The 144,179-nt window shown below is 43.6% G+C and overlaps 1 protein-coding gene and 1 pseudogene across 1 annotated transcript; one reads left to right on the top strand and one right to left on the bottom strand.

The window, feature by feature from the left end:
• Window positions 1-31,992: 31,992 nt before the first annotated feature.
• On the bottom strand, window positions 31,993-132,426 carry LOC147022036 (uncharacterized). The gene is made up of 5 exons (XM_085892591.1): window positions 131,826-132,426; window positions 93,506-93,673; window positions 48,614-48,738; window positions 37,386-39,033; window positions 31,993-33,588 (listed from the first exon to the last, which is right to left on the bottom strand). The coding sequence occupies exons 1-5, from the start codon at window positions 132,303-132,305 to the stop codon at window positions 33,160-33,162; spliced, it is 2,850 nt and encodes a 949-aa protein (XP_085748717.1). The 5' UTR covers window positions 132,306-132,426; the 3' UTR covers window positions 31,993-33,159.
• On the top strand, window positions 50,574-50,714 carry LOC147022037 (signal recognition particle RNA; annotated as a pseudogene).
• Window positions 132,427-144,179: the final 11,753 nt, after the last annotated feature.

Genomic DNA, 144,179 nt, shown 5'->3' with positions numbered 1-144,179 from the left:
TATAATCAGAATTGCATTACCGGTATATCGATATATCACCGGACCCTACATAAGAAACAGGCTTACCTCTAGCACCCCAAGAAACCCCTAACACAACTGGCTTTTAACAAAATACAGACAGGTGCCACATTAATCTGGGGAAATTAGACAGACAAGGGGACAGAAAGAAGGAAGCAGTCAGGGAGTGTTAGCGGCTCTTTCCTCATTCGTACCTGAGCAAGCCTGTCCCCCATGGGTCTCAATTATGTGTCAATGCAGGTGAGTGAGAGGAGGGGGTGGGAGGTGCGCGATCGCGTGGTGATTCGCTGTTGTTCGGGGTCTCATGTTCGTTGATGATGTGAAATAGTCGAGACCTGAGGTGTATGCATGGAAATATGCAAGGTTATACAGTGCGTGTGTGAAAGATGTGTAAGAAATAAATTCCACTGGCTTAGTCAGCTCCCGTTCTGCTTGGCAATTTGGAGAGCGCCACCCGTGGTGCCTTTTATGTCACCAGGACGTGAGGAAGGCCTGTGCCACCTGACTCGTTGTGGAGCGCCCTCCTTCAGGTCCTCACGTTCCGCTTGACAGTTCTTTTAGGTGTTGGATGTAACTCCCTGGGGCTGTTTTCCATAACCGCAACACTATATATACATATTGTGATGGTTTTGGAAATAAACCCCGGGTGAGAGCATTCATGTCCATGCAGAATTCCTCAAAATGAGTTATTTCATGAGTTTATGTGGAAGGTACAACTTTGCACATTATGCAGGGTTGGGGGGGGGGTGGTGGAGGCATATGTTGTAAGGAGAGTTTGTGTATTCCCAGTGTGATGTCTTACCCCCTCTGGAACTTTCAATCTTTTTCTCAATCCGCCATCGGTCCAATTCACCAAACCTCAATTCAACAACCCCTCCTTCAGCCCCCCCCAGTCAGTTTATTCTCATTCTTCGGTCCATCTCCATACAGCTCCCTCACCACTCAAATCCTCACATTCTTTTATTAGTTACAATTAACCATCCTTTCCTCCGACACTCCCTCTTTTATTATTCACCACCAACCATCTGTTGTTCACGGTAAACAATTAATCTTCTGGATCAGTACCGAATTGCCTTCCCACATTCATCCTTCCCTGCACTTCCACATTCGTCATGTGGGACAACGCTTCTCAAATACAAAGTAAAGAACAGTGCTTCTCCCATACGCCATACAGTACAAAGGACATCTCGCATACACAATACAGTATGCACTGCACAATGGAACGTTTGTGTGTGAGGGAGGGAGCTGAGGCTCTAGTCTCCACCTTGGGCATGTGAAAGGAGGGTGGGAACGTCCGTGCTGCCTCCACAGCATGATGCGGGATCTCCCGTTGGCCATCTTGGATCTGATCTCGAAAATAAATGTCATGAATATGTAAGCCATCATTCGTCATCTGTGTGCCAAGTTTGAACAAGATCAGTAAATGCTTGTCCAATAAATGGTTGAGGAAGTGTTCGACATCGGGTTTTTAACAACGAAAATGGCCACCAGCCAGCCATCTTTGATCAAATCGCCAAACAAAATGATGTGCATATGTAATACCATCATGTATTGTTGTTTTTTTGCCAAGATTGAACAAAATCGGTCCATACATGTCTGAGATATGGCTGCGGACGGACGCACGGACGAGCCCCAATCTATAAGGCCCAAGTCAAAAGGGGTCTAACAATAATAAGAAGCCAAGAAAAACACCTTGGTCACAAAACAGAGAATGTTGGTGTCAGTAGCAGAATTGAGAAAAGGAAGAGAAGGGAGTATGATGGGAAAAAAATGTTTATGGGAGTATAGGTGGAGTGGAGAGAGGAAAAGGAAGATTGTAAAGAAATAGGAGAAAGAGGAGGGAAGGAGCATGAATAAGGTGTTAAATTCCACAATATTTCTGGATGTAATTTAATCAATGGACCCGAGAGAAAAGGTAGGACCTGTTGAATAAAACATCATAGCAGGATAATGTTTGACAAGAATTGTTTTTGATAGTTCATTGTTGTTCAGAGCAACCATGATAATTTACATATATACAAACCTGATTTTTTTAGGACTTCAAAATTAATGCATCTAATTTTTCAGGCATGTAATAAATGATGGCCAACTTTGACAGACAGTGTCTGACTAACTGTACATTTAGGAACGTGTCAGGCTGGGTCAGTCCAGCGCAGTTGGTTGTCTGAGTGTCGTCTGATGTCAACATGGTGGTTGCCATCATGACTCTAGCCCAAACAATACTGGGTGTATTTTGTGTCCATACGAGTTAAAGCATGCAATATTCGCCGGGAGGGGAGGCGAGAAAAAGTGAAATACCCTTGGCCACACGCCCAGGCCAAAAGGCAGGAGTGCCCTGCATTCCATTGCTACTGTGCAATGCCACAGATTAGTAAACATTTTGAGTGAGAAACTTGACTTTGTGTTGTCTCGTCAACGTTTATTTCTCAAATATCTGATTGTAATCAACAAAGTTATTTCTCATAATATATGAGTTTAATTGTGATGAGCTGTCATAGAGGCTCTGTCAACTTCCAGTTTTATAACCATATTAGAATTTTGGAGAAAGAGATGAGTAGAAAAAGAACACGAAGGTAAATTCAAGTACAGTTGGGTAGGGATGGGTAGTTTAGGAGAAAAACATATGCATAGAAATATTGCGAGAAAAAAAAAGTAAGAAATAAATCCAAATGTCGGATTTAAAAAAGGGAAAAGTTGTTTGACTTGACGTCAGGTATTAAGCTTGATGTGTTGTGCAGAAGTTGGGACATGTTGGCCGAGTATCCCGTCAGCATGGCCGAGAAGCATAGGGAAACCCTGACTACTTGTTATGGCACAAATTTCTCTGAAGACCCCTGTACTTAAAGATACCATAACTTGCGGTCTTATTTTCATAACCCAACCTCCCCAACACTTTTTTATTTACACACTCAACAGTGGGTAAAAAATACAAAGGTTGGGTTTGGATTCGAAATAGAGGACGTTCTGAGAACTTTGATAAAACGTAATTTTCGAAATGATGTATGAATGCTAAATGAGGCCTTTTGCACAGTGTGTGTGTGTGTGTGTGTGTGTGTGTGTGTGTGTGTGTGTGTGTGTGTGTGTGTGTGTGTGTGTGTGTGTGTGTGTGTGTGTGTGTGTGTGTGTGTGTGTGTGTGTGTGTGTGTGTGTGTGTGTGTGTGTGTGTGTACTTCTGCTCGCTGGGCACTTTTAACCTGCCAATGCTAATGATAAAGCTGCAATTCCAAAATAGTCTTTTTAACATAATTTTCAGCATTTAGACAAAGAGTAGCAATTCCGAAATGGTTAAACATAATTGTTCTGTTCCAAAATGCAAATCGGATTCATGAGAAATATCTGTGGAAGAGATGAGTCGAGTTCATACCATTTCCTGTTAATACAATTATCGAATGGCACCTATGGTTGTAACACACACAAACACGCTCTACTTTCATCAATAGATGCAAAACTCTAGAATAAATTATCCTGTGTCCCCGGGAACGGTGCCATGTTTTGATGATATGCAAGTCATGCATCAAACGTGTTGGTTTCCCATTCTAAAGTAGTTGGAGTCGGGTTTTATTAAAACCATAACAGTGTTCACACAGTTGCCTTATTACATACTAGCAAATACAACCTGTCGCTTCACCGACGGGTCAATAAAATGTGTGGGGCGGGGTTGGAGGGAGAGAGAGAGAGAGAGAGAGAGAGAGAGAGAGAGAGAGAGAGAGAGAGAGAGAGAGAGAGAGAGAGAGGTGTAGGATGAGAGGGGGAAGGGGCGGCAGAGAGGATGGAGGAGGGGGAGTTAGGGGGGAGGTGGGGAGAGTGGCACCTCACCAAATGTTGCTATTCACGAGAGGTGCGTGTGAGATAGACAGACACACACATACACACACACACACACAGGCAGAGACAGCGAGAGAGTGACAGAGGTGTGGGAGGAGAGTGCTGCATTTTATGAGGAGGGGGAGTGAGGAGTGAGGAGAGTACAGAGTGAGAGGAGGAAAAAAGAAAAGACACGTGAGCGGAGGAGGTGGGGTTAGCAAAGAGAATGATATGTGACACTTCATGACCAAACACGAAAAAAACCAGAGTTGGTGTCAAAGCCACCCAATGCTCGCCTGTTTATACATTTTTCGTTTTTAAAAGACTAGTCTAATAATATTTTTAATAAAGCATTGTAGTGAAGTCTGATCTAAATATTTTTAAAGCAAAATATGTATTTGTATATTGTAATCAGTAAAAAAATAGTGTGGTAGATAAAAACATTAGAAAGGAAATAACTTGCACCAAAAACTTTAACATTTTCATGCTCACGCTCACGCCGGGGGTATCGCTATAGCTCTCCGTTCTTCGAACAGGCGAGCTAAAATATGTCAAAACAGCTGTACACATAATGACACAACAGAGTTTGTAAAGTAATCCGCTGGCACGTGTGCAAAAACTTTGAGATCCCAGTTCCAGAAAATTGTGGGAACATGAACCAAAATTGAAAACATTGAAATACCGCTCACGTATGACCTTATGATCCCATCAGGTGTGAACATCGAAAACAAAGCATTGTGACCAGATATCATACTTAGGCACAAAAAAAAGAGAGAAGAAGGCATTGCTGATTGAGGTGTTAATACCAGTGATTTTGAACCAACGATGCAGAGATCAAGAAAATGACCAAATACCAAGACCTCGAGCATGTGGTGAAAATATCCGAGAAGTTGAAGAATGCCAAAGTTGTACGAGTGATGATGAAGAACCTCACAGAGATATCAAAAACCATTCCTGGGAATATCATTACAAATGAACTACAGTTGGAAGCCATCCCGGGCTCAGTAACGATCCTGAAGAGAGCCCTTGGCACAAAACTTTGAAAACAGAAAACTTCACAGCTTGGTCCATGAATTATGACCCCTTACCAAAATGAAGGTGGATACTTTGAGCCCATCCTTGGAAAACTCCATTCCACATTCTGAAACTCACATATGTAGATACCAATCAACACCACACTCATACACACATACACACACTTTGAAACATGGCAGGTCTCTGTTTCACCTCCTGAAACCCACCCACATGTGGAGATAGCAGGCAACAGCAACTTGCAGGTACACACACACACACACACACACACACACACACACACACACACACACACACACACACACACACACACACACACACACACACACACACACACACACACACACACACACTGCAGCTGCATGTGATGGGTGGAAAAAATATCTCAGTAATTCAGAAAATCCGTTCATATGGCAAACGGCTCAGAAATCTGGTGTTATCAAACATATATATATATATATATATATATATATATATATATATATATATATATATATATATATATATATATATATATATATATATATATATTTGAAACTCACAAAGAGAAACAAACAACCTTTGTCAAGCAAATTCGATAACCAAATGCTTTTGAAACAGGTGCGAGGACAAAGGAAAACCTGATAGAACCTCCATAAGATACAGGATGAAACGTTGCCACCACAGCACCTGTAACAGGCATGGCGTACCCACACACCTGCAGAGAGTCCATACAGATCCAAATCTACCCATATGTACCACGTCCGTGTGTGCTGTATAGGTCCCTTTACCTTGTAGCAACTGTCGACTGCACATCCCGATCAGGACACGAATGATACTGTGCATCTCGGTAAGTGGCTTAAGCACTCAAACACTCCAACGGGCTGCCTGGCTGGCAAGCGATTACCAATTGTCGTCGATACAATGATGCACCAGCAAACACCTGTGGAATGACTGAACTGAACAAATCAATACTTTTTTTGGAGTCACAACTGCTGATATTTTCAAATCTGAAGCTCACATCTATTAATTACAAAGAAATCATTGCGGCCTGTTCCAAGTCAACGTAAGGTTGAGTATGTCAAAAAACATATGGTGGCTTCAGATCCCAGCGAGGTTACCCAGGAAACGCCTTAAGATCCCAGACAGCGAGGTGGCCGAGGATCGCCTAATGAAGGAAATAATTAAATAAGGCCATTAATTATTATCTTCAAAAGGGGTGTTTTAATTAACCCAAACACCTAATTTTCATTGTAACACTTCCTTGGAGTTTTCTTAGTATGCATGCAAAGTTTCAGGCTGCTTTTATAGTTTTGGGGTTATGGAGGAAGACACACACACACACACACACACACACACACACACAAACACACAAACACACACACACACACACACACACACACACACACACACACACACACACACACACACACACACACACACACACACACACACACACAAACACACAAACACACACACACACAGCCTTTTATTAGTATAGATATTAGCAAGATGAATGTTTGTATTAAATAAACGAAAAAGAGTCACGACACAAGCTTCCCCCGAGATTGATGACCAAAGAGAGACGATTGATCATGACGTGGAAGTCAGCCCTAATTGAATGCCTGCACAAGTCTCTTAGGCCAATTGACATGTCTGCCAGAATGAGTTTTCCACACGTCTGATGTTGTTGGCGATGGCAAAGTAGTTAATGTTGATGCAGATATCGATGGGGCTGAAGTCGATGCTGTTGTGCATAGGTGCACAGGAACAGTGGGAGTCGATGTAGCTGGAGTTTGTTCTGCTACAGCAGTAGGATGAGTTGTATCAGACTCTTTGTCCATGTAGGTAACATTGTATCTGTCTAAACGGAGCGTTTCATACTTCCTATAAAAATCAAGGATGAAGTACTTGTCCTTCCTGGTAATGACTCTGAATGGGCTCCAGTAGGGAGGTTCTGTAGAAGCCCTGACAGTGTCGTCACGTACAAAAACATGAGTACAAGCCAAAATATTGTTGCGGATCCAGGGGTGGGTGGGGGGCTCCGAACGAGCTCGTCAATCACTGTCTGCAACCAGTTTGGGTTTTCGCACCCTACTCTCGACAGTCAAATGTAACATATTCGGCGCCACCCTCACCACCGCCGTCTCCGGGGTTATAACGCCGGCTGGTTTGGCACAATTCTCGGGTTACGCGTCTCGAACCACAATACCAAAATACACCTGCACCTTGCCAGCTGGGGGAATATACCCCGGTTACAGACTGGTTTTGTCAGAGACCGAGCAGAGTCTACCAGTCTGTAACCATTTTCGTTTTACATCCAAATCGAGCGAATTGTTTCTCAGCGCAGCACGAACAAACCCAAAGCAGCAACTTCATACGAATCAGTCAGATTTATTGGGGGACATCAGGGAACACGACACAAGCAAAACGTTCACGACAATGTTATAACCAATCCACAACCCGTTCTTACCGAGGGAGCCACGGATTGTGGGTTTCGAAGGGGACTCTAACGAGATAAGCCTTAAACGACATGCAGACAAGACACAGACAGCATGCAGACAAGACAGAGTACTTGGTGATGTTTAATGGGCGAGAGGAAAGTGTCAAAAGCACGAATGTGGCTCATGACAAGCCGATGTCCACGGATTCGAGCCCCAAGCTCGAGCACGCCGTGTGGCAAAATGGAGGCGTCGTCCATTTGTCGCAGACCTCACGCACACACTCTTGCACGTTCAGACCCCACGAGGTGGACTGCACCAGAGCGAAAGATCCACGGTGGTATGCTCCAGCTGGCTTTTCACAAGGTCCAGCATACAAGTCCAGGCCTGGCCTGTTCACCAGACAAGGCCAAATCGAGGTGCCGGGCTCCGCAGGCTGGGTCCATGGGATTCCAAGACGTCGTCGAGCCGTGAGGTGAGTAGGGACAGTCAGAGGGTCCGTCACTGGTCTCCAGATGAACCTGTCGATGTCTCCTCATGAAAGCCGATCGCGCCCCACACAGCAACCAGTTCCTCTTGTCGCAGATTGCAGCCTCCCACGAGTTGTTTCTATACAGCAGAAATCCTCACTCGACACTCAGGCTCAGTTACTCCCTCGGCAGATTCGACCCTCAGGTTCAGTTCCTCCTACTGCCGATCGCACACTCGACCTCAGGCAGATCCTCTCCCAGCCGATGGCAGACAGACCTCAGTGCTCTCGTCGCAGATCCACACTGCCTTTCCTTTGTTCGCTCGCCTCGAATCCCGACTGCTCATCAGGCAGCTTACGACTCGAAACTCGTCATTTCTCTCTTGCCTTCCCTGCGCACGCTCGCCTCGAAGCCGACTGCCCAACTCCGTCCTCTCAGTATTTTTACCACCTTTTCTTTTCGGGGCGCGCCCCTTTTTATGAAGCCGACAAACTCCTCCCTTCAGTTTCACTTCCTTCTCAAGGCCGCTCCCCCTCTCAGCTTGCTGGGCGGAGTCTATTGCCTGGAACATCTGAAAGAAGAAGAAGAAGAGCCTCTCGGTCCACCACCACCGCACGAACAATAAACAGCCTCTTATCCCTCCCGACTCACATGTAATGTCCATTTTACCGAACAGCCTGGCTAAACATGCATTTAATGTGGGATCTGGGCTAATCCTATATTTAATAGCATATTAAGGGCCATTTCTGCAACACTACCCCCACCTTTCTCCCGATGCTCTCCCGAGCCTCAATCTGGGGCAGCCCACGGTAATGGCCCTGTGTAACGTACAGCACAGATCTCCCATTGACTCGAACCCACAACATGGGAAGCACTTAACTCCAAAAACCAAAGTGTCACATTAAGATTGGCATGTCCCTATCCTAGTGTTGGGTCACCAATCTAACAAACAAATTCACACTCTATGCACACTACTTAACATTCTAATTATGGATTTGAACGGGAGGGCATTCAATTTTATTTTTAACACCAATATTTGCATAGGAGCAGAAAATTCAAAGCCTCAAAGTTTTCATGGGTTCGCTCCTTCATGCCCCCTCGCGGCAGTATTGTCCATTCACCCCTGAGGGTTTCCTCACTTCGTGGCCTTATTGGCCTCTCACCAGGTGAGTTCAGTAGGCCCAGTGGCCTAATCTCACAAAGAGTACTTCGGCCCACAGCCCACAAAATGGCATGAGTCTTCGGCCGCAACGGCGAACAAAAGCACTTTGGCCTAAATGGCCCACAAAAATGCTTCGGCCCATATGGCCTACTCACAAGCAGCAGCAGGCAACAAGCCCTGCATTGGACAGCAGGTGACACAGCAATGGTAGCACGGTGATATCGATGGTAAGCAAATGCAGTTTGGAGGTGTTCTTGAGGACGCAAATGGGTGTGATGACCTCAGACCAGGTGAGATGGAGTGTACCCTTAACCTTCCTTACCTGACTTGTTTTGGTTAAGTTCTCTATTTTTTTTTCCTTCCTTTCTCTTTATTTTTTCTTTTATAGACAGGATGGTGTGTTTCTTACTCAACTGTTATCTTCGTGGATGTGTGCTCATGACATACTGGTGGCCTCTCTGGCACTTGGAGAGGGTGACCCAGCCTGGCCCTTGCTAACAAATTCTGCCATCAACACGACTCGTACCAGGTGTCACACATGAATGGTGCGGAGGAGAGTCCATCGAACCTAACCATTCACTTTTAGCTCTAAACAATGCAACAAACCCTGCTATGGCTAGAATGATCCTAATGACCCATTTTTTCCCGACCTGGCACACTGTTCCATTCTATTAAACCTGGGTAAGGCCCTTATTTGTCTTTTTTCATTGGGTGGTGGTCGGCATAACTCGCTGGCTGGGGAGTGTGACAACTACTCGGCCTCTTTGCCTGCTTCCAATCGGGGGTGGAGGACACCCAGTGACCTCAGGGTTCACCTGAGCGTGCTTCTGGCGCTCCTAACTAAGGGGTGGCTCTCTCTAGCCCCCATACTCTGCCCTCCAAGCACCCACACTGTGCTCTCATAGCACCCATACTGTGCTCTCATAACACCTATACTGTGCTCTCCTGGCACTAAAACTTACCGTGCTCTCCTGGCACTGAACCCCACGGTGCTCTCCTGGCACCTCTGACAGCCTTCCCCTGCAAGGAACCCCCAAAGCCCTGGTGCCCTATATCCCGACTCACCAACTTCCAATACCATGTCACACTACCAGCCAGTATCCCCATACCTTGGCCTGCACCTACCCCTCACAGTCCACCTGCACAATGGAACAGCAGCCAGAATCCATGTCGAATCCTCTCAGGCCCCCGAACCGACATTAACTTGGCTAGGAGACTCCTACCGACAGGGTACGTCGTCCGCACTCACTCTCTTCATTTGCACAATCACACCATTCACCCAAACTCTTTAGTCATTCATTCCACAGTGCCGCACACCCAGTCCACAACACCATCCAACACCTTTCACGTTTATGTGAAAACAAAAACACACCAGTCCCTCGGATCCCACTTGGTCATCAAATTTAACTGGAACACTTTTTCATCAAACCCCTAGCAATTTGTTACTACGTCCGTCGTCCACTGGCCTACTCCACACTGCCCTAATCGTTTATTTCCAACAATTTAAACAAAACATCAAAATCTCTTCACCAGCCCCATGGAACCTCTGCATGGTTCCAACCAGGCATTTCAATCCTTCCTCAAACAAGCCACTCTTTGTCATCCACTTGCTTCAGGCGTGTTTATCGCTCTGCTGTAATGTCTCCACCGCTTTTTTCCAATAATCACCCAAATCCACTCGTGCCACTCTTATGCCTTCTGTCATCTCTCAATTTGCAATCACTTTCGGTACAATTTTCAATCAATTTCTCACATCCCAATATGGCCTGCTTCTTTGGCTCATTGAAAGGGGAGTGAGGGAACGAATCCCTCATTCCCCATTACATGACCCCGCCGCCTTTCTGCCACGGCTCAAAGGGGTCACGTCTCAATTGGGGTTGTGGTCCACCCCCTCCTTTTCTCCAGGGTTCGTGGAAGTCAGGTAAACCCAAATCGGTAGAATGGCCTCCCCCTCTTCTCCATAACTCCCTGAAGACAGATAAACCCCACTCAGCTAGCCAAACCCCTCGTGTGCTCAGAAAGGTTTGAAGACCAAGTGACACACGCCAGTGCCACCTGCTACTCATCTGCACTCCACTCCAAAGTTCCTGTGAGGCTGATAGATAAATTAAAATCCAATTTTAAAGTCTGCTCCTGGATGCAGCACCTCCAACTCTGCAAGAACCCATGCAGAGCTGTCCATTATGGTTTTTGTACCCTGGCTCAAATTCTGTCCTGGTGGCATTTCTATTTCCCCTTGCACCTCTAACCTATTCTCTATGTCACCACTCATTCGATGCTCAGGACTCCCACACACAGCAGGCTGCACACATTCCAAGGTTATGTGTTGACATTCCGCACCTTCAACCTTGCCTGTGTACTGACCAACTGCCTCGCACTCCAGGGCTACATTCTCGACCGCCAGATGAGTACCCACACACATTTCGGCCTCGGCAGCACATACCGGTGCTGTAGTCTGGACTGTGGGCTCACCGCATTCGTTCACAGGCACTCCACACACACATTCAGGGGTCACGCATGCGTGCACCCCCTCGGACAGAGTCTCTTCATTAACATAAAACTCAATTTCTACCTTAAGCTCCTCGTCCGCACCATGTATGCATGTACCCTCATACCTGCTTCGTTCCAGAGTCACCTCGGTCCGGTCGCTTCTCTCCAGCAGGTTGCTCATCATCGGTTTGCCACACTCCTCTGGGGCTGTCAGCTCCACATGCTGGACCTGCTCAAAATGTGTTTCATTCGTCAACAACTCCGTATGCTCCCTCAATGTCTCCTTCACCAGGGTTTGCTGTAATTGTGGTGTCATCCGACGAGTGATGTCAATCAAGTTCCGCACCACTAACATTACTCCCTGTGGTGATTTCACACATCCCATATTATTGTGCTGTTTTACTTCCTGGCTCCATTTTCCTTCCCATTTGAGTCGTTCTTCCTCTCTGAACTTTTTGAGTTGTTCGTTATCTTTCCCGAGTTTTTCCATCTCCGCGTACTCCAACCTTGCTCTCTCCTTTAGTTGGTCAATTTCAAATTCATGTACTTTTTGTTTCCTATTCCACCGTCTCTCTTGTTCTTCCTTCTCCAATCTCGTCGCTTCCTTCAGTTTATTTATTTCCCTTTCCTGCTTCATTCGTTGTTCTTTCACCACTCTTTCTTCCATTTCATTCTTTACTCTTGCCTTGGCTTCTAACAGCTTCGATCTGTACAGTGTGGTTCCTTAACGTTCCATTCTCCGTTCTCTTTCTTTCCTCTCTTAACATCCTCAGCTCATCTTGTAATTCCCTCTCTTTATTTTGGTGTTTTTGTAACTCAGAAGCTCTTTCCCCTAATTTCTTGATCATCTCCGTACCTCTCTCGCATGCTTCCCTCCTCATTTCGTCCCTTTTCTTCCCGTATTCCTTTAATTGTTCCTGATATTCCTTTTCTATTTTTATCGTCTGTTCTAGGCTTTCTCTTATCCGATCGCCTGATCTTACCTCTCCCTTCAGTTGTCGCAATTCCACATTATGTTCCTGTTTTTCCTCTTCCAGCTTTTTTTCCATTATTTTTCCAAGTTCTCCCTATCCTGGGAGTTACTAATTTGCTCCTCCTCTATTCTTTTGTTCTGTTTGCTCTTCTCTTGTTCCAATCTTTGGGTAAACTCTTCCTTAAGTTGTTTCAATTCAAAATCGTGTTCACACTTTTCCTTTTTTATCTTTTTTTTCAATTCTTTTTCCAAGTTCTCCCTATCCTGGGAGTTACTAATTTGCTTCTGCTCTGTTCTTTTGTTCAGTTTGATCTTCTCTTGTTCCAACCTTCGGGTAAACCCTTCCTTCAGTTGTCTCAGGTCCAAATCGTGTTCACATTTTTCCTTTTCTCGCTTTTTTTTCCATTCTTTTTCCAAGTTCTCCCTATCCTGGGAGTTACTAGTTTGCTCTTCCTCTATTCTTTTGTTCAGTTCGCTCTTCTCATATTCCAACTGACGCGTAAACAACACTACTTTATTCTTTTCTCCACATAGTTTGTCGACTCTGTTGGCTAAGTCCTCTTTCAGCCACCGAGTTCGCTTCTGTTCATCGGCCAATTGTTGTAATTGTTGTACCCCCCTTGTACATGTAATTTTTCTGAGCCTCGTCTGCGTGCCGTTGTGCCTCGTCCAATTTAATTTGTACCTCCTTTATATAATTCTCATAATGTCTCACCTGTTCCAAGGCTTCCACCAATTGTGTCTGAAGCTTGCCAATGTACACGTAGTCATCCTGCCTCGTCCGCCATGACACATGCCGTGACCACGTGGTTTGAACCGGTGGGTGGGAGCCTCCGCCTCGTGTTGTGCCCTTCGTTGCGCTATTAATAGCCCACTCCCGCTTCCTGTCGCACTGAGGTGGAGCCGTGCCGCCATATTGCGACTCCATTTTCTTTATAATTTCGAAGTTTTACACACGATCCACTCAAAATAAAGTAAAATTTGCGAGCGTCGTTTTTTTTTCCTTTTCTCGCGCCTCTCGTAACCAATGTTCGGGGTGCGAAATGCACCACAGGTCCAAATATCCTGCTCCTGACTACCAAATGTTGCGGATCCGGGGGTGGGGGGGGGCTCCAAACGAGCTCATCAATCACTGTCGCAACCAGTTGGGTTTTCGCACCCTACTCTCGACAGTCAAATGTTACATAGTCGGCGCCACCCTCACCACCGCCGTCTCCGGGGTTATAATACCGGCTGATTCGGCACAGGCCTCGGGTTACGCGTCTCGAACCACGATACCAAAATACCCCTGCACCTTGCAAGCTGGGGGAATAAACCCCGGTTACAGACTGGTTTTGTCAGAGACCGAGCGGAGTCTACCAGTCTGTAACCATTTTCGTTTTTTATCCAAATAGAGCGAATTGTTTCTCAGCGCAGCACGAACAAACCCAAAGCAGCAACTTCATACGAATCAGTCAGATTTATTGGGGGACATCGGGGAACATGACACAAGCAAAACATTCACGACAATGTTATAAGCAATCCACAACCCGTTCTTACCTCGGAAGCCACGGATTATGGGTTTCGAAGGGGACTCTAACGAGATAAGCCTTAAACGACATGCAGACAAGACACGGACAGCATGCAGACAAAACAGAGTACTTGGTGATGTTTAATGGACGAGAGGAAAGTATCAAAAGCACGAATGTGACTCGTGACAAGCCGATGTCCACGGATTCGAGCCCCAAGCTCGAACACGCCGCGTGGCGAAATGGAGGCGTCGTCCATTTGTCGCAGACCTCACGCACACACTCTCATGCATTCAGACCCCACGAGGTGGACTGAACCAGAGCGAAAGATCCACGGTGGTATGCTCCAGCTGGCTTTTCACAAGGTCCAGCATACAAGTCCAGGCCTGTCCTGTTCACCAGACAAGGCCAAATCGAGGTGCCGGGCTCCGCAGGCTGGGTCCATGGGATTCCAAGACGTCGTTGAGCCATGAGGTGAGTAGGGACAGTCAGAGGCTCCGTCACTGGACTCTGGATGAACCTGTCGATGTCTCCTCACAAAAGCCAACCACGCCCCACACAGCAACCATTTCATCTTGACGCAGATTGCAGCCTCCCACGAGTTGTTTCTATACAGCAGAAATCCTCACTCGACGCTCAGGCTCAGTTACTCCCTCGGCAGATTCGACCCTCAGGTTCAGTTCCTCCTACTGCCGATCACACACTCGACCTCAGGCAGATCCTCTCCCAGCTGATGGCAGACAGACCTCAGTGCTCTCGTCGCAGATCCACACTGCCTTTCCTTTGTTCGCTCCCCTCGAAGCCGACTGCCCAACTCCGCCCTATCAGTTTTTTTTACCACCTTTTCTTTTCGGGGCGTGCCCCTTTTTACAAAGCCGACAAACTCCTGCCTTCAGTTTCACTTCCTTCTCAAGGCCGCTCCCCCTCTCAGCGCGCTGGGCGGAGTCGATTGTCTGGAACATCTGAAGGAAGAAGAAGAGCCTCTCGGTCCACCACCACCGCACGAACAATAAACAGCCTCTTCTACCTCCCGACACACATGTAACGTTCATTTTACCGAACAGCCTGGCTAAACATGCATTTAATGGGGGATCTGGGCTAATCCTATATTTAATAGCATACTAAGGGCCATTTCCGCAACAATATATTTAAGCAGATGTATGGAAAATCTCACTCGCATTTAAAACGCAATGACGTGTTGCAAATGAAGTCCGGTTCATAATTAAATCCTCTGATGTCTCCCAGCAGTTATTGAAAAAGAAGGGTCCCCAGGCGTCGAGCCACTGCAGCTTTAAAATGGCGTCCATGATGGTAAGCAGGAGAGTTCATGTTTGTTTTTGTACTGGTTGTTCACCAAACAAGCAAAATCCACTTCACTCAATTGTCTTGGTTATGTAGAAAAACAAAAGACTCCATTAAATATTGACGGTTGAGTAACTCGGGAACATGAAAATGCTTGTAAGAAAAGCACGCAACTAACGTGAAGTAAACCTTCCAGTGTCCTCTACGCCTTTTGACTCTCTGCAAAAAACTCCACTGATTGGCTGCTCGTGTTCACACATTTGCTTTATTACGCATATCAGCAAGATTAATGTTAGTGTTCGATAAAAGAAAAATTAATCAGTAAATAAACACTGAAAAAAACCTTTTTGTTCACTATCATGTTGTCGTTGTTCATCTTTCGGCTGCTCCCGTTAGGGGTCACCACAGCGGATCATCCGTTGTGATCCGCATACTGATTTGGCACAGGTTTTACGCCGGATGCTCTTCCTGACGCAACCCTGGTCACCTCTTACGACAGAGGGATAAGGATTGGGTTTCGTCATGATTCCAGGCTGCCCTACACCCTCTCAGAGCACATCCCAGCACAGGGCTCCCGTCCTCAAGCAATCCGCCAACCCAAGCCTCCGAGTAGCCGGATTACAGGCGCACGCCACTACGCCCAGTCTTTTTGTTCACTATCCTAAAGTGGTGTTACTTTTCGGCATGTTGCAAACAAAGAGTAAACTAGAATGGTAGACATTCACAAACAAATGCAATGTCTTTCTCACCCCTCCATCCACTTCGACTTCTGTAAAATCAAAAGCAAGACACCGGAGCAAAGTTTACCTGCTCTAATCAGAAGGGGCTGTGATGGGGAAGCATTGTGCCATTAATTGTCTGGATTTGTTGAAATACAGTGGCATGGCAGGTCAAAAACCTTACTTTTGTGACCAATTTTGACTCTGTAATTCACAAAATGACTCTGCTCCAATTTTATAAGTGCTGGAGCCACCTCAATATTTGGGATGTCCTTCCTTCATTCCGTCCGTCCGTCAAAATGAAGAAGAAGAACCGTTCTAACCCTCCGTGTGGGGATAACCAGTCACGTTGGCGTTTGCAATTTTTCTGCGTGTGGCCATGTACCATGCACACAAGCAGACCTTCATTTTTTAAACTACACCATTTACTTCGGACACGGGTGCGATTTTAATGCCTCCACTGATGAAGTTGCCGAAGGCATTATGTTTTCGAGTTGTCCGTCTATCCGTCTGTCCGTCCATGCTAATTTTATGTTTTCTCTGCAACCGCTTATCCGATTGTCACAGAATTTTCCTTGTAGTTGCGACTACTCATGTAGAATGTTTAATGATAATTATGATGGCATAGGTTATCTGGTGTGGCAGCCATGTTGGAAAAAGGGAAAGTTTTAGAAAAATTTAGTATCTCTGAAACCGCTCCATGGAAAAAATTGAAACTTGGCACATGTGAACTACTCCCAATGTGAAATAAGTGTGATTTTTATGCCTCCGCTGATGAAGTCTCTCGTGGCATAATGTTTTGGAGTTGTCCGTCCGTAGTACGTCCACACGTCCATGCTAATTATTTTCTGCTTTCTCTGCAACCACAAATCTGATTGACATTAAATTTTTACCATAGGTGCAAATACTCATGTAGAATGTTTTAATGATAATTCTGACCTCACAGGTCACATGGTGCGACAGCCATTTTGGAAAAAGGATTAAACTTTGGACCTCTGTATCTCGGAAACCGCGAGATGGAAAAAATTGAAACTTGGCACATTTGAAGTACTCTCCATGAGAAACGAGTGTCATTTTTTGATGATGTCATAGGTGACTTCCTTTTGACATTATAGTTGTTTATGTTAATTGCTTTATCTGATCAGTATGAAAAATTTTGAGGGTCATCTTGGATTAAATTGTATGTAGAAAAAAACAAACTGATGACGTCATCTGGCATCAGGTCAGGCCAGATTAGATCTGACTTACTTCAGGTACCATGTAAACCTGCACTAACCTGTTTCATGGTCGGGTTGGCGGCAACTAAACCGTCTCCCCCACCAGGTTTCCTGGTGAGGAGGGTGTATGATATTGTTATGGTCACGGGCAACAATTTGTTTGTTTGGGTCCAATACATTTTTGTTTGTCACTTTTGTCACAAACATATCGGGCCCAATACATTTTTGAACTAGAATGGGCACTCGGTAGAGCGCATACCTTCGCCTCCGCTACTTTTTTGTTCTTGGCATGAGAGTGGGGGGAACAGAACAGTGAACATTTTGGTGTTGGTTTCATGCAAATCGGTTTTGATTTGACCGTGTTATGACAAAAACCGCATATTTTGAAAGGTCGTGACCCCACTGACCTTTGACCCCCAACCGCTAACAAGGGTAATGACGTAAATGTGTCATGTCACCCATCACAAGATTGGGCAATGAATTCTGAACATTTTGGCATCGGTTGCATGCCAATTAGATCAAAATTGACCGCGCTATGGTAAAAATACGAATTTGACCTTTCCGTGACTTTGACCTTGACCTTTGACCCGCTCGCTCCCAAAATCTAATCAAATGTTCCTTGGATAATAACCCATCATCCCACCAAATTTCAAGCGATTCGGTTTAATCCTTTCTGAGTTATGCGAATAACAAACAAACACACACACACACATATTCACAAATAAATAAATAAATAAATACACAGCGACCAATACATAACCTTTCGCAGAATGCGAAGGTAAACATCATGCTATATATCGTTTTTGGCCCTTTCTCTCTCAATGGTGAAGAATCGCTTTAGAAATTTAATAATTATTGTATCCAGATCCAGATCACCAAAATCGAATCGATTCTTCCTTGTCATATGCCCAACCTGTCCACCAAGTTTCATCAGAATCTGTCCACAACTTTTTGAGATATTGTACAATATATCATTTTTGGCCCTATCTCCCAATGGTGAAGAATCACTTAAAACATTCCAGTATCCGCATACAGATCTTCACCAAAATCGGATCAGTTCGGCCTTGTCACAAACCAAACCTGCCCACCAAATTTCATCCAGATCTGTGGACAACTTTTGAGATATCCTGCACACCGTCAGACAAATAAACAAACAGAAAAAACAAACAAGAAAAAGATTTCGTGCATAGCACAATACTTGCAAAATCTATCCCCCTCTCCAAAGGTTGCCGTGGATGTATCAAGTTGTCTATTTCATTAAGATTAGAATTGATAATTTGAAGCAAAGCTCAGGTAAATCAGATGAAAATGATTATTTTTCAGATTGAAATTGATAATTTTAGTTTGATCTTGAGTTTACCTTTGCCCTTTTGACCTAAACATAATTGGTTTACCAATTCAGTGATGCAATCTGCAAATCTTGTTCAAATTTCAAATCAATCAAATGAAAAATGCTTTTTAAAATTTGACCTCAAGATGACCTTCGACCTCAAAATCAATAGGTTTCTCAGTTGAGACTACCTGTACAACTTGGTAAAGTTCCATGATGATTGATTGAGAATTGTGACCTATCGGTGATTGACAGACAAACAAACAAGAAAAAGACGTCGTGCAGAGCACGATACTTACAAAATTCACCCTTCCCTCCCCAAAGGTTGCCATCGATACATCAAATTGTCCATTTCATTAAGATTAAAATTGACAATCTTCATCAGAGCTCAGGTCAATCGGATTAAAATTGATTATTTTTCAGATTGAAATTGATGATTTTTCAAGTTTGACCTTGAGTTGACCTATGACCTTTTGACCTCAAAAATAGCTGCTTCCCCAATTCAGTGATGGACTATGCAAATCCTGTTCAACTTTCAACTTAATAGGATGTAAATTGATGATTTTTTGCTGTTGAAAATTGATGATTTTAGATGTTTGACATTGAGTTGACCTTTGACCTTTTGATCTCAAAAATAGTTGCTTTCCCAATTCAGTAATGCATTATGAAATCGCTGTTTAATCCTCAAGTCAATCGGATGAAAATTGACGATTTCTCAGATAAAAATTGATGATTCTAGAAGTTTGACCTTGAGTTGACCTTTGACCCTGACCTCAAAGATAGTTGGTTTCCCAATTCAGTGATGTGATATGTAAATATTGTTAAAATTTAAAGTCAATCGGATGAAAAATGACGATTTTAGAAATGTCATCTCAGGATGACCTTTCACCTTTGACCACAAAATCAAGAGGCTTCTCAGTTGAAATTACCTCGACAACTTGGTAAAGTTTCATGACGATCGATTTAGAATTGTGACCTGTAGGCGATTGACAGATAAACAAGTAAACAGACAATAACAAAATTGACTGACCAATATACTTGAAAAATCTTCGATTTTGCAAATAACAAACTGAGAGAGAGGAGTGAAAACATAACCTCCTTCACCTTCGTTGGCAGAGGTAAAAAGGAAAGAAAGAAGCATTTTAAAAGTAGTATATAGTCCCTCCCTGTGAGAGGGGAGAACTATAAATGCAGGTTGTAAAAATAACTACAAAAAACCTTTCTTGCCAAATGAACATAGAGTTAAAAGTGACAGTTGCGTAAAAATGCAAAGAATATGCATAAAACAGTCGCCTTGTGATCCAGGTGTGCAGGACATTCAAACGTGTCCCAGCCCGTTATGACGCAACAATGTGCAAGCCCTGAGAACTGTATTCTTGTTTTGCGCGTTTGGCTTTAAGGATCACACTGTGCGTCATTTGGGCGAGGCTCTGATGGGATTTCCTTTTAAATAAACAATGTGCGAACATACAAAAGCAAAGTTGAGAATAAGAACTGTATACAGGTATTTCAAAAAGCCAAGGCTGGACCAAGTTGACAGATATACATCCATTCATCCAGTGGGACAATACTCTGTGCAGAGTGTTGGTGCTGCCTAAACAGTCCCCTTGGCTTTTGGGCACAATCCTGGACGGGTTGCCACTCTGACACGGTATACCAGCAAGCTGGCACTCATTTTGCCAACCTCGGAAGGATGACAGTCAGAGTCAACCCCACCTGGTATTAATTCAACATCCGAGTGGGATTTGAACTCAGGATCCCAGCATCCCAAGCCCACCACCCGAACCATTAAGGCCTAAGTCACATTTGCCACGGCGGCCGTGGGGTCTCCAAAATCTGCGGCCACTAGCAATTATACGGCGGCCGCAGTATTTCCATGGTCACACAATGTAGCAGTCACATATGTTTTTATTTTTTGGGTAGCCGCACGGGGTATTTATAAATCGTGAAGTCCGAAAACGTGGGGGTGCCGTACGGTCTTTGATTTGATGTCGCACGGTCACCTTAGGGCGTCCCTGCGGCGGCCATAGAATTTTCAAGGCAGACGCAAGGTGCCCGCAAGGCGACCACAGGGGGACCGCAAGGCGACCGCAGGGGGACCGCAAGGAGACCGCAAGGAGACCGTAGGGGGACCGCAAGGCGACCGCAGAGGGACCGCAAGGAGACCGCAGGGGGACCGCAGGGGGACCGCAAGGAGACCGCAGGGGGACCGCAAGGCGACTGCAAGGAGACCGCAGGGGGACCGCAAGGCGACCGCAGGGGGACCGCAAGGCGACCGCAGGGGGACCGCAAGGCGACCGCAGGGGGACGGCAAGGAGACCGCAAGGAGACCGCAGAGGGACCGCAAGGCGACTGCAGGGGGACCGCAAGGAGACCTCAGGGGGACCGCACGGCGACCGCAGGAGGGCCCTAAGGCGAACGTGCGGCCAGACGGACGGTAACGAGTGGGTATATATACCAGTTCTTTTTTTTACTGAAATAAAAATATACCAGTATATATAACTGAATATACTATAACTATAATATACCGTGGTGCCCCCAGAATCCGAACGCCCCATTGTTTGAACAAATTGGAATCCGAACAATTTTTTTGAGAAAATTTTGCTCTAAAAACCTCATACATTTTAAAAAACCGAACACAACGAAGCGTTGATGTTTGTTCACGTGTCTCCCCCACCTGTTCGAGCCGCATCTTCGCGCTTTGTTCATTCAGTTCGTCGGTGGAAGTCCTCGTGAAAGCATCTCTCGTGTGTCGATCGATACTTCAGGCCAAGATCACATTTGCTCTTCGGCGAGGATACGGCGGCCGTACGCCCTCTGAATTGACAGAAACGTGCGGCGGCCGCAGAGAAACTGAAGTGGCCTCAGGGCGGCCCTACGCCGTATGGCTATCTTTTACAGGCCGCAGAGGTCGCCGTGGAATTATAACGCGGAGTTATAACTTTTTTCATTTCTACGTTCGCCGTAGAAATTCGACAAGCTGAAACAAAAATACTGGTTAAAAAAAAAAAATTAACCCATTCGTTACCGTCCGTCTGGCCGCACGTTCGGCTTAGCGCCCCCCTGCGGTCCCTCTGCGGGCACCTTGCGTCTGCTTTGAAAATTCTATGGCCGCCGCAGGAACGCCCTGAGGTCACCGTGCGACATCAAATCAAAGACCGTACGGCACCCCCACGTTTTCGGTCTCCACAATTTATAAATACCCCGTTCGGCTCCCCGAAAAATAAAAACATATGTGACTGCTACATTGTGTGACCGTGGAAATACTGAGGCCGCTTTATAATTGCTAGTGCCCGTACATTTTGTAGACCCTCCGGCCGCCGAGCCAAATGTGACAGGCCTCACTTCGTGTTTTCGCCTTCATTTGTGATGTTTGTTTTTTTAATCATCTTGTGTTTTAATTAATAACAAAAAAAGCAATCCGATCACGTGGTGTGACGGACTTGTTGGGCAAGGATTGAATTTCACAGCAAAACCAGTTGTAATTTGGAATATCCATGATTACGTCAGCCCGATGCGTTTGATGAAAGTGATTGTGGTTCTGCGGGCATCATGTTTGATGAGCTGCCCTGGGGGCAGCGCTCTTGCAGAGTGCGCGAGCGATCGGAACCCAGGACGGAGCTCGAGCCTGTGTGGACGTTTGGATTGGTGATTGTACCAGTTTGCATGCAATACACCGCCACCGAAGGTCATTTACTCATCTTATTTTACCTTAAACATGGGGAATTTCAGTTTAAAGTGTCTTGAAAGTGGGTTTTCTTTGGGTCCACGAACGGATTAATTCACTCCATTATTTCTTATTGGGAAAATATTTTTGGAATCCGAACTTTTTGCAATCCGAACAGCCTCCTGGAACTAATTAAATTGGGATTCTGGGGGCACCACTGTATATAGGCAAACACCAATACTCCGATCTCTAGCGGTAGCGCACGGTGGACGCACGGTCGACGCAGACTGCCACGGAGGCCGCACATAGGTGCACGGCGGGCGTAGGGGAACCGTGCGTCGACCCTGTGTTGTCCGCAGGTAGTCACACAGACCGCAAGGCCACCGTACTGCGACCGTGGAAATAGTGCAGCCGCCGTAATTTTTTGGGGGGTTGGGAAAATTCATTTTCCATTGAGAAGAGCTTACGGCAGCCGCACGAATAACGCAAGCCCACCGTACGCCCTACATACGGTCGACGTGGAATACATCTACGTCATAGCTTGGCTTGTCGAATTGCTACGGCGAACGTAGAAATGAAAAAAAGTTAAAACGCCGTGCTATAATTCCATGGCGACCCCTACGGCCTGTAAAATATAGCCAAACGGCGTAGGGCCTCCCTGAGGCCACCTCAGTTTCTATGCGGCCGCCGCATGTTTCTGTCAATTCAGAGGGTGTACGGCCGCCGTATCCTCGCCGTAGAGCAAATGTGTCTTCGGCCTAAGCCACTCAGGATCCTAGGATCCCAAGTCCACCACCAAAGTGGGATTTGAACTCAGGATCCTAGGATCCCAAGCCTACTATCCTAACCATTAAGCCACTCAGGATCCTCGGACTCAAGATCCAAGTATCCCAAGCCCATCTCTCTCACCATTAAGCCATTCAGGATGCTAGGATCCCAAGTCCATCACTCTCACCATTAAGCCATTCAGGATGCTAGGATCCCAAGTCCATCACTCTCACCATTAAGCCATTCAGGATGCTAGGAACCCAAACCCACCTCCCAAACCATTAAGCTCTCAGATCCCAAGCCCACTGCCCTAACCATTAAGCCCTAGGATCCCAAGCCCACTACACTAACCACGAAGCCACTCAGGATCCTAGCATCCCAAGCCCACTACCCTAACCATTAAGCCACTCAGGATCCTAGGATCCCAAGCCCACTACCCTAGCCATTAAGCCCTAGGATCCCAAGCTCACTGCCCTAACCATTAAGCCCTAGGATCCCAAGCCCACTACCCTAACCATGAAGCCACTCATGATCCTAGAATCCCAAGCCCACTACCCTAACCATTAAGCCACTCAGGATCCTAGGATCCCAAGCCCACTACCCTAACCATTAAGTCCTAGGATCCCAAGCCCACCTCCCAAACCATTAAGCTCTCAGATCCCAAGCCCACTACCCTAACCATTAAGCCCGAGGATCCCAAGCCCACTACCATAACCATTAAGCCCTAGGATCCCAAGCCCACTACCCTAGCCATTAAGCCCTAGGATCCCAAGCTCACTGCCCTAACCATTAAGCCCTAGGATCCCAAGCCCACTACCCTAACCATGAAGCCACTCATGATCCTAGAATCCCAAGCCCACTACCCTAACCATTAAGCCACTCTGGATCCTAGGATCCCAAGCCCACCTCCCAAACTATTAAGCTCTCAGATCCCAAGCCCACGACCCTAACCATTAAGCCCGAGGATCCCAAGCCCACTACCCTAACCATTAAGCCACTCTGGATCCTAGGATCCCAAGCCCACCTCCCAAACCATTAAGCTCTCAGATCCCAAGCCCACTACCCTAACCATTAAGCCCGAGGATCCCAAGCCCACTACCCTAACCATTAAGCCACTCTGGATCCTAGGATCCCAAGCCCACCTCCCTAACCATTAAGCCAACACCAGGCATATCCGGCCTGAGTGGGATGCAAAACGCAAACTGTTCAGCCTGGCAGAGGTATGCCCTCTTCCAGTGCCGTTATAGTTTTCCCTTATCCTGCTGCTACTCCATAAAATGTTTGTTAGGAATTTTGGAATCAGTTATGCGAAATGCACGCAGTCGATGGTTGGAAAATGAAATGCATTGAGAACGCTTCGTGTCATAAATAAAATACATCACTGCTATTGGAAATATTTCAACACTGAATGTCATTTTATCGATGAATGAACTTGCTGCACATGGTAACTGATGGATGTGGCAGTTTCACAGGAGTATTCAAAAACGATTCATCTGTCACTTGGACAAAAAACGTTTGGTCAATTTCAGCTTTGAAATTATCGAATTCCGAACAAGTCATTTGTCAAAATGTCTTGTGTTTTTCGCTGTACAATAAGTTCTTCAACTCTGGGGCTTCATGCATGACTTTCTATCCAACGTCATCATGAGGAAGGACACATGAGACCTGCATTTGCAAAGGAAGAACTGCAATAAATTCATTCAAACATCATTAAGTGTTGATTTACAGATGTGGCCTTAAAACACATGATTAGTCTGACAAGGATGTACAAAGATAGCATGCTTACTGTTTCCATGTGAGTCACCCACTGGAATAGATTCAGTCTCTTGAACTTCTGGGCCTCACCATATTGATGCAACAGTCGTTACAAGTCTGTCCTTGAAAGATAATGACTGCTCATGTACAGCCTACAAGGCCTTTGGCTGCAGCTCAATCGAGTACTGCTCTCCCCTAAAGGCTCGTTTACATCACGTCTTGAGACTACTGTGGATTGGGCTAGGATAACTGAGTGGGTGGTTTTGAAGGTGTTGTTGGTATTCAAACTGTACTAGCTACCCAGCTGCCAAGCAATTTAATCTGACTCAGTGGTGTAATGGTTATAGTGGGGCAACTTAGCATAACAATTGTGCATTTTATGAGGAAAGCACCAACTTCGGCACACTAGTAGCCTAACATATTATGAACAGATTTGGATATTGGGCCATCTCAAATTCAGCCGCTGATGGCTGTGGCAGCCATTTTCCACTGTCATCAAAAATTTTGAGATGGCCCAATATCCAAATCTGTTCATAATATGTTGGGCAACTAATGTGCCAAATTTAGTGCTTTCCTCACAAAATGCACAATTGTTATGCTATATTTAGCTAAGTTGCCCCACTATTAGTGTCTGTGAGGTTGGTGGTTTGAAGCTGACCCTAGCCTAACTAGATGTCTCTACAAGGTGGATCACCCAATCAAGATTGGGTTATTTAGACTTTAGTAAATGATCAAGAAGATTCACCTTTAAAGCTGCATAGCAAAAATTTACCCGGGAGTGCACCACAGTAATGATGGGCCAAATGGCCTCATTTCATTGTTTGAGGTCAGTTTCTACTCGGTCTCATGTTGCAGGCAGTGGCATGTTGTCTTCTTTTATATGATTTTCAGATGCACACGCACACATACAGAGAATTCCTCTCCGGGGTTTTGGGGAGGGGGTAGGGAGGATCTCGGGGGAGGAGGTCGGTGGGGAGTTGCGCCCATGACCTTACCCTGGGTACCCTATCAAGTATGCAAAATATTGTGGGGATTGCCTCAGCCGTTATTTTCCCTGATTTTCAGACTTTAAAGCACATACATGCAGAGAATTTCCTTGCAGGGAGGGGGGCGGGGGTGTGGGTGATGGATTTTTTTTTTCATGACAACTTTCTGACCCTGGGTACCCCCAGCATTTACGTGAGTGGTCCAGGAGTGTGGAATTGTGTAGAAATCAAATAAAAGGCTACCCCCCCCCCCACACACACACACACACGTGTGTGTGTGTGTGTGTGTGTGTGTGTGCATGTAAGTTTCTCGTTCCTGTATTCTTCATCCCAGTTGAGTATTGAGGTCGATTTTTATTTTGTCTGTTTTTGTTTGTTTCCCCTGTACAAATACACACTTCGCACACGTACACTACATGGCCAAAAGTATGTGGATACCCCCTTCTAATGAGTGGATTTGGCTATTTCAGCCACACCTATTGCTGACAGGTGTATAAAATCAAGCACACAGCCATGCAAATCTCCATAGGCAAACATTGGCAGAAGAATGGCACATACTGAAGAGCTCAGTGAATCAACGTGGCACCGTCATAGGATGCCACCTTTCCAAAAAATCAGTTCAGCAAATTTCTACCCTGCTAGAGCTGCCCCGGTCAACTGTAAGTGCCGTTATTGTGAAGTGGAAACATCTCGGAGCAGCAACAGCTCAGCCACACAAGCTCACAGAATGGGACCGCCGATTGCTGAAGCACGTAGCAAGGAAAAATCGTCTGTCGTTGATTGCAAGACTCACAACCGAGTTCCAAACTGCTTCCGGAAGCAACATCAGCACAAACACTTTGTCGAGAGCTTCATGAAATGGGTTTCCGTGGCCGAGCAGCCGCACACAAACCTAAGATCACCTTGCGCAATGCCAAGTGTCAGCTGGAGTGGTGTAAAGCTCACCATCATTGGACTCTGGAGCAGTGGAAATGCGTTCTCTGGAGTGATGAATCACGCTTCACCATCTGGCAGTCTGACGGACTAATCTGAGTTTGGCGGATGCCAGGAGAACGCTACTTGCCCGAATGCATCATGCCAACTGTAAAGATTATGGTTTGGGGCTGTTTTTCATGGATCAGGCTAGGCTCCTTATTTCCATTGAAGAGAAATCTTAACGCTGCAGCTTACAATGACATTCTGGACGATTCTGTGCTTCCAACTTTGCGGCAACAGTTTGGGCAAGGCCTTTCCTGTTTCAGCATGACATTGCCCCCACATACAAAGCGAGGTCAATACAGAAATGGTTTGTCGATATCGGTGTAGAAGAACTTGACTGGCTTCCATAGAGCCCTGACCTCAACCCCATCAAACACAATCGGGATGAGGTGGAACGCCAACTGCAAGCCAGACCTAATCGCCCAACATCAGTGATTGACCTCACTAATGCTCTTGTGGCTGAATGGAAGCAAATTCCCGCAGCAATGTTCAAACATCGAGTGGAAAGCCTTCCCAGAAGAGTGGAGGCTATTATAGCAGGAAAGGGGGGGGGGATCAACTCCAACTCCAAAGGGGGATCAGTCTCAATGGTAAAATGTCTTCCAGAGACATATTGGTGCATCTTTAAGGTGCCCCAGACACACCCTAATGCGTCTCGTTATACTTGAGCATAGCGACGTTCAGTGTCAGATAGGGTTCGTGATGCATATGCAACAGACTGGAGATTACTGGCTCCATTTGTTTGCAACAACGCACACCAAATTCCATCTGAAGAACTATCACAACTGAGAATAAGTTCCTTGAATGGGTCGAAATGGACAAGTAATGGCGAGGAGGACAACATGGTTTTCACGGTCTGAAATGCTCTTGTTTAGGCAGCTTCCCATTTCCAGACATTGCCTTTCCTGAGGAGAAGATGCAGAGGCTCGACTGTTGTGCTTAGTTGAGGCAGGAAATTAGCAAAGTAGGTTAACATACCCAGGAATGCACAAAATTCTGAAATGTTTTGTGGCATTGGTGCATTGGCAATTGCTTCAGCTTTGCTCAGATAGGGCAAAATGCCTTGACAGGAGATTTGATGACCCAGGTATTCAACTTCACGTGCCATAAAGGTACGCTTCTCGTGCCTTTGGTGTAACCCAGCTTGTGACGGCCCATTGAGGACTTCATTTAGGTTCTCTAGGTGTTCATGTTGTGACTAGTCACTAGTATGTCGTCCTGGAATACGACAGTTTTCACGACACGAGTTTTCCTGGAATACGACAGACAGTTTCCTGGAATACGACAGACATACCTTTGGTACAGTTTTCAACAATCTCTCCATCTTGCATTGGAAGATTGGTGCAGCAGAGCATAAGCCAAATGGGCATCTGTTGTGCATGTAGAGTCCTTGATGAGTGGTGATCCATGTGTAGGGCTTGGAATCATCACCCAGTTCCATTTGAGAATAGGCATTAGTCAAGTCAAGCTTTATGAATGTCTGGCCACCCATGAGAGTGGTGAACAGATCCTTCACTTTGGACAAAGGGTAACCATCCAGCTTCTAATCGTGGTTGATCATCGTTTTGTAGTCCCCACAAATGTGCACTGTTCCATCTGCTTTGAGTATTGGAATGATAGGTGCTGCCCAGTATGAGTACTTGATGGGTGAGATGATGCCCCCACTCTGCAGGCGGTCAAGCTCATATATAATCATTGATCGCATCATGTTGGGCACAGGTCTAGCCTTATGGAACAATGGCTGAGCATCTGCAGAACCATGAATCCTCACTTTGGGCCCTCCAAAGGTGCCAACACCATCACTGAACAGGCCAGGGTACTTGTTGAGCATTGTATCAGATACAGCATCAGAGTTGGAGACTCTGTTTATGTCACTCCATTTAAGTCTGATTATTCATAACCAATCTCGGCCTAAGAGAGTTGGTCCTTCTCTTCGCACTATCAGTAGTGGTGGGACATGAGTGCTGTTTCCATATCCTAAAGTTATGTTAGCTGAGCCAACTACAGGAACCACCTCCTTGGTGTATGTTCTCAAGTCAGCAGATACAGGCCGGAGTGCAGGAGCCTTTCTCAGAGGGTAGATGGAGGTGAACTTGCTCTCACTCATAATTGATCTGGAAGTGCCGGAATCAACTTCCATCCTCACCAGGATCTTATCGATTGTTACATTAACTATAAATTGGAGCATCGGAGCTCTTTGTTCCAACAGCGAAAACCTCACGAAGTTCCTTACTTGACTCTCAGCTGCAAGCTGTGCTCTGTGACCTATCGTCCGCTGCATCAGGGTTCACCCCAATGTGATAAGCAGGAGACAAGTTCTTCAACTTGGATCCAGAACAACAACAGTTCTCGTGTCCCCGCTTGCCACAGTTATCACAGGTATAATTGCTGTACCGACATTGGAAAGCTTGATAACCACCACAATGCCAACAAGTTACCTCAACCTTCCGGGTAGATTCAGAAATGTCACGAGGTGGAGGTGAATTTGGTGGCTTGCTGAAACACTTTTGCTTGTAGCCAAAGGTTACCTTGTTAACCAATGGGTCCTGCTTGATAACTTTTGACTTGTTAGCGATCACATGTCAGCTCTCAGCAGTTTTCATACACACAGCGGCTATTTCCATGACTTCAGCCAAATTGGGGTCGGATTCAGTGAGGAGTTTCCTCAGAATTGAGTCGTCATTGATGCCCATTATAAAAAAATCATGTAACATCTCTTCGAGTTTATCTGTAAACTCACAATGTTCGGCGAGTTAATGTAAATCAGCCACAAACTCGGATGCTGACTGACCATATTGACGATGGTGGGTATAAAATTTATATCGAGGGACCATCTTACCCGGTTTAGGGTGATAATGTCTTTTCATGAGATTGACGAGCTCTTCATATGACTTGTCAGAAGGATTGGCTGGAGCAAGAAGATCTTTGGTGAGGCTGTTCGTCGGTCAGGTGAGGCATACGGTCAGTCAGGTGAGGTCAGGTCAGGTGAGGTGAGGCATACGGTCAGTAATACAGCTCGCCGCCTTTCAGCATCCTCATCGGCGTCCATTTTGTTTTCCACGAAGTACTGCTTCAGGCGATCGGTATAGTCTTCCTGATCATCCCCCACTGCGTATTCTTGTAATATACCGATGCACGAAGACATCCTCGTCTCCACTGTAATGTACCCGATAGACAGGGACTTCGGCTCTGAAGTGGGGACAACAGGTTTAATTCGGACAAGGGCACAACACAGCACAGCACAGCATCGGAACATGGTCAGGTCACATGACTCTCCTAAACCATGCCACAGGTGCACTCATGTGTGCAGGTATTATCATAAACTACTGATACATTCTCATGAGGAATGACAAAGAAGGAATGACACGACAAGACAACACGGGAGTACTTTTTCGGATTGCCATCACGGCAGCTTTTAACGTTTTTTGTCTCAAATTTCACAACAAATAAAATACACAATTATATAAACCGACACTGCAGATCTACAACACCTCCAACAGAGGCTTCTTCATACAATTGTAACTATTGGCACGTATGACAAAAATGTCAAAAGATGTTGTGATGGCGATGGCAATCCGTAAAAGGAGTCTGGTGTGTTGTATTGTCATTCCTTGTCGTTGCTTCACTCCTTGTTTGGTTGTTTTGGGGGATTTCATTCCACGTTTTTTTTCCCAATGTTTTTTCGGACTTATTTAATGACGTCATCATCTCGTAAATATGTCATGCAAGTCCCTTCCCTATTTTCCTTCGTATCCCGTCCAATATTCCTGTCCCTTCTGTCTCCACTCAGACATTCTGCTACCCTGTTGTCCGTCACTTTTGGAGTCATCTATTTATTTTGTGTGCCAACATGGCAGAATTGTTTTTTTTTTTACCCTCTCTCCTTTCTCTGCTCCTTCCCTTCTATTATATCCCCACATTCTTATATCCTCTTAATCTTCCTCCCCATCTCTCCAAAACTCTGCTCACCTCCTTTCCTTTTCCTATCATCAAACATTCTCTTATTTTTCCTGAATTTGCTCCTCACCTATACGTCCATCCAATACACAATAAAGAGATCCATTCCTATCCTCTTCCCATCTGTACCTCCATTCCTATCCTCTTCCCTTCTGTTCCTTACTCAATGATCCAACACGACCTCAAACAAGAAAAGTAAGCTATTTGGCCCATCATTGACGTATTCCCCAATACTTCCAATTACACTGATACACCTTATAGCCTTCTAATCCTGTCCTACAGTTACTCTCCTCCTTAAATCATGTCTCACTCACTGCAACTACAGCATACTCCTTGCTATCCACTTTGACTTCAAGCTCTTCCATCTTATTATTTAAAATCCTGGTATTGGTAAGGAATATGTTAAACTTTTCCCTTTATGAAATTCTATTTTCCTGCTTGGCCTTACTCATCACAATTACATTATCAGTTCCTTCCTTAATCGCTTCCCCACCCTCCGCTGACCTAAAAAAAAAAGCCTGAATTCCTTCCTCAATTCCCACTGCAAACCTTGCTGCCCCCTTTCTATTTAACATACAGCCACGCAAAAAATCAATATACAAATGGTCTACATTCTCCATGACGCTACACTGAGTGTAAGGAGTGATCCTCTATGACCTGAAAGAAGGAAAAGTGGAGGCCATTGGCCCCGTCGTTCTCATGTATCCATCCTGAGTAAATTTTTCTACAGGTGTTAAACTTCCATTTCTGAGCTCAGGCATTCTTTTCTGAGTTTTTCTTTACCTTTTCCATTCTTTCTCCAAGTGTCCCTCTGTTGTGTGTCCCTCTACCCTGCTGTTGGTGTTCATCCACTGTGTTCATTTATTATTATGGATGACCACATGTTTATGACAATCTTAGCTTACAATAATCTTCCCGATGCTGTACTAAAGTCTAAATCACCTGATCTTAATCAGGTAGCCCAACTTTTATAACGTATCACATCCTGGTAATGTCCCTGTGCCTTCTCCACTGTTCTCCCACACCCATTTACAATAAAGTTTAAGTGAATAAACTGATAGATTCCATGAATGTGGTGTTGATACAGTGCAGGCACGATGGCCCCAATAGCCTTCTCTTATGTCAAAGTTCCTTGTTTAAATCATAATTTTTGGAGCAATAAGTTAAAGGAGCATATTGGGGAGTTCAAGAGATTCCACTGAATGTGATATTCTCCAGGTGATATTGAGCCTCATCAATTGCCATCCCTGACTTGGAATATGTTTGCTGACCTTCATTTAACCCTTTCGTTTCCAACTTTTTTCAGCATTGCATGAGTCAAGGAATATAATTTAAGGAATTCCAAGTGCAACCCAAAATAGTAATGTCTGTCATTGTTTGGGGAAAATAAGAGGTCAAGCATGAAGTGTGAAACACGAAAACATTGAAAGTTTAAAGTGAATTGATAGATTTTAATCTTTCATTTGCACACATGCAGGCAACATTATTTAATGAACCATGTTTACGATCTGCTCTCCCGCTGTGCAAAATAATGGTGTGATGGTGGCTCTGCCAAATTGAAGGAAATTATGTACAAATTATCATCTCAGCATCAATTCTTACATTTCGCTGTTATTTCCTTCGAAAAGTAAAGTAAATTTTGATGATGCCACTCCTTTGAGGACATGTGACCTTTTTTCTCTGAACACTTAAGTCCTTGTTTGATTTTTCTCTGCTTGTGCTTCGTGGCACATTGCCATGTCATGCCCACCATAAGACACATTGCATATTCTGGGCTCAACAGTCAGGTAGCCAGCCCATGGAGGCCAACAAAACAGTGCTTCCAAGCATAAAATTATACATAATAAAAAGTTTTGTCCTTTTTACATTAAGAAGTAAACATTTTGCAAACTCATCAACTTGTTCTTTCAGATACAAGAAAAGTATGCCTGAAATAAAGCTACAACCAACTGGAGCAGGGAAGGGAAGAATGAAACACTTGATAACAATGCACCTGCAGTAACCGACAAAACGACGTGACAAGGAGAATGCCTCTGGTGGAAACCTGCACGACTGTGACAAAGCAAAAAGTAGGCAAGCTTGAGAGCTGCAGGGATTAGTTCATTAAAAACAAACTTTTTTTGCAAAACAGTATTTATGTGTATCTCTTTCTTGTAATAAGCAAAAAGTCGTTTCATGGTTTGCAGGTACAAAAATTTGAAGGTTGACACGATGAAAGCACGTTTTCTCAAACCGTTTAGGCAACAGTTAGTTTATTAGGTTGTGGGTTTAAGAGAAAGTTTGACCGAGCAAGTAAAAGTTTATATACAAAGGTAAACAATCCCAAAAAGGGAACAATCAAACAGTCAAGAACAGGAGATTGTCGTGTTAGTAATTCCCGCATTTCAATTCGAGCAGTGCGTGATCAGGAGATGAGCCTAGCCAGAAACTAAAGGTCCAACATGTCCCGAGTACTACTCCTGTGCTTTCAAATGTAAATGCCTTGGTCATTCAAGCAAATTAAGATGGATAAATGCCAGAATCTGCTTGACTGGGAGAGGGACTGACCAAAACATCAAGTCATAAGGCCTGGTCCGGTGACAAAGTCACAAAGAGATGTCCTGTCACATTTTTGACTTTTCCTTTGTATATGATGTGTGCCCACTGCTTAATCCTGATGATTCTTTGCTTTGGTTGTTCCGCCTTTGCCAAAGAGGTGAGGATGGTCTGTGTAGATGACGTTTCCGGTCGCTGTACAAACCAGAGGCATTGTAGGGATCTGAAAGACCTGCTTTCACTCTCCGTGTTGGTCTTTTGTGCGCAACAGCAGACACTACCCCGACTCCAGCGTTGGAGTGGTAGTCTCTGCGAGAATGACGTTGTGGACTGGAGGAGCGAAAAGCTGGGTGGTAATCGACAGAATGACGACGGGGGATGCCAGAATGATTGGAGGTGTTCTCATAATCCAGATAAGTCAATCTGTCCCGAAAGAGGGCAGCAGCAGGAGTTTTGTTTGGCCGGAATGGTTGCTGTGGTTTCCAGTATCGCGATAGCTGTGGGTTCAAAGGGCAAAACAAGAAAAAAGAATTAGGGGTGTAAGGCGATGCCACAAGAATTCACTTGTTTGAGCGTACGTGTATGTCCTATTGTTTTGCCAATGACAGGAGCATGAGGTATTACTCAGGTACTTTTCTTTTGTTTGTTTTGTTTATTTTTCTTTACACGCCTTGTATTGTTTTTGTCAATTATAAAATGCATCTTTATTTTTATAGCGATGCCCTCTAGCCAATTCTGAAGAAAAGGTCTTGGTTTACGTTTACAAATATAGAACTCGTTAAATCTTCCAACTCAAAAGGAGACACCTTCCACACAATTGATGTTATCATAAGAAGGTGGGGCAATAACTCCCTGTGGGGGAAAGGTGGGGGAGGATCCCCACCTGCCTCCTCCCTTGAGTCCACTTTATAATCTCCTGGGTCATGATGATAATTCTCAGTATCTGGAACATCTGCACCAGAGGAGTCGCTCATTGACAATGTTGTGGAAACTTTCAATTGAAAAATGTTCAGTACACTGAACAAATGGACTGAGGAGGACTTGTATATCCAAAGAGGGTGGGGGTTCTTGATCAATGCTACTCCACCAATGTGGGGGTTTATATGAAACCATACTCTTGATGCTATGTTTTACAAGTTATTTAACTACACTATCTAGTTATGATTGTGATGACAACAAGTAATAATATTTTTTAATGCAAAAGGATGTGGGGATGTTCCTCCAAAAAGTATGTAAAAAAGGTCGGGATGGTCACAAGAAATGATCATGTGAAACCATCCATACATCCTTCTTTGAATAATGGTTGTTCCGAGAAAAGACGTGTGTGTGTGTGTGTGTGTGTGTGTGTGTGTGTGTGTGTGTGTGTGTGTGTGTGTGTGTGTGTGTGTGTGTGTGTGTGTGTGTGTGTGTGTGTGTGTTCGATATTCGATATAATTGTTTTTCTTGGGACAACCATTATTCAAAGAAAAATGTAGGGATGGTTTCACATGATCATTTCTTGTGACCATCCCTACCTTGTTTACACACTTTTTGGAGGAACATCCCAACATCTATTTGCATTTTTTGAAATGTTTTTATTCCTCTACTTTTTAAAAATAAATATATATATAGATGATCTACTACTGATCTTAAAATGTTGTAGTACAGACTTTATAGACGTGCTCACATTGTAATGGTACTGTACATACTTTATATACGATCTAATCTTCTAAATAATACGTACTTTGCTGAAATATGTGTGGGGGTTGTTGTTGTCGCTGACTTCTTGATAATATTCCACCGTTAACCACACCCATAAAGGTCTGATTTGCCCTCGGGTAAATGTGTCTCGGGGCCATGCCCCAATCAGGCTGATTGACAGTGATAGTCCCACCCACCCCTCTGATTGCTTCCCATTCAAACTTTTCAAAGGAATGAAGCTTTGTGTACTTTTTGTGGTATCCTTTCAAGCGATTAAAATTATGATAGTAAAGGATGCTACACCAAGTAAAACTCTGTCAGATGGTCTCAGAGTCAATGCCATTGAGAGAGGCAGCTCAAAGATGATGATGATGATGATGATGATGATGATGATGATGATGATGATGATGATGATGATGATGAAGAAAATGATTTTCCAGTTTTGACCGATCCAAATTTTTTGCTTTTGTTTTGCTTTTGCCATGGTCTGGAGTACTGAAAAGTGATCCCTGCCTCGACAATCAGCTGAACAGACCAGGTAGGCTCATATATGTAGCCTGAGTGACTTTTCAGAGAAGATACTCCAACTTTAGTTTTGTTTGTAGCGGGTGGGACCGACATTTTTTTCCACGCCATCCCTACATAGAGAGGTCAAGTGCACTCTCTGATATGAAATTGTCAATCATCAAGCTTGCGATTATACAAGGTATATTCTGAGATTGTTAAAGTTACATTCAGTAAAAGATGGGAAACTGATCAAATTCAGGAATATATGGGAGGCTTCTCATGTGCACAAACTTTAACCGAAATCGGCAGAGTACGTAGGTAATCTCAATTTGTCAAACTTTTAGTTACAACCTTAAAGTAGGCTATTATTTTGTCTTCAACATTTGTCAAGAAAACCAGAACATTTGTCTTGCTCTTCTGTCAAGCCTGTTGACAGATGAGCGAGACCAGGAGATTGCAGAGAATTGCGTCATCATGAGCACTTTCTTTCGACACATGATGTCATAGTGACTATGATGAGCTATTTCTTGACTTTTTTAAATTTCTCTACAAAGCTGGTTTATGGCATGAGTTTGGAATTCGACACGGGTATTAGACCAAAGGCCTTTTCACGTGAACATTACGGAGATCGCCGGGTTGGAAATTCTCCGAAGTACTGTATCACTTTGAGATTAAATTCCAGACTGGCTGAGTATTCGCTATAATAGTCTCCCGGGTCATTAAAGCTCAACGTTCGCTTTTATTTCGATCTTTATTAACTACTTTGTGCCAAGTGTTTCTCAGGTGTCCAATTTACCAAATATGGCTGCATTATTGGACATCCTTCATGCAATTATTTTACTTCGTTGTTGTTTTGACATGGAATAGAAACATGTATTTGACAATACCGCGTGAAAAGTTTAACCACATCCCAATAGTTAATGTTTGGAATTTCGACACAGTGTTAATAAACCAAGGATGTTGGTGTTATCTGCACATACGGATAGGCATAAGGTTTGGTGGAATCGTCATCTTTATTGAAGTTTAAACAAGTCTTCTGAAAGTTAGGTTATTACAAAGAATAAAAGGATGTTATTTATTTCAACTATACATTTCTGTTTGCTGCAAGGGAAACTCCCCGAGTGAGTAATCATTCCGAACATCATATCTTACATTTCACCACTACAAAAGCAACCATGCAACGCTTCCTCAAACATCGTTACCCACAAAGAGTTTATCCCCACTGAACAAAGCACGTTCTCTAACGGCCTAAACCAAACCACCAAGGAACATTGCAAAGCTCCGACTAAGCCCATTTATCTGAAATGCTTGGTGCTGCAGGCCAAGTGACTTCATCTTACAAACAAGTCAAAGCACATCCAGTCGCCTGCCTTACAAGAAAAACACTCTATATCTGTTTCCTCACTGCTTGGCACCATTTAGTGAAAACCTCGAAGAAGATTTTTAAAGCGTTAAAAGAACGTGCTCTTATTTACCCTCCCAGTAAAATACATTTTGTTTTCATGACCCATTTCAATTCTTACTTCGGAAAATGATTTTTTGCATCCGCTTGCCTATGAAGATTTTTGTGTTGGCACAGAACAAACAAATATTTCAGCCGAAGATATAAAATTTTTACTGATTGCTGAGAGTCACGTGCATGACCAACATAATTTTTAAATTCTGAGGATCAAACCGATTTAGTGCAAATGATTATTTAGTTACACAAAGACTGCAATAGCTATCAGCTCTTTTTATTTTAAGTATGTATATATAGATACATATATATATATATATATATATATATATATATATATATATATATATATATATAATTTTTTTTTTAAAGAACATTGGTGTACAGAATGAACCCAAGTTCAACAGTCGCAGTCTCTCGATCTATCTATCTCTGATTAATATTGTAATTATTCACTAATAACCATGAAGGTGACTGAGTATCCAGCTAACTGATATCACAAGTTAACACAGCAATTTAATTATTATACATTGTAGTTTAACCTTAAACCAATCATGATAAGAAGATATAATAGCAGGTAGAGGAATTGATTCAGATAAGGAAGTGATATCAGGAGGTATTACAAGTGTATGACATCCTTTTGGGTCTGACCTCCTTTTCAGTCTTAGGCTCGTAGCTGCCGGATGCTGAATGGAAACTCAATTTGTCCGTTCCTGTGGAGTTGGACTGAGGTTTCGATGCTTCTGAGTTGTGTATAATGACATGAACACTTGCCATTGGTGTGTCATCTCCAGAAACACAATCTTCCTCCAAAGTTGCAACTGCTCCCATTGTGAGAGTTGAGATTTTCGCCTCACCATCACTACTTGAGTGTCCCAGACCAACCATTTCTGGCTCGAATTCACCAATGCCTTCTATGTGGTTACAGTTGATTGCCGAGGTTGCTCCATCATTCTCAAACTCACGCTCATTACTGCATTCTCCCTCAGCTGGCAAAACAGTAGCAGTAGCTGTTGCCTCGTCTCCTATTTCCTTATTTCTTTCTTCCTGCTCATGTGATGCTGGACCATTGACCATGGTGATATTCCCTTGCTTCCTTAGGCTACAGGGTTTTTGTGCACCTTCTGTGCTATCACATCGGCTTTGTTGGGAGGTACGACCTTCAGAAGAACCAGAAATAAATTCGGTTCTGGGATTTTGTTTGGAAGCTGCTGATTCTTGGCGTTTTGGACTGTTGCTTTTTGTGCTATGACATTGGCTTTGTTGGGAGGTGCAGCCTTCAGAAGAACCAGAAATAAGCCTGGTTCTAGGATTTCGCTTAGAAGCTGGTGACGCTTGGCGTTTCGGACTGCAACTTTGAGGTTTGCAACCATCAGATTCCCTTGAAGCTAGGTTGAGGTTGGAACTTGAATCTTTTCTTTGTCGCCCTTTTGCTGAGTGCATTGGTTGCTCCAAGTCCTCTGTACTCTTTGCCCACTTTTCTGTGCTCAAATTATTACGCTCAAAGAATACTTGGCCTTCTTTTGAGGGGTTGGTCTTTGACTGCCTTGATTGCTGAGTTCTCTCTTTATTGCCGTGCTCACCACATCTTCCCCTACTTTCAGGGTTCGCTGGGGACTGTTGCCATTGGAATGACTGTTGCCTTGCTGTAGTTTTATTGGCATCTTTAATTGGTGATACAGTTTGCAACTTGCCTTGACTGGAGTGTTCACGCTTGGCTTTGGCTGGCTGGAGTTCCTTGGAGTCTCGTTCATCCCTGCTTGTAGCTGGTTGTGCCTTTACACCAATAAGTTTTGGCAATGAGTCATTGCGTTTCACAGGGGTGTCATAAGGCTCAAGACATTCGGGAATTATGATCATTTCAATTATGGAATCTGTTTCCTTCTGTGGTGCTGCTGCTTTGCATACCCACATGTCTATGGCAGAAAAGTCTTTGGTGGTTGGACTGGGAGTTGTGTGGCCAGGTGATTTTGGTCTTTTAACCAAAGGAGCTGGAATAAGGGCAGTATTTTCCTTCTGAGCAGCCATTTTTGCTGCTGCTTTGACATTGTTGTTGTTAGAGACAAGAGCATACTTTGGATTGAGGAGTCGACGAGAAACCTCTGATGATACAGAAGCCTTGGAAGGTAGTTCTTCTGACTTTCTTGGCTGTGGATCTGGTGGAAGGCCCAAGCTATCAAGGTGAACAGGCTTGCTGAGTTCATAAAGGGAACGGAACTCTTGATCAAAGGTATCTACGATCTGCCCTGTTAGCACCGTGATGATGTTTCGATCAAGTCTGGAGGACGTCCAAGTGAAGCTGCCAAGAGAAAAAACAGCGATAAAGAACACATCAATGATGCATAGCTCATAAACAAACTTTCTTTACAGTATAAACAGACAAATTATAGAATGTGCTACAGCAGGTTTTGCTTTTCAGATTTTTCTGAAACTCTGAATGTGCTTTTCTTCTTATGCACAATAACATGTTGCTATCAAACAATTAGAAATTGTGCGGCTGGATATTCCACCATCACAAGATAAAAATGGCGATTCCATCATCATGGCAACCTTAAGATGTTTAAGTGGCATCAACAAAAGCATAATGTTCAAGTATTATGTCATTCTGATGTAAACTTTGAATTTCATGATGAAGGCTGCATTCCTGTGAATACTAATCATGAAGATGTACATTTTTTTTTTTTTTTACCATTTCAAGATTACAGTGTTTTTACATGATGAAATGCATGCTTTTTAAATAATTTTAATTGTGTTGTTCCCAACAAGGAATATATATGATGAGTTTGACTTAAAATAAACAGAAACCTATAGAAATTGTCTTTTCTTTGGTGTGTCCAAAGAACACACCTTGTCTCTCCTTGTCTCCAGAACCCATGTCTCTTCAACCCATGTCTCTCAGGGATCATAATTCGCTGAGATTTGTTACCTGCATGGTCCGTGAGTGTCCACCTTTGCTTGTGGAAACATGGGCTGCGGTGAACCGGTTGAAACAGGGTAAAGCTCCAGGGATCTGTGGCATTCATGCTGAACTTCTCAAGACTGGTGGAAATGCTGCACTCGTGTCGTTGCATGCAGTTTTGTGCTCTGCCTGGAACACAGGCATCATCCCAAGTGATTGAAAGAGGGGCCTTGTTGTCCCTCTCTGGAAAGGGAAGGGTGATCGCCAAGACTGCAACAACTACCGAGGGGTGACGCTGCTCTCAGTGCCGGGCAAGGTCTTCGCTCGGATAATTCTTGATAGGGTTCGCCACCATCTGCTTGAGCACCAGCGTCCAGAGCAGTCAGGCTTTACACCAAAGAGGTCAACGATTGATCGTATCCTTGCTCTTCGTGTCCTCACCGAACGCAGACGAGAGTTTCGGCAGGGGCTGCTTGCAGCCTATGTTGATCTCTGTAAAGCGTTCGATTCAGTGAATCGGGATGCCCTCTGGAGGATTCTTGGTCTTCGTGGGGTGCCACCAAAACTGATCGATCTGATGTCTGAACTATACTCTGGTACTGAGAGTGCTGTGAAGTGTGGTGGTACCATCTCTGACTTATTTCCAGTTGTTACTGGAGTTCGTCAGGGGTGTGTACTGGCCCCCACACTTTTCAGCACTTGTATGGACTGGATTTTAGGGAGGATGTCGGAAAGATCAAGCTGCGTGCATCGTTTGGGAATGTCAAGATCTCGGACTAGATTTCGCAGATGATGCAGTCATCTTTGCGGAGACTTTAGATATCCTTTTGGGGGCCCTCAAGGTGCTGAATGAGGAGTCGGAGCCGCTGGGATTATGGGTTTCTTGGGTCAAAACTTAGATCCAGGCTTTCAATGACATCTTGGATGCTGCTGTCCTGTCTGTGTCTGTTTGTGGTGAGGATGTTGAGGTCGTGGAGAGATTCACTTACCTTGGCAGTGATATTCATGTCTCTGCTGGCTGTGAGTCAGAGGTCAATAGACGTCTGGGTCAGGCCTGGGGAGTCATGGATTCACTGGATCATGGGGTGTGGCGCTGCCGGTACCTGTGCGGGAGGACGAAAGTCCGAGTCTTCAGGTCCTTGGTGCTTCCAGTCTTGCTCTATGGATATGAGAGTTGGACGCTGACCAAGGATCTGAGACAGAGACTTAATTCCTTTGGTACCAGGTCTCTTCGGAGAATCCTTGGCTATCGCTGGTCATATTTTGTGTCCAACGAGCGGTTGCAGAGAGAGACTCGGTTGAGATTTGTTACCTGCATAGTCCGTGAGCATCTGTTGTGGCTGTATGGACATGTGGCTCGTTTTCATGACGCTGATCCTGCTCACCAGATTCTCTCAGCGAGGGAGTCTCATGAGTGGAGGAGGCCAATGGGCCGACCACGTGCCTCATGGTTGCAGCAGGTTGACCATCATCTCAAGGAGATGGGGATGGGCCTGGCATCTGCCTGGGGGATGGCCAGATGGAGGCCCCTGGAGTACCGGCGGAAAGTGGACGCAGCGACGCGCTGTTCTGGCACATGCTTCCATACCTGACCTGACCTATAGAAATGTCTACTATGCATTGTTGACATGACGTGAAAAAGACAAGGCAAATAGAAAAAATGTATGACATCCTTTCAGACCTGCAAAACTCGCTCTCACTGAAATAACAAGCAACTCTCACTGACAGCTCACTACACAATGTGCCAACAAAGGAATCCCCAATTTTTTAGATATATGCTATTCCACTAAATCTTTCCAAATGCAGTATCTTTTTCCTGCTCTGCACTCCCATCATATTGGTTTTTGTGAGCTTTAAAGTCTGTATGGGCTGGCAGGATAGCCCAGAGGTATGCACAACTCGCCTCTGATCTATCTAGCCTAGGTTCGGATCTCGACCCAACTATAAACTCTCATACTGGTGTTTCAGAGGCAGGACAACTAATCATTGTGTGGGCTGTCTCTAAGATGGACGTTAAACTGGGACTCCTGTCTGCCAGCATGAGTTGTTGCATGTTAAAGATCACATGGTGTCTTTTGCAAAGAGTAGGCAAGCCAGATTCCAAATTCCTGCACCTTCAGTCGAATATCCTGCGTCAGAGTGGTAATCTGTCCAAGATTGTAACCACTGCTAAGAGATTGCTTTGGCTGAATTGATGCTCTGTATACAGAGTATGATACATTTATAATGACGAAGTCTGCATGGTGCATTTTTCCAAATTCTGTTCTGTCTGAATTTGCTGTTCTCATCAATAAAATCCCAAATGTGGTGTATTTCCATTTCCAAAGTGAATTCCAAAAACTCATCACGATCACAATCAGGTTCAAACATGTATGGTACATCTGGATGATTATGCCAGACTCATTGTTCAAGTAAACGTACCCAATCACTTCCCATACTTCTTTCAAGTTTTGTGCAAAACATTTGTGATTATAAGACCAACCGAACACTGTATATTCATCAAAATTCCACCCCCCCCCCCATTTTGATGAACATGGCTTAATTGTGATTTTCTGTTGGTTGGGGGGGGGGGTACTCAAATTAATGACAAATCTTAGGTTGATGTCAGAGAGAACTCTGACGAAGCAATGCACTCGTATTTTAGAAACAAGGCCTTTGCTTTACTCAAGCTCTTCCACGAGCCTTGACTTCTTCTCCTCCGCTTCCCTTTATAAGGGGTAAGGTCTGATGGCAACAAGCTTCAGCCCTGCCTTGACCCCAACACTCCTCTACCTCCCTCTGTCCTCAGCCAACTCTCTCCACTCTCCAACCACCCTGACCTTACTGATATCCATCCTCGCAGAATCCTCTCATCTCAACCGTGGTCTATCTATTTTCTTCCGACCTTGCTCCCTCAACCGATCTTCTCTTTTTGCCATTCTCTCTTCCCCCATCCACACCATGTGTCCAGCCCATCTCAGCCGGCATTTCACCAACCTCTCTGTGAAGCTCATCTCCACACCAATCTCCTCCCTCAGTTCATCCATCCTCCTATCCACCCTCTTCACCCCCACAATCCTCCTGACCCAGTTGTTCTCACAAACCTGCAGATTCTGTTGTTGTCCCTCTGTCAGTGCCACTGTCTCCAGACCGTAAAGGAAGGCCAGCGTTACACATGACATAAGAACTTTCCCTTTCACTTTCCTTGATATCTTTCTGTCTGCCATTACCCACTCTAACCTCCTCCATGCATTCGCACCAACCTGAACCCTCCTCTGCACCTCTGCCTCGTACTTACCATCCACGGTCACTGTTCCTCCCAGATATTCAAACCCATTTCACTGTCTGGTCTCCTTCCCCTCCAACCTGATATTCATTTATTTTCTCTGCTGCCCGACCCACATCACCTCAGTCATCTCCATACTCATCTTCAGCCCATGTTTCTCAAATGGCTCCTTTCACTCCACCAGTACTTCCTGCATCTCCCGCACACTCTCCACCACAACAGCCAGATTGTCTGTATGCAGCATCCTCCCCATACTACCCCTCAAACTCAACTTCCTGCTTAGGCCTAAGTCACATTTGCCACGGCGGCCGTGGGGTCTACAAAATCTATGGCCACTAGCAATTATAGGGCAGCTGCAGTATTTCCAGGGTCACACAATGTAGCAATCGCATATGTTTTTATTTTTCGGGGAGCCGCACGGGGTATTTAGAAATCGTGGAGACCGAAAACGTGGGGGTGCCGTACGGTCTTTGATTTGATGTCACACAGTGACCTTAGGGTGTTCCTACGGCGGCCATATAATTTTCAAGGCAGACGCAAGGTGCCCGCAAGGAGACCGCAGGGGGACCGCAGGGGGGCCCTGAGGCGAACGTGCGGCCAGACGGACGGTAACAAGTGGGTTTTTTATTTTTTTATTTACCAGTTCTTTTGTTTCGGATTGTCGAATTGCTCCGGCGAACGTAGAAATGAAAAAAGTTATAACTCCGCGTTATAATTCCACGGCGACCCCTACGGCCTGTAAAAGATAGTCAAACGGCGTAGGGCCGCCCTGAGGCCACCGCAGAAACTCTGCGGCCGCTGCACGTTTCTGTCAATTCAGAGGGCGTACGGCCGCCATATCCTCGCCGTAGAGCAAATGTGACTTAGGCCTAATGAGCGTAATGCCCCTGTACTTCCCCAGATGTTGAACATCTCCTTTCCCTTTCCATATCAGCCAAATTAACCCAGTCCTCCACTCCTCTGGAATTGAACCCTCTCTCACACATATAATTAATCAACAGCCTCTTCATCCAACTGACTCTGACTTCTCCAGCTGCAATTATCATTTCTGTACACACCTCATAAATTCCTGGCATTCTTCCCTTCTTCATCCTCTTCAATGCCGTCTGCACTCCCTCTTCTGTGATCTCGACCAAATCCACTTTCCCCTCTACATTACATGGTAGCTCCAGCTCGCCGTTGCTTCCTTCCCGGTTCAACAACTCTTTGAAATATCCTTCCCACACCTTCAATACTGCCCCCCTCTGTCCCTCCCACCAACATTCTTAATCCCCCCCCCCCCCCCCCCCCATTTTCATGTCCTTACGATCCTCATTCCTGTCATGAGCGAATTTATATATCATCTTCCTCCCACCATCCTCTTCCAACTTGTTGAACACCTCTTCCATATCATTCCTCTCCATATCCACAGCTCTCCTTGCTGCTTTCTTCTGCCCAGACAGATGCAACAACCCCATATCTGACTGCCTAACTCTATCCTTTCACCAACTGCCTTTGCTACCTCCTCCATCCACCATACTCGGTTTCAATGCCTCGACGATGCGCACTTTCCTGACGTCTCTCCACGCAAAACTTCTGCAATTCGCCAAAACACCTCTCCATACTTTGTCCACTCCTCCTCCAAACCTTCCACTTCTTTGCTAAGTTGATCATACCTGGCCCTCATTCTTTCCTTGTCCTCTGTGATGACAATTCCTCCACACTTCCCCCACCTAATAATCTTCTGATCCCTGCTCTTAACCACCCTCCTTTTCTCCATCCAAACCACAAACACCACAGGCTTGTGCTGAGTGGAAACATGCTCTTCCATCACTGCCTTACAATCCTGAACCTTCCACAACTGTCACTTCCTCACCACCACCAAATCCAGTTCTGTTTTATGTAGTCCACTCCTCGAGGTAATCTTGCGGCTTTCCTGCTTTTGAAAGAATGAACCAGCTATGGCTATCCCATTCCTCGCCACGAGCTCTTAACCCGATCTACTCCTCCTTCCCCAACCAAATCTACCAAAACATTCCTCTTCACCTGGCTCTGCTACTCCCACATGCGCGTTAAAGTCCCTCACAATGTACAGCATCACGTTCAACTCAACCATTCCCATCATACTCTCAAGTATGTCCCTCAACGACTGCTTATCCACCTCAGTTCTTCCCGTTTGAGTCCCATATATTGACATAACACACACCATAGGCCTCTGTATGCCCGGTGTTGGCTTCATGGTAAGGGTGGTGTGCTTCGGATCCTAGGATCCTGAGTTCAAATCCGACTTACTGTTGAATTAACACCAGGTGGGGTTGACTCTGCCTGTTATCCTTCCGAGGTCGGCAAAATGAGTGCCAGCATTCTGGTATCCTGTGTCGGAGTGGTGACCCATCCAGGATAGTGCCCAATAGCCAAGGAAACTGTTTAAGCAGCACCAACACTCTGCACAGAGTATCTTCTTCTTGCATGTGGCAGCTGAGCTGCCAGGATAGCTATCACTTCTTGGAAGTGCGACTGTGTCGCTGATGCAGTGCCCCTCCACCAGTGCACACTGATACTCATTTTGCCGACCTCGGAAGGATGACAGGCTGAGTCAATCCCCTGGTGTATTAATTCAACGGCGAACGGGGCTTGAACTCAGGACCCTAGGATCCCAAGCCATCACCCTAACCACTAAGCCAACACCAGGCTTTAAACAGAGTATGGTCCCAATGGATGGATGGATTTGCCTCTGTACCACCAACCATGCCATAACTATTCGTCTCTCCCATCTTCGACTCTGACCACTTATTTACTGATTTCTTCCAATACGATTATTCCCATGCCAGTACTCCTTTGATCCCCACCCATGTGCAACAGCTTGTATCCTATCAACCTGCTTGCCCTGTCTCCTTTCCATCTTGTCTCCTGCACAGACAACATTTCCAACCTTCTTCTCTGCATCATCTCCACCACCTCATCACCCTCTCCCCAACCCCCCCCCCAACCACCCATTGATCCCATTGAAGATGCACAGTCATCATGAAATATCCAGTGTTGCTTCATGGTGAGTCGTAATTGTTTTCGATAAAATGGATGATTTGGTCATGGATACTGGGATGTTGGTTTACTGGAAGTTACTGTGGTTGTTTTGGAGGTGTTATTAAGCTGGGCAATTTTGTGATCAGTGGAGAGAATTGGATTGATGTTTCATTCCACTTGGGGTAATTTGGGATTTTGAGAAGTGGAAGCAATAATGACTGTTTGGGTGGTCTCGTTGGAAAGATTGATAATTATCTTGAGCAATGGAAGGGATTATGGAAAAGTTCAAGTTTAGTGATAATTGGAGGGTCGTGATTGGTTGGTGGCAGGAAGGAATAACATGGTTAAAGCTCTTGTTTTGCTTGCACTGCTCTTCCTTGTGCCCGGTGGAACAATTGAGGGGATAGTTTTAAAGTTAATTGTGAGTGGACTCATAATCAGATACACTGAAGTTATTATGTTAATGCCAGAGGTCAAGGGTGAGAGAGAGGAGCATTTGATTTTAAGGCTATTTCTTGATTTTTATATTTCCACTTGTCTCAATTGTAGCAGAGGAAAATGGGATATTTTGTTACGTCTCAACTTTTCTATATAGATACTTGGGGAACAACATTGGGAAGGAAAGAGAGCATAGGCCATGTGCCCCGATGTATTTTATCCATACTTCATGGAATGAATGGATAATCAGCATTCTTGGATGAATATTACTCCGGTGAAGTTGCCAGGAAAGCAGTGTTAATTGACATGGGCTACAAATAGAGACTTCACCCCTCAACAGTATTTGTGACACAAGAAAGAGAGTCGACCATACATATGAGTAGGCATCAGAGGTGTCTTGACAATGGATCATGTATTTCAGGGATATCCATGTGCCTATTTAATCTGGGGGGGGGGGGTGGTGAAAGATAAGTGGTCGCGATGTAATAAACATTCCCATCAAGCCAAATTTCTTAGTTGTTAGTTTTGTATGTTTTTGGATAGTAATTTGAGTAGAAATAAATATCGTGCAATGTGTCGAGTTCCTTGTGCTTCCAATTTATTTATTTGTTTTTGCTTAAATGTAGTTTTTTTTTTCTTTTTCACTGCCCTGTCTATTGCTATTGTTTAGTTGTGAATGAGTAGGCGACATATGCGGAGCGCCAAATCATTCTCATTCTTTCCTGGATCATGTTTTTTGTACTTTTCATGATAATTAAATCTTCCCTTGTCCTCTATTTCTCAATTTTTATTTTGATAACTTCTGAGCCCCTGGCTTTTACTGATGTGTAGGTGTGAAATATATGGCTCCATGTCCATCCATCAGTCTGTCCGTTATCATTTTTTGGGGAAGACGATAACTCGTCAATGAACCACTGAATGGATTTCAACCAAACTTGGTAAACTATGGACTGCAATGCAAAGATGAACTGACACGAATTTGTGTTCAAAAGGTCAACGATCTACCGTCACGTGACCTTCAATTGAAAATCCTTGTTACCGTGATAACTTGCGAAATACTAAAGGGATTTCAACCAAACTTGGCAAAAGCATTGACTGTAATACAAAGATGATCTATTTCAATTTTGGGTTTTGGAAGTCAAAGGTCAAAGGTCTTAGGTCATGTGCACTTTAATTAGAAAATCTTTGTGGCCGTAATTACTTGTAAACCACTGAGGTGATTTCAACCAAACTTGTCACAAGATAAACTGTAATACAAAGATGAACCAATTCCACTTTGGGTTCAACAGGTAAATGGCCATGTGCCCTTTGAAAATCATTTTGCAGACCATTATTCAGTTAGAAGCATCTGATGTTGTCTCTCGTCTACTTATGTCTCTTCTCTCGCAATCTCATTCATGTTGCTTGAATTTGGAAAGTGACGTTTAATTGTAGTCAATGCAACAGTAGGTTGACATCTCACATAGGCAGAGGAATATCGATTGACACATTTCCACAAATTCTCTTTTCTCGTTAAAATCTAGCTTCTTTTGTACACACATGACTTTGAACCCAAATCATCAGGTGACTAAGTCCCACTAATAGTTTAATTCTGACATACTGAGCCAATGACCTTGAGATAATCTCAAAAGTAACCAATCTGTCTGCTTCTAATTTTAACTTCTTATGTGCAATAATTATGGAAGTGCAGAAATGTATACTTTGGAGAATTGTCACTCGGCAAATTATAATTGAGAATAAATATTGCATTTAAACAATTAGACAATCATAACCCTGCAGCTGCAGCCTGTTTTTACTTCACAAACGTAAGAAGATTTTAAAGTCGAAATAAGTTGCAAAACATCATAAACATCAATTTTGGAGAAGAAAAAGTGTGAACTGAAGCTAATGAGCTAAAATTGCAGGTCAAGCTTAATTACATCACATATGGAGGGTAAAGTTTTATCGGTAAAAAGGATCTTCACAGGGCATTACAATTGATCAGAACCCAAAAGGGCATTGTGCAATGGTCATATTATTTTTGCATCAAATTATATCAACGTCAGAATTGGACAGTTATTTCTGCCTTATGGATTCATCACCAAACGGTTAATGTAAAACTTATGCAAGAAAGCTGATGCGGATTTGGCAGAATGCTGCCAAACGTTATCGCTTTGCTACCGAATGCAATTACCACTTCACCTTGATGGCTTTCCAAATCTCTACACTGTAGCTGATAAATATGTAATGAATCGTTAATGACTATTTTGTTCTCTTTCTTTCCCGACATATTACCTGTAAGTGCCAGTTACGGCTTTGTCTCCGTCCACGATCATGAACTTCTGCCTCATGAAGCCTTCGACCTCTTTTCCCGAATGCGTCCTTAAGCAAGTCCCTGCCAAGCTTCTCACCCGCATTCTCTGTAAGCAGGCGGGTCATGTAAGGTCTTTACCAAGATCACGTTATACCTTTTCAATGATTCACCAAAGGGAAGCAGAGAATTAATCAATCTTGATATGCTCTGAAGAACTATTAATCCCTGTGATTTATGGAACGATTTTTTTATACAGTAATTGCCTATGGCCAAATAAATTATTATTGTTATTATATTTTCTGTGGGAATCTACTAAGCTGTACTCCAAAAGATTGATAAAGCAATAGAAGTTTACTGGAGGAGTTGAACAGAATAAAAAAAAACAGTGATCAGCATTTATCCATCAAACTCAATATTCAAGACATACATGTTATTTAGAGCTAGACTATCAAATGCATGGTAAAAGAGAGTAAACTATTAGGATTTTGGGAAAGAGGGACATGCAGCCAAAATATGGTATGTACTGAAAGATGTGAGGATTAACCAGGAAAGAAGAAAAGAGCTGGACTCGAAGAATTATATCAGCAAAAATAAAACAGCAACTCTCCTCCCCCCCAAAATAAACAAATTAAGTTCATTGCTCCAGAAAAGGCAGCTCATAAAGGGTTTTTGGAGTATGTTTTCGATAAACATTAGATAGGATCTGCAACACATCTGTGTAAATTTGCAAAATTACACTTTGCCATTTTATGAGAAAAATTTATTTTCCTATTAATGTGATTTTTATTATTACCTTGATTATTATTTCTGAAAAACTCCTGAGCCAAGTTCTCCCACAAAAAAGGGTTGTGATTTGTAGTGTTAAGTAGCATTTACAAGAATGAAATTTCAAGCAATGACACTCAAGATGAGACAGCATTGTAGTAAGTTATTAAAAGATGAGCAAACAAAGAGATAAATTGGAACAATTGTAGCAGATTGAATGCAGCAGTTGTTATGGGTATGTGTAATCAATGACACCCCATTCGGAATGCTTCTTTTGTTCAATCATGCATATGTAGACAGACATGTCATCATGCGTCATTGTTTATTATATTAGAACATGCACCTGAACTTAAAATTGAACTGCCATTACGTGAGTTGAGTTTTAAGAACATTAAAATATAAACGAAACATTTAACTGTCTTGGCTTTTACATTCAGGTAGCTTTTGTTAGTGATATGAGTTGTGAGGATGATGATGTTTTATTATCATTGCTTCTTTTTTTCTTTTCTTTTTTACTGGGAGCAACTTGTTTTTTACTTTCTGTTTTTCTTTTTGACTCACAACCTCAATCTTACTGTGACCCGGGGTTGGGAAAAAAGTTAAGTGAAACCACATTTGGGGCAAATTAAAAAATAGAAATCCAATGACGTTTGTCTTTATGAGCAAGATCAAATATCACCACAACCACCATTTTACTGAGCTGTAGCATTTTCACAAATAGCAATCAATTTATAACCACGAATACATGAATGCACGGTGATAAAAACCATGTTATATACATATACTAGTGGGGTATGCTTGCACATTGTAAGCAATAATGAACTATTCTTCTCCATTGTCTTGGGTCACTCACCTGCATTTATTTTTTTCTGGTTTTTTTTTTTCATTATTTTTATTTTCATTTACGGACACTTTCCAATGGTTCTGTGATTTTTGCCGGTGTATGGCCCTCGATATACATCGTCACACAAAATTTCAGCTTTCCAAGTCACCCAGAAGGTACGAAACTTTAATAACAGTCAGTCAGTGAATCAGTGGTTAGAATGAGCACATACAGTGTATATATATATATATATATATATATATATATATATATATATATATATATATATATATATATATATATATGTATGTATGTATGTATGTGTGTGTGTGTGTGTGTGTGTGTGTGTGTACACCGGGCGTAGTGGCGTGCGCCTGTAATCCAGCTACTCGGAGGCTTGGGTTGGAGGATCGCTTGAGGATGGGAGCTCTGCGCTGGGCCGCGCTACGAGAGGGTGTAGGGCAGCCCGGAATCATGGTGAAACCCAATCCTTATCCCTGTGTCGTAAGAGGCGACCAGGGTTGCGTCAGGAAGGGCATCCGGCGTAAAACCTATGCCAAATCAGTATGCGGATCATAACAGATGATCCGCTGTGGCGACCCCTAACGGGAGCAGCCGAAAGACGAACAACAACAAATATTTAAAAATATATATACATACGTATATATAGCATATATATATATATATATATATATATATATATATATATATATATATATATATATATATATATATATATATATATATATATATATATATATACATACATACATGAGTGCGGGCCTGTAGGTGCATGCCAGTATGTGCAGCTTCGTTCCTTCGTTCTTGTAAACGATGACTGGATTGGGGCATTGTTTCAATTAGATCGGACCAACCATATAATAAATGGCCATAACTTGGGAAACACCTGGGAAACATACTCAGGTCCCCAGCATCAATTGTGACGTCATATTGTGATGCCTCCTCTCTCTCGCCCCCCTCTCTTGCCCCCTCTCTCCCCCATAGTATCGCCCCTCCTCTCTCGCCTCTCTCTCTCACCCCTCTCTCAAGCCCCCACTCTCACCCCCTCTCCCGTCCATCTTTCTCGCCCCCTCTTCAATTGTGATGCCCCGTCTCTCTCACCCCCCTCTCTCCCTCCCCTCTCTCGCCCCTCTCTCGCCCCCCTCTCTCGCCTCCTCTCTCCCCTTTCTCCTCTCCCCCGCTCTCTCTGTAATTGTATTCACAAATGTCTACCAAGCACAACAATTAATTCAAACCTTGGGGAAAAAACAGCTTTCAACCCCTTGGGAAACAGCTCTTTCCCTTGGGAAAATTCAAACCTTGCGATTAATTAATAATTTGAACAATTAATTCAAACCTTGGGAAAAAACAGCTTTCAAACCTTGGGAAACACTTGGGAAACAGCTGAAACGGATGAAGAACGATATCAAACCTTGAAAAGGCACAAACTCAGGTCCCCAGCGTCGATTGTGATGTCATAACAAACGAAGAAGAAGAAGAAGCATTGTGACAATCGTGCAAAAAAAGACAAAAAAACCCTTAATTGTGACGTCATTCATGATGTCATAGCACCGTGTCTTGTCATCGGTTGACAGATAAATGGCCGTAACTTGGGAACCGCTTGTCCCATGAATATCAAACCTTGAAAAGGCACATACTCAGGTCTCCAGCGTCGATTGTGACGTCATACCAAACGAAGAAGAAGAATTGTGACGTCAATCGTGCAAAAAATAATAATAATAAATAAATAAACATTGATTGTGATGTCATTCGTGATGTCATAGCACCGTGCCTTGTCATTGGTTGACAGATAAATGGCCGTAACTTGGGAACCGCTTGTCCGATTAATATCCAACCTTGAAAAGGCACATCCGCGGGTCCCCAGCAATATTCCTGGCAAGTTTCAATCAGATCGTCCGGTGGCCGTTGAGAAACGGCGGTCGCAGACAGACACACATACAGACAGACACACACACACAGATTGCTGGAATTATATATATATATATATATATATATATATATATATATATATATATATATATATATATATATATATATATATATATATATATATATATATATATACACTCCACCGGTCAAAAGTTTTAGAACACCCCCATTTTTCAAGTTTTGACTGAAATTTAATCAGTTAAAGTCCAGTGAATAACCTGAAATGGTACAAAGCTAAGCAGTAAACTGCCAGAGGTTAAAAAAAGTTTAGGTGACCAAAAACTGAAAAATAATGTAAATTTAAAAGTTATTAAAAAAGGTTGCAGCTGAAAACTGAACTGAAAACTGAAAAAAAACAAAAAAAAAATATATAAAAAAAAAGTAAATTTAAAAGTTATTATTCCCTTTCAAGGGAAGATGTAATGGGTTCGCAACTGCAGCTGTTCTGCAGCAATGGAAGTAAATTAAGCTTTGAAAGTTAATGCAAACAATTCTTCCAGGTATTCCAACTTTTGTTGATTAGTTACAAATCCTCTGTCTGTATAAAAGCAGTGTTGGAACAGATTGTGTGGCTACACTCTCTGAAGCATTATTTGGACAGTATTGCACTGCAGGAAGTAGTATATTCCTATCATAATGGCGAGAAAAAGACGATTAACAAAGGAACACAGACAGACCATTATAACCATTAAAAGTGTAGGTCTTTCCTTTGGAGAAATTGCAAAGTAAGCCAAGGTGTCAGTGAGTACAGTTTCCTACACCATCAAAAGGAATTTGGAAACTGGAGGAAACTCTGACAGGAAGAGGTCTGGTAGAGCCAAAGCCACAACACAATCTGAAGACAAGTTTCTCAGAGACAAGTTGTGTGAGAGGTGGCTCACAGGACAGCAGCTTCAAGCACAGCTTAACACTGGTCGAAGTAAGGAAGTTTCAGTTTCAACTGTGAAGAGAAGACTTTGAGCTGCAGGCTTGACAGGTCGAGTGGCAGTAAGAAAGCCATTGCTAAGGTGGCAAAATAAGAAAAAGAGGCTTGCCTGGGCCATGAAGCACCACCAGTGGATTACTGAAAACTGGAAGAAGGTCTTATGGACCAATGAATCAAAATTTGAAATCTTCGGTTCATCACGCAGGGTTTTTGTACGCCGTCAAGTAGGCGAAAGGATGGTTCCTCAGTGTGCAACACCAACTGTCAAACATGGAGGAGGAATCGTGATGATCTGGGGCTCTTTTGCTGAATCCAGAGTCGGCAACTTGCACAGAGTGACTGGCACCCTAATCCAAAAGGCAACCACAGCATTTTGCAGCGCCATGCAATACCCTCTGGTCTACGCCTAGTTGGTCAGGGGTTCCTCCTCCAGCAAGATAACGACCCAAAACTTACCTCCAGGCTATGTCAGAACTCCCTTAGAAGAAAAGAACAAGACGGCAGGCTTCAAATCATGGAATGGCTCGCACAGTCTCCAGACCCCATCGAGCTGGTTTGGGATGAACTGGACAGAAGGGTGAAAGCAAAGCAACCGACAAGTGCAACACATTTGTGGGAACTTCTGCAACAGTATTGGGAAGAACTTTCCGAACAATATTAATTTCCATTGGAGAAAGAATGCCACAATATGTTGGGCTGTTATATCTGCAAAAGGTGGCTATTTTGATGAGTCAAAAATTTAGATTAAATTTTGTTCAACAGAACGATTCCATAATTTCTTTTTTATTTGCAATTGTTTATTTGTTCTCTGCTTTAATTTCAGAGTACATTGACACATTAAACAGCTTAAATTTCAGTAAAAACTGGAAAAATGGGGGTGTTCTAAAACTTTTGACCGGTCGAGTATGTATGTGTCTATATATTAATACTGAAGGACCAATTTTGTGCTCCTCATTGCGGTCGCGTCACGTTTTTCTCGGTACTGTGACCTGGACTGAAAGAAACTTCGTACCCGTAAGAGTGCATCGCACATCGTGCCAATAGTCAAACTTCAACTCCGAAGCAGAATAAACACTTTTCGTTTTACATTCGTTTACATGGCGACGTGTGACGTCACTGCTGAGAGGCGTCAGGACGTCATGACATCATCGGTCATTCTCTGACGACAATACGTCTGTCGTCGACAGACCGTCACTGCTGAGAGGTGTAATTCCACTCCTCAAAAATAGCGTCTGCAATGTAAAACCCTCTTCTGCACATACTGATGACCTCAGAATGTGAATTTGACACAAAAAATGTAACAAGAAACATTGTATCTTCTATATATTAATACTGAAGGACCAATTTTGTGCTCCTCCTAGCGGTCGCGTCACGTTTTTCTCAGTACTGTGACCTGGACTGAAAGAAACTTCGTACCTGCAAGAGTGCATCACACATCGTGGCAATAGTCAACTTTTCAACTCTGAAGCAGAATAAACACTTTTCGTTGAGACGGGGGCTAGGAGTGAAGAGACGGGGGCAGGGAGTGAAGAGGCGGGGGGAAAGGTAAGCAAATTTTTGGGCGGGGGTAAGCAAATTGAAAGCGGGAAATGGGCCGGGCGATGAGTGGGCAGGGGTTGGGGTGAATTAAGCAGGGTTGAATGAGAGGGGGTGGACAGGGGGGCGGGGGCCCGGTGGCAAGTGGGCGCGGGGAATCAAGAGACCAGTGTGTGTGTGTGTGTGCGGGGAGTGAAGAGGCGGAGGCGGGGCCGGGGCCGGGGTAATTAAATTTTTGGGCGGGGGTAAGCAAATTCAAGGTGGGGGGAGGGGGGGATGGGGCAGGGGCGGGGGATGAGTAGGCGGGGGCAAGCAAGCCCTGTCCAGTCCATGTCCCTCGAGTATAGGTGAGCTGGTGAGGGTGGTTGAATGAACGGAATCCGTCTGTGACGGGGTTTCGGCTGGTATATATATATATACACACTAGTGGGGTATTCTTACACATTGTGTTACATTGGGGGCATACAAACCACGTAAGCATACGAAACATGTTTCCCCATTGTCTCGGATCGCTCACCCTCATTTGATTTTTCATTTATTTATTTTCATTTATTTTTTTCATTTATTTATATTTTCATTTGCAGCTGCTTTCTGAAGGTTCTGTGATTTTTTTCTCCTGATGTATGGGCTTCGATGTACGTCGGCACACAAAATTACCATGCTTCCCTATTGTCTCGGGTCGCTCACGTAAATGTTTTTTTCATTTATTTTTTCATTTATTTTTATTTTCATTTATGGATGTCTGACGATTCCATAATTTTTTTCTGGTGTAATGGCTTCGCTATCCATTGGCACGCAAAATTTTAGCTTGAATCTACGTCACCTGGAAGGTACAGATTTTTAGTATGTCTGAGTCAGTGAGTCAATATCAGTTAGTCAGTGGTGAGGAGGAGGAGGAGGAGATTGTGACCATACTCTGTGCAGAGCGTTGGTGCTCCTTAAGCAGTCTCCTTGGCGACTGGGCACAATCCTGGATGGGTCGCCACTCCGACACAGTATACCAGCATGCTGGCACTCATTTTGCCGACCTCGGAAGGATGACAGGCCAAGTTAACCCCACCTGGTATTAATTCAACAGCTGAGTGGGATTTGAACTCAGGACCCTTGGATCCAAAGCCCATCACCCTAACCATAAAGCCAACAACAGGCATAGTGGCTGGAAAGGGCTTCATAGATGTTGTATGTTGTGTATATATATATATATATATATATATATATATATATATATATATATATATATATATATATATATATGTTGTATATGTCCATAGATTTACATATATGTAATATATATATATATATATATATATATATATATATATATATATATATATATATATATATATATATATATATATATATATATATATATATATATATATATATATATATATATATATATATATAGTCTGGTGTTGGCGCAGTGGTTAGGGCAGCGGCTTGGGATCCAAAAGGTCCCGAGTTCAAGCCCCGTTGGGCCACTGAATTAATACACCAGGGGGTTGACTCAGCCTGTCATCCTTCCGAGGTCGGCGAAATGAGTACCAGTATACTGGGCCGGTGTATACCCCGGTTAAAATAGGTGTACCATATCCCTGTGTCGTAAGAGGCGACCAGGGTTGCATCAGGAAGGGCATCCGGCGTAAAACATGTGCCAAATCACTATGCGGATCATACAGATGATCCACTGTGGCGACCCCTAACGGGAGCAGCCGAAAGAAGAAGATGAAAAAGATATATATATATATATATATATATATATATATATATATATATATATATATATATATATATATATATATATATATATATATATATATATATCTCTACGAATTTCGGTCCGCCCGGCGTGCGATTGGTCACGTAACTCAAATCGCGACCGCGTCACCCACCGGAATGGACAATTCAGTCGTGACCCTCCGTGGAACTACCGCCAGGAGCTAGTCACGTGTGGGTCTTTTGACTACACTTAACCGGGCGATCGTAACTTGCCGTTGGCCGGCCTAGGACACGAACCGCTTAAGCGGTCCGTTCCGTGCTTCAGTGATAACCGAGCGGTGTTATCGCCGGCCCCGATGGACATGATTATTTACCAGGTGCTTACACCCCTCTACCAATTCCTTCCGTGATGCAAGATGGAACTTTCAAACAAAGGAAAGGACGCAACGACACGGGAAACAGTTTGACAAGTACATTTATTCCACACTCAGACAAGGCAAGCACGTATTCACAGCCATACAGTAAGAATGTATAGAAAGAATTACTACCGAATACAAGCAAAGTTTTATTTACATGCACTTAAACAGTTTCTACTTTACAAAACACGGCGCCACAACACGCATTCACACAAAAGCAAAGGAAAGACCCCCTCAAAGGCAAGGGAGTCAGACTTGGCCCGTGGGCCTAATGCGCATGGAACCTGGATGAGCGGCCAGGTCCAGGAGACCGAAGGGTCCTACCCGCGCCCTCGTGGCACGATGACGGGCAAGCCGCAATGTCAGCGTAGCTGCGCCTGGCTTCATGCCCCTGGCGTGGTCGGCGAGCTCTCTCTGGCGCTTCCCGTCTGCCTTTCCCATCGGCTTCGAACTCCGTCTCCCGACTCGACTGCCCTGCCGACACTGCAGACTTGACTTCATCGCCCGACACTTCGCCACTGCCACTCCACTGCTCCCACTTGGTTCTCTGCCGACGTACTGCGCAACTTAACTTCCTGCCGACATACTGCACCGCTCCCACTTGACTTCCTCTTGACTTCCTGCCGACGTACTGCACCGCTCCCACTTGACTTCCTCTTGATGTCCCGCCGACGTACTGCGCACTTGACTTCCCGCCGACGTACTGCGCACCTTGACTTCCCGCCGACGTACTGCACCGCTCCCACTTGACTTCCTTCCGACGTCCTGCGCACGCTCGCGCCTATATAGCCCGGGGGAGGGGCGTATATGTAAATTTCTGGATCACAGCGGGTTCGGAGGCGGGGCTATGCTTCCCGATGCTCGGTCATTGGATGGATGAAAAGGGGGCGTGAAGCATTCCTGATCCGATTCTTGAGGCGAAAGGAACGCATTCACAGCGGGTTCGGAGGCGGGGCTACACTACCCGATGCTCGGTCATTGGATGGATGAAAAGGGGGCGTGAAGCATTGCTGATCCGATTCTTGAGGCGAAAGGAACGCATTCACAGCCCATGGCACGACGTGTGGTAGAAAGGCAAGGTGGTGGGAGGTTGGTTGTTGGCGGGCGTCGTTTGAGAATGGCGGTGAAGCGATGTTTGCGGGGTGGAGTTGTGGAGGTGAAGAGGCGAAGGTGGTGGTGTTTGAGTTGTTGGCGGGCGTCGTTTGAGAATGGCGGTGAAGCGATGTTTGCGGGATGGAGTTGTGGAGGTAAAGAGGCGAAGGTGGCGGTGTTTAAGTTGTTGGGGAAAAATTGGTCGAAAATAACGATAGAGAAAAGAAAAAGAGCAAACTCAAAGGATCACAGCCCTGTGAACACGGAAATTCCCTCTAAACAACGGTGGGGAAATCTAACTGCACAATTACTTATCGTCATAACTGATCTAAGGACCCTTTATGGTGTATTGCGAATTTCCACAGCCGTAACTATATATATATATATATATATATATATATATATATATATATATATATATACATATATATATATATATATATATATATATATATATATATATACATATATATATATATATACATATATATATATATACATATATATATATATACATATATATATATATATATATATATATATATATATATATATATATATATATATATATATATATGCCTGGTGTTGGCGCAGTGGTTGGGGCAGCGGCTTGGGATCCAAAAGGTCCTGAGTTCAAGCCCCATTGGGCCACTGAATTAATACACCAGGGGGTTGACTCAGCCTGTCATCCTTCCGAGGTCGGTGAAATGAGTACCAGTATACTGGGCCGGTGTATACCCCGGTTAAAATAGGTGTACCATATCCCTGTGTCGTAAGAGGCGACCAGGGTTGCGTCAGGAAGGGCATCCGGCATAAAACATATGCCAAATCACTATGCGGATCATACGGATGATCCGCTGTGGCGACCCCTAACGGGAGCAGCCGAAAGAAGAAGAAGAAGATATATCTATATATACATATATATACATATATATATATATATATATATATATACATATATATATATATATATATATATATATATATATATATATATATATGTAGATGTTCCAATCATATCTCTTAGCTGTGTTCGTGAGCATCAGTCATGGATTATGTCTCACATGGTAAAACTGCATAATTCACAAAGAACAACAGTCTGTCTGCCACTTGGACAATTATTCCCACAAATGCAAACCAAAAAACTAGAGGCATTTGCGATTGGAGGAGAAATCAACACGTGTGGAGTATGATAAGCACTCTCCTAATCTCCAATGGATGCAAGTCCTATGTATGCGCACACCAGAGCATCACCTCCGGCCCGGAGGCATCGGCCTGACCACTCATGTCAAAAGACAGAGATTTATAGTCACTATTGGTTAAACATCAAACGGAGCCACTTAACTGGATTTTGGGCTTATTTACTCTCGTCAGGACAACATACCATCCACATATCTAAACAATGATGACCAGTCATCATTTAAATTCCAATTGTACCTCCTTGCTGTAATGGTGAGCTTCAGCCATGGATTATGTCTTACGGAGTAAAACCACATAATCCATAAAGAACAACAGTTTGTCTGCCACTCAGATGACTGTACCCGCTCATGCAAACCAAAAACACAGAAGGCATGTGCGATTGGAGGAGAAATCAACATGTGTGAAGCAGGACGAGCGCTACCCCAATCTCCAATGGATGCAAGTGCTGCGCATGCGCAGGGCCAAAGCGTCACCTCCGATCTGGAGGCATCAGCCCAGTCACTCGTGTCAAAAGATGATTAGGTATTTTAGATATGATTATTCATATACAGGGTCTGCCAAAAGAAGAGTTTGGGTTTCATATTGTTTTAAAGTATTAAAGTATATTTTTAAAGTATTAATAATAAACAATTTATTGTGCTGAAAAAAACATAAATCAAAAACAAAATTTTTAGTAACCATGAAGTATCGGAAAATAATGTCTGATAGGTGTCTATCACAAGCCGCCAGACACTGTCACGCTCTAAGAATAACACTTTCCATTCCAGGGGTCAAAGCTTCACCTGTTATGGCATTAATTTCTCTCCTTATGTTATCATTCAAATACTCTAATGTCCTTGCTTTGGTTATGTGCACTCACTCCTCAAGTAATTCAACAAAAAGAAGACTGCTGCTGACAAATCTTGGGATTGTGGAGGCCAGTTTTGGGGTGTTTTTTTGTATACATTGATGAGGCTTGTACGAGAGCTAACACACAATGCACAACAAGGGGGCAGGAGACAATGGGAGGCAGGAGAGGGAAGGATAGAACAGTGGGGAACAGTGGGGAATTGGCAGAGCAGTAGAAAAATTAAGTTTAATGTTTTGGCAGTTTCACATGTTCTTGTGTAAATATGGAGAAGGTGGAATGCATACAGCCTTCCCCAAGAAAAATAGGACAATCAGCATCAGAGAAATGGGAAGCTTTCAAGGATCAAATGTGCAGTGCCGAGTACGTACATTCCAATAGGATGTAAAATTAGAAGCAGAAAGAGGCTGGGGTGGTTGAGTGGTGAGATAAGGAATGCTATCAAGGAGAAGCACAAGGCATTAATGAGGTACAATCAAATACTACCCGTCGCTTCACTGATGGGAATACAAAGAGGGGGGGGAGCTGAGAAAAGGACAGGGGAGAGAGAGAGAGAGAGAGGGGGTGGGGGGATAAATATAAAGGGGGGAGTCAGTCGGTGGAGGGGGAAAGAGAGAGGAGGGAGAGAGAGAGTGAGGAGGGAGGGAGAGTGAGGAGAGGTGTTGAAAGGGAAGGCAAACGTATGGTGGAGCATTATTAAGATTCATACTGTCTCATCAAAAGGATTCTACAGAGAATAACAGTGAAGATGGAAACAAAATAATATCTGAAATCCATTTTCTACTGCTCATACAATAAATACTGCCTGGAGACAAACACCACCTGAATATTTCCAAGATAAACACAATCCGGACACCAACAATGCCAGGACACATCCAGAGATAAACACCGTCTGGAAACAAACACTGCCAGGACATGTCCGGTGATAAATGCCTTCTGGAGACAAACACCACCAGGACACATACAGAGACAAACTCCCATCTGGACATAAACATCGCCCGGACGAATGGCACAAAGCCCGGACGATAAATACCACCCAGACACATCCGGAAATAAACACCTTCCGAAGACAAATGCTGCCTGGACACATGCGGAGACAAACAAATATGGCCCTGACAGGTCCGGAGACAAACACAGACACGTTCGGTGACAAACACCACCCGGAGATAAACACCGACCACACACAATCACAATCCGGACACGGAAAACAGAAGGAGAGAGACAGAGAGAAATGTGGGAGGGTGCTGTACTGTATTAGGGGGCAGAGTGAGGATAGGATGGATGGATGGAGAGAGAATGAGAGAGAGAGAGAGAGACCCAGAGAGAGAGAAGAGAGAGAGACCCAGAGAGAGAGAGAGAGAGAGAGAGAGAGAGAGACCCAGAGAGAGAGAGAGAGACCCAGAGAGAGAGAGAGAGACCCAGAGAGAGAGACCCAGAGAGAGAGAGAGAGAGAGAGAGAGAGAGAGAGAGAGAGAGAGAGAGAGAGGGAGGGAGAGAGAGAGAGACCCAGAGAGAGAGAGAGAGAGAGAGAGCCAGAGAGAGAGAGAGAGAGCCAGAGAGAGAGACCCAGAGAGAGAGACCCAGAGAGAGAGAGAGAGAGAGAGAGAGAGCCACAGAGAGAGCCAGAGAGAGAGAGACACAGAGAGAGAGACCCAGAGAGAGAGACCCAGAGAGAGAGAGAGAGAGAGAGAGAGAGAGAGAGAGAGAGAGAGAGAGAGAGAGACCCAGAGAGAGAGAGAGACCCAGAGAGAGAGAGAGAGAGACCCAGAGAGAGAGAGAGAGAGACCCAGAGAGAGAGACCCAGAGAGAGAGACCCAGAGAGAGAGAGAGAGAGAGAGAGAGAGAGAGAGAGAGAAAGAGAGAGAGAGACCCAGAGAGAGAGACGCAGAGAGAGAGAGAGAGAGAGAGAGAGAGAGAGAGAGAGAGAGAGAGAGAGAGAGAGAGAGAGAGAGAGAGGTGTGGGAGGGTGCTGCACTGTATTAGGGGATAGAGTGAGGATAGGAGAGAGAGAGCGAGAGAGAGAGAGAGAGAGAGAGAGAGAGAGAGAGAGAGAGAGAGAGAGAGAGAGAGAGAGAGAGAGAGAGAGATGGGGGGGGGGGGGGGGGGAGTTTGCAGAGAGAAAATGTTCTGCTTTATAAACAAACAAAAAAACGAACACACACACACGATACATATATACATATATTTATTTATTTATTTATTCATATATATATTTATTTATAGTCACGGATTTCAGAATCAGATCCGACAAATTCATACAAACATTTAGGTCCTCAGATAGTTATTTCCCTAAATGCATGTCCAGGATAGACCCATCCCCATGTCTGGTGGGATTCCAACTTTGATGCATTGAGAAGGGTTTAGAATAGATTCCCTTTCTTATGGGATGGCCTTTTTCTCTTCACGACAGACACATCCATGCACGTGAGATAGCCGTAAGCCCAACGGAGGCTTGTCTACCCCCTTTCCATGAGGACACATTGGCTTGGAGGTGGACGATTTATTTACACCTTGAACTTACACGACATTTGATTAAGCATTCGGCAGGTTTTCCTGAGCAGTTATTCTGACAGTCAAATATGGCTGTGGATCATTTACCTCACCCACGTATTTTCCATCGACGTTCAACACCCACCTCTTTCACCGATGTTGGCGTCCACCTTTTTGCATCGACATTTGACGCCCCGTTTGGCAGCTCTGTGGATGGTTGTTGTTGATGTTTTCTGAGAGCTTCACGTTTTCACTCGGTAATTCTGGCAAATGGCTGCTTTGTGCCATTCGTGCAGGTGCCGTTACAGTGCCGTTGTAATGATCGTGAGATTGGCGGTTTTGTCACGTCCAACGATGCACCGATAGACAAAGTGGATTTGGCTGAAGTCTGCTTGAGGCTCCACCCAGGCTGGCCGCCTATAAAAAGGACGGGAGGACCGTTTTTCTGACAGTTTGTGACAGTTGGTGATGGCCTTGCAGCCTTGCCGCTCTGATCGCTGGTGACAGCCTTACAGTACCTCACAGTGCCTCATAGCACCTCAGTGTCTCACAGCTCCTCAGAGTTCCTCAGCGCCTCACAGTTCCTCACAGTGCATCACAGCGCCTCACAGTGCATCACAGCACTTCACAGTTCCTCACAGTGCCTCACAGTGCATCATAGCGCCTCACAGTGCATCACAGCACCTCACAGTGCATCACAGTTCCTCACAGTGCCTCACAGTGCATCACAGCTCCTCACAGTTCCTCAGCGCCTCACAGTTCCTCACAGTGCCTCACAGTGCATCACAGCGTCTCACAGTGCATCACAGCACCTCACAGTGCATCACAATGCCTCACAGCTCCTCACAGCAGTCCGTTGGTTGTCGAAACTGGTGACTCCTGATGGTGGGTGACGCTTGGACCGTTAATGCTGGTTCTGCTTGAGACCTGCTCTTGGTGTACCTGATTTTTGGTGTCCCTGGTTCCTGGGGGTGTCGTTGTGACGTCGATTGGTGTTCAAGCCTGTTTGCGAGTGGGTGCACGGCAAGGCAGGGCGCTGGCAATGGACCAAGGCACGCTCACAAATTTCGGGACATTTTATTTGATGCAGGACAACTTTTACCTTGTTAAGCAAGACCGGATTTTTCTCTCCCCCCCCCCCCCCGAATGATCTGCTGGGTACCCTTGTCTCGTGTTTATTCGTTTAGACCTAAGTCACATTTTCTCTACGGCGAGGATACGGCAGCCGTATGCCCTCTGAATTGACAGAAATGTGCGGCGGACGCAGAGTTTCTGAGGTGGCCTCAGGGTGGCCCTACGCCGTATGGCTATATTTTACAGGCCGTAAGGCCGCCGTGGAATTATAACGCGGAGTTATAACTTTTTTCATTTCTATGTTCGCCGTAGCAATTCGACAAGTCGAAACAAAAGAAATGGTAAAATAATAATAATAATAAATAACCCATTCGTTACCGTCCGTCTGGCCGCACGTTCGCCTTAGGGCCCCCTGCGGTCGCCTTGCGGGCACCTTGAGGCTACCTTGCGGGCACCTTGAGGCTACCTTGCGGGCACCTTGAGGCTACCTCTGCCTTGAAAATTCTATGGCCGCCACAGCCCCCCTTAAGGTCACCGTGCGACATCAAATCAAAGACCGAACGGCAACCCCACGTTTTCAGTCTCCACAATTTCTAAGACCTAAGGCCTAAGTCACATCTGCTCTCTGGAGAGGATAAGGAGGCCATACGCCCTATGAATTGACAGAAACGTGCGGCGGCCACAGAGTTTCTGAGGTGGCCTCAGGGTGGCCCTACGCCGTTTGGCTATATTTTACAGGTCGTAAGGTCGCCGTGGAATTATAACGCGGAGTTATAACTTTTTTCATTTCTACGTTTGCCGTAGCAATTCGACAAGCCGAAACAAAAAACTGGTAAAAAAATATAAATTAACCCATTCGTTACCGTCCGTCTGGCCGCACGCTCGCCTTTGGGCCCCCCTGCGGTCTCCTTGCGGGCACCTTGTGTCTGCCTTGAAAATTCTATGGCTGCCACAGGAATGCCCTCAGGTCACCGTGTGACATCAAATCAAAGACCGTACGGCAACCCACGTTTTCGGTCTCCACAATTTATAAATACGCCGTGCAGCAACCCGAAAAATAAAAACATATGTGACTGCTACATTGTGTGACCGTGGAAATACTGCGGCCGCCGTATAATTGCTAGTGGCCGTAGATTTTGGAGACCCCACGGCCGCCGTGGCAAATGTGACCTCAGCCTCAGTAAGGCATAGTGATAAACATCTGCTCTTTGCCTGTTTTTCTGTCAATGCCTGATTAATTCTTTATTTTGCCTGACATTATTTTGATTGATTTGAATTTACCTATTTTCACCACAAAGAAAGAAAAAGTTATTCAGTTTATTTATTTTTTCCTCATTTATAAAATCCGTGTTGATGTTTCAACCTGTCCATGCTTGTCCTTTCCTTCCATTGATCCAGCATTGTCTGAACCTAGATAGACTGGGAGCTAATTACCAAACAAATTAACCTGTCATAGAAAGAGCGTCAATGTAAATGCTCGGACACCCTAATTAAGATCTAATCAAGAAAATATTGGTGCATTGCTGAGGGCGCACTCCCCGTTCAGGAAGCCATGTGACCTCCAGTTAAACAGCAAAATTAGACGGTAGATACTGGAACTCGTGGTTACCTGATTGGCGTTCGTGGTTGTAAAGCAACCCACCGTACCACAAAGTTAATTGTGAGCGGTGGCCACAGGTCGGGCTCTTCCGAGGAGAAATGGGGATTAACCCCCATTATGGTACACTCGGTATCCATGGACGTAACTATATATATACACACATACATACATATATATATATATATATATATATATATATATATATATATATATATATATATATATATATATATATATATACATGCATACGTATATGTATATACACGTGTATACACAAACACATATATATATATATATATATATATATATATATATATATATATATATATATATATATATATATATATATAAATAAATAAATAAATAGCCTGGTGTTGGCGCAGTGGTTAGGGCAGCGGCTTGGGATCCAAAAGGTCCTGAGTTCAAGCCCCGTTGGGCCACTGAATTAATACACCAGGGGGTTGACTCAGCTTGTCATCCTTCCGAGGTCGGCGAAGTGAGTACCAGTGTACTGGGCCGGTGTATACCCTGGTTAAAATAGGTGTACCATATCCCTGTGTCGTAAGAGGCGACCACGGTTGCATCAGGAAGGGCATCCGGCGTAAAACATGTGCCAAATCACTATGCGGATCATACGGATGATCCGCTGTGGCGACCCCTAACGGGAGCAGCCGAAAGAAGAAGATATATATATATATATATATATATATATATATATATATATATATATATATATATATATATATATATATATGTATATATATACATACATCTATATATTAATACTGAAGGACCAATTTTGTGCTCCTCCTAGCGGTCGCGTCACGTTTTTCTCGGTACTGTGACCTGGACTGAAAGAAACATGGTACCTGTAAGAGTGCATCGCACATAGTGGCAGTTGTCAAACTTCAACTCTGAAGCAGAATAAACACTTTTCGTTTTACATTTGTTTACATGGCGACGTGTGACGTCACCGCTGAGAGGCGTCAGGACGTCATGACATCATCGGTTATTCGCTGACGCCATTACGTCCGTCATCAGAACGTTACTGCTGAGAGGTGTAATTACTAATTCCACTCCTCGAAAATAGCGTCTGCAATGTAAAATCCTCTTCTGCACATGGTGACGACCTCAGAATGTGAATTTGACACAAAAAATGTAACAAGAAACATTGTACAGTTGACGCCGCTTTATAAATCCACCATGGGACCACGCCGTTTGGATTTATTAACCGGATGGATTTATTAACCGGCTGGATTTATTAACCGGCTGGATTTATTAACCGGCTGGATTTATTAACCGGCTGGATTTATTAAGCGGAGAACCTATTTTCAGCCACCTACTGGATAGATAAGACAAAAAGCGAATGTCGTTAAACACTGCTTTATGCTGCAAAAACATTGATTTATCAAACGGTGACAAGGGGATTGTTCAAAAGAATCTCTCCAAGGTCGCTTGCTTGGGAGGGAAGGTTTTGCGCAAATGTTCTTTTATTGAATCCGTCACGTGGCGAAAATCGGGATGGGCAAAACCTGAGAACTGCAGTCCCCTGTCCAATTTGGCGAGTGCCGTCCACATCTCTGCCGCTGTTGGCATCGGCTCGGGTTTGTCGTCGCTTTCTTCCCTTGGCTATTGGGATTTGGAGTCGGAGGGATTCGAGCGGCGGCGGGATTCGAAGTCAGTCACCAGTTGCTGTTGTTGTTGTTTTTGTTTTTCACTCTGCGGCAGTGCATACTACATCAAGCTCAGGTTGAGACCGCGCACGTGCCAAGCAGGTGGATTTATTAAACGGAGGATTTCTCGATGTAAAATTCCGTTCCAACTCATTTTGGTCACAATCAGCGGCTGGATTTTATAACCGTGGATTTATAAAATGGCGTCTACTGTATCTTCTATCTATCTATCTATATATTAACACTGAAGGACAAATTTTGTGCTCCTCCTAGCGGTCGCGTCACTTTTTTCTCGGTACTGTGACCTGGACTGAAAGAAACCTCGTACCTGTAAGAGTGCATCGCACATCGTGGCAATAGTCAACTTTCAACGCTGAAGCAGAATAAACACTTTTCGTTGAGATGGGGGCAAGGAGTGGAGGCGGGGGCGGGGGATGAAGAGACAGGGGCGGGGGATGAAGAGAGGGGGGTGGGGGATGAAGAGACGGGGTCAGGGAGTGAAGAGGTGGGGGGCAAGGTAAGCAAATTGAAAGCGGGAGACAGGGGAAAATGGGGCGGGGGCTGGGTTGAATTCGGCGGAGTTGAGTGTGAGGGGGTGGACAAGGGGGTGGGGGCCCGGGGGCAAGTGGGGTGGGGAATCAAGAGACGGGGGGCGGGGAGTGAAGAGGCGGGGCCGGGGTAATTACATTTTTGGGCAGGGGTAAGCAAATTGAATGGGGGCAGGGGCGAGGGATGAGTAGGCGGGGGCAAGCACACCCTGTCCAGTCCATGTCCCTCGAGTGTGTGTGAGCTGGTGAGGGTAGTTAAATGAACGGAATCCATCTGTGACGGGGTTTCAGCAAGTTTATATTATTGCTTGGCCGATCAGTGTGACTACCGACTACAGTACGTACTGTATACAACCAAAAAACCTTAAGTAGCTTTTACCCTTGTTTTGGAGGAATTTCAATAAACAAATTTAAAACACAACGTTGCATTGTAGATGTTTCAAGATGTGCATAAACATTAATCTTTATAAACAGCTGTGTGTGATGAGTAGAAAAAAGTTTGGCTCTGTATTTTAGAAAACATGTTAATACGGCAAACAGCTCAGAAATCGGGCGTTATCAAATATATTTTGCTTTTGACACTCACAAAGAGAATCCATATAACCTTTGTAAAGCACACCCAGTTCATGTAAAATTACGAATTGCTTTGGAAATAGTCACGAGGACAAAGGAAAATGTGATCGCTCAAACACTGCTGAGGTTAAAAGTTAAAACCTCCACCACTCATCATCATAAGATACGGGATGAAACTTTGCCACCATGGCGCCCGTAACCAAGCATGCAGGCATGAACACACATCCACGGAGAGTCCCTTTACAGAGCCAAATGGGTTTACGATAGGTAGATTTACCCATACATACCTCTACCTTGTAGCAACTGCCGACTGTCCATCCTGATCGAGACACAAACTGTACCTCTATCCACTGTTGTGCACTCAGCAAGTGGCTTAAACACTCAAGCAAGCACTCCAATTAAATAGTTGATAAAGAACGGCTGGCTTGGCAAGTGATAGCAAGCTGATTGGTAATGGCACATATCCGCAAAAAACTAACCATTACCGATTTCTTCACATTTTCAGATTTCACTCCAGATTTTGAGTTCTTTAGTCCATGTGATCCTCCAAACTCAAATTATATTTCTAGTATACACTTGAATTAATCCGTGAGAGTAGATCGTGTAAAATCGCATCATATAATGCATGAAAACGCTCCGAGCTCCTAATTTGAAAACTACAGCATTTACAAAAGCGATGCATCCAGCAATTCGTAGGTATATAGATGAGGCCGCATTCGATGATATGAGTGAGGAAAGTGGAAGAAAAACAAACATTTTGAATGCTTTATCATGAGTAAACTGTTGTGGCCTGCTCCAAGTCAAGGCATTGAGCAAGCCAAACAAAATGGCGAATTAAGACCCTGGCGAGGTAACCCAGGATGTGCCTGAAGACCCCATCAAGAGCGAGGTGTCCGAGGATGCACTTGATAAAGGATATAATTTCAAAAGGCTGTTAATTATCTTCAAAAGAGGTGTTTAAATGAACACAACCCCCCAATTTTCATTCATACACTTCTTCGGCATTCCTTTCTCATGCAGGGAAAGCTTCAGGCTGCAAGTTTTCATGGTTTTGGAGTTATGGAGGAGACACACTGACTGACTGACACATGATGACATTTATTAGTTTAGATAAAATACCACGACTGGAGTTAGATTGATATCACTATTGGAGTAAACAGAGGCAAGTGAAGAAAATTACTCAGCAAGCCAAAAGACGGACATGGCTAAGAATATTAAGCATAATAGCAAGGCATTCTTTAGGTATATAAGGGGTAAATAACAGGTTAGGACCAGTGTGGGCCCAATGAGGAATAGCACCAGGAGAGTGGTTCTTGAGGAAGGTAAGATGGCAGTTAAGCAGGTATTTTGCTTCAACTTTTACACAAAAACAGTCAGGAGAATTGCCAACAGCTGAGAGTATTTATCAAGGAGGTGAAGAAGGACTTTTACAGAAGATCCAGGTTTGAGTGGAGGAAGTAAAGGAGCAGCGAGGAAGTCTAAGAGTAGATAAGGCTCAGGGTCCAGATAATATGCACCCGAGAGTGAGGGAAGTGGCTGAGCAGGTAAGAGAGATATTAACAGATATTTTCAACAGCTCACTGGGGGCAGGACAGGTACCGGAGGATTGGAGAGTCACAAATGTAACACCACTATTTAAGAAAGGATCCAGAGAAGAATTGGGGAACTATAGAACTCTTAGTTTGACTTCAGTTGTGGGGGAAGGTGTTAAAGACATTAATTAGGAACCAGATGCAGAACCAATTAAATATATACAAACTAATTAAATGTAGTCAGCATGGGTTTACGATAGGTAGGTCTTGTCTAACAAATCTTTTAGAGTTCTATGAAGCAGTATCTGATTGGGTGGATGAGGGAAAGGCAGTGGACATAGTATATCTCGACTTTAAGAAGGCATTTGATAAGGTACCACATCGGAGGTTGTTAGCCATTGAGGGCTTGTGGGGTCTCTGGTCAGGTAGCTAATTGGATTGCAAACTGGCTTCGTGGTAGGAAGCAAAGATTGGCTTTGAGTGGGAGGATGCCTTGCTGGAAGGATGTAAGTAGCGGGGTACCTCAGGGATTAGTACTCGGACCATTACAATTCAATATTTTTCATCAACGATTTGGATGATGGGGTAAAGAGTAAGCTTTCCAAATTTGCAGATGACACAAAGCTTGGAGGTAAGGTGGATAGCAGAGAGGGTGGTGATCAGATTCAGTAAAGTATTGATACTTGCATAGATTGGGCAAAAGATTGGTAGATGGAATTTAATCTGATCAAGTGTAAGGTGTTGGCGATGGGAAAGAACAATGAAAATAGAGATTACAGGATGCAAGGGGAAATTTTGGAGCATCTCATACAGGAGCAGGATCTGGTGATGGTAATAGATATGGTAGATATGGGAGGTAAGCAGTCAGCACAGTGCTATGCAGCTCTCGGTAAAGCAAATAGGGTTTTAGGTTGTGTTCAGAGGGGAATCATTTATAAATCAAAAGAGGTGGTTTTAACATTGTACAGGAATTTAGTGAGGGCCACATTGAGAATATTGTTTGCAGTTTTGTTCACCACAACATAGGAAGGACATAGCTACCCTATAGAGGGTTCAGCACATGGCTACTAGATTGATTCCGGGCCAAGATTGATTCACTCAGCTGTGAGGAGTGGTTGAACGAGACAGGGCTTTATACACTAGAAAGGAGGCAGTTACAAGGAGATATGATAGAGATGTTTAAGATAATGAAAGTTCTCGACATCATAAGTGCAGATTAATTATTCAGCAGAGTAGACAGTGGTAGGACCAGAGGCCACAGCCTGAGAGTAAAGAAGAGGAAAGTTAACATGGTAGTTAGGCAGGGGACTTTAACTCAGAGAGTAGTTAATGCTTGGAATGGCCTCCTTGGATAGGTAGTGGCAGCAGAAGCTGTCAATAAGTTTAAATTGGAATTAGATAGGTTCCTGGAAGTATTGGAGATAGAGGGGTGTGGGGATGTTGGCAGGACTTTCAGGTAGATTGAACATTGATGGGTGATTGTGTGCCTGTGTCCGGAGTGTTGTTTGTGGGGGTCTCCTCAAGTGGTGTTTTGTGGTTGATATTGAGTTTTTTTTTTCCCAAGACCGTTTTTGCACATACCCCCTCCCCTGGAAAGAAAAAAAAAACTACAGAAAAAAACCCAACAAAAAAAACAACAAATAAAAAAATAATAATAGTATTTTTTTTGCATTTTTCTTGTTTTGATCTTATGTTGATAAATTTATGTGGTGTTGATGTGCCTTAGGCATGATGGGCCGAATGACCTCCATCTGTGTCTAATCTCCTTGTGTGTATCCTTGTGTCTAACTCGGCAAGCCACCCTCTGGTCAGGTAGCTAATTATCACGCATCTGGTCAGGTATCACGCAGCTCATATCATATCTTCAACCGTTTAACTGTTCAGCCATCTCTGAGAAAAATGACGACACACACACACACACACACACACACACACACACACACACACACACACACACACACACACAGCTCTCCTATAGTATAGCTTCTTACTGTTATGTAGTAGATTCATTTATGGTCATTGGTACTTAACAGTCAACCTTTAAAAAAAAAAATCTTCAATAAACCATTCTTAACAAGACGATACAACAAAATAGTGATCTCACACCTCTGTAACTTACTGACTTTTCACCCTGGCCTTACCGTGCTGGATAAGGCATGATACAACAGGGAAGTCTGTATTGTTGGGCGCTCATGCTCATTTTTTTTCTTCCAAATCCCAGCCACTGTCTCTCCACTTACATCAATGGATAATTAAGGGTGTTTGGGTCATGCTTGCAGTTAATGCAAGCTCAACCGCTCAACTCATCTATCAGCTCCGATAATTGAAATGGACTGTCTGATGTGAAAACCATGGAAGTCATACAATTCGCTGAAGCTTTGATGCCGAGCCCAGGTAGCTCACAAGCTTGATCTCTCTGGAACTCAGCTTGCAAAGCTCGATCTCTTGGGAACTTTGCTTGCTTGAACAGCACGGTGCGTTGGGTTATCAGTTTTGAGTGTGGCTTATGAAGTGATCAAGAGGTCTTTTGTTGCTGTGCACAAACCCTTTTTAAAACATCATCTTCCACTTCAACTGTTGAGTTAATGGGACAGCTGCACTAGAAGTCTCATTTTTTTTTAATAGTTTGCTCATCTCTGTCAGTTGGATGCTATAGCAGATAATAAAAAGGGGCAGAAGTCCTGGAATACACCCTGCTACTGTAAAATACAATTCTACTCACATTTGCATTAAAAGAAATGTTTATTTTTTGAAGTTTTGCTGCCAAGTCGAACTTTCAAATCTTTACCATGGAAACTACCGGTAATATGTCATGCTTGGTTTACAGCAAATTAATAATGGAACAGCAGCTCTTTCCAAAAGTGGACTGATCTGGTAGTTATAGTTTTGATCGTGATCACAGACCACTTCCAAAATGGCAGCAGTTTAAAAAAAACTCACATCCTTTACAGACTAGATTCTTAATGATCTAACCAACAGGAGAAAATGGTTGGTACTTGATAAATAGAAGAGGCCATCTACATTATACTACTGAAAGTATTTGGAGAACACACCCAAACTTGAAAACAAACCCTCCCAAACCCTGCATGTGTCAACGTTTCACAAGAGAAAATCCCCATGCGGTTTAGAAAGGTGTCTTATTGTGACAGTTCAACCGACAATTTGTGACTTTGATGCATTACCAGTCAGGGCACTTTTATCTATCATTGTGCAAATACACCTCTGCACACTGCTGGAATTCATTTGAAGAATTATGGAAAACAATGAAAATCTACACTTACCCATAACCCTGATTTAATGTCAAAGTAAAACTTTTACTTGAGGCATACCAGACTGAGTGGCATAATGGTTATCATGTCTGCTCTGAGCCTGGGAGGCCGCTGATTAAATTCCGACCCTGGCACATCATCTAAAAGACTTTAAAAAAAATTGTGTGTGGTGCTTTCTCGCTTGATGCTCGGCATTTAGAGGATAGAGCACGGATAAACATCGTGGATTGGAATTTCATAAGGAGAGGAAAATCTCTCCTTAATTGCCCTGCATACTGCAGAGGTAAAAGTGACATCGTAAAGATGATGCCGCTGGTATCCAGAGTGCCCTGCGAAGTTATGTCACTTCCCACTTCGGCTAGCAGTTATGTTTGTCTGAAATGAAGTCTGCTGTTGTCTCATGTATGTGTGTAATTTGTGATGCAGCTCTTCAACATGCTTTGGAACCTATGAAATAAAAGAAATTGGCCCTGGGACATCTGACACTGGCTGAAGGGCAGCTTATAATCTGTACTGGACTTGGATGGAGACTACACCACTGAACCTGTAGTTGCTCTGAAGGAGGAATGGTGCAATTTTATCCCTCATATCTTCCACAATTGGAAGGTGTTATTAAGAGTTGTTCCAAAACAGATGATATCAACATTTGTGAAGTAATAACCTTCTATATTTATTCCATATTTCCTTGCTTTTGGTATTTTAGTGGAGATATTAAATCCTCCTTCTTGGTGAAATTGTTGAAAACTCCCCCTTCCCTATTCTTATTTCCTTCGCTCCCCGGCCAACTCCTCCCAACCGCTTTTCCATTTTCTCTCCCCTGTTCTTCAACCTCCCTCCATTCTCCTTTCTCTCCCATCCACACAAAGAAAGAGGAAGCAAAATAAAGAAGGAGAGGGAAAGAGTGTAAGAGTGTAAGAGTGCAGTCAGAACAGAACATCAGAAGGTGACAACATAAGAAAATGAGAGGGATCCAGGAAGAGAGGGAGAGCTATATAGAGATTTTATGATTTATTTATTTATTTATTTATCTATCTGACCTAAGGCTCATAGTGGAGCTGCCACACCCAGTGGCGTATCGATGGAAAGGATGGCTATATTCCTGAGCCTTGAGTGGCTCATTGTGGATCTGAGGTTGGTCTTTATCAGTTTCAGTTTGGAGAAGCTCCTCTTACATCCTGCAATGCTCAAACACATGGCGAGAAACGTCCTCAGTGTGATGAGGTTTGGCAAAGATTCCTGAAATCTCCACTTCACAACATATTGAAGGATTTCATATACCTTCCACTCCACCATTTCCTTCGCAGTGATTTCCTCATACATTTTTATGTGTCGACGAAGACGTTGAGTCTCCCTCTGAAGCTCGCTGGTGATTAAATTGTCGTTCTCTCGGTGAGATGGTGTATTTTCTTGGCAAGGTCGCTGTTGTGCGATGGGTCCATCAGGTAACTGAGTGATGTGAGAAACCCAAATTTAATGTTCATGTCACTAATGTGATGGGTAGGTGGGTCAGACCGATTACTCGTGTTGTCGATCCAAGATTCCATATTGCTCCCATTTAATATACCTGGATGCTCTGAACTATGATATTCTCTACGAGTCAGTCTGAAGGTAGTCTGTCTGCAGCTCTGTCCGATGTCAGCACATTGCATGTCGGCAGTTCTAGGTCGGCATTTCATGGAAGGTTATTGTGTGTAATTTCGGATTTAGGACGAGTTTTCAAGGCTGAATGTGTTTAAATAAAGAAGGGTCGCTCGTCATTCTGACGGAATTTTCTGTTGGTGTACATAGAGTTATGGACGTCACTGTTCGCCTGGTCGAGGTCAAACCATGAAGGCTGGGTGGAACAGTGACTGAGTGTAAACAAACGCATGCTGACCGATAACACGAGGCCTTCCCAACACAGGAATGAGATGCGAACGGTGAACTGGAATGAGCTATGAACACAGGAATTAGATGAAAACGGTGAACTGGAAAGAGCCACAAACACATGGAAGAGACACGAACACAGGAATGAGTCACAAACACAAGGATGAGCCACAAACACAGGGATGAGCCACAAACACAGGGATGAGACAAACACAGGGATAAGTCACAAACACAAGGATGAGCCACAAACACAGGGATGAGCCACAAACACAGAGATGAGTCACAAACACAGGGATGAGTCACAAACACAGGGATGAGCCACAAACACAAGGATGAGCCACAAACACAGGGATGAGCCACAAACACAGGGATGAGCCACAAACACATGGAAGAGACACGAACACAGGGATGAGTCACAAACACAAGGATGAGCCACAAACACAGGGATGAGCCACAAACACAGGGATGAGCCACAAACACAGGGATGAGCCACAAACAGAGGGATGAGACACAAATACAGGGATAAGTCACAAACACAAGGATGAGCCACAAACACAGGGATAAGCCACAAACACAGAGATGAGTCACAAACACAGGGATGAGATGCGAACGGTGAACTTGAATGAGCTATGAACAGAGGAATTAGATGAAAACGGTGAACTGGAAAGAGCCACAAACACATGGAAGAGACACGAACACAGGAATGAGACTCAAACACAGGGCTGAGCCACAAACACAGGGATGAGTCACAAACACAGGGATGAGACACAAACACAGGGCTGAGCCACGAACACAGGGCTGAGCCACGAACACAGGGATGAGACACAAACACAGGGCTGAGCCACTAACACAGGGCTGAGCCACGAACACAGGGATGAGACACAAACACAGGGCTGAGCCACAAACACAGGAATGACAAGTGAACACAGGAATGACAAGTGAACACAGGAATGACACGTGAACACAGGAATAAGACGCAAACAAAGGAATGAGACGCAAACACAGGGCTGAGCCACAAACACAGGGATGAGTCACAAACACAGGGATGAGACACAAACACAGGGCTGAGCCACAAACACAGGGCTGAGCCACGAACACAGGAATGACACGTGAACACAGGAATGACACGTGAACACAGGAATGACACGTGAACACAGGAATGACACGTGAACACAGGAATGACACGTGAACACAGGAATGAGACGTGAACACAGGAATGAGACGCAAACACAGGGCTGAGCCACAAACACAGGGATGAGTCACAAACACAGGGATGAGACACAAACACAGAGCTGAGCCACAAACACAGGCATGAGACACAAACACAGGGCTGAGCCACAAACACAGGAATGAGACACAAACACAGGAATGAGATGCAAACACAGGGCTGAGCCACAAACACAGGGAAGAGTCACAAACACAGGAATGAGCCACAAACACAGGGATGAGTCACAAACACAGGGATGAGCCACAAATACAGGGATGAGACGTGAACACAGGAATGAGCCACAAACACAGGGAAGAGTCACAAACACAGGGATGAGTCACAAACACAGGGATGAGACACAAACACAGAGCTGAGCCACAAACACAGGCATGAGACAGAAACACACGGCTGAGCCACAAACACAGGAATGAGACACAAACACAGGAATGAGATGCAAACACAGGGCTGAGCCACAAACACAGGGAAGAGTCACAAACACAGGAATGAGCCACAAACACAGGGATGAGTCACAAACACAGGGATGAGCCACAAATACAGGGATGAGACGTGAACACAGGAATGAGCCACAAACACAGGGAAGAGTCACAAACACAGGAATGAGCCAGAAACACAGGGATGATCCACAAACACAGGGATGAGCCACAAATACAGGGATGAGACGTGAACACAGGAATGAGCCACAAACACAGGAATGAGCCACAAACACAGGGATGAGCCACAAACATAGGGATGAGCCACAAACACAGGGATGAGACACAAACACAGGGATGAGACGCAAACACAGGGATGAGCCACAAACACAGGGATGAGTCACAAACACAGGGATGAGCCACAAACATAGGGATGAGCCATAAACACAGGGATGAGCCACAAACACAGGGATGAGCCACAAACATAGGGATGAGCTACAAACACAGGGATGAGCTACAAACACAGGGATGAGTCACAAACACAGGGATGAGACAAAAACACAGGAATGAGCCACAAACACAGGGATGAGACACGAACACAGGAATGAGGGACGAACACAGGAATGAGACGCAAACACAGGGATGAGCCACAAACACAGGGATGAGGGACGAACACAGGAATGAGACGCAAACACAGGGATGAGCCACAAACACAGGGATGAGCCACAAACACAGGGATGTGCCACAAACACAGGGATGAGACACAAACACAGGGATGAGCCACAAACACAGGGAGGAGACGCAAACACAGGGATGAGCCACAAACACAGGGATGAGTCACAAACACAGGGATGAGCCACAAACATAGGGATGAGCCATAAACACAGGGATGAGCCACAAACACAGGGATGAGCCACAAACACAGGGATGAGCCACAAACACAAGGATGAGTCACAAACACAGGGATGAGACACAAACACAGGGCTGAGCCACAAACACAGGGATGAGTCACAAACACAGGGATGAGACACAAACACAGGGCTGAGCCACAAACACAAGGAAGAGTTACAAACACAGGGATGAGCTACAAACACAGGGATGAGCTACAAACACAGGGATGAGTCACAAACACAGGGATGAGACGAAAACACAGGAATGAGCCACAAACACAGGGATGAGACACGAACACAGGAATGAGGGACGAACACAGGAATGAGACGCAAACACAGGGATGAGCCACAAACACAGGGATGAGCCACAAACACAGGGATGTGCCACAAACACAGGGATGAGACACAAACACAGGGATGAGCCACAAACACAGGGATGAGATGCAAACACAGGGATGAGCCACAAACACAGGGATGAGTCACAAACACAGGGATGAGCCACAAACATAGGGATGAGCCATAAACACAGGGATGAGCCACAAACACAGGGATGAGCCACAAACACAGGGATGAGCCACAAACACAAGGATGAGTCACAAACACAGGGATGAGACACAAACATAGGGCTGAGTCACAAACACAGGGATGAGTCACAAACACAGGGATGAGACACAAACACAGGGCTGAGCCACAAACACAAGGAAGAGTTACAAACACAGGGATGAGCTACAAACACAGGGATGAGCTACAAACACAGGGATGAGCTACAAACACAGGGATGAGCTACAAACACAGGGATGAGCTACAAACACAGGGATGAGCTACAAACACAGGGATGAGCTACAAACACAGGGATGAGTCACAAACACAGGGATGAGCCACAAACACAGGGATGAGCCACAAACATAGGGATGAGCCACAAACACAGGGATGAGCTACAAACACAGGGATGAGTCACAAACACAGGGATGAGACATAAACACAGGAATGAGCCACAAACACATGGATGAGCCACAAACACAGGGATGAGACACAAACACAGGGATGAGACGAAAACACAGGAATGAGCCACAAACACAGGGATGAGACACGAACACAGGAATGAGGCATGAACACAGGGATGAGCTACAAACACAGGGATGAGTCACAAACACAGGGATGAGACGAAAACACAGGAATGAGCCACAAACACAGGGATGAGCCACAAACACAGGAATGAGTCACAAACACAGGTATGAGCCACAAACACAGGGATGAGTCACAAACACAGGGATGAGTCACAAACACAGGAATGAGACACGAACACAGGAATGAGACACAAACACAGGGATGAGCCACAAACACAGGCATGAGTCCCAAACACAGGGATGAGCCACAAACACAGGGATGAGCCACAAACACAGGGATGAGCCACAAACATAGGGATGAGACATAAACACAGGAATGAGCCACAAACACAGGGATGAGCCACAAACACAGGGATGAGACGCAAACAAAGGGATGAGCCACAAACACAGGGATGAGCCACAAACACATGGAAGAGTCACAAACACAGGGATGAGCCACAAACACAGGGATGAGTCACAAACACAGGGATGAGACGTGAATACACGGATGAGACGTGAACACAGAGATGAGACACAAACACAGGAATGAGACACGAACGGTGAACTGGAATGAACTATGAACACATGAATGAGATGCGAACACCTCACTGCCTTGTCTTCGAGTTTAGTTTCCCAGCATGCTGCACATTCATTTTTTCCCACCCCTCTCTCCGGGATATCATTCGCCGCAACCATTGGTCAGCAAACGGAGGGCGGGGCCATTTGCACAGTTAAACCCCTCCCTGCGATTGTGTTTCCATGCGCCATGGGGAAATTGTTCTCAAAAGTGTTGATCCATGATAGATGCAACAAAACAAATTTGCCACTCTACAAAAGTGTCACTTGGGGCAGCCGCCCCATGCCCCCCCCCCGCCCTCACTATATCAGTGGACACACTCATACACATGGACATACAGACAAACATATGCCACACATTACAAGACTTAGACTACACAAATACAGTCACTGAGCTTGGAGAAAGTGCTGTCACTTCCTGGGGTACTCTTGGTCCCAGTGACATCACAACAATGATAATATGGGGATTATCCATGCTATTATCCTTTCAAATCCATCCATCCATGGGGACCAGCCACTGTGCAGAGCATTGGTGCTGCCTAAGCAGTCTCCTTGGCTATTGGGCACAATCCTGGATGGGTCACCACTCCGACACAGGAAGTAGCATGTACCAAGCTGGCACTTGTTTTGCCAACCTCAGAAGGATGACAGTTAGTCAACCACACTTGGTATTAATTCAACAGCCAAGTGTGATTTGAACTCAGGATCCTCAGATCCCAAGCCCACCACCCTAACCATTAAGCCAACACCAGGCATATCCTTTGAAATGCTGAACGTTAAGCAAGGAAGCAGCATGTGTCATTTTTAACGTCTTTGGAACATGGCTCTACGAGGTTTGAATCACCGGCTTGCCAGACTTGGAGCAGACGCTCTTGCTGGAATAAATAAACAAAAATAATGCTGGAATAAATATATGTTCCCTGACAAGGAACTTTTGACACAGGAAAAGGCCATTAGATCCATTACAGCCTGCGCTATTATTACCAACCTATGGTTGTTTGTCCATGCTCTATCCTCTTTAAAATGCTGTGTCAAGTAAGGAAGCAGCACGTACCACTTTCTAAAGTCTTTGGTATGACTTGGCTGGGTATTAGGGTTCAAACCCTATCATTTTCCAAAGGTCATCTTCCATCTGCTGGGAAATCAGCCAACATCACTGCCTCATCTAAAAAGCTGTAAAAACAGATCCCCTCAACTACAGACCGATGAGCTCACTTACAATCATCAGCAAGGCGATGGAATCCATCATCGCAGTTGACATCAAATTCCTCATCTCATTGTCATCTCAGATATAATCAATTCGGATTCAGACGAGGTCATTCTACCCTGGACATGCTCCTTCCACTCTGGCAACAATAGATGGAGGCATTCAATGCAAGACATGAGATCAGGTCCGTCTCTCTGGGCATATCTCGACCATTCGAAACAGTCCCACACCCCACCTTGCTTTCCATACTCTGAACACATGGCTTACTGACTTCTTCTACTCTCATAGCCAGCGTGTGACTCAACAGAATTCCTTCATCTCCTCTCTCTGTCAAGGCTGGAGTGCCACAAGATAGTGTTCTGGGCCCAGTACTATTCCTGATCTTCATAAATGATCTTTCGGACTCCATAGAAAATCCCCTTTTCTATTTGCTGATGACTCGACTCCACCTTCTGCCATGACATCCCTCATCCTTCAGACAGGCAGGATGCAGCATCTCCACTCCCTTCAAACCTTGACAAAATAACAAGCTGGTCAATCACTTTGAAAATGTCTTTCAATCCTGACAAATCTCACATTCTTACACTGTCCTGACAAAAGGACTGTCTGGCAAACGCTCCCATCTACTTTCTTAATAATCCTCTTAAAGAAGTTCATTCGTTTAAACCTTTGGCCCACACTATCAGCCATGATCTTTCTTGAGCAAATCACATTTAAACGCTTGCCTCTAAAGCCAGTCGCTGACTGGATGGACATCCTCCATCATGCAAAGTGTTTCCCTGACACACTTAAACACTTATCCACCGACATGGCCTTCATCCATAGCTTGATGGATATTGCTCTTCCCTCTGGGCTGGTGCCACTCCCTCACACTTTTCTTAGCTTCACATCATGGAAACCAAAGCCTCAAAGATCATTGGAATCTCCCATGATGAAGCTGAGTTTATGGGACTATAACTTCACCATTGCAGACAGGTTGGTGATCTCTCTGTCTTCTACTGCCTCCTTTCTAGTCTTGCACCCTCTGCTCTGTCTGTGCTTTACCCCTCTCTCCCCCACCCCCAGGTTTTTTCAGGGCAGACACAGTCGACCATCAACCCACTTCTGGTAAAACTACCTAAATCTAGAATCACTGTTCACCTCCACTCATTCAGTCCTCTTTGTCTCACCTGTACTGTGGAACCAACTTGCACATTCTCTTCAATTTCATTCTTCTTTCCATGTCATCAACCAGCATATCTGATCATCCCCCATCCCCATCCAAACCCATTATCCTTTCTCCCCTTGTTAACCCTCCCCAATAACCACTTCTTTGCAATTTTCCTGTTTTCCCTTCCTGATAGTTTGCGGCTGTATCCATCTTTTCCACCCCGTGTGCCCTCCAACCAACCACCCCCATTCTTCCCCACATCTCTTTTTTCTCCAAGTCTCCCTCCATTTTGTCCTTCATCCATGCTGTTGGTACTCTATGTTCCCCCCTCTACTCTACTGTGCCTTTTCTTCTGTTAAGTTCTGATCCATTCCATGTTTTTGCAATTCCATGAACCTCATTTTTGTCTACAAAAAAACCAACAATAAAATAAAAGTAAACCCAGCTGCATACAAGAACAAGAGAGAACACATCTCATTAGACCGCAGGAGAGAATAACAGTGGTGTTCCCGACAGGGCGTGTCTGTACAATGAATACCAAATACAGGTGTTGATGCCAAAGTAACAACTGTTCAAATCAAACAGAATATTTAATAAAATCGCATTGCTACACAAGTGTCGGTAAAAAAAAATACTGAACAAACTGTTCTTAATCACTCTATATGTTCTGGAGACTGGTTAAAACTAAGTCTTTGTGATGAGTTTTAATAAAATAAAATAAATATAAGGATAAAATAAGAATTTGAAAGTAATTTTCTAAATGCAAAAGGTGAGAACATTGAAATGATAATATGTGAGACCTTTTTACAACCAAACATGTATAAAATATTATTTGCTTTAACGAGAATCTAGTGTATTGTATATTTTGCAAAAATACAATTGTCTTTTAATGCTGATGGATGTTGCTATCAATTTATCAGGGTTGGCCTTGAGTATGATAAATATGAGGGAATGGAGGAGCGGGAAGGATTTGGAAGAGTGGGGTTTGAGGGAGATGTGAGAGCTTACAGTGACGTGTGAGGCTGTAAGTAGAATGACGATGGAGTTGAAGAATACTGGCAGTGGATGGTAAAAGAGAAAAGGTGAAAACGATGGAGACTTCTAAATCAAATTATGTTATTCTTATGTAATGCATGTTTTTCCCCCCATTAAGTCTGTGACTGAGATGCGCTTTTCCCAACTATAGTCTAATCTTAAAAATCTTTCCTTTTTAAGTAACCTTCCTCCATCTTTTATCCCACTTGTCTGTCTGTCTGTTCAAATCTTTAGTAATGCCGGCAGAAGTACAGCAAACACATTTTTGTGCATATGTAGAGGATGTAAAGAAAGCAATGGAGGGAAGATGAAAAGGAGGTAGTAATATAATCAAGGAGTAACCAATTCTTGCAGGCAGATCAGGACATGATGAGGCTCGCTTACACTTCAAAGGATTGCTGACTTGCCTACTGTCTATCTCTGCCTTTTATGTGCACAAGAGGGAGAGAATGAGTGTGAAAGAGGAACAGACATGTGCAAGCTCGTGTAATGGACAAAATATTCAACAGGGTACTGTGTAAAGGTCATTGTGGATTATGTGGACTTGACTAGACTTGGTAGTTATTTCCATTACAGTTCGAGTGTCTTCTATGAATCTAGAAGGATGGTAGTTTGAACCATGGCTGAATCATACCAAATATATATATATTTTTTTTAATGGTACATGCTGCTTTCTTGCTTGATGCTCACCATTTAAAAAGGATAGAGCATAGACGAACAGCCGTAGGTTGGCAATCATAGTGCAGAAGATAGGCAGGTCGAAGAGTTTGGCAGGAGATTGGCAAGTGGAAGATGGTGAAATAAGTCGACTAAGAGGCAAAGAGGAGGTAAAGAATGAAGAGAGGAAAGGAGAGCAAAGCAAAAAAGGGAGTCTTCGCATTTTTCAAAGCAAAAATCTTGGTGATCAGAGCAAAAATGCAAACTTGACAGCAGTTGGAGCAAAGCCGTGAACATGCAACTTAACTTCAGTGTCAACGTTTATCTGCTTATGAGGGCTATGGGTTTGTGTGAAAAAAATAATGAGTTATGAAAATGAAAAAAAAAAGTTCCCAGGCTGTCTTCATAAGCTCATTGAGGAGCTTGGAAAGACGTTGGGAGATACCAGTGCAGGTTTTTGTGAATTACAAGAAGATTATAAGACAATAGAGAAATCAACACAGTATATGGGAAGTATAACTCAGGATCACAGCATCCTTTTAATGTGATTGATCATATAATAATAACGCACAACAGGCCAACTCAATGCAAAACAACTAAGGTATGAGAATTAGGGGAAACCATAAATGACTACTACACCAAAAAAACAAGAATGAAGAAGGTTGGAAATAATTGAAATATGTTTTGACATCACAAAATTACAAGTTGCATCCTACTGAAGTTTTTTTTTATCTTCAAAATAAGTTTTCGGTTTCTTCGGACCAAATATTTCTCTGCAGTGTTAGTCTATCTGAGTTACATAGTTGGTATATATCGAGGAAGGACATGAATGGAGCAGGAGATTAAGGGTGGTGCAGAGTGCTTGTATTTATAGTTCAGAAATGTGGTTTATGTAGACTGGAGAGGGCAGAAGATTATCAATTGAGCTCTAAGAGGGTGAGCAAGTGTCCCATGCAGAGCATGTGCTTGTGAGTGCCACAGGCATAATGGGAAATGAGGACAAGCCTCAGGAAAGAGTGATAGTGCAGTTAGATTCAAGGACAGCGACAGTTTACATGAGAGGATGATACTGTGTGCCTTTTTATTGATTGATTTATTAATTTATTTATACATAAACTGATTTAAGGCTCATTAAGGAGCTTGTGTATAATTCACATCCAGGACAAATACATGAGAAGACATTCGTATACCTTTAAATGAATTACAAAGATATTAGTAAACAATAGACAAACATATGGTATGCAGGATTTGAACACTTCTTCAGATGGGAACAAGAACAGGCCAACCCTGTTAGTGTTCCCATCTGAAACCGTGGTTTGCGATGCTAATTTTTTTATTTCAAGGAGGAGGGAAGCATCGAGTAGATTGAGAGAAGAGACCTTAACCCTTGCAGGAAAATAATAAAGTATATTCTCTGGGAATGAGCTGGAATTTTCGGTTAGGAAGATAATTTGTTGAAATCGTTAGAGGAGAGGAGGAGATTGGGACCATACTCTGTGCAGAGCGTTGGTGCTGCTTAAGCAGTCTCCTCGGGTATTGGGCGCCATTCCGACAAAGTATACCAGCATGCTGGCACTCATTTTGCCGACCTCAGAAGGATGACAGGCAGTCAACCACACCTGGTATTAATTCAACAGCTGAGCGGGATTTGAACTCAGGACCCAAGGATCCAAAGCCCACCACCCAAACCATTAAGCCAACACCAGGCGTAAGTCAAGAGGTATGGACTGATTAAGGATAATGCAGGGAAATTGCAAGGTGGGATGGGAAAGATGATATCAAAAGTGAAAATGATCTAAAGTGGAGTCAAATCTGAGCAGTTAGAGGATGTTGTCGTTAGCACAGCAGAGTTTAGGAAGCAGTTAGGAAGTTTTATTGGAGAGAAAACTCCAGGAACCTCAACATTTATCTCCAAGAGTACCGAAGGGGTGGAGAAAGGAATTACACTGACAGTAGATGTTTAGAATAGGAGACATTCGAGAGGATTAGAAGTTGCACCGATATTTACGAAAGCGTCAATCACTCTTCCTTCACAGTTCTTTCCATATTTATTTTAGGTCATGGACTGCATGTGTGTGCCTTCTTCATGTTTATTCTTGCATGCCCATTCCTAATCACATCTTCCCTCCCTTTTTTCCACATGTGTATCATATCAATCCTTTTAATTCCCACCACTTTCTTACTTTTGTTTAAAAGCAGCCTAATATCGTCAAGCAGTTGACCATGATCTTGGGTTCAATTGTTCTCTTTTAGCAGAGAAATGTGGAAATGAACATGTTCGATTGTTGATTGTTAGCCCCACCCATCCCCGAAGCGAAGGGAGAAGCTATTGCAATAAGTATGTGTTTGTGTTTGTGTGTCTGTGTGTGTGTGTCTGTGTGTGTGTGTGTGTGTGTTTATGTGTGTGTGTCGTGTGTGTGTGTGTCGTGTGTGTGTCGTGTATTCCTTCCACTCTCATACAAAAAAAAAACAACCATTCCTTGCAGTTCGTGTCTGTCTCCTCAGTTCCTAATCCTTGAAATTGCAGTTTGCGTATGTTCATGTTATGCCATAACTTTTTGATGAGATTAAAATTATAAGGTTAGTTTTGAAACGAGTATAAATGTGAATTCCCTTTTTTTTGGACAAGTCCAAATTTCAAAGACAATCAAGATGCTGCATACCCGAGCCCATGTACGTTTTTGGAAAATTATTCAGTTCGTGAAAGGAGATTTGTCATTCATGCTTTCTATCTTGGTGATCATTATGATGACACTTCCATTTTTCAATGATCATATTTCTACAATGTTCAACCATCTCGGCATGAAATGTTCACCCGTTACCATCCCATAGATCTTCTTCACGCTCCTCCAAGCCCCGATTCCTCCAAATAATATATTTCAGGAACCAGCAAGGAGTCTCAAAGTTGATTTAAATCCTGTTTTTAGTTTGTTTTTCAAGTGTTTCAAGTGTTTGTGTGGTTGTCTGTGTGTTTGTATGTTATTCTTTCACGCTCGAACCATAGCACCTCGAGGCCCCAAATTTTGGGTGTAGGTATCTGGGCAAGGTGTTCAGCTACCAGATGCTGACCTTGATGTCTGTTTTGAGGCCAGCAAAGACCGCTACAAAGTGTATATTGGGATTTGGGGTCAGGCAGTGCTGCTACCAGCCCACAGGCAAAAGGTAACTAACCACAATGAGGCCAATAACTCCGAAGCTTATAAATGTCCAACATGTCCAGAAACCAATGCTGGGAGAATCTCACCCAGCCAGGCAGCATCTGGTAGTTCCTGATCGTTATAACGATGCCACCTCAGCTTATTTCATGATGCCTTCAAATCAAACTTAATATATTGTTACGGCTGTGGAAATTCGCATTACACCATAAAGGACCCTCACGTGAGATATCTTCATAGGTACATGTGTAGTTATCCCAAACCCGTTGTATAGAGGGTATTTATGTGATTCATTCGGGCTGCGATCCTTTGAGTTTGGCGTTTTTCTGTTCTATCTTTATTTTGAACCAACCACGTCTCAACCGCCATCACACAACAACCACCTTAACCACCACGCCAGCCATCATCACCAACTACAACCACGCTCCAACCCTCAGAGAACAACAACAACAACAACAACGCCAACAGCCACGACCTTTACCTTCACAACTCAATCCCGCAAACATCACATCACCGCCATTCCCAACGGCACCATAACCATCAACCACCACCGAAAACCCTCCACCACCTTCACCTCTCTCCTTCTACGGCCATTCCCGCACCACCTGTGAACACTGAACGTCGGGCTGTCTCGGGCCCGTTCGGCGATTGGTGCCGAGCACACCGAGCCACGAGCGCAAATAGCAGCCTTTCCGAGGGAAAATTCGGATCAAGAACGCTATACGCCCACTTCTCCTCCATCCAATTAGCAAGCGCGGGGCGGTTTGGCTCCGCCTCCAGGCGCATCTGTGTGAAAGCGATATATGCAAATTCTAGGATCAGGGGAGGTTCACGCCCCCGTTTCCTCTGACCAATGGGCGAGCGTGGCTCCGCCCCAGTGGTCATCCTGATCCGAATATTTGCATATTAGCTGCTCCTGCTAGCCTATAAAATGGCGAGCGCAAGGCGAATCGTGGCAGAGTGAGTCAGTTTTGGTTGGAGAGTGGAAGAGAGCCAGGGGAAGAGAGTGTCATTGAGAGAGTTGGGTTCTGGAGTCGGCTGAGAAGAGTTGCGGGAAGAGGCAAAGGAGCTCAGGTCCGAGGCGAGAAGGACGGCGGTCGGCGACGAGGTCGCGGTGTGGGATCGCTCGTCGCGGGACCCAAGCCAGCCAGCCATCTCCCTCCTCCAGGGCATCAACAATTCCCCTTTCCCCCCGTGCTGAGATAGTGCAAAAGGGTACTGTGTAAAGGGATGTCACCATTCCCACCCCACCCCAAACGTCGTGCCAACGAAACCCGCCAAGGAGCACGGAGTCGGGGTACAGCCATGCGGCCACATCTGCGATAAACCCGCCAATGCATCACGAGGACACGGGTAGGACCCCCCCCCCCGGTCTCGCGGACCTGGCCGCTCCTCCAGGTCATGCGCACAATTGGCCTACATGCCTGTCTGTCCCCTTGTCTATGAGGGTGGCTTCTTTCCTTTGCTTTTGTGTAAATGTGTGTTGGCGCCGTCTGTAAAGTAAAGCTGTATAAGTGTTGCCGTGTGTGCGCGTAGTCGGTATTAGCTCTGCGTCATTGTTGCTTTTGTTTTGGTTGCTATATGTGTATTTTGACTGTATGGCTGTATATATGTGCTTTCCGTGTGCCGGGAAATAAATATGCATTGTGTGAACTGTTTTCCCGTTTCCCTTCGTCTTTTCTTTATTGACCCTCCATCCTGCTTCACGTAAAGGGTTCGTAGTGGGTGCAAAACGCCCGGTAAATAATCTGAACCGTCGATGTCGACGATAACACCGCTCGGTTATCCCGATAGTATGGAACGGGCCGCCCAAGCGGCTCGTGTCCGGAGTCGACCTGCGGCGTGGTACGATCGCCCGGTTTACCATCCGCGTGGATACTTAGGTAGGTCGAGTTTGGCGAACAACCCTATCCTACGCGGGTGGCCGATTGGCACGATTGTGGTGAAGTCGAAAGGCCCACCCATGACTGGCTCTGGGCGATAGTTCCCGGAGGGTCATGACTGAATTGTCCGTCCGGTGGGCGACGCGGTCGCGATTCAAGTGACGTGGCCGTCCACACGCTGGCGGGCATGAATTCGCAACAATATAAATTCTTCACAAACTACTCCAAAGTGATAAAGATTAAAAAAATGCATATAAAATGTGAATAAGTCAGAGAAACACATAAAATCAGGTGATTCTAAGTTGCATAAGTATTCAAACCCTCTGCCTACTCAACCCTAAATCACATCAGGAGCAAATTATTTGTTTGAAAGGTTACAAAAATAAGTGCAATAGGTTTCACCTGTATGTAATGAGTGGTTTAACTTAAAAATTAAACTCCCTCACTTATCTAAGGAGTTTTAAGGTGCAACTCACTTGGTCAACCATCAAGACAAACATGAAGACCAAGGAACTTTCCAAAGAAGTCAGACATAAAGTGGTGGAGAAACACCGATCAGGAGAGGGTTATAAGACGATTTCAAAGTCACTCATTACCCCTTTGAGTTCGGTGAAATCCATCATTAATAAGTGGAAGATGCATCATACCACCTACTCTCTACCCAGATAAGGTTGCCCATTCAAACTTGGCAGCCGCGCAAGCAGGAAACTGGTTTGGGATGTCACTGTGAATCCATCAATGACTTTAAAAGAGCTACAAGGCTCTATGCCCAAGATGGGGATCAGTGTTCATCAATTAACAATACCCCATTCCCTTCACAAGGCTGGCATCTATGGACAGGTGGAAAGAAAGAAGCCATGACTGAAAAGACGCATCAAAAAGCTCATTGGGAGTTTGTGAAAAAGCATCTCAATGATACTGTAGGCATGTGGAGAAAAGTTTTGTGATCAGACGAGAAAAATTGAACTTTTTCATCAAATTAAAAGCGTTACATCTGACACATGCCGAACACTGCACATCACCCAGTCAACATCATCTCTACTGTCAAGCATGGTGGTGGCAGCATCATGTTATGGGGTTAATTTTCATCAATAGGTAATGGGAAGCTTGTCAGGATAGAAGGAACAATGGATGGTGTAAAGCACTGGAGAATCCTTGATGAAAACCTGCTTGAGTCAGCCATGAATCTAAAGCTGGGTATGAGATTCACATTTCAGCAGAACAATGATCCAAAGCACAAAGCTAAAACCATGCTGGAGTGACTGAATAGGAAGAAAATAAATGTTTTTGAGTGGTCCAGTCAAAGTCCTGACTTGAAGCCAACTGAACATTTCTGGCAAGACTTGAAGATTGCAGTCCATCAACGACCCCCATCAAACTTGGCAAAACCAGAACAATTTTCACATGAAGAATGCACAAACATTTCACCATCTCACTGTGAAAAGCTGGTGGAGACCAACCCAAAACGACTCATAGCAGTCATTGTTGTAAAAGGTTCTTCCACCACATACTGACCTGTTACAACCAGTGTTGTAATAGGATTCAACACTGTTACAACCAGTGAATTTTGATTTGTACATGTTTTTTGTAGGTATTCCTGACGTGTAACCTCCTTCACCTAAAACAGTGTTTAGTTTGATCTCTTCAGTTATGAATAAAAAAGTTCATTTAGAAAAACTGTTTCTACATAATTTGTAATTCATCTAAACTTTCTTCTAACATAGGGCAGCTTGGCTGCCCGGTAGCTATCGTTTTTGGGGGGCACAACTTTGCTGCTGATGCTGTGCCCTTATACCAGTACACTGGTGCTCATTTCACCAACCTCAGAAGGATGGATGATTGGCTCAGTCAACCCCACCTGGTGTTAATTCAGCAGCCAACAGGGCTTGAACTCAAAACCCTAAGATCCCAAGCTAGCCACTCTAACCACTATCGCATTGTTGGTAGGATGTCAATCCATTGACAGTTAAATGTCGCACTTCAGTTAAATGTCGCATTCAGTTAAAAATTCAGTTAAATGTCGCATTGTTGGTAGGATGTCAATACTTTTGCAGGCCACTGTATCTTCCATTGAGTTCATGTATACTCACAAGAATAATCAATAAAATAAATTACTATTCCAATTACGTTGATATCCTTTTGGGGCAGCCACATGTTTATTTAACAGACCATAGAGTGGACAAAGCTGTGAAAAGCCTTGTTCCGTCAGATCTCGAGGATTATCGAGAGAGTGTGGATATGGATTGATGTTCAAATGGCTGTAATTGCGCATGATTCTAAGCATCATGTGATGGGAATGGAAATCACTATGTGCAATCATTAAGCCCCATACGTGTGACAGGTCTCCAGCCAAAATGGTGGCTTTGTTCTGTGATGAGGCCCATTCCTTGTGTTGTGGTTAGATCATACTGCATGCATCTAGGTCAGGCGGCTGCGTGGCCTCTTACAAAGGAACATTGAGATGAAGGATTAAAATTCAGGAGTGGGGTGAGGAAAGGGGGAATTGGAAGTAGGAGGAGGCAGGGGAGTGCATTTTGGCAATTGCATCATCGGTAAGCGAGCTTTGAAGTAGTGGTGATAGAATCTCATGTTTGGCAAGCACGTTTCCCATTATGGCTTTGGCAGAGTGGTATCTCCATATCCACGGTGGAATTCTGTATCATTTTTCCCTGACTCATGTCTTATCGAGCCTTATATCACAAGAAGCTGCTCAGGTAAGATATGGGGGATTCAAAGGTTTGGAGCCATCCCTTCCCCTCCACTGTTCGAGCAGCCCCATTTATAAAACCAGCTTTTATTTATTTTTCAAAATATACAATGATTTCTGGAACTTATTATATGATCACAGTTCTCATAAAGACACACTGTAGACAAATCAACCAAGACCATAGACTCGCCGTATCAGCGTGTGTTGCAGCACATTATGATGTTCAGCTCATGATTAACTTAACAATGTTTTGCTCCACATCATGAATATATAATCAGGTAGATGAGGTACAAGTGCTTTTCATATTGGTCGTTTTCACAGCAAATCGGAATGTAGAAGTTTTGCAGGACAATGCAAGCACTTCTAAAAAGACACCTCCAAACCCCGTTCTCCTTGTAAATCATGTATCCCTCTTCATACTATGTTTAAAATATATCTTACTTTTGTTGTTACTGTTGCCACCTCTTTACGAGCCACCTATTTCATTTATATTGCTCTGTCATCACTGCCAATGGAATCCTCTTGGTTAACCACAATATGTGGCTGCGAGGTCTCTTTGCTTCCAGAAACCCAAACTTTGTACATAGGCTTGGTTTCAAGAATGCATTTTAGCACTTTACGCAACGTTTAGGATAAAAATTATACTAAGGGTTCAAGTTTCGAACCACGTTGTCGTTAAGTTATGGCTTCAGTCTCACCCCAACATGAAGCATAATGCATAATTGATATATGGACACCCACCTTAAGCTCTATCTGTATGTCACAAGAACAACACTGGATTTCACATGATCACATACACATCATGTGATTGTATTTTCATGCACTGAACAGCAGTCTGCCATGATGTCAGTAATGGTTACAGGATATTGTATTGAACAAAGAAGAAGATGCCATCTAAAAATAATTTAAATACAGATGATGAAACTTTTGACTTATTAACATCCTACGAGCCTTCTCATTTCACCTTCTTATCCTAGTACAGCGGATAAGCACAATAATTGTACGTTTTATGAGAAAAGCATGAAATTTCTGACATAGTTGGTGAATACCATAAGGTTTATTTTCAGATGTGGAGGGAAGTCAGATTTGACCTCTGAGGACCGTGAGAGGTCTAATCCAAGGTGGCCGCCAGTCTACCGGGTCTAATGTTCAAATGCGTTTAATTTTGGAACTAAACAGTGTAGAAAAACATTTAAGGTGTCATTTCCAACTAAGTTTGGAATGGCCATTCGTTTGGTGATACTTTTGAGATCGCAAAGAGGCAAGGAAATGCATTTCGATCAAGGTCAAGGTCAAATTACGTTAAAAACTTTTGGACATTCTTTTGGTAAAGACAATGGATTGGACCTATGCAATATAGCGAAACTTCGCTTCCATTTTGACACTATAGGGATAATAATACAAAAAAATTAACAGAATAGTCCCATGCTGCTAGTCTATTTAATACTTTATCAATAGCAATGATGATGATGGTAATGGTAGTGATCAAAATCTAACAGCCTCCAGAACAGAAGCACAGTGCAGTGCACTTGAGCGCAGCTTTGGCACACTTACACCGTCCAGTGCATCCTTTCTCACAGTGACAGCGGATCAATTCATGGCACGATTTTGATGCTTCGGGGAGAGTGGTCCAAAGCGGCTGCCACCCAGTTGTTTCCTTTGTCCAGCCCCAGTCAGATGGCTCTGGCATCTCTGGATCCAGGACCAATGCCTGGTTCCAACAGTTGGCCTAGTAGCAAGTGTGCTTGATGTGCTGTTTGAGTGCTGCCTCCATGTTCCGTGCATGCTTTACACTGTTGAAGACCATTAATTGGGAGATTGCTAGGGCAGGTTTTGTGGTGGTTGTGTGTACCAGCTGAGTCTGATGCTCGATGTTTGCCCCATCGAGTATCATGTTGACTAGAGTCAAGAGGGCTGGTGGCACAGCCTCCTACTGGCAATTTTCCTGGAACAACCCATCAAAGGAGAAACTTGAGTCAAAGATCTCTTTGCGCACCATCTGTGCTGCTCGCATTAAGTGCATGGCATCACTGTCATGATGACAAGCTATCATGAGGGCTGATCCAATGTCCTTCTCAAAACTGACTAGCAGCCATCTTGGATTTGACCTCTCACTGTCCCCTCAGAGGTCAAATCTGACTTCCCTCCACATCCGAAATATAAACATTATGGTATGACCTAACTCTGCTCGACATTTCATGCTTTTCTCATAAAATGCACAATTTGTTAAAATATGAGAGCTTATCCGCTGTACTATCCTGTCTTATCCTCACTCCTTTCATTTTCTCAACACCAACCTCCTCTCCAGAAGCATGTAGACAAACCCTTAATCTTATGAAATACTAGAATATAAGACCCGTCATTTCGCTGACGGAAATACCAATCTTTGCTGTGATGGCGAATCAATAGGACAAGAAGAAAAAGGATTCCAAGTGCAGGGATAACCGGAATCGCAAGTTGGCGTTTGCAGTGTCGCCACGTGTACCCATGTAACCATTAAAAAAAAAATCATCACAAACCTTCCTGGGAGTTCCCTGAATCCATCGTAGTTGGATTTATTGAAATCCGTTATTCCATTCTCAAGTTATAACACGACAGACAAACAAACAGACATGCCAAAATATATATATATATATATATATATATATATATATATATATATATATATATATATATATATATATATATATATATATATATATATATATATATATATAGATAGATAGATGGATATATTACAAAGGTGACTGCAAAAGTTAGTTGGTCTTCAAAGCCCACATCTTAATGATTGAGTCGTTAAACAAGCAGACAAATATAATACAGGCATTTGAGAGACGAAGATTACTAAAGGATCCATATTGCTAAAATATCGTTTAATAAATATGAAGATTGTGCCAGTAGTTTAGCGATGCATGGTGATATATCACGATTAATATAATGATGGAAAAATAAAGGGTGTATTAAGCCATACCTTCTCCTGACCCTGGTGCATTCCCACAACCTGACACATGTTCAGAAAGCGAGAGATGGACGATTCATCATGGATAATGTATACAGCCAGCTTGCGCCTCTTAATTCCATCAAGGATATCCTTGAAGATATCAATATCCGTGAAGTGATCCATGACAATTGCGATGAGCTGGGAAGGAGATCAAGAGAATACTGTTAGTTGACAACATTAGTTCATTTCAGCCTACAAAACATTTACTGATCTTACCCAAAGCAAGAATGCAATAACATCAAAATACATGAGATGTTTGCATCCTTGATTTTGTACATTGTCTATCTCGTGATGATCAATATGACATGTTCGAAATTAAGATACTTCTGGCGGATGTGACATGATCGCACCCATCACATGAGCATAAGCTGCCATGTGACTGGATGAATAATTCTCAGCATCAGAGTTAGTCCAGCATTCTGTACTTCCTTTAAATTAGGAGGTAAATTTACATAATGAAATTTCAGGCATATTTGGATTCAAGAGCACCATGTAACAACATGAAATTTGCCTAGTTCTTTCAAAGAGGAAGTTGAGTCGCTCAAATTCTTCTTCTCGAAGAAGTTCAGTCACTTAAACTCTTGGGTCTCACTGTCAGCTATGGCATTTCAAAGTTGGTCTTCAAAGCCAGTCACCGAGCATGATAGAATATTGTTCTCCCCTATGGGCAGGTGCCCCTGCCTCACCTTGCTCCACTTGATGCCGTGGAAACCAAGGCCTTCCATATCATTGGAATCTCCCACGATGAAGTGAGTCTATGGACATATCACTTTGGCATCGAAGGTTGGTGGTCTCTCTGTCTTCTTCCACCTCCTCTCTTGTAGTTTTTTTCCTTCTAGAGGGTTTGCTTCTGTATCCATCTTGTCGACCCTCCCTCCCCTGCATTATCCCCTACCTCTCATCCTTACCCGCATCCCTTGTTTGTCCGTCTCCATTTATTTTTTCCCCTCGGCTCTGCTCTTGGTGTTTCCTCCCCCCTCTCTCTTTCTGCTGTTCCTTTTTTGTGCTGTTCCATCCTTGATATTCTCTGTGTTCAAGCTTTTCCACAAGTATTGACTTTGTGTACAAAAAAAAGAAAAAACACAAACTGTGTGATGAGGTTGAACCCTGGACAGGTGTGCATCACACTTTGTTCTTTTTTGGGGTTTTTTGGCCTGTTGAATAATTTTTCTTCATTAATTTAAAGATTATGCAGTTGGGTGGTGATGATATTTATAGGTAGTATTTTAACAGGCGTCCTAATTGGAGAAGCTTCATGAGCGCTGGGACTCCGCATTTCAAGAAAATTTGTCAGCTGCATGTTTCCATGCAACAAGAACAGAAAAACTGAGCTTCGACCAAGCCTACTTAAAACCTGCATAACCTACGGTACGAGAACCGTGGATATGTGTGACAGTCTTGAATCCGACTCTTCAGCTGCAAGAGAATGCGCAGCAAACACAACCAATCTGGTGGTGACTTAAGACTCAGACATTCTCATGATCGAGAAGTCAATTATAAATTTACAACCAAGATGTTTGGAACAGTGCCACATTTGTACCAGATCAAGCAAGGCAGACAGATTACCTCCTCCAGAAAGGTCATCTCGTTGAGTATGCTGGGTATCTTATAGCTGAGAATTACAGGATAAATAATTCTGCACATCTTCAAACTTTCACTTCAGGTCCTGGTATTCATTTATATTTCTATGATTCTCCAGCTTCATACTGCAAGAAGCATCATCTCAATACAAATGAAAAAGTTTGAATTTTTTTCCCCACCCACATTGTAGCATCCCATTCAATCCTTCATAGAAACGTATTGGTACAATTGGTGTCACTAAATGCAAAAGGTGAATTTCATGGAATAAGGTGGATTGAATATTGATAGGCATTTGGTTAAACAGTGCAGCTGTAATTGCAGAACACTTTCCATATCCTGACAGCACAGAGATCATGATGAGCTTGATGTGAAACTGCAGAGACCATAAATAAGCACTGCGGTCAGAATAACAAACTCAATGCCCATTCTTATATAGTGTAAAAACTTTAACAACTGCAAGGAAATGTGGAGAGAATGTCTGGTTTAACCAATGATGATCACACCTGAGTGATTTTATGATTATCTTGTACACTTTAATTACTTTATGTATACACTCTACAACTACTCCTACTGATAAAACTAATACTACTACAACAAGTAACGACAACTTTAAGAGCCTCACTTATTCCTCTTATGCAGAGGGGTGGGCCGAGGAAGTCTTTCGCAAACTTTTTCCCAAGTCTTTCGTGAACCTCCTGTAAAGGTTTGACGTTCGACCGAAAGTGATTTGGGGAGGAATTTGTTCCTGGTGCCTGTGTTAACTCACCAACTCTTCACAAAAGACACAGTGGGATATTTAACTTCCATCAAATAATACTAGCAGATGGGACACTCAGCTTCAGGTTCATCTGAGGGATGCAATGTCATGCTTGCGAAACACCAATCCAGCAGTTTAAAGTCGGGTCGGGAATCAAACGAAGACTAAAGGCAGCTCAAAGTCAAGTGTACTACCTCTGAACTATCATGTTGGACACTTTGTTTGTGTAGCATGGTATAAACGGTAAAAAAAAACTAATCTTTATAAGTCAACAAACACAAGGCGTGTTGGCACCGACAGTTACAATAGTGCTGGTTTGCATTGACTATCGTGATGCGAATAAATTCACTGTGGATCCACACCCCTAAAAATAGCTGATCAAACTTGATATATACAACGCCAAACTTGAATATCATTCTGTCTATTTTTCTTGCATTACAATTAAAAGGAGAGGTTTTTTAAAACTTTTATTTCATCACACTCACCCTGTCTTGCCTTCTTGATTGCATCACCAGCTTTTTTGATAATCTTCCCAATATCAGTAAGTACTTAAGTTGTCAAATGAACACATATCGGATGGATGACTGTGTTGTGATTATTCCTGCCTGGTATTAAGTACTAATTCAAGTGTCACCCTGTTTGCTGTTCCCATCTGAACACAAATAGCTCATGAACACATATAGCTAGTATCACATGTTCTAAATCCCTGACACTGGGTTAATTTGCTCATTTTTTTTTGACAAATGGCTTTCTAATTCATGTCAAAATACACCAATGTTTCCTTCTGCCCTTGTCTTGCATGTGATACATGTAGAATCTGTTCCATGATCCTGAGATCACTGCAAAAACAAAAATTGGGATTTGTAATTGAGGCAGATAACACAGGGATTCTCCTCCATTATCTTTCTGCCAAAACATCCTCTCCATTACTTGTGGAATTTTTCACAATGTTAATGTGCAACAGCCTGGTGTTGGCCTGAGCAGTTAAGGTGGCTGGCTTCAGACCTAAATGTCCTGAGTTTGAGCCCCTGTCTCCTGTTGAATTAACACCAGGTGGGGTTGACTCAGCCTGTCATCCTTCTGGGGTCAGCAAAATGAGTACCAGTGTACTGGGGTATTAAAGAAGTTGATGTCATGATATATATATATATATATATATATATATATATATATATATATATATATATATATATATATATATATATATATATATATATATATATCGTTTCCCTCCAGTCTCACACACTTGTCCATCCTCTTCTTCCACGCTTCGATGCACCCCCAAAAGGCTTCTTCTGGAATCCACCAGATCTCCATCATCACAGCCCTTTTGATGGCCTCCACATCAGGAAATCGGGTCCCCTTGATCACCCCCTTGAGCTTGGGGAATAGGATAAAATCACAAGGGGCAAAGTCTGGCGAATACGGGGGTTGCTCCAGAGTTGGCACGTTCCTCTCCGTCAGAAAATGTCAGATGCTCAGGGCACTGTGAGCAGAGGCGTTGTCATGGTGGAGCACCCAGGCATTGTTCTCCCACAGATCCCTCCTCTTGTCCCGGACTGATCTCATGAGACGCCGGAGGATCTCCTTGTACATGTATTGATTCACTGTTTGACCCTGTGGTAGAAACTCGAAGTGGACAATGCCCTTGATGTCAAAAAAACGTGATGAGCATCACCTTGACCTTCGACTTTGACATCCTTGCTTTCTTTGGTCCTGTTGATGCCGGACTTTTCCACTGACGACTCTGCCGTTTGGTCTCGGGATCGTATTTGAATATCCATGATTCATCACCAGTAATGACTCTCCCGAGCAGGTCTGGATCGTCCTCAAGACGCTCGATAATGCCTTGACAATCAGTGACTCTTTGCTGTTTCTGGTCTTCGGACAACAGTTTGGGTACCATCTTTGCGCACACCTTGCGCATTTCGAGATTTTCAGTGATGATGCTCCAGACAGTTTCCTTGTTGATGGAAAATTCCTCAGTAATCATCTGCACCATGAGTCGACGATCTGCGCGCACCATCTGCTTCACACGCTCGATGTTGTCCGCCGTTCTGGTCGTTGAAGGTCTTCCAGACCGTGGATCATCTTCAACCTCCTCCCGTCCCTCTTTGAACCTCTTGTGCCATTCAAATGCACGTGTACGTGACATTGTTTCTTCCCTGTAGACTTTCTGCAGCATTGCGAAGGATTCGGAAGGTGTTTTTCCAAGCTTGGCAAGAAACTTCAGATTGGCTCTCTGCTCACGACTCATAGCGCGACGACTCAGACGAGACAACATGTGGAGCACGGCCTCTAAAAAAATCACACAATGAGCGCAGTCAACCATCACCAATCATTTATATTGCTGGAATGTTGCGAAAGACTGTGACGAAACCCGTTCATTCAAGACGTGGAAGTGGAGCACACAGCAGGCTCAGTCCCGTTACTTTTTAGACAGACCTCAAACAAAAACAAAATATATATATATATATATATATATATATATATATATATATATATATATATATATATATATATATATATATATATATATATATACACACACACACTCATACATATATACACTACATGGCCAAAAGTATGTGGACACCTGCTCGTCCAACATCTCATTCCAAAATCATGGGCATTAATATGGAGTTTGCCCCCCCCCCACCCCGTTTGATGCTACAACAGCCTCCACTCTTCTGGAAAGGCTTTTCACGAGATGTTGGAACATTGCTGCGGAAATTTTCTTCTATTCAACCACAAGAGCATTAGTGAGGTCAGGCAATGATGTTGGGCGATTCGGTATGGCTTGCAGTCGGCCTTCCAATTCATCCCAAAGGCATTCGATGGGGTTGAGGTCAGGATTCTGTTCAGGCCAGTCAATTCCTCCACACCTATCTCAACAAACCATTTCTGCATGGATCTCGCTTTGTGCACGGGGGCATTGTCATGCTGAAACAGGAAAGGACCTTCCCCAAACTGTTACAGCAAAGTTGGAAGCACAGAATCGTCTAGAATGTCATTGTATCTGTGGCATTAAGATTTCCCTTCACCGGAACAAATTGGCCGAGCCAGAACCCTGAAGAACAGCCCCAGACCATTACATTATTCCTCCTCCACCAAACTTTACAGTTGGCACGATGTATTTGGGCAGGTAGCGTTCTCCTGGCATCCCCCAAACCCAGATTCGTCCGTCGGAGTACCAGATGGTGAAGCGTAATTCATCATAACAGAGAACGTGTTTCCACTGCTCTACAGTCCAATGGCGGTGAGCTTGACACCACTCCAGCCGATGCTTGGCATTGCGCATGGTGATCTTAGACTTGTGTATGGCTGCTGAGCCATGGAAACCCATTTCATGAAGCTCTCGATGAAAAGTATTTGTGCTGACCTTGCTTCCAGAGGCAGTTTGGAACTCCATAGTGAGTGTTGCAACCGACAGATGATTTTTCCGTGTTACGCACTTCAGCACTCGGCGGTCCTGTTCTGTGAGCTTGTGTGACCTATCACTTCATGGCTGAGCTATTGTTGCTCCTAGACGTTTCCACTTCACAATAACTGCACTTACAGTTGACCGGGGCAGCTCTAGCAAGGTAGAAATTTGATCAACTGATTTGTTGGAAAGGTGGCATCCTACGACGGTGCCACGTTGATTCGCTGAGCTCTTCAATACATGCCAAACTACTTCCAATGTTTGTCTGTGGAGATTGCATGGCTGTGTGCTTGATATTATACACCTGTCAGCAATGAGTGTGGCTGAAATAGCTGAATCTACTAATTAGAAGGGGTGACTACATGCTTATGGCCGTGTCGTGTAGATTCTGAATCATACATTGTAAGCATTAAAGAACTTCCCATTGTCTCTGGTCGCTCATCTGCATATATTTTTTTCATGTTTTTTCATTGAGATATTTATATTCATTTATTAATATTTTCATTTACGGACACTTTCCAACAGTTCTGTTATTTTTCCCAGTGCAACGGCTTCGATGTCCATCAACAAGTGAAATTTCAGCTTTCTACGTCATCAGAAAGGTCCCAAACATTAAGTCAGTAGGTCAGTAAGTCAATCAGTGATTGGTTGGAATGACGTTTATATATATATATATATATATATATATATATATATATATATATATATATATATATATATATATATATATATATATATATATATATATATATATTGTTACGGATTTTGAAGTTTACTGCACTCAACATACAGGTCCTATAGCTCAGTTATATCGATAAGTAAATGTGGATAGATGGCTCCCTTTTCTCTTGTCTAATGGGTAATTAAATGTTCCTGTGCTGTGGAGTTATTTTAATAGTCAGGTTTTCTTTTATTTTATTTTTACACCACCATCAATGCCAGCATCATCTTCCCCTCGCTCTGCTCGACGCCATTGTCTACGTGTGTTCGATCACGTACGGGGTGGAGATTTCCTTCACCTCAGATCGAGGCTCTGCCCAGAAGGGCAGGGGCATGCCCCTTGTCCAACCAAGAACCTCATCACCTCAGATCGAGACTCCTCCCAGAAGGGCAGGAGCGGGCCCGTTGTCCAACCAGGAAGCTCAGCACCTCAGATTGAGACTCCTCCCAGAAGGGCAGGAGCGGGCCCCTTGTCCAACCAGGAAGCTCAGTACCTCAGGCTGGCTCCGCCTTAGCCAGATAGAGTGTTCGGCCCCGGCCAATCGGGAGGCCGCGACGAGTCGTCTGAGAATGAACCGGCCAATGAGGAGGCGAGTGGCGAAAAAAAGGTCTCGTGCGCCTGAGCACAAAAAGGAGGGGTGGTCTTGACGAGAGTGAGGGAGAGACGGTGTGCTCGTGGCAGCAGCATTCGCGAGTTCGGAGGATCGTGTGTGAGACATCCCTGGTGGGAGAGGGCATTTCAGTCCAGGCAGTTTCGAACCTAGCATCCAGGGCCAGTGAGTGGTCGGCGACGAGGGCCCTGCAGACGGTTGTGGTTGCGGGTTCGAGTCCCGTCCCCCCAAGATCGCGAAGACCACACGAAGTGGACAGGTCCGAGACAGGCCTCAATAAAGACCGCTTTTGGTCCGATTCTTTTGGTTGTGTGCGTGTGTGTGTTTGTGGCGCCAGTCCAATAAATAGAAAATTGTATAAGTGCCGTGCTGTACATATGTGCCTTCTATATTCGGATAACTCTGCCCTTACATGCTCCCCTCATTTCCCGATTGTGTTATAAATAAACCCCATGTGTGAAATGTATCAGTTCATTTTTTGTCTTTCTTCTATTGGTTTAACACAGTGCGTGTTGGAGAAATAGCCAGGCGGTTGCCGCTGTAACGGGATATTTGGACCGACAGGACTTTGGTGACCGTCCGCTCGGTTCACACATGGTTCGAGTATGCTCGCGGCTCGTTTCATACGGGTGCGTCGAGGGTGTGGAGACTCGGTAAATCGCCACGTGGTTATCTAGGTATTTTGAAAATTGGCAAATAACCCTGTACCACGTGGTAGAAATATTGACGCTTCACGGTCCGATAAGGGACCCGTACTCTTCGGAGTTTTCCGAAGAAGTATGATCTACATTCCTGGTGATTGGCGGAGCCGACTCTACTGCTCCACCTGGTGGTCGTGCTCGTCTCCGATACCCGGCCCCACAACAATATACACACAGTATGTGACTATTGGGGTGTGCTTTCACATTGTGTAAGCATACAAACTGTGCTTCCCCATTGTCTCGGGTCGCTTCCCTGTGTTTTCTTTTTCATTTATTTATTTTCTTCTTTTTTTTCCATTTATTTATATTTTCATTTGTGGATGTTCTCCGACAGTTTCGGTGATTTTTTTCCCCAGTATATCAGCTTTGATGTCCGTCGTCACACAAAATTTCAGCTTTCTACATCACCGGGAAGGAACAAATCTTTAATATCAGTCAATGAGTCAGTGAGTCAGTGGTTATAAATATCTTTATATATTAGACGAGCAAGTGCCAAGAGGGGGGAGAGAGAGGGAGCGAGAGAGAGTGAGAGTGAGAGAGAGAGAGAGAGAGAGAGAGAGAGAGAGAGAGAGAGAGAGAGAGAGAGAGAGAGAGAGAGAGAGAGAGAGAGAGAGAGAGAAAAGGGTTAGTGAGAGTGAGGAGGTGGAGGGTGAAATAGAGAGGAGAGAGGAGAGCGAGGAGGGAAAGGAAGGCAGAGTGAGGTGAAAGGAAGGAAAGGTAGACATGCGGTGGAGAGTTATTTATGATTCATACTGTCTCAACAAAATGATTCTGCATAAAATAACAGTGAAGATGGAAAAAAAATGTCTGAAATACATTTTCTACCGGAAATACTATAAATGCCGCCCAGAGACAAACACCTCCCGGACATAAACATCACCCAGACACATCCGGAGAGAAACTCCCATCCGGACATAAACACCTTCAGGACAGGTCAGGAGATAAATACAGCCTGGACACATCTGGAAACAGAGAGAGACTTAGAGAGAGATGTGTGGGAGGGTGCTGCACTGCATTAGGAGGGGTAGAGCGAGGATGGGACAGAGAGGGAGAGAGGGGTGGGGGGAGGGGAGTTAGCAAAAGAAAATGTTATGCTTTATGACCAACACACATGTACACACACACACTACATATATATATATATATATATATATATATATATATATATATATATATATATGTGTGTGTGTGTGTGTGTGTGTGTGTGTGTGTGTGTGTGTGTGTGTGTGTGTGTGTGTGTGTGTGTGTGTGTGTGTGTGTGTGTGTGTGTGTTAGTGCTTGGCCGATCTCGGCAATTTTTCGGGAATTGGTAGATTGAAGTCAGTGTGATTCCCGACAACAGTACATGCTGTGTACAACCCCAAAACCCCAAAACCACCTTATTTTGGGAGAATTTCTGTGAAACAAATTTTAAACAACAATGTTGCATTGCAGACATTTCAAAGAGATGTGCAGAAACATTAATCTTTATAGACAGCTGCGTGTGATGGGTGGAAAAAAGTAGGCTCTGTAATATTTAGAAAACATGTTTATCTGGAAAACAGCTTGGAAGTGGGGTGTTTTCAAATATATTTTGCTTTGAAACTCACAAAGAGAAACCATATAACCTTTGCAAAGCACAACCAGTTCATATAAAACTAGAAGGGCACTCGGTAGAGCACATACCTCCACCATGTAATGCCTAATCCATGAGAACATATCAGGCCCAATAGATTTTTGAAATATCATGCTATATATCGTTTTTTGCCCTATTTCTCTATGGTGAATAATCACTTGAAAGATTAAATAATTCTCGTATCCAGATCCGGGTTCGGATCTTCACTAAAATCGAATAATTTCGTCCTTGCGACACACCCAATCTGTCCACCAAGTTTTTGTCTGAATCCGTCCACAACTTTTTGAGATATCATGCTATATATCATTTTTGGCCCGATCTCTCAATGGTGAAGAATCACTTTAAAAATTCCAGTAGTCGCATCCGGATCCAGATCTTCACTAAAATCTAATCAGTTCGTCCTGGTTGCACTCCCAACCTGCCCACTGAATTTTATCCGGATCCGTTAACAACTTTTTGAGATATCCTGCACACAGACAGACAAACAGACAAACAAGCCGGAAGGCGGCCATGGGTCGCCGAGCATCCGATGACCTTTGACCTCTGATCTGAGTTAATCTAGTACTAAGTAGTTACGAAATTGCAATCGAATCGGCTAACCCGTGTATGAGCAAGGGGGCTTTGAATGCTCATTTTGCCCGAACAATGCACTTATTGACCTTTGACCCCTGACTTAGCCGAGATAGGTTAATATGTCCAGAAGCAAAGTTGTAGTACCCATTGAGTACTATGTACCTATGAACTTTCATTCGTATCGGTTAACCCGTGTAGGAGCAAGGGTGCCTTGAATGGTAATTTCGGCTGAAAAATGCACTTATTGACCTTTGACCCCTGACCTACTCGAGGTAGGTCATTATCCAAATGAGCAAAGTTGTAGTACATATTACGGTATATAAGCATGTAAAGATTCATTTGATTCGGTTCAACCATCTTGGAGCTCGTGTACTTTGAATTTTCAGCGGGAATGCTCAATGGCCTTCGGACATCCAAGTTGAGAGGGTTACCATTTGGAAACTATAAGATATAGAAAAAAATGGATGTCATATTGTGGATAGAGAATCACCTTAAGATTATGCATATCAAATCTCATTGAGTTCCATCTTCTGATAACTACTCGGTATCAATTTGAATGAAAAGTACTGAAAATGCGGTTTGATATCGGAAATCCCCAAAGTTCGAGGGGGTGCTGTGGGTGAACAAATATATAAATCGAAAATCCGGCTCGATGTTTGTGCACAATGCATTCCAGATGATTAGTGTGAATTTTCATGACCATCTGACCATAACCATAGGAGGAGTAGCATTTGGCACGAAGGCACCTCCAGCTCTCGCATATTATCGATTTTTGCCCATTGACCCCTGACCTAAGCAATATCGGTCAATATGTCCTGAGTCAAAGTTGTAGTACTCATTGCGTGCTATGAACCTGCAAAGTTTCATTTGTATCGATGCACTCACCTGGTCGCTAGGGGGCCTTCAATTTTTGCCAATTTTCGGGCATACCCCATTTGTAGGGGGCTCTGTGGGTTTTGGTCGATATATCATATTGCATATATCACAAAAACCGGAATATATTTGGTAGAGCATCACCTGTAGATGATGCATGCCAAATTTCATAAGCCTACGTGGGATAATGGCTTTCGGAATTGATTTCGCGTTAACGGTACCGATTTTGAAGGTTTTTTGGCTGTTGCGAGGGAACCAAAGTGTCCCTAGCAACCATCACAATTTCCAAAGCACGAGGTCATAAGATGTACCTACCACCCGAGTTTGGTCAAAATCGGCCCACGTTTACTACCAATTATGCTGATGACAAACGAACAAACATCCAAACAAACAGAGAGAATTACTGACAATAAGGGTCACCTATTTTGGAGACCCAACCAACAAACAGACAGAGAGGGGTGAAAACATAACCTCCTTCACCTTCCGTGGCAGAGGTAATAACCAAATGCTTTAGAAACAGTCACGAGGACAAAGGTAAACATGATCACTCATACGCTGCCGGGGTTAAATGTTCAAACCTCCACCACCCATCATCATCATCATGAGATATGGGATGAAACTGCCACCACGGTGCCCGTAACCAAGCATGCAGGCATGCACATGCACCCGTGGAGAGTCTCTTTACAGATCCAAATGTACCCAATGTACCACGTCCATTTTTGATGTGTACATTCCTCTACCTTGTAGCAACTGCTGACTGTGCATCCTGATCGGGACACGAACTGCACCGCGATCAACTGTGCGGTGCTCGGCAAGTGGCTTAAGCACTCAAGTAAGCTCTCCAATGAAATGATTGATAAGGAACGGCTGGCTTGGAAAGCAACAGAAAGGTGATTGGTAATAGCACATACCTACAAAAAACAAAATATTGCCGGTTTATTAACATTTTCAAATTTCACTCCAGATTTCAAGTTATTTACTCCATGTGATCTGATCCTCCAAACTCAAATTATGTTTCTATTATAGACTTGAATTAGTCCTTTGAATTAGTTTCATCGCTTGTGGGTGAATCATCAGTAACAGTGCAGACAGAAACATGCGCCATGAGGTCCCAAGCATGTACCATGTGAAAACATCAAATTAAGTCAACATATAAAAGAAAAATAAAGACCCACACACATCTCTCACCTGTGAATGGGTGGAATAACGAATTAGCTCTCACCTCATCAATTAAACCCAGGTGGCTATGATTATACACATGTAAATTGACTCCACCCATGCTGTTCCAGCCCAAGAAGCCACATAAAGCAACCATGAAAGGCTACCCGGTCCGGCAGCTGAGGGGATGTGTAGCATTGGGATTCTCATGTACATATGTACTATTTTTGAATGTCTTTACAGCTGTGGAAGAACTCTGCAAAGGGTTTGAAACAGCAAAGAGTTTACCTTGGGTCGCCTTTTATTGTTGCTTTATGCAGTTTCTTCGGCTCGAAGAGCATGGGAGAAGTCAATATACAAATATATATTTAATGCATATATGTTAATTTATTTTTATATTTATTTATATAACCAGACTCAGTGGCGTTAATGGTTTGAGCTGCTTTGAGTCTGGGAGGTCAGTGATTCAAACCCTGGCCGAGTTGTACCAAAGACTTTAAAAATGGTACATGCTGCCTCCTTGCTTGATGTTTAGTATTTATAAGGATAGAACACAGACAAACAATGCTGAGAAAACAATGGAAAACTACACAGTATAGCCCTTGCCAAGAAACTGCTTCAGCAGCAGTAACGCTCTGCAAAAAGTATGGTACATCAAAATGAAAAATGTATTTCTACACACACATGACCTCATAATGCGTCACAGTATGTGTTGGTTACACCCTACGATGATTGTTGTTTGTTAATGTAGCCAAGGCAATGACAAGGACAATGCAAGCGTATAAACGTTTGCAAATTTAATTGTGAATTAGAATGCAGTGGCATGCATGTCTCAAAATGTTGAAGGATACAACACCTAGTCGATATGTAACTGATCAAAATGGTGATGGAGCCCAACTTTTTTCCGCAAAGTGTCTGTAATGTGATGGGTACCCAGTTCTGACCCATACATTCAAAACTATATAATAACCATGAAACTATGTCATCAGTATCAACAAATAATTGATCATAAATGTAGTCCATTTTGATCTGCTTACTTTGTGGGCAAATAATTTTTAGCTAACCTGGACTTTAGTCCGTTGAGCTTATACGATTGAGCAGTGTCCGTAGATCATTCAGTCAGTCAGTCAGTCACAGTCATTGAGTCTCCAAACACTTCAGCCATTATCGCTTAAACTAAACACAATTTTGATGAAACTTGACCGTGAGCTTCGTATCTGATGCTTAATGAAGGTGTATTGGCCGCATCAAAATCTGCACTCATTCATGGGTTGAAATCAGACCTTGAATGCAAAAAAAAAAAAAAAAAATCCTGTCCTAACCCACAGGGGACGTTGCATCAGCAGCATAGCCATGCTCTCAGCCAAAAAACATTACCTGGAAACATGTATCGCTCTAATTAGCATTGAGAGGGCTTCCGTTCAACCAATCGTGTGTCCAGATTCTGCACATGAATAAAATTTTGCTATTTTATGATGTCATTGACTGCTGCTCCTGATCCAGGTGAGCTACAAGACCCATGGTCCTATTTTTTGGATATATAGTGTATATTCAGTAAGTATAGCAGCATTATTTCGCTATTCAAAATGAATATTGAGTGGAGGGAGAAATGAGGTTGACTGTATTCTTCGATTGACCAATATTCCAGGTATTACTTGAATTTACCTTCAAAAGTTAATAAAACGACTCTAAAGCCTATCTATTTTATATGGTGTGAACAGGGAAAACATCCAAGGTTTGGCAAAATACGTGCTTAGTTGGGCGCATGTTCAGTGTTCACTAATGTTTGGCAAAACGTCTGTCTGCAAAATATTCATCAAATATCTCTGTCACAAAAATGTTTGGCAAGCGTTGGCATGGGAAAAACGAACAAAGGTCCATACAATGAAATGTTAGTCTCAAATGTTCACTTCGCCTTTGATGTGTGAAACGGGAAAGGTTGTGGTTGAAACTAACACCAAACTGCCACAAAACAGTCTTTTATGCTTCTGTATTTCCTTCCCTCATCAACACTGTGTTGTTCTGTCATTCCTTTAAACGTTCAAATAATTTAGGCTTTGTTATTACGGCGTACTGTACTCAGCTCTTTATTTATTTGTTTTTCAGATATCAGTGTTCATTAATGTGAATTAAAAGAATATTGGTAGACAATGGACAAAGCCTCACATATGGGATTTGAATATGGGTTTGTGGCATCATGAACTTTCAGTTCAGATGAGAACACTAAACAGGTCAAACCACTATTTAAACAGGTTAACAGAAACTGCAAAAAACAAGTACAAAATTAACCTTTGTGATTATAGCATGGATTAACTCGTATAATTTGTTATTCCCATCCCTTCTGACCTTGATTATAAAACTGAGAGTTTATAAAACAAGGTCAGCTGACTTGACTGTTTATAAACAAGCTCAGTATATAAAACTAACCCTTGTTTATAAAACTGAACTGACCTGACCTTGTTTTTATGATTGAAAGAAGGGAGTGACAACACCTGTGCCTTTCATACTTCTCTTCTTTTTCAAGAGAGATATAAAACAGAAAACCTATGAGACGAAAAGAAAATTGAAGACCTCGAAACAAACAACAGCATTGTGCAAAATTGTTTCATGTTGTAAAAATGATGAAGAAATTACAATATTAAACGCTGATGAGTTTGCAAAATGACCATTGTGCAACATATTTCATAAAAATGTAGAGAACCTAAAATAAAGTTACATGAAATGGCAACATATGAGTGTAGTTCATCATTAATATGAGTGGGAATAATTAAATTCCTCACTCATTATGGATGACTTGCATTGTTGTCGAACGATTCTTATATCACTGGCAATAAATAAATATAATAAAATGGGAATAAGAACACGACTGTAGATATCTGTACAGCCACTAAGGAATAAACACTGTTGTTCTAAACCAGATGAAACCCGACGATATTGGCGGACTGAACGACTGGGCAGCATGAGTGATTTTATAACCTTGCCAAGGATAAAAGAAAGACTGAGGGTTAACAGTAACAGGATTGCATCTCGGAAGAAAAGTTTTCAGAAAGCAAAGTTCTGCATGGGACAAACCAAAGAGACATTACTCTGAGCAATATCAGGAACTGACAATTTTTGGGGTCAAATATCGTCTGCCGAACACAGGTTGAATACCAGAAGGGCATTCGGGAGAGCGCATACTTCCGAAACATAATGCCTGATCCATGAGAACATATCAGGCCCAATACATTTTTGAAATATGCTAAATATCGTTTTTGGCCCTATCTTTCAATGAATAATCACTTTAAAAATTAAATAACTCTCGTATCCAGATCCGGATTGGGATCTTCACCAAAATTGAATCAATTCATCCTTGCCACACACCCAACCTGTCCACCAAGGTTCCTCCGAATCCGTACACAAATTTTTGAGATATCCTGAAAACTATAAAACAAGCAAACAAACAAACAGACAGAAAGAGGTGAAAACGTCACCTCCTTCACCTTCAGTGGCGGAGGTCATGATCGTTCAAAGCAGACAATGTCTGTTCCAAGCAGTCATATTTTAATGTTTGGCTAAACCAGTTTTAGCATCTTCATGTTTGAATTATGCCTTATACCCCTCTATGATGTTTAACATCTGTGTATAGCTGTGTTTGGTGTTCACCGAAGCTGTATAATGAAACCACAAATAGAGATGCTTATCTTATACATAGAGACTGGTTCAAGTGCTGCGCTCTGTTTATATTATATTTCATGCCGCATCATCTTATCAAGAATATCTGAAACCAGCTATTATTTCTGCATCCCATTGCGCACATTAAAGATTGTACTTAGACATTTGGTGAAAAAGAACTTTGGACCAGAACAATAATTATTGGGGAAAGGTACCTGAATATTTTCTTTACTTGAACTAAAGGTACTTGAAAGGATCCTCCTCCTCCCCTCCCCCCCCAACTCTCTCATTCTCAAATTCACCTTCCCCCTCCATCTGCCTCTGGAAAGTCCTGCTCATTATTTTTTGTATACCAAGTCGAGGCTCATGTAAGAGCTAATACACAGAACATATAACAAGGCAGGAGACACGAGGGACAGGAGAGGGAAGCACAAAGGAGTGGGGAACAAAGACAATAGGAGATCTGTGGAAGGGAGCAGGATCGGGTGGGGTACACGGGGAAAACAAGATGGTACTGCAGGGACTTTCAGGAGGGAACAGGTCATTTGAAGGAGGTGGATTTGGGGTGGATTAATGGGGGTAGAAAAGATCAAGGATTTGGATGGGGGATGATAAGAGGTGGTGGTGAACAGCTGTTTTGAAGGCCTGGAGGGAAGAATGGGAATGAATAGAGTGAGGGAGTTTATTCCAAAGGTGGGAAAAAAGAGGAATGAAAGAGTGAAGGTGAGCAGTGATTCGTGATTTTGGTAGTTTTACCAGAAGGGGGTTGTTGGCGGACCTTGAGTGCCCTGCGGAAATGTGGTGGGGACAAATTGCAGAGAGAGCAGGGGGGACGAGGCTGGAGAGGAGACGGTAGAAGACAGAAAGACCACCGACATGCCTCTGGTTTGAAGAGCTGGAGGAAGGAATGGTATTGAAGAGAGTGTCTCAGTTTGTTCCAGAGGTGGGAAAAAAAGAGGAATGAAAGAGTAAAGGTGAGCAGTGATTCTTGATTTTGGCAGTTTCACCAGGAGGGGGGTTTAGCAGACCTTGAGCACCCTGCGGAAATACAGAGGGGGGGCAGATCACAGACCGAGGGGCAGAAATACAGGGTTGGGGGGCAAGGCCAGGGAGGAGATGGGAGAAGACAGAAAGACCACTGACATGCCTCTGGTGAGAGTGAGAGACCCAAATACTCAGCTTCATCGTGGGAGAAACCAATGATCCCAAAAGCCTTGGTTTCCACAGCATGAAGTCAAGCTCGGTGTGAGGTAGGAGCACCACCCTGAGGGGAGAGCAGGACTCCATCAGATTGCGGATGAAAGCTTTGTAAGTGGTTTGAAGCTCAGGTATGCCAAGGAAGGAGTTCGCATGACATAGGATACCCAGTCAGCGACTGGCTTTGGAAGCCAGCTTGTTGATGTGGCTTTCCCAGGAAAGGTCATGACAAATAGTGAGGCCGAAAAGCTTGAAAGTACTTTTTTCAAGGGGATTGTTGAAAAAGTAGATGTGGGGAGGGGGGGGGGTTCCACGTGGTCCTTTCGGATAGATAGTGAGGCTGTGAGATTTGTCACGATTGAAAGATATATTCTCAGTGTTTGAACAGATTGTGATTTTATCCAGGTCTGCAGAGAGTGAAGAGGCTGCTACCTGCCGATTAGTAGGACGAGAGATGATACAGCAAAGGGTGCAGTCATCAACAAAGGGATAAAGAGGATTTTCCAGAGAGTCTGAGAGATCATTGATGAAAACCAGAAAAAGCACAGGGCCAAGAACGCTGCCTTGAGGAAATCCAGCCTGGACAGGAAGAGGAGATGAAAGAATTCCATTAAGAGCCACGCATTGACTATGACAGGAGAGGAAGTCCGTGAGCCATGAGTGGAGATTGCCATGGACACCATAAGAAGAGAGTTTGGTGAGCAGTGCGGGATGCCAGACCCTTTCGAAAGCACACGATATGTCAAAGGAGATGGTTCTGATTTCATGTTTGGTATTTATGACCTCCATCCATTGTTTGAAAAGCAGAGGCAGCATGTCCATGATTGAGTGACCTGGTCTAAATCCAAATTGATGGTCGGAATTCAAGCCATTGGAAAAGAGGAAGGATTTGATGTCAGAAGTGATGATGAATTCCATGACCTTCCTGATTGGTCTGTAGTTGCAGGGACCCATTTTTGCATCTTTTTATGCAGAGCGGTAATGTTTTCTGATTTCCAAGCAGATGGCAGATGACTTTGAGCAAATGAGAGGGTGAATAGAACAGAGAGAGGGTGAGCAAGAGCAGAGGAGCAGGTTTTTGGGACACGTGGGCTGATGCCGTCTGGACCGGTTGCAGAATCTGAGTCGAGGTTTGACAGCAAGCTCTCCACCTTGTCAGGAAAAAAGAACACAGAGTCCAGGGACAGCTGGGTGCAACTGGGTAAGGTGGGTACAGAAAGAGATGGGTTTGGGACACAAGATTTAGAAGCAAACAAGGAGTTTAGGCATTCAGCCTTTTTGTGTGCAAGACTTTCTTAACCTCATTGGGGCATTAACATAGTGAAGGCAATGTCTAAAATTCCTAGAAGGTAACATTATTATAAATGCCAACATGGCAGAATTTTTGTGCACTCCCCACCCCAACTCATATATCTCATGCATGCTTCTTACCATTCATCTCCTGACTCTGATGTCCTTCCAGCCTCCTTTCTCTTCTAACCTCATGCAAATTTAATAAATAGATGCCCTTTAAAAACATCCCCAGGCCAAGATTGATGAATAATGGTCAGCAAAAGGGCATGTGCCAGTGATAGATTCATGGAAAATGACATAGAGTAAGTCAACATGTCTTTGAAGTACTGTACGACAACATAGATGCCATTTGCTCTTTAATCTGGAGTGTATAAGAAGAGCCATGCGGTTCACGTTGCGGAGGGTGTGTGCCAGTTTGACTTTCACAGCGCAACATTTTCTCCTGTCAGTCTATCACCTACACTTGAAGAGCGAAATTACTCAGGTCGGTCAAGAATTAGTGATTTGAATGAGCTCTTTATTGAAAAGCTTACAGCTCGAGAAATTTCATGTAAATATGGCCAAAGTTATCAAATAAGAGGTGAAAGAGGTGCTTGGTACCATTGCCTCGTAACCAGTTCCAGCGTAAGCTTCATTCTCTTGGATCAAATGACCTGCAGTGAGTAGACAGAGTCTGCACCGGCTGACTTTTATTCCCGGATATTTTCGTTTATGGGAATTTTCCGACGGTTTTGTGATTTCTTTCCTGGGATATTGGCTTCAAGTTACATTGGTATGTAAAATTTCAGCTTTCTAGCCCACTGAGAAGGTACTAAACATTTATATCAATGAGGGAGGGAGTCAGTGGTTAGAAAGAGCTTCATATATTAGAAAAAGAGGATATGCAAGAGCAGCAGAGCAGGTTTGTAGGAGACATAAAGTCAGACACACTATATGTCAGATATACAGTCTGACGTTCTCAAAGCACAACAAGAAAAAAGTTCTAATAATTCAGCATAAAGTCTGAAGACAAGTGTAAGTGTACCCACTTATTTTGGGAATGTGGCCACAAAAACTGCAAATGTGGCATGACACAACCCTTAATATAGCACTGATGAGTACACCACAAGCCTTGGGTGGACAACAGCTCAGTAAAACAGTTCTGCAACTAAATATATATAATGTTTATAAAAGTATTGTTTAAAGGTATTGCACTCTCAACACAGAAAGCCACCATTGATGGGTGGAGAAGGAACGCCCTTTGAGACAACCAGGGAAGGCATATTTCAGAACCATCAGGTCCCTCCAATCAACAGAGGAATCTGAAAGCACTGTTAAAATTTAAGAAACTTGTGTAAATTGCAGCAATGTCTGATAAAGTATAAATATTAAATTAATTGCTTTTCAGGATTTCAGCCCTGGTTATGGGAACCCTGCTCTTGGTGAGAATGATCCCTTTCAATCTCATCTATGATTGACACAGCTAGGCTCACACTCCATTTTGAGGTTTGGGTGTGTCAACGCTTTCTGTGATCCACTTTGAAACTGCAGACAGGAAATGATGTGATGAAGTGATAAGTGAGGAGATTAAAAGCAATTGCTACAGACGAAAGGAACACGCAAGTCTGATTGTGTGGCTATCGTGTCTCTGGAAGCTGCAACTTTGAGAATTGAATGCACCTTAAGAATCACCCAAAGGATATAATTTTTGATGTTGGATTATGGAAGTAACATGAAGGTCACTCAATTCATTCTTTGATGATCCTGTGACCATGCAAGACCAGTCTGGGAAACAAAAAAACACCCTAGAATGGTAATCAGACAAAGAAAAAAACATGGCAATTAAGGACCATGTCTACAACTTAATGAGGTGGGGGATGCGGGGAGTAAATTGAGAATAGAATAAGGGAAGGATGAGGTTGGGGGAGAAACAGGAGTAGAAATTAGATTGTATGGAATCGTGAAGGAGAGGTCAGGAAGAGATTGAGGTAAAAGACGTGGTTCCATTTTTGTGTACACATGGTACTCTGTATTCTGTAAATGGTCCCTTAATTGGATTGGCCATTTGAATGCGATCACCTGAATATTTTCCTCATGATCTGATGGTCCCAAGTTCAGCTTTCACCTCCTGGAGGCCCTGTAGGTTCCTCCAGTTTCATTATGCTTTTGTATTTTGTGTTGAAAAGGCAATCATGCCTTCTATGAGATAATAAAGTATTTACAGTACACATTAGCTCTTGGTACGAGTAACAGAGGCATTGGGGTGTGATTACAAAAAGTAAAATAATGAACTGATGCACGAATTTCATAAAATATTTCGACAGTCATCTGAACAACAACAACAACAACAACCAAAAAATCACTTTTGAAAATAAATTATCAGCTTTTCACCTGATCTAAAATATTGAGCATTCTGCATCACTCACTGAGAAACGTGAAATGCAAAGCCATACACCCTAAGGATTTAATGAGGATCCACAAGAAAGTTGAAATGAAAGTAACACACAAGACTTGTTATATGGTGTCAAACTCATCGGCAGTTGAAACCTGACCAATAGTTGGACTAACAGGAACTCAAAGCTGAAAGTAGCACAAATGTTGGCAATGGGGGCATCAGGAAACAAGCTCAAATGAGCTAAGATCCTCGTCCTCTTAATGATGACGTCATAAAAACGAATATGACGTCATTGTGATGTATCAGGTTTGCGATAAATTATCTGTGCTAATGCCCGGCTTGATTCCCCAAACAAAATTCAAACGGCTTGCCTAGTTTCGGAGATAATGGTATAGGCGATTTCCATTAGCGGCGATATTATGACGTCAACTTTTTTTCTCAGAAGAATTTCCAAAATATGAGATGGTTACTGCCTGCGCGTGGGCTTTCTGCATATACATGGCAAGTTTCACGAAGATCCGATGGAAACTCTGGGTTGTGAAACAAAAAATGTCAAAAAAGAGGAATGACGTCATAAAAATTGATATGACGTCATAGTGATATATCATATGTGCGGTAATTCATCTCTGCTAATAGTGGAGCAACTTAGCTAAATATAGCATAACAATTGTGCATTTTGTGAGGAAAGCACCAAATTTGGCACACGAGTAGCCCAACATATTATGAACAAATTTGGATTTTGGGCCATCTCAAATTCAGCCACTGATGGCTGTGGCAGCCATTTTCCACTGCCATCAAAAATTTTGAGATGGCCCAATATCGAAATATGTTCATTATATGATAGGCTACTAGTGTGCCAAATTTGGTGCTTTCCTCACAAAATGCACAATTGTTATGCTAAGTTGCCCCACTATAATGCCCTATTCGATTCCCACAAACAAATCAAAAACCTTGCCTAGTTTCGGAGATAATTTTTTTAGGCGATTTCCATTAGCGGAGATATTTTGACGTCATCACTTTTTTTTCTTGGAGGAATTTTCAAAATCGGAGATGGTTACTGTCTGCGCAGGGTATTTTTACATAGTTACGTTTGAGGGGGGGGGGGTATGCATTCAAAGGCTAATTAGGATGTTTAATTAGGTATGCCTTGCTGTTCGGGTTTACCAGGATCTCGATGTAATAAGTAGCAATTCAGTGGTGATAAGTTGTCTAGTAAATGTTCATTTCTTCAAGGGGGGAAATGATAATTGTCACGTAATTAGATAGGGACACGGGATAGGGTAAGTGTGTCTGCGTAAACCCCTTTTTGGTATTCTCTGGAGACTGGCCGTGACGTCACAGGACAGAGCAGCGGATGGCTCCGCCCCGTGATCACGATTGGTGGAAGGTGATGGCGGTGGGCCAATAAACGGCTCGATTGAAGTGACGAGGACCAAGGATAAAAAGGTTCTGTTCGGGGTCGAAAAGGGAGAGGAAGAAGATTACAACCAAAAATATCGTATTTTTTTTTGGTGGGGAGGCTGTTGCGCGGGGAGCATCCTTGTTGTTGTGCTGAGTCGATCGTGTTCTTGATCGTGTCTTGGAGCCTTGCTGAGCCTCGTGCCTCACCTTGGTTGGCTCTGGGGTTCTGCTGACTCAGAGTACGGGGTCGAACGGCGGGCGGACCTTCCTCCCTCTCCTGCTCGCAACTTGGCGCCAGAACTGGTTCCCTGGCGGCTGTGAGCGGACTTGGGCCAAGACCAGGAGGTCGACAGCACCACGGTTTCTCCTGCCCCCCTGACAAGAGCAAGGCCAGCTCGTCCGACGCCGATCCAGGGACAGTTGCGTCCACACCACGGTCCAGCCTGACCACCAGAAATAGCTACGTTTTTTTTGTGTGTGTGTGTGTGTGTGTGTGTGTGTGCTTGGCGCCTTAGAAGGTTTGAGATCTGTATATTCATTGGAATTGTCTGTGTTTTTCCCCACGCCCGATCCCACACCATCCCGTCGAATCGCCCCGGATCCCTCTTCTTGCCGAGTCTTGTTATTTCTGGTAATAATAAAAACAAATAAACATCATCAACTCAGTGAAAAGTGACTCGTGCCACCTTCCTCGTCCCGTTTGCGGTAGAGCGATTAGAACCGCTGTGTTTGGGTTATAAACAAATAAACCGCCTCCATCGTTTCGGCTCATTCTACGTTGGCGGGACTGTTCAAGTCCCATGGACGTCACAATATATATGCCAAGTTTCAGGAAGTTTCGATGAAAACTGTCGGCTGTGAAACAAAAAAAGTCCACAACAAGAAGATGAAGAACAACAACATGAGTAAGACTTAGAGATCCTCCACGAGGATCTAAAAATCCCTCCTAAACCAACCGATTTCAGCCCACCCACAAGACAAAGGCCTCCCTCAACTCATGTTGGGCAGAGTCTTGAGTTTTCAGCATAGCTGATGGGTAAGTTTGAGTAGTGAGCAGCTATGTTAATCTCATCATGTTTTCAACCACTAACATGACCAACCAGCTCAGCAATAATACCATTAAAGGATAATAGCACAAAAACGACTTTTATCACCACTTGAGAAATTGTGGCAAAAAATGCATTTCGGGAAATGGGAAATTTTCAAGGGAAATGAAAACACTTGCAATTGCTTTCAGATAATGCATGCATCTTTATCTTTTTTTTCCACCAAATATCATCATAGTGACCTGAACAAAGTATTCCCCCCAATCAATAATGCTTTATTTCGATGAATTACGAATCATGCAGAAACTGTTTTTCCAAATGAACTATTTTATTCATAACTGAAGAGATCAAATGAAAACACCGTCATCGTTGAAGGAGATTACAATGTCAGGAATACCTGCAGAAAAGAAGTATTAATCAAAATTCACTGGTTGTAAAAGTATTCATCCCCTTAGGACAGGACTTGGTGGAAGGACCTTTTACAGCAGACTGTTATGAGTCCTTGTGAGTGGACCTCGACCAGATTTTCACAGTGAGATGGTGAAATCTTTGCCCATTCTTCACATGAAAGTTGCTGTAGTTCTGCCAACTTTGATGGGTATCGTCGATGGACTGCAATCTTCAAGTCTCGCCATAAATGTTCAATTGGGTTTAAGTCAGGACTCTGACTCAACCGATCAAGAACATATATTTTCTTCTTATTCAGCCATTCCATTGTGGCTTCATCTTTGTGCTTCAGATCATTGTCCTGCTGAAATGTGAATCTCCTACCCAGTTTCAGATTCATGGCTGACTCAAACAGGTTTTCATCAAGGATTATCCTATTTTGTGGTGAGGGTGTTGAGGTCATGGAACGATTCACTTACATTGGCAGTGATATTCATGTATCTACTGGCTGTGAGTCAGAGGTCAATAGACGTCTCGGTCGGGCCTGGGGAGTCATGGATTCACTGGATCATGGGGTGTGGGCTGCCAGTACCTGTGCGGGAGGACGAAAGTCCGAGTCTTCAGGTCCTTGGTGCTTCCAGTCTTGCTCTATGGATGTGAGACTTGGACTCTGACCAAGGATCTGAGATGGAGACTTAATTCCTTTGGTACCAGGTTTCTTCAGAGAATCCTTGGCTATCGCTGGTCGGACTTTGTGTCCAATGAGCGGTTGCTGAGAGAGACTCAAATTAGATTTGTTACCTGCATAGTCCATGAGCGTCAGCTGTGGCTGTATGGACATGTGGCTCATTTTCCTGACGCTGATCCTGCTCACCAGATTCTCTCAGCGAGGGAGTCTCGTGAGTGTAGGAGGCCAATGGGCTGACCACGTGCCTCGTGGTTGCAGCAGGTTGATCGGCATATCAAGGAGATTGTGATGGGCCAGACATCTGCCTCGGGGATGGCCAGACAGAGGCCCCTAGAGTACCACCGGAAAGTGGACGCAGCAACACGCTGCTCTGGCGCATGCTCCCATACCTGACCTGACCTGATTCTCCTATCCTTGGCACCATCCATTGTCCCTTCTATCCTGACAAGCTTGCCAGTCCCTGCTGATGAAAAGCAGCCTCCTACCATGATGCTACCAACACCAGGCTTGACAATAGAGATATAGCTGACTGGGTGCAGAGCTAGGCTTGCGTAAGACATGACACTTTGAATTTAGACCATAACGTTCAATTTTTGTCTTGTCAGATAATAAAACTTTTCTCCACATGCCTGCAGTATCATTAATATACTTTTTCACAAACTCCATACGAGCTTTTAGATGCGTCTTTTTCAGTAATGGCTTCTTTCTTGCCACCTGTCCATAGAGGCCAGCTTTGTGAAGGGAATGTAATATTGTTGATTGATGAACACTGACCCCAATCTCAGACATAAAGCCTTGTAGATCTTTCAAAGTCATTGTTGGATTTACAGTGACATCCCAAACCAGTTTCCTGCTTGCCTGGCTGCTGAGTTTGAATGGCAGACCTGATCTGGGTTGAGGCTGGGTGGTATGATACGTCTTCCACTTATTAATGAGGGATTTCACCATACTCAAAGGGGCAATGAGTGAATTTCAAATAATCTTATAACCCTCTCCTGAATGGTGCTTCTCCACCACTTTATGAGGAAATCTCCTTGGTCTTCATGTCCATCTTGTTGGTTGACCAAGTGAGTTTCACCTTAAAACTCCTTAGATAGGTGAGGGAGTTTACTTTTTAAGTTAAACCACCGATTACAGACAGGTGAAACCTGTTACACTTCTTTTGTAACCTTTCAAACAAATAATTTGCTCCTGATGTGACTTAGGGTTAACTCAGCAAAGGGTTTGAATACTTATGGAACTGAGAATTATCTGATTTTCTCTGTTAATTCAACTTATTCACATTTTATCTGCATTTTTTAGCTTTTCCATTTTGAGCAGTTTGTGAAGACTATATATTAAATTTGATTTGAAAGCATCATGAAGAAAGCTCAGGTGGCATAAAAAATGTGAAAACATTGGAAGGGGGAGGGGGGGGTGAATATTTTTCAGGCCACTGTATAAATAAGTTTTTAGATAATGTATTGAACAATTGTTAAAGCTCCATGGTGTATGAAATGTTCACAGAGTAGTGTGAGAGAAAGGGGTGGAGTGGGTTGAGTTCTCCCGAATTGTGGTTATTTGGAATGCAATGACGGATTAGAAAGAAGATATTTGTTAATCTTTTGTTTTTCTAGAGTCGAAGGCTCATGGAGGAGATACAACACACACATGCAAATATGCAGAGTAATACATGAAACAACACCATGTTTTAACTTCAAACAAATACAGCTGCTGAGCTTGGGGGAAGTGACGTACCTTCCCAGAGCCCCCTCGCCGGTGACGCCGGTACAAGATGTTGCTTTCCTCTCCGCACTCAGGAGGGGAATTAAGGAGAAATTTTGTCCTCCCAGTGGATGCCAACCTATATGGTTGATCCGTGTTCTATCCTCTGAATGCTGAGCATCAAGCATGGAAGTAGCACGTACAATTGTTGAGGTATTTGGTATGACTCGGCCAGAATTGGGATTGAACTGCTGACCTCACAGACTCAGTGGATGTTCTCACCATTATGATTGATTTAAGTTATTGCTTAATCATGTAAGCACTAAGTAGTAAACTAGTAATAAGGTGTGTTTGGTCTTGGGTTTCCTTACTAAAGACACTTCTCTCGTTTTTATTTCATTTTTATGGATTTTTAAGTTTCAGCACAATCATCAATTTTTTTCACTTTTTTTTTTGGTATACTGTAGAGTCGGACTTGTTGAAGAGCTAGACTACAGAATGGATCAGGAAGAAACATGACAAAATTAATCAGAAGGGCACTCGGTAGAGCGCATACCTCCACCTGGATCCGGGTTCAGATCTTCACCAAAATCTAATCAATTCGGCCTTGTCACACAACCAACTTGTCCAGCAAGTTTTGTCCGAATCCGTCCGCAACTTTTTGAGATACCCTGCACACAAACAAAGAGACAGACAAGCCGGTAGGCGGCGATGGGTCGCCAAGCATGGAAACTATAAGATATAGATCAAAATGGATGTCATATAGCGGATAGGGAATCACCTTAAGATTACGCAAATCAAATCTCATCCCGTTCCATCTACTGATAACTACTCGGTATCCATTTGAATGAAAAGTACCGAAAATGCGGTTTGAAATCGGAAATCCCCAAAGTTCGAGGGGGTGCTGTGGGTGAACAAAGATCTGAATGGAAAATCCGGCTCGATCGTTTGTGCACAATGTATTCCAGACGATTAGTGTGAATTTTCATGACCATCCGACCATAACCCTAGGAGGAGTAGCATTTGGCGCGAAGGCACCTCCAGCTCTCGCATATTATCGATTTTTGCACTAATCGAGCTTTGACCCCTGACCTAAGCGAAATCGGTCAATATGTCCTGAGTGCCATGAACTCATTGAGTACCATGAACCTGCAAAGTTTCATTCGTATCGATGCACTCACCTGGTCGCTAGGGGGGCTTCAATTGTTGCCAATTTCCGTGCATACCCTAATTGTAGGGGGCGCTGCGGGTAAAGTATTCCATATATCACAAAAAACCGGAATATATTTGATAGAGCATCATCTGCAGATCATTCGTGCCAAATTTCATAACCCTACGTGGGATAATGGCTTTCGGAATTGATTTCGCGTGAACGGTACCGATTTTGAAGGTTTTTCGGTTGTTGCTAGGGAACCAAAGCGTCCCTAGCAACCATCACAATTTCCAAAGCACAAGGTCATAAGATGTACCTACCACCCGAGTTTGGTCAAAATCCGCCCACGTTTACTATCAATTATGCTGATGACAAACGAACAAACATCCAAAAAACATCCAAACAAACAGAATTACTGACAATAAGGGTCACCTATTTCGGCGACCCAACAGGGGTGAAAACATAATCTCCGTCCACCTGCGGTAGGTGGAGGTAACTGGAATGGCACTCGGTGTAATACATACCTCCTTTGGCCTATCCCACTGATAGGCCAGACCTGCATCCGGACCTTAACCAAAATCTGATCAGCTTGTTCTTGTCACATTCCCAACTCATCCACTAAGTTTCGTCATAATCTGTCCACAACTTTTTGAGATATCATGCTATATATATATATATATATATATGTATATATATATATATATATATATATATATATATATATATATATATATATATGTATGTATATATATATATATATATATATATATATATATATATATATATATGTATGTCATTTTTGGCCCCATCTCTCAATGGTGAAGAGTCACTTTAAAAAGTTCAAAAATTCTCATATCCGCATCTCGATCCTGATCTTCACAAAAATGGAATCAATTCGTCCTTATCACACACCCAACCTGTCAACCACCTTTCGTCCAAATCCATCCATTACTTTTTGACACTTCCTTCTCACAGAAAAGACAAACCGACAGGGGTGAAAACATAACCTCCGTCCACCTTTGGTGACAGAGGTAACAACCAAGAGAGAGGGGGGGGGGAAATGCCAACAGCAGGGCCGAGAGATAACAAGCAAAGATGGACAAGCAAGGAATGCCGATAACGATGAGGGGTATGGAAGAATGCAGGGGGTGGACAAGATGAATACAAAGGTAAAATTTGGGGCAGGGGGTGGGGGGGGGAGGTTTAACAGGTGCAGAAAAGATTATGGTTTTGGATGGGGGGTGACCTGAGATGGTTGTGAACAGCTGTCTTGAAGACCTTGAGGGAAGAATGAGATTGAAGAGAATGTGGAAGTTGGTTCCATTGGCAGGAAAAAAAAAACAGAGGAATAAATGAGTGAAGGTGAGCAGTGATTGTGATTTTTGAGAGTTTCACGAGAAGGGGGTTGCTGGTGGACCGCGTGTGACCTGCAGATACCTGAGTGGGACAAATCACGAAGAAGGCAGAGGGTGCAAGACCAGAAAGGAGGCAGAAGAAGATAGAGACACCACCGACCTGTCGGCAAAGGCAAAATGATCGACCCATAGATTCATTTTCATCATGGGAGATTCCAATGATCTTGAAAGTTTTGATTTCCACTGCATCAAGCTGAGCAGGTTGTGAGGCAGGGGGCACCAGCCCAGATAGGAGAGTAGTACCCAAATCAAGCTGTGGATGAAAGCCTTGTCAGTGGACAGGAGTTCAGGTATGCCAAGAAAGGACCTTGCATGATGGAGGATGCCCAAGCCTCGAATGGCTTTGGAGGCCAACTTTGAAATGTGGTTTGCCCAAGTAGGATCATGGCTGAGAGTGACACCCAAGTGTTTGAATGACTGAACTTCTTTGAGAGGGTTGTTGAAAAGTAGATGGGAGGGTTCGCTGTACATTCCTTTCAGAAAGAGAGAGGGAGTGAGTATGTGAGATTTCTCAGGGTTAAAAGACATATTCAAAGTGTTTGACCAGTTTGTGATTTTGTCGAAGTCTGCAGAGAGGGAAGAGGCTGCTACGTGTCTATCTGAAAAATGAGAAATGTCACACCAGAGGGTGGAGTCAAGTTATGGACGGATTCGGACGAAACTTGATGGACAGGTTGGCTGTGTGACAAGAACCAATTGATTCGATTTTGGTGCAGGTCCGGATGCAGATCCGGTGTATCATTGGGATACAAAACGTAAACTGTTCAGCCTGGAGGAGGTACACGCTCTACCGAGTTCCGTTCTAGTGCTTCATTACCCTGCACACGCGAAGAGAAAAGCAGGGTTAAGTAAATGGATCATGTCTGTCTGTCTGTCCGTCCATCTTATATAAGTTTATGATTGTCAGTTTATGATCGAGGAACAGCTAATTTAAATTTTATGTTATATTTTGAACATTAATCGGAACATGAATGGAAAGATGAGTGTTTCGTTTTACCGTACATTTACCCAGAATTAATTTTATTTGTCTATCTTTAAACCTCTTTAAACTTATATTTAAATGGAATTATTGACTTGAAGACTGTATAAAACAAATTACCTTCATAATACTTCCAAGAACCATGACATATATCGACAAATTGCATGAGAGGGCATGGCATGTTTTTCGAGGTAAAGAGGAGGCATCCATAATGGGAATGTACTATCATCCCCCATCAACTCGTCTTCATCATCACCATCAACATCGCGATCACATTATTGGATCAAGTTTATCATCATTATTATTAAAAGTAAGTTTCATGGTCTTAATAACTAAAGAAAATAAACTTTATTTCATGTTCTTCATTCTGGAAAATGAGCCTGGTGTTGGCTTAATTGTTAAGATGACTGGCTTATAGATCTTGGGATTCTTGAGTTTGAGCCCCTGCTGTGCTGTTACAAACCACCAGGTGGGTTGACTCAGCCTGTTATCCTTTTGAGGTAGGCAAAACGAGTACCAGTTTACTGGAAACAGATGGAAGCAGAGGGCACAGCATCAGCAGCACAGTTGTGCTCCCAGCAATGATGCAATCAGCAGCATATGAAATAATAATAATAATTCAAGAAAATAAACTATATTTATGTTCATTTCTTAATAACTCTTATATTTATGAAAATAAATAGCACAAAAACAATGCACAAACATGTTAATTGAAGGTGCAGTTTGGACGACTTTTCAAGCTGAAGTCCCGAGCCCTATTTTCCCCATGTTTGCGGATTTGCGGTTCATGGGGATTTTCACGAATGTAACCCCAGTGAATGGCAAGGCCCTCCTGTATATACCTGGACACTGTGTGGGGCATCGTGTTCTATGAACTCTCCAGTTAAACTATTGAATGAGGAACATGCTTGCGAAAATAATTTCTCTAAGAGCTGCATTTTGTAGGCCTTGAGATTCTGGAATATTCTCGAGACCACAAAGTGCTGTGAAGATTATAAAACAAAGATGATCCGTTTTCTTTATAGGGGGAAATTGAACAGGGATGTCTTGGAAACCGACTGCATCGATCGTGTTAAACATGAACTGTGTTGGGTCATCGTTACAGTGACAGCACTCTTTACGGTGGGAATGAAACACATTTCATTTTGAACATGGCATGAAGACCATTACATGGGTCCACCAGGCAGAAACTTTATTGCCTACATCAATGATGAAAAAAAACCTGCTAAAAACGACCAATCGATTTATACAATCTTTCCCTGCTAATAACCTCACAAGAGCCCCTAGGTCAGCGTTTCTCAACCGGGGGCCCGTGGCCCCCCAAGGGGGCCATCGGCCTTCGACCGGGGGGCCATGAGCGGACGCCGGAAAACTGCGATTCAGAATGCAGAAGCTTGTAATGTACAATTAAGGTGACGAGTCTCCGGTCATAGTATCAAAGTAAAAAGGGTAGATGAGTTTAACCACGATTTTAAAAGAGAAGGCGGAGCCCACAGAGCATTCATCGCAAACCAATGTTTACAAAAACGTTAGAATTTTGTTTTTTCAATTTTTTTCTCAGATGTCGAAGGTCCGAAAATGGAATGACAGCTATGTCAAGTTTGGATTCACGAATGTCAGTCGAGATGGCGTGGACTGCACGCAATGTCTGCACTGCTTGGTTGTGATGTCAAATGCGTCACTACGTCCTTCCAAACTTTCAAACCATCGCGACAAGATGCATCCCGGAAGGAAGGAAGATAATATCGACGCTCTGTCTGCGAAACGATCACGATATGACCGTGAAGCGACACTTCCCAAATTTGGATTCCAGCCAGAAGAAAAACCTGCTCTTCAATCCAGATACGAAGTGGCATACCGAATGGCGAAGTGCAAGAAGCCGCATACTATTGCTGAGGACCTTATCAAGGCATGTACAGAGAAAATGGTGGAATTGATGATCGGACCAGAGGCGAAAAAGAACATCCAGCAAGTTTCGCTCTCTAATGTCACGATCTGACGATGGATTGACGACATGGCCGCTGATGTGTGCCATCAAGTTTGCTCCGAAATCAAACAAAGCACGCTCCAGGCTCGCCTTCAATTAGACGAGTCTACCGACACCACCCTGGAGAGCCAGTTGATCGCCTTCACTCGCTACGAGAGAAAGGGAAAGATGAAGGAAGAGTTCTTGTTCTGCAATACCCTACCAACCACAACGACAGCGGCAGATATCAAAGCTATTGTGGACTCTTTTTTTTGAAGCTAATGGACTCGGTTGGCAGACTTTCAAGCACATTTGTACTGATGGTGCCCCAGCGATGGTCGGCGTCAGAGGAGGGTTCGTCACGCTTGTGAAGAACGAATGGCCCCATGTGACGTCCTCCCACTGTTCGCGACACCGATACTCTCTTGCGTCAAAGACTCTTCCGCCTCGTTTGCTGGAAGTCATGGACGTCGCAGTCAAAGTGATCAACTTCATTCGTGCGAAGGCCAAAATCATCGGCTCTTCCAACTCCTGGCCAACAAAATGGGAGCGGAACATGTTGGACTTCTGTTCCACACCAAAGTCCGTTGGCAATCGAGGGGGAAATGCCTCTCTCGGCTGTATGAACTCCGGGTTGAGGTGGAAATCTTCCTGCGAGACAACGAAAACAACCTCCATGTCCACTTCGACAATAAAGAGTTCGTCATGATGCTCGCCTACCTGGCCGATATATTCGGCCGACTCAACGAAATGAACCAGTCCTTGCAAGGCCGTGATGTGACAGTCAGTGACGTTCAAGACAAGCTTGCCGGACTGTCTGCTAGAATGGAAGTCTGGCAGGCACGAATCAAGGCCGGGTCCACTGCCTCGTTTCCTTTCTTGGACGAGCACCTGCAGACGCAGAGGATTGAGCTTCCCGTCGGCATCAAAGATTGCATCACTAGACATCTCGACAATCTCTCCGCTGAGTTCAAGTCGTATTTCGACGATGCACCGTTGGATGTTCCGTGGCACAAAGACCAGTTTAACGCCAAAATTGAACCTACTGAAGACGAAGCAGAGGAGCTGGCAGAGTTGAAGGTTTCAAAAGCAATGAAGCTGGTCTTCAGTAACAAAGAAGACCACTCCACCTTCTGGTTGTCTGTTCAGGATGCGTATCCACTACTCAGCAAGAAGGCATCCGTAATGCTCATTCAATTCGCCACAACATATCTTTGCGAATCCGGATTTTCTGACCTTGCAACCATTAAAACGAAGTCCAGAAACCGTCTTGACGTTGGGAACGATATTCGCCTTGCTGTGTCCAAGACGGAGCCGGACATAAGAGGCCTCGTCAGACAAGCCCAACAGCAAGTGTCTCATTGATTGTATTGCTTAGAAAAATGTTTACTTTGATTTATCTTTTAAGACTGAGTAAATAAATTTCATCAAACAAAATCTGCATCTTTTATTGAAGGGCAGGGGACCACGAATGTTAAGCGACTCGGTAGGGGGGCCATGGGCCATCAAAGGTTGAGAAACGCTGCCCTAGGTGGACGGTCAAAATCCCAGTTTCAATGGAAAACAAATCGTTTGAAGAATAGTGCATTACCATACTTTACATTTTTAAGACAAAATGGTTCATTCAGTGAAACCACAAAGTCTGCTTGAAGTAACCTGATGTTAGTTTGTGTTTATGTATGTTTTTAACTGTTACTTGATTGTCCATTCCTTTGTTCTCCTGTCCTCGCTAGTTTATCTTTATCTCTCTCTTTCTTTCTTTTACCATACTCTTCACAGAGCATTGATGCTGCCCAGGCAGATACCTGAACAAGGGTTATAATGGGTGATTTGCCATTGCACTCCCAGCAATAGTTAAGGCATGAATTTGGAATTTCTTCATTGTTCCAGGGATAACTCACGGATTCTTCGTGAAGGACAGCATGGGATGTTTAAGGTCCACCAAATAATGATGGCAGATGGGACGCCAGTTTAACGTTCATCCGAGGGACATCACACACATTGATGAATCACCTTGGCTGTGAAACACCAGGATGACAGTTTATAGCTCGGTCAGGATTTGAAGGCTAGACAGGTGAGAGGTGAGTGGGCGTACCTCGAGGGCAGCCTATCAGCCCTATCCTCATCTATGCTTCTTTATATTTACCCTGCACACGTGAAGCAAAATGTGGGGTTAAGCAATTGGTTCACATCTGTCTGTCTTATCAGTTTATGATCGACAAACAACTTATTTCAATTGAATGTTATATTTTGAGCACAAATCGGAACATGAATAGGAAGAGAAGTCTGCCGTTTCACAGTACTTTGTCTCTGAATTCATCCCAATCACACATGCGCAGAGAGGAATGAGATATATTTTTTTTACTCTGTTTGCCTGCCTGGCAGTCAAACAAAATTGAAAAACATTCCAAAGAGGAAACTTACAATTTTTAAGGACCTCATAAAGGACACAGACAACAGGCATGAAGAACTATGGTAATGTGTTAGAATGGGTGATGTCGTATGCACTGCGGAAAATGATGGTAAAACCTGGAATTAATTCATGAAAACGACTTTTACAATCTTTATTTTATTTAAATTTAATTATATACTTGAACACTGTAGAACACAAATCAGTGGCATAATACTTCCAAGAACCTCCAGTTTTGCAGTACCTGGGTGGTGTATAAGGTGGTGTACATGGGTGATGTATAGGGTGTCCCAAAAAATATACAACTTTTGAAATGCTTTGTTTGATCCTAAAAAAGGAGTAATGTTGCCACCAATGCTTCATTTCTTGTTGCAGAGACCCTGAAGTTTATTTTGATACCAAGCAAGTGCCAGAAAAATGCCAAGACTGACCGTACAACAACGGACGAAAATTGTTGAACTTTGGCACCAGACGAAAAGTGTCATACAGGTGCAACGTCTTTACTCGAGACATTTCGGTATCCACTTGCGTCATGCACCAAACTTTCGGACAATAAAGTGCACCATCGCAAAGTTTATCAATGTGGGAACAATCTGTGACCTTCACAAGGGTCACAGTCGTTGGAAGAGGACAGGTCGTAGTGAAGAAAATGTGGAAATGGTGAGACAGGCGGTCGTTCAGAGTCCAAAAAAATCGATTTGACGACTTTCTGCCGAGACAAACATTCACAAGAGCACCAAGAGTTCAGAGGATTCACAAGTTCATTCACAAGAGTTCAGAGGATCCTTCGCCAAGACATTCATGCCTTTCCATACAAAATTCAAATGGAAACGGTGCTTCCTGATCAACAGAAACGCAAACGACTAGACTTTGCAAATTGGTTCTCAGGAAAGTTGGAGGAAGATGCAGACTTCCTAAAAAAAAACTTCACATGACGGACGAATGCCATGCTCACTTGTCTGGGGAGGTAAACAAGCAAAACTTTCGGTACTGGGGAACTGAAAATCCTGGTAATGCATCAACTGAACTGGTGCCTCGATCTGTTCTCAAAGTCGCCATGTGGGTGGCGGTTGGTCGGTATGGGATAATTGGTCCATACTTCTTTTAAGATGACAAGGGATGCACTTGCACGGTAAACCAGAGGAACTATCGCGAAATGATTCAGGAATTCTATCTGCCTGAGCTACGTACTCAGGCCCGTAGGTGAAACAACCTGATCCAGATGAGAACCCAGTGGTTCCAGCAGGATGGGCACGGCCCCATACAGCCAGGGAAACAAGGTGTTTTCTCAACCAACATTTTGAGGGCCGCTTTATCTCCCTCTACGACGACGTTGAGTGGCCACTGTATTCCCCTGACCTTACTCCTCCAGACTTCTTCTTGTGGGGGTATCTCAAGGACAGGATCTATGGAAACGCTAGGCCTCAAACTCTTGATCAGCTGAAGGAAAACATCCACCGAGAAATCCAGAACATTCCTCAGGAAACGTTTCCCAAAGTGATGGAGAACATGACAACGCGTTTGCAGGCAGTGATCGGACAACATGGAGCCTACGTCGAACATGTGGTCTAAAAGAAAACGACGATTCTATACCAAAATTTAAAATTTGGTGGCAATTTTGACATTGGTACAATAAACTTCAACCTTTCAGCTTTCTATCCAGCTATATATCTTTTAAAAAAATATATGTTATGACCATCCTCTTTGCAGATGAAAAGTTGTATATTTTTTTGGGACACCCTGAATAAGACTGCTTCAGTAGAACTAAACTCCTGGATTTTTTTTAACGATCTTTAACATCATTGTTTTTGTTTTTTTAATTGAAGTACAGTAAGTACCTAAACATTGCAGGGGGTATCATGTTCTGTGAACTCCAGTTATTTTCTTTTTGCCATTTCTACGATTTAATCTCTTTTGTGTTGTAATACTTCTTATTATTATGGTGTATTCTGGGCGGTTTTTTGTTTTTCGAATGAAGAATCTTTTGGTTTTTCTTTCAAGATATATAATACACTTGTAATTTGGCATGCTGTCACGATATGTTGAATTTTAATAAACCATTTGAATGGAAATGAATTTAAATAGCTTTCTCAATGTCGACATGTCATTGCAAGCCTGGTGCACTGTTACCACACCTCAGCCAGTTGCATTGTGTACAGCTACTCACTTACAGATGGATGTTACATTTCTCACGGTCAGCGTTCTCAATTATATGTTGTGCAAAGAAATCGTTGAGAAGAAAAATAATATCAGGGATGTTAAGTTATCACGGCGACACAGGTGGAGAACGCTTTCTATCCACGGTCCTTTGAATGGGGCATTAATCCGGCTATCTTTCTGTCTTTGATGTTCATCATGGGTATTCTGCTGGAGGATTTTGGAAACCTGCAGCGTGTCAGAGAAAAACAATACAGCTGGCTTAATGGCTGGCGGGATAGCCTACCTGATATTATTGAATGATATGAATGTGCACTCGCCTCTGAGCTGTCTGGCCTGGGTTCGAATCTTGGCGCAGCTGGAAAACGTCATCCTGGTGTTCTGCATGTGAGGTGTCAATATGTGTACCGTCCCTCAGATAGATATTAAACTGGGCGTCCCGTCCGAGTTGCTGGGACGTTAAAGATGCCAGGGTGTCCTTCACAAAGTGTAGGTGAGCTATCATCATCAGCACCTGGGGCAAATTGCAAATTCCTGCCCACTCAGTCAGAGTATCCTGTGCAGTAAGTGACAGTGAGTTTCTCTTCAGTTAGTTAAAGGTAGCCATAGACACTTGCTGGGTGTGTATAAGGTATTCGTAAATCGAGCAGGAACAGTCTCTACAATTACAATAACTGAACGTTTGTGGTTCCTCAGTGAACGATAAACAATGGGGTTTGCCAAGCAGAACACTGCCAGTCTTCTCACACCTGCCATTATAAGTTCCTAATATCAAATGATTGTAATGTTAAAGCTCTTTCACTTTTCTATGAGATACTATCAAATATACATCTGACCATTGATTGCAAACATTCATGACACAAGTCCCACTTTCAGGGCACGAATGGTTGCGGATCAGGAAATGAGAAAATAACGATACGCCTCTGTGCTTTGCATTGCTGAGCATTAAGAGTTGTGCATCAAAGGTATGTATTTATGTATATTATGAGTTTATGTAAGGCTGCATATTGAAATGTCGAATGGAATCAACAGAACGTAGACCGGTGTGTGCTAACTGATGTTTGAGACAACAACCTTTCGTCGGAATACATCTACACACGATTGGATCCATATACGAGTGGGGATTTGATTCGGATCAGAGAGAATGAAAGCAGGTATTGAACTCTAGTGAGGTGTTCTGCTGGGTGTGACCCCCAAGTGGTCCTGGCCTTTGAACATCTCTCGAGAACATCAATTATGACGTTGTGGATTCTCACGGCAGTTTGCCTGCGTTCTGTTGATTCCATCCATAGTTCTCTGTCTGCTGACACAGATGGATAGGATAGCCTTCACGAATGAGATTAGTTTCTACACTGTGCATTTCAAACAGGGATAATGTTTTTAAAAATCTGGGTTTCACATGCTTATGGTTGGGAGAGGTAGGAGGAGGGGGCGTGGGAGGTACTTTGCAGACTTACAACCATATATTTGTAAACATCTCTTTTATTACGTAGACACGGAGGTGTGGCGTACAGGCAGGTATGGTCAAACTATTTGTGTGTGTAATAAGTAAATAGTGTCTGGCTTTCTTTGCCTGATTGTAAGGTGAGATAAATGATCTTATCAAAAGGCTTTGAGCAAGATGTCCACCGTGTTGGTGAAAGTAAAGAAAGTATTCTAATTTGAAGTTTTATGGAATGCTTTTATCTTTGTTGTTTGATAACACGAGATTTTTTTTTAACTATAACCTCATCCCATTGGGGTGTTCAGTGTTACCTTTTTATATTACAATGTTGAAACTTCTTCAAAAATAGAATCCGATATTTAATGATAGAGCAACACGTTTACGGAAGAAGTGGTTTTCATGCAAACGGTCCTGCCCTGTACAATATATACCAGCTCACTCAACAGGTGGTCAACAACACCTAACCGAATCTAGCGATCTGTCAGGACAGGTTTCCGGCTGGAGTCCGGTGTCCTTGACTACCTGGGTCTGGATGTTACTATAAGAAACAGAAAACTCCTGGCTGATGTACACCAGCTAACTCAGAAGTTTTCATTCCCATTGTTCGTCGTCCACGATTGGTTATCCATTCAAGGTTTCACAACTCAACTAAGCTCTGCGAACTGCCCTTTTGGACGGATGCCTGTCGTGTTGGCTCATAGGGATCCAATTTTCTCTGAACTGTCCTTTCTCTCTCCCTCCCCACTCCCCCCTCCCAATACGACACCTCCTTCGGAGCACGATGATTCACGCGTTATAATAACACGCTTGGCTTGGATAATCATTTTGGATGACGTCACAAAGACTACAGTACATCATCGCACGTGACAGCCTCATGTACGAATGGAGATTCGGATCAAAAATAACGACGATCAGGATTGAACTCTGGTTAGGTTTCCTTGGTCGGTGTGACCCCCAAGTGGTCCGTCCTAACCTTTGAACATTCCAACACCAATTATGACGTCCTTACCGACTGCGCGTGCTGGACGATTCGTCGCACGGTCTCCTTGATGCTGGCGGCCCCTTCGGCCGGTGGTTGGGTGTAGACCGTAGCGCGCGTCACTCCGCGATAACTCTCGCAATCCGTCCATCCCAGGTCCAGCGTGCTCGGGTCTTCGTCGTCCGATCGCTCAGGCCAATACGTAAGAGTCGACTGGGAGGTCTTGTCGCCAGACTCTTCAGCGTCGCTTTCTTCCTTCGACCCTCCTGCACTCTTCCCGCCGGTCCACATAGATCGCACCCCGAGACGGACCTTCTCCAACTCGTCCTTCGATAGAAAGTTGCGGATGTTCTCCTTCTCGAGTAGCTCTTGATACGCGTCCAAACCCGAGTCCATCAGTGCCTCCAGCGCCAGTCGCTGCACCTCACTGTAAAAGAACTCTGGTTTCGAATCGCTTGCGATCCAGTTGATGTTTCGATCAGCAAGGCACATCTCCTGAGACAAAGCCATGTCGGTGGCTGGAAAAAGCCCGGCGAGAAGCGTGGTAGATCCTTCCCTTTGTTGTTCCTTGCCTCTCGCAGCCTTCTCTGACTGTATTACCTGCTCCGCTGGGCGCTACTGGTGAGGAGGCGGTGCCGGTGCGACGCGCTCACCTGGTGCGGTTGCGCCTCCTATCCGCGACTCGAGGTCATGCGATGCACTCAGCCATATTCCCATGGTCTGCTAAAAACTTCAGGGAGATCATGCTCCGAACTTTATCCACCTCCCATTCTACCTTCCCACTGCCTTCACCGGACCCTTCACATCCAAACTCGTCCACCTTTCTGTCTATTCTCAATGATTACTCAATATCCCCTGGTCCTATCAATACAAGGGATTCATCATATATTATCACTCTTATTATGCCTGGTGTTGGCTTCATGGTTCGGGTGCTGGGCTTGGCATCCTTGGATGCTGAGTTCTAAATCCCCCTTTTTTCCTGTTGAATTAATACCAGGTGGGGTTGACTCTGCCTGTCATCCTTCCGAGGTCGGCAAAATGAGTACCAGCATGCTGGTATACTGTGTCGGAGTGGCGACCTGTCCAGGATTGTGCCCAATAGCCAAGGAGACTGCTTAGGCAGCACCAACGCTCTGCATAGAGTATGGTCCCAATGGATGGGTCACTCTTGTTTGAAAATACATGTACGATTAATACAAGATCACATATAATGTATATTTGGTTCGTATATGAGCACTCTTATTTAATATAGGTGTGCATAATATTTTGACACGTTATGTAATTGATATCCAATTGGCAATCAGCGAATGTGTATATGATAATATGTTACACAATGGATAAATTTGTATATATTGGGTCCAGGTCGGGCTCGTATATGACTCACGTGCAGCTGCAGATCCACACATATGACTCACAAATCGCAATGATGCACACTAATGGCCCATTTGCAATACGTCTAGTCGAAAGGCTCATGTAAACTACGTATGACTTAGATACCAAATCATACCACACACGTTATGCTCATGTACACGCTACACACGACAGGTGGCAGATTTGTATAGCTAGCTCTTTCACCATACATCATAATACTTACACAATTACAATTGTTTAATTTCTGCTGGACTCAATCAATTAAAGAGGCAGGACGCAACAGCCTGTACATCAATCAGTACATCACGCATTCAACAACTCAAGTACGTGGGGTGATCAAATAGTTCAAATAGTTCTGCGAACGACATACAATGATAGTACGAGACAGGCCGAGTTTAAAAATAAAAAAACTCTGCATTTAATCCTTTGAACCCTGAGCTACTTGGATTTTCGGTTCCCCCACCCTGGTCTCCCGAGAGAAAAATCCACCTGCTCGGATATATGGTGATTTGAATAGCGGCTGGTAAAACGGCCGCTAGGGTTCAAAGGGCTAAACTTATAAGTATATATAACTCGCTGAAGTGCTCGACAAGTCTGGTGTTGGCTTAACTGGTTCAAGATCTTAGGGTCTTGAGTTTAAGCCCCTGATGTGCTATTGACTCAGCCCGTCATCCTTCTGAGTTCTACAAAATGAGTACCAGCTTAGTGGTAACAGGGGCACAACATCAGCGACACAGTTTTGCTTCCAGAAAATGATGCAACCAACAGCCACAGGCTCCATAGGAAACCACCACCAACAAGTACCTGGCGTTACCTGGGGAAATTAAATGAAATATGTATTGGAATATTTGCTGCATGACAATCACAAAACACATTACTTTGATCACTCCCGGGACAAACCCAGGCAGCGTATAAGCAACATACGCACTCGAGACCTGAACACAGAGGTATTATCATAAACCTGTGTAAAGCAATCATTATAATATCAGGCATGCGTAAACACTGTATTAATTAAATTTGTGTTGTTGACAACAAATCACTACAACCTCAACATACGATCATGAGAATACATATGACTTGATCACTTCCGGGGGGGGGGGGGGGGGGGGAAACCCAGGCAGTGTATAAGCCAGGCAGCACAAGACACGATTGAGGCCTGAAAGCCAATTATCTGCAGTCTACTTAAGAGCAACGCAGTGTGAGCAAATCTTTTCCATTCATCCAATATCAAACTGTGGATGGTCGTCGTAGTTATTGGCTGGAATGCATCACCCTCGAAGGGCGTCCAACACGCTGCTCGGGAGACTGCTTGTCTTGCACAGTGATCCTCAACCCGAGCCTGTATCTGTTCTTGAGTCTCAAGTCACCTGTAGACTGCCATTCTTTTTGCATCTGATTTATTTCTGCCCATCGGGGGGTCTTTTTTGGTGGCATTTGGTAGTATTTATAATGCAAGTAAGGTAGGTTAAGATATTTCTTAACAAGAGTGTTTTCTTGGAAGCTCCCTTGAAAGTTAACTCCCAAGTCATAATCGAAAATATCTTGGTAGCTCAGAGGCAGATCACTTACACACAAAGTTCGTTTTCATGACCTGGGAATGCAAAATAAATAAATAAATAAATAATTTGAGAAATTAACATCAGTAGTTGAGGCCGTTATTTCCGCACAGTAAACGGGGAGGATTGGAGGTGGGGAAGCATGAACATGGCCGTGTTATAATAAATCTGGAGGAGCAATGCGCTCTAAATGGTCCGTTCCAGAGCTATCTTTATTAGTGCGAGTGAAATCAGCAGAAGTGCTCCGGTGGGAATCTTACCATGCCGATCTACATGACATGGTAGATTAAAGTTGAAAAAAGCAAGACAGATCGTACAGAGGCAGGGAGAATTAGAGATGGGGAGAAACGTAGTTGCATTAACGGCTCAACTAACATCGAGCTCGTTGTGGTGGAGGGTTAAAATCCTACAATTTACCAAACGGTTTTAACTCCTGTGGAGACGTTCCAAATTATGGCGGACTTTGCACGCACGGTTGTGAGGAGAGACATGAGCACCTTAGCTCTGGTAAAATCAATGGGTTTATTTCCCATAACACAAACAATATAACCAGGGGATGGTGATCGTGATGGGGGAGACAAAGGCAGGTAAAGGTGAGGAAGAAAGGGAGAACACGGAATCGATAATCAATAATTATATACAATGAGAATACAAACCTATGGTGCCACACACCAGATTTAATCATAGACAGGGAAAGGGAACAAAAACCGGGTGGCTTATCTCTGAGTGGTGGGGACGTCAAAGGAGCCACGGACAGGTGGGACAAGCAGGCAATGAGGAGGTGATGAGAATAACGAATGCAGCAGGCAAATGAAACAGGCACAGGGAAATGGTGAGCAGGCAGGCAGATGAGCTCCTCAGAGAAAGCTCTCCCTCTCTCCTCAGAGACGACGACTCCCCAGAATTTCTGATCTTTTTCAGGCTCTGTTCTCCCCAGAACTCAGCTCCCTTCAGCCTTCTTCTCTGAGTCTCACGATCCTTCCAGATGCACCATACCCACGTGATCCAGGCTAGTCCTCTCTCTCTCTCGCTCTCTCGCTCTCTGGACTCACTCCACCCCTTTGAGTGGTCATAGCTCCGCCCCTGATAGTCTGTAGCTCCATCCCCTCTCTCTATTGCCTGGCAGAGCCCAAAGACCACCAGATTCCACCCGGTGGGACATTACAAAGGGGTTATACATGCAATTCCTTAACCATAATCGCATAGTAATTAATTATTACTATGCACCACCCCATGTGTGGTGCACATTCAAACAAGACAATCCTAAAGCTGAAGTATCCCTACTTATTACATCAAGATTGGCTAACTACTCACACACGAACCATGCTACTCTATACATTCCTATCTGTTCTATAGTAAGGTCTAACCCCATCCCCCCCTTCCCCACCCCACCCCACAAACATAACAACACCAAGGGAATACACAGTTCCGTTATTATCTTGCATACATATGACCTCAACATGTGATTTTCACAATACATATTACTCGATCGCTCCATGGGAATTACAATAAACCTGGAGGAGCAATACGCCGTCTATCTCTATGAGAGTGAGCAATTTGTCAAGGGTATCAACAGTTTCTGTTAACGGCTTTCAAATATTTTACTTGGTTTTACATTCCTGGTGAGTTTATGGGATGGCATGTCATCCGTCCGTCAGTCCGTCCATCCATCCTTCTGTTCATCCACAAATGCTTGCAACTTCTTCTTTGAAACTACACACACGATTTTGATAAAACTTCACCACAACCTTCAACATCTGGAAGCTCACACCATTAAAAAAAAGTTGGGATCTGAGTGGGACTAAGGGGGGTTTGGCCCCAGAATAGGTATTTTCTTTCTTCTCGGAAACTACACCCACAATGTCGATGAAATTTGACCACAACCTTCATCACCCGTGATGTACTAAAGTTGGTTCATGACATAAAAGAAAAAAAAATCGGCGTCGAGGGGGTCTACAGGGGGTTGCCCCCCACAATATGCATTTGCTTTCTTCTCCAAAACTACACACAAAATTTTGATAAAACTTGATCACAACCTTCATCACCCATGATGTGCCAAAGTTTGTTCATGCTATTTAAAAAGTCAGGATCTTAGGGAGTTTACAGGGGAGGGGTGGTTTCCCCACAAATTATGTATTTGCTTTCTTCTCAGAAACTACACAAATTATTTTTAAGAAACTTGACCACAGCCTTCATTACCCGTGATGTACCAGTTAGTTCTCGGCATTAGAAAAAGTGGGATCAAATGAGTTTTCTGGGGGGGGGGTGGAGGGGTTTCCCCCCAAAGTAGGTATTTTCTCTCTTCTCAGAAACTACACACACAATTTGGATGAAATTTGACCACAGCCTTCATTACCCGTGATGTACCAGTTAGTTCTCGGCATTAGAAAAAGTGGGATCAAATGAGTTTTCTGGGGGGGGGTGGAGGGGTTTCCCCCCAAAGTAGGTATTTTCTCTCTTCTCAGAAACTACACACACAATTTGGATGAAATTTGACCACAGCCTTCATTACCCGTGATGTACCAGTTAGTTCTCGGCATTAGAAAAAGTGGGATCAAATGAGTTTTCTGGGGGGGGTGGAGGGGTTTCCCCCCAAAGTAGGTATTTTCTCTCTTCTCAGAAACTACACACACAATTTGGATGAAATTTGACCACAACCTTCATCACCCGTGATGTACCAAAGTTTTTCACTGCATAAAAAAAAATCCATTGGTATTTACTTTCTTCTCTGTTAAATATTTTGTGGGTTATCCATGCCTACCAGTAGTTCCCTGGTTTTCTTATTCAGCCGCTACCAGGTGAGCACCCGAGGTATCGCCCCTATTTTTACTTATAATACTCAAACTGCTGTGGTGTAACCATCCAAACCCAAAGGTTCCAACGCACCATACCACAAGGTTACCCAGTAAAGGTCATCAGTTGAATAAAAGGTAAGGAAATGGTGGGATCTTGGGGTGGAAAAATTACTGAGAAGCAGAAGAGGAGTGTGACTGGTCAGTTTTATGGTTCATGATTGGCTGTGAAGTGTATCCAATCAAAATTGACAATCGGACGCAATCACCTAATGTCTGGTATGAAGACATTCGTGAAATGTGAAATGCAGGGAAATGATGACGTCACAAGGAGCATTGTGACGTCCACGGCGATCCGTTCAAACCGCAAAGACTCCCTTCTTTGCGAGGCTCAAAGCACGGGAGTTGATCGCTGCAATTCCAAGTTGTAAATCTCCGTTGCCTAATTGGGGAAATCACCTGGATTCTGGTGTGAACCGCAGACACGTTATAACTGCCACGCCTCTGGATAATCGTGCGCAATAAACAGCAATGGCGCAGCCATTATACCTGATGAAGCGCCTTGAGTAATGGCAGCGCAATCCACATCACGCCTGCCCGGTACACAGGAAAGCCGATCGTGGAATTATGGAAAACAACGAGAGGCAATTTTCACCGGATTGTGTCCGCTTGGAATGGTCTTGGTCCACAATTTCGCGAAAAACGGGAGGGAGAGTGCACGGCTGGCAGAACAAGACAAGGGTGGGAGAGACCGAGACCCTTCCCTGCATCGAGATCCCTCTGGAACCACGCAAACTGTTTAAAATGCGTGAAGCTCTACCAATCCAAACCTTTGTCTTCGCATACCACAAAATATAATTTTGGATAATCGTTGCCTGAATGCCTGTGGACTTAAATTTTTTTTTAAAGAAATTTAGTAAAACTGATTGGTTACAAAAGTCTAAGAATTGGCTGCCAAAATTATGTCACCATTGACAGAAAGGTGTTGGATTGATCACGTGGTGCATTACGTCACTGCATAGTGTGATTACCTAGTTGAGGTGTTGAAGTGGAATGGTCGCTTTGACTTCACAAAGAGGATGATTTGGGTTTGCGAATATTTATTACGTACTCAAATATAGCTGATTTGTCATCACCTCCTCCCTCTGTCTCTTCCCAAGCTCCAGACATGTCCCTTCTCTCAACTTTCTTTCCCAAATCCTCCAACAGCCTCTTTCCTCTCTCTCCGATAATTGTCCCTCCAATTCCTTTTGACAAATTTTACTTTCCTTAATTTTTAGCCCTTCCTATTGGATGGTGCTGAGGAAGCCGACTTGTACGATTTCCGACCTGACTATAAACTGTTGGTTTGGTGCTTCTGTCTCGGATGGATGATAATCTGAGTGTTCTATCTGCTAGGATCAGTTGGATGGACGTCAAAGATCCCATGGGGTCTTTCCTGAAAAGTAGCCAGGTGAGCTATCGCCGGCACCCAGAACAAATTACGAATTCCTGCCCAAACCTAAGTACAGGGGGCACTGCAACAGCTACACAATCAGGCTCCCAAGCAAGGAAGCGACCTGCAGGAAGGTGGTCACGCGCTGCATCAGAGAGAATAAATGTCACCACGCGCATTAATGGATGGCTCCGTATGACTTGGACAAAGAAATTCACACTGGAGGAGTTCATTGTTGGCCCATCATACTCATGTCCACAGAGTTACTACTTCGGAATACTTTACTTTTTTTATATCCCATTAAACAACCTTATTACAATTATATCACTCTCTCCTTCACTTGCATAAATAATCATCTTGATTTAACTTAACATATAAATGTCTCCCAAAATCCCAAATCCAGCTTTAACTCCACCATTCCTCTTTTTTCCCGTTTGTGGAACCGCCTTCTGGAGAAGGTTCATCGTACTCAATTCATTCACTCCAGCATATCAAGCAGGCATTGCAAGACACACACCTCCTGCGACACGTTCCACACCCCTCCGCCATCTCAACCTGCGATACGTTATCCTCCCATTTCCAGGGATGTCCCATCTGCTAGGATTAATTGATGGACGTTAAAGATCCCACGGTGTCTTTCCTGAAAAGTAGGTGAGCTATCCCCGGAACCCTTTTTGGAAGACCCGAGCGAGTACGCTCCTTTTTGGAACGCCACTGTGCGTATGTGTGAGAAGCATTGGCCTGCTTGACGAATGTAGAAATGCAGGAAGCAAGAATGTGGGAAGGTAATTCGGTATTGGTTTGGAGGATTCATTGTTTACGGTGAGGGACGGATGTTTGGTGGTGAATAATAAAATAATATGAGGATCAAGTGGTGAGGGAGCTGGATACAAACGGACCGAAGGACAGGAATAAACCGACTGTGGGCTTGAAAGAAAGACCGAAGGGATGAAGGCATGGTTATTGAATTGAAGTTTGGTGCGGTGGATTGTTGGTGGATTGAGGAGATGCAAAAGCAGGTAGAGAAGTGGAAGATCACTCCGGGAATACACAGACTGACTTCAATACATTTCTCCCTCAAACTGCTGGACAAGGAGAGAAGGTCTACCTGCCACATAAAGAAATGAAATAACTCATTCTGGGGAGCCCGACGTGCACACGAATGCTCTCCCCTTAGGGTACATTTTCAAGACCGTAATCTATACTAATAAGTGTGTGTGCCCTCATAACTCCAAAACTATAAAAAACCTAGCAGCCTGAAACTCTGCGCGCATACTGAGAACACTCCAAGGAAGTGCAAGAGTAAAAATTGGGTGTTTTTTTGGGTTAATTAAAACACACTTTTGAAGATAATTAAAGGCCTTATTTAATTATGTCCTTCATTAGGCGATCCTCGGCCACCTCGCTGTCTGGGGTCTCAAAGTGTTTCCACGGTAACTTTGTGGGGTCTGAGGTCACCATGTTTTTTGGCCTGCTCAACCTTGCCACAACTTGGAACAAGCTGTATATCATAGCCACGAATCGCTGGGTACATTGCAATGCTTATAAACGCCCGGAGACGTCAGCGTTTGTTGTTTTATTTCATTTCCGCACATGAAATCGCCACGAGTATCTCTTAAACGAAGAAGAATTACAAAATTTAACATCCATATTCGAACTTACAAGCATTTCCAACTCCGAGAAAAGTGTTCATTTGTCCAATTCAGACATATGTGACATTTTGGGCATCTCCTGGAGGTGTATGTTGAATATGACAGTTCGGTGATTGCCAATTGCATGCCAGGGGAGTCGTTTTTCTATCGACCGTTTCGTTGGAGTATTTGCTTCAGTGCTTAAGCCACTTGGTGAGCGCTCGCCAAGCTATTTGGTTGTTCATTTCAGGAAAATGTACACATGCTTTCAATCTCACATCGTACGTTTCCACCTTTGTTGGATCCCGCAACAAACTTTGTTGAAGTTTTCTATTCTCAAAGTTTTATGCCGAGAGCTCTCTTCAGGATCGTCGCTGAGCTGTAGTTCATTTGTTCGTTCGACAGTTTCCAACTGTAGTTCGTTTGTAGTAATATTCCCAGGGATGGTTTTTAATATTTCTGTGAGGTTCTTGTCATCATTCCCGTAGCTCCAACTATCAATGGTACAACTTTGGAATTCTTCAGCTTCCTGGATCTTTTCACTTTATTCTTAAGGTCTTGGTATTTGGTCATTTTCTTGATTTCTGCATTGTTTAGTCCAAAGTCACTGGTATTAACACCTCAATTAGCAATGCCGCCTTCTCTTTTTTTCGTACCTAATTATGATATCTGGTTGCAAAGCTTTGTTTTCGATGTTCACGCTCGTTGGGATCATTAGGTCACACTTTCATGTTTCCGGTCCATGCTTTTGGTTCATGTTCCCACGCACTTTCTGGAACTGGGATATAAAAGTTTTGCAGATGTACCAGTGGTTAACATTACAAACTATGTTGTGTCGTTGTGTGTACAGCTGTTCTTCCATGAGATTTTAACCCCGTGGGGTCTTCCACCCTACGGGGTCGAGGCGCCGCTCGCGTTCTCTTTCTTGTGGACAGTTCATTTGAACGTCTATTTCTCCATTATTCGTGAACAGAATTCGATGAAAATTAACAGACATATACTAGACACATATGCGCAGGCACTAACTGAGCCCAAAGTGCGATTGCAGCCCTTTGGGCCAAGAAACGGCCATTTCGGTCCATTTTCTTAAAATTGATATTTCTCGGTTATTAGTGAATAGACCCGAACCAAACTTGACAGGTATGTTCTAGAGACCATTCCCCAGGCATTAACTGAGCCCAAAGTGCGATTCCAGCTCTTTGGGCCGAGAAACGGCCATTTCGGTCCATTTTCTTAAAATTGCTATTTCTCGGTTATTCGTGAATAGACCTGAATGAAACTTGACAGGTATGTTCTAGAGACCATTCCCCGGGCATTAACTGAGCCCAAAGTGTGATTCCGGCTCTTTGGGCTGAGAAACGGCCATTTCCGTCCATTTTCTTAAAATTGCTATTTCTTGGTTATTCGTGAAAGAAACTGGACCAAATTTGACAGGTATATTCTAGAGACCATTCCCCAGGTATTAACTGAGCCCACAGTGCCATTTCGGCCATTTTGGCCAAGAAACGGCCCTTTTGGCCCATTTTCTTAAAATTGTTATTAAACAAACAACATTAAATGTGCTAGGCAATGCCCAACGCAAAATTAAGTCGCAAATGATGATATGAAACTAGCCACACTCTTGTGAGGTGTTCTGGTTTCATTTTCTGATGCGATGAAAATCTTACCAAATTTCAAAACTATCTGTCGTCCATGCTATCGCTCACCTGAGAGTTGTACGAATGAACTCCCACAGGGTATGTTCGCAATTCGAACTTGTTATATTTTTGTTTGGTCATTAAGCATAACATATCACTCTTTGCTTATTTGCTTACGCCACCTCCACCCCACACCTATTCCTCTTTTTTTTCTCCTCACTGCCACCCCACTCACTCTCTTTGTCTCCTCTGAATAAAATATAGCACTCTCCTCCCTCACCTCTGTTGCTCTCTCACTATCTGTCTATCTCCCTCTCTGTCTCTCTCCCTCTCTGTCTATCTATCTGTCTGCCTGTCTCTTCATCTCTCTCTCTCTCTCTCTCTCTCTCTCTCTCTCTCTCTCTCTCTCTCTCTCTCTCTCTCTCTCTCTCTCTCTCTCTCTCTCTCTCTCTCTCTCTCTCTCTCTCTCTCTCTCTTTCGCACCCCTCCCTCCCGCAGTGTATAGCAATGTTTCATGAGGTGTCGCTCTCCACACCTCCACCCCTCTTCCTTGCTACACGAACTTCCTCGAGAGGAAAAGACGAACCGTCAAACCACTTATTCTTAAACAAAGACAGACCCAACGTCGAACCTTAAATTAGAGTGTTCATAGAACACCCAAGAGCGTATCCGGGGGAGGGTACACCACTCGGCCTCCCTAAACCCCCCCCTGCCATCAAAAGTAATTGTTTTTATGCCTCCGATGATGAAGTCGCTGTTATTTTTTTTTCATTATGTTTTCGGGTTGTCTCTGTCTCTCCGTACGTACATACATACATACATCCATGCAAATTTTCTCTGTTTTCTCTGCAACCGCTTATTCGATTGACACGAAATTTTCACAACAGAGCCGACTACTCATGAAGAATTTTTAAATGATAATTATGACATCATAGGTAACGTGGGGTGGTAGCCATGTTGGAAAAACGGGAAAACTTTTGACCTCTGCATCTCCTAAACCATACCATGGAAACAATTGAAACTTGGCATCTGGCAACGACTCTGCATGGGGAATAAGAGTGATTTGACTATCACATCATCGGTGAAGTGGTATCCTGGTGAAAATTTCAAATGTAGAATGCTGCATCCCATCACTGTGAAAATGTCTGTGGTTCATCTCGGGAAAGATGTGAACAAAGAAAAAATTATTATGTTATCCATCATGTGGTTTGGCAGCCATATATATATATATATATATATATATATATATATATATATATATATATATATATATATATATATATATATATATATATATATATATATATATTTTTTAAGGGAAAAACTTTTCCAGAATCACTATACAGATCAAAGTGAAACTGCACACAAATGATCGATTTGCCATGCTGAATAAAGTTTGATAACTATGATGTCATAGGTCACATGGTCTGTCAGCCATCTTAGATTTACCCAAAACCTTCAAAAATCTTCTTCTTCAGAACAGCTGGACAGATTGAGGGGAAACATCAGAAACCTGTTCACCATGTGTTGCCGATACGAGGGTGACAAAGAATAATTGATGTCACGTGGTTTGGTGGCCATATTGGATTGAAGAAAAATATAATATAATTTTTTATTTGAAGAATTTTAGAATTTTTTTATAGATGAAAGATATTAAGATCACAGGATGAGTTCCTCGCTCTATCACGGTTGATTTATTGTGGTAACACATGCTGATCGTGGCATGGCTCTGTGACTCTACTGCTGTGGAATTATTGTGGTAACATGTGCCGATCATGGCGTGGGTTCCTCGCTCTGTCAGTGGAATTATTGTGGTTACATGTGCTGATCATGGCATGGGTCCCTTGCTCTATTGTGGTCTGGCGTGGAGGAATGCACAACCCCGCATCTCTGTCTCACCTCACAGCTCCATGCTGCCCTACGTCGCAGACTCGGTTGTTTTCTCGATATCCTGTCGCATGT

The sequence above is a fragment of the Eptatretus burgeri genome, chromosome 8 (assembly GCF_056783735.1).
Source record: "Eptatretus burgeri isolate ZD-2024b chromosome 8, Ebu_testis_v1, whole genome shotgun sequence".
Classification (NCBI taxonomy): Eukaryota; Metazoa; Chordata; class Myxini; order Myxiniformes; family Myxinidae; genus Eptatretus; species Eptatretus burgeri.
This window is presented reverse-complemented; position numbering and strand designations above follow the sequence as displayed.

Bases quoted from the DNA above. Each gene is read 5' to 3' on its own strand.
- LOC147022036 (XM_085892591.1), bottom strand. From the start codon at position 132,305: ATGGCTTTGTCTCAGGAGATGTGCCTTGCTGATCGAAACATCAACTGG. The intron at 48,739-93,505 runs GTATGGCTTAAT...GCCTGCTTACAG, and splicing joins TGCACCAGGGTCAGGAGAAG to AGAATGCGGGTGAGAAGCTT. The intron at 33,589-37,385 runs GTCAGACCCAAA...TTGAACCCACAG, and splicing joins AGCCTAAGACTGAAAAGGAG to CTATCGCGATACTGGAAACC.